The sequence below is a fragment of the Perca fluviatilis genome, chromosome 6 (assembly GCF_010015445.1).
Source record: "Perca fluviatilis chromosome 6, GENO_Pfluv_1.0, whole genome shotgun sequence".
Taxonomy (NCBI): Eukaryota; Metazoa; Chordata; class Actinopteri; order Perciformes; family Percidae; genus Perca; species Perca fluviatilis.
This window is the reverse complement of record NC_053117.1, coordinates 3,176,266-3,305,959: the sequence shown is the minus strand read 5'-3', so window position 1 is coordinate 3,305,959 and position 129,694 is coordinate 3,176,266. Positions and strand designations below refer to the sequence as shown.

General features: G+C 42.0%; 6 protein-coding genes across 13 annotated transcripts; 3 read left to right on the top strand and 3 right to left on the bottom strand.

Moving 5' to 3' along the window:
- Positions 1-12,652: 12,652 nt before the first annotated feature.
- On the top strand, positions 12,653-33,509 carry LOC120561362 (trichohyalin-like). The gene is given in 12 exon segments (XM_039804453.1): positions 12,653-12,778; positions 19,632-19,768; positions 19,859-20,044; positions 24,878-25,049; positions 25,156-25,335; positions 25,446-25,568; positions 25,723-25,847; positions 25,942-25,972; positions 26,053-26,140; positions 26,682-26,751; positions 26,844-27,980; positions 27,982-33,509. Coding segments are annotated over 11 exon segments (7,509 nt in total). The 5' UTR covers positions 12,653-12,778; positions 19,632-19,633; the 3' UTR covers positions 33,244-33,509.
- Positions 33,510-35,852: 2,343 nt separating this feature from the next.
- On the bottom strand, positions 35,853-58,506 carry zfr (zinc finger RNA binding protein). Of its 3 annotated transcripts, none has more exons than XM_039804415.1 (20): positions 58,375-58,506; positions 58,150-58,231; positions 55,050-55,344; positions 53,993-54,131; positions 52,993-53,205; positions 51,804-52,042; positions 51,376-51,582; positions 50,054-50,372; positions 48,352-48,533; positions 48,132-48,251; positions 47,244-47,389; positions 46,360-46,525; positions 46,000-46,208; positions 44,189-44,339; positions 43,401-43,542; positions 41,255-41,352; positions 40,317-40,412; positions 37,571-37,682; positions 37,086-37,183; positions 35,853-36,360 (listed from the first exon to the last, which is right to left on the bottom strand). In XM_039804415.1, exons 1-20 carry the CDS (start codon positions 58,409-58,411, stop codon positions 36,178-36,180), a joined length of 3,234 nt encoding a protein of 1,077 aa, XP_039660349.1. In that variant the 5' UTR covers positions 58,412-58,506; the 3' UTR covers positions 35,853-36,177. The 3 variants fall into 3 exon arrangements, with proteins under 3 accessions (XP_039660349.1, XP_039660350.1, XP_039660351.1); XM_039804416.1 differs by having other exon boundaries at positions 55,065-55,344; XM_039804417.1 differs by lacking the exons at positions 35,853-36,360; positions 37,086-37,183; positions 37,571-37,682; positions 41,255-41,352.
- A 1,471-nt stretch (positions 58,507-59,977) lies between these two features.
- imp4 (IMP U3 small nucleolar ribonucleoprotein 4) lies at positions 59,978-65,831 on the bottom strand. The gene is made up of 9 exons (XM_039804444.1): positions 65,723-65,831; positions 64,571-64,679; positions 64,398-64,481; positions 63,504-63,613; positions 62,518-62,650; positions 61,493-61,647; positions 61,317-61,411; positions 61,158-61,231; positions 59,978-60,358 (listed from the first exon to the last, which is right to left on the bottom strand). The coding sequence occupies exons 1-9, from the start codon at positions 65,723-65,725 to the stop codon at positions 60,246-60,248; spliced, it is 876 nt and encodes a 291-aa protein (XP_039660378.1). The 5' UTR covers positions 65,726-65,831; the 3' UTR covers positions 59,978-60,245.
- A 74-nt stretch (positions 65,832-65,905) lies between these two features.
- si:ch211-102c2.4 (uncharacterized protein LOC568178 homolog) lies at positions 65,906-69,910 on the top strand. 3 transcript variants are annotated; one of them, XM_039804449.1, is made up of 5 exons: positions 65,906-66,309; positions 67,181-67,468; positions 68,998-69,087; positions 69,304-69,326; positions 69,446-69,910. In XM_039804449.1, the coding sequence occupies exons 1-5, from the start codon at positions 66,273-66,275 to the stop codon at positions 69,527-69,529; spliced, it is 522 nt and encodes a 173-aa protein (XP_039660383.1). In that variant the 5' UTR covers positions 65,906-66,272; the 3' UTR covers positions 69,530-69,910. The 3 variants fall into 3 exon arrangements, with proteins under 3 accessions (XP_039660383.1, XP_039660382.1, XP_039660384.1); XM_039804448.1 differs by having other exon boundaries at positions 69,443-69,910; XM_039804450.1 differs by lacking the exon at positions 69,304-69,326 and having other exon boundaries at positions 69,443-69,910.
- A 1,931-nt stretch (positions 69,911-71,841) lies between these two features.
- Positions 71,842-91,371, bottom strand: rabl6b (RAB, member RAS oncogene family-like 6b). 4 transcript variants are annotated; one of them, XM_039804418.1, is made up of 18 exons: positions 91,184-91,371; positions 89,482-89,885; positions 89,220-89,354; positions 89,090-89,104; positions 88,828-88,875; positions 88,598-88,627; positions 88,137-88,189; positions 87,926-88,014; positions 81,470-81,610; positions 80,234-80,339; positions 80,020-80,123; positions 77,865-78,256; positions 76,550-76,697; positions 76,172-76,375; positions 73,735-73,972; positions 73,310-73,496; positions 72,539-72,597; positions 71,842-72,446 (listed from the first exon to the last, which is right to left on the bottom strand). In XM_039804418.1, exons 2-18 carry the CDS (start codon positions 89,609-89,611, stop codon positions 72,261-72,263), a joined length of 2,265 nt encoding a protein of 754 aa, XP_039660352.1. In that variant the 5' UTR covers positions 89,612-89,885; positions 91,184-91,371; the 3' UTR covers positions 71,842-72,260. The 4 variants fall into 4 exon arrangements, with proteins under 4 accessions (XP_039660352.1, XP_039660354.1, XP_039660353.1 ...); XM_039804420.1 differs by lacking the exon at positions 88,598-88,627; XM_039804419.1 differs by lacking the exon at positions 89,090-89,104 and having other exon boundaries at positions 91,184-91,370.
- A 2,589-nt stretch (positions 91,372-93,960) lies between these two features.
- On the top strand, positions 93,961-109,474 carry traf2a (Tnf receptor-associated factor 2a). Its single transcript, XM_039804434.1, has 11 exons — positions 93,961-94,376; positions 96,177-96,255; positions 97,018-97,116; positions 100,299-100,460; positions 101,032-101,106; positions 101,238-101,312; positions 101,934-102,416; positions 103,078-103,255; positions 103,390-103,538; positions 104,912-105,130; positions 108,165-109,474. The coding sequence occupies exons 1-10, from the start codon at positions 94,186-94,188 to the stop codon at positions 105,128-105,130; spliced, it is 1,710 nt and encodes a 569-aa protein (XP_039660368.1). The 5' UTR covers positions 93,961-94,185; the 3' UTR covers positions 108,165-109,474.
- The last annotated feature ends 20,220 nt before the right edge of the window (positions 109,475-129,694 follow it).

Genomic DNA, 129,694 nt, shown 5'->3' with positions numbered 1-129,694 from the left:
ACAACACCAGCTGTCCTGCTGGGGAGACCAGCGAGAAATAATAATGTTAGGGACCCGGGAGAAAGAGGTCAAATGACAAGAAAATACTCTGAATTTCTAAGATTAAAGTCGTAAATTTACAGAAAGAGAACTCGGATATTTGTAATTAATTACTTCTCTGCAAATTTCACACTTTGCAAAGTCATCCAGTGGGCCTGATTGGACCCTTTGGCGGGCCGGTTCTGGCCCACAGGCCGTATGTTTGACACCCCTGGTATAAGGCGTAAAGGATTGGTCCCACCACTGACTGGCCATGTGCCTTGCTGTGGTGTGTCTTGTTGAAGTCTCAGACTGTGCAGTATTCCCTCCATGCTCCGGCCTTGTGTCCTGGGAAATTAAAACGGGCTCACAGTTAGCAGGACAGTTAAAGGGCCACTCCACCGATTTGTACACATCAAGATCAGTTAACAAGGAGTACTCCTCAGTCTGTGAAAACTGCTGTATGATGTTTTCTGAGGCTCTGGAGGAGCTTCGTCAAGTCTGCCATAGAAACCCTCATCATGTCATCGTGATGTCACGTCCAGAGAAAGCAGAAACCTGTAAAAGAAAGCCTGCATTACAAACTGGAGTTGTGCAGTTTAAAGGGTGTTACATCACGGAAGTACTGGAGTACTCCTGTAAAGTGTGTCCTGAGCTTTTCAACTGAACATAGATGAGAAGAGCCCTTAAAGTGAAAATAAAAAATGTCATCATCTAGGATTTCATGAAAACTGGGCAAACTGGGCAGAGTAAGACTGTCTGATACGATCGAGAGCTCCAGTACAGCTGCTTATGGATCTTATGGTGAGATTGTTGTTGTAATTCACTAATAATTATGTTCCCACTTTGTTTCTGTAATGTGTCACCATGGAAGCCCTGCAGATCCCCCACAGTGCCACTTGATGGATCTCCTAGATGTTTCATTATCATTGGAGGCTTCCCCGTAGCTGTGAGCAGCGCCGGGCTCTTGGTGGTGAATCAGATGTCGTATCATTGGAGCAGACAGGGAGTGTGGCCTCGCTGTCGCTCCTCCACTTCTACATCGGCCTGCCCCTCACAATAAACTCAATTCATGGCTGCTCTGCGCTGCAGAGGGGTTGTGGAGGACAGGTGAAATGTGAATACGAAACCTGTGCCCCCTCCTGCGTGTCTGTCTATCTGCAGGTATACAATGAACAATAAGCATCATTCTTTCTCTGGGGTCTGGTATTTTGGACCGAGTCAAAGCTGAGCTGTTAGTTTTTTTCTTTTCCCCTGACTCATTAAGACCTCTTTTCCAAAAAAGTTGCTGTGTCATCTTCCACGTCTGTGAATTTATGAATCAGTTTCAGCTAATGTTTTGGCTGGCCCCTTCATACTCCCTTGATGTTCTCAGTAATTTGTCATTTGTTTTGTAGCTTTAAAATGACATCAAGAACAACCTTTCCCACTCAAAGTAATTACATTGTGGCTCACTGTCCCCGAGATAGTTTGTTATCCAAAGATGGAATCATTGGCCGACGTCCAGTGGACTGAACCAGTTGGCTGCTGATTGCTTTGGACAGTACGGTCAAACAGACATCCAGCAGGATGTTCACTCTATGTCCCTTCACAGTCTGTCCAATCTGCCTCTTACCTTTTTAGCTTTTTCTGTCAAAAATCTGAAGAACATCTAAAGAAAGCTCTCAAACCACTACAGCCAGCTGATCTTCATCTCTAACTCAGTGAGTTTTAAACTAAATGGCTGATGTTTCAGGCTTTGAAGTCCAGCAATTATTCATATATTACGTGTAGTTAGAAGAAAGAAAGAGCAATTACAGTTTATCTCAGTCGCTTTGGTACATTTCTGGAATCATTCTTAACATTTGCAAACCAGTAAGTTGATTTCTCAAAACAATTATTACAAACAGCACCACACAATGGATGACCAGCAAAAGCCTCGAACTTGCTCAAAATGTCTAGTCCTCAAAAGTAAATCTTTACGTCGATGAACACGTCAGTGGCATCAGAATGTCGAGTCCTTGTGTCATTGTTCTCAAAGAAGAGGCTTAGTTTGGTCAAAAAGCTTTGTCGTGCGGTCAATATCAAATTGTACTCTTTAGGTATTTTCTGATGTACACTATGGCTACATGTTTGATGACAATGATTGAAAATAGGCTGCACTTTTTATGTATGGAATTCATACATTTTAACAGTACAAAGTCCCACATTCCTTTATGTGAGATTAGGATTGCAAGAGATTGGACAGGATTCACATTTATACTTGTTGTTCTTCCATTTTCATAAATTGTAACACTGTGTTGTGCTCTTTTTAGATATGCTTGCCAATTGAAGGTTCATTAGGTGCACCTCCAAGCTATTTTACATAGGTTGATCATTGGTTGATCATTGGTTGATCTAATGTTTTACACAATCCCCTTCATTAGTGGAGTCAAGATTCCCCTGAGACAACAATCTGTAAGAACAAATGGAATGTACTGTACGGAAAATTCGCTTGGCCGATTATGACAATGAGTTCAACCATTGTGCATTTAAAGACATAGTCAATTAACTTATGCATAGATGTTTTGGGGGGGGTAAAACAATTCAACAGACATCCAGTATATTATATTTTGATCAACATGACATAAGCAATTGATCATGTAAAAAACATGCAGACAGTACATGATCAATTGCATGCATGTACAAAAGCAATTGCAATTTGACCAAAATAGCAGTTTGGTGTATATAGGAGAAGTTGAGAGCACAGAGTCTGCATGGAAGCTGATATCACCAACATGCAGCAGAGCGTACAGGTGTGCAGTACTGAAGCATCTCAGGAGCCAGGGCTTCAGAGTTAGTAGAGCTACAGCCAGCCCTGGGGGGTGGGGGGGCGTTCAGCTACACACAGTCACACAGAGCCTGAGTGAACTGGAACACTGTTTGAGGTTGTTATACCTCAGTCCTGGTTGTTAGCGGTTAGCAGAGCAACAGACAAGAGAAGGTGAGAGCTTTGGTCGCTGTCAGACCAGTGTGTGAGGCTGAGGCAGGGCTTCCCTCAACAGGACGGGTTTACGTCTCTAAGGACATATTGATCATTATTTTTATAAACGGTATCTGTGAATTCATAGCCTGGCATCGTCAGATTAATTTGCAAGTGCACCTGGAACCTTTCAATTCATTTTTGATTTCCAACTACCAACTTTCAGACCAAAAGGCCTCTGGATGCAACTGAATGGACCTACAACCAATCAGAGCAACAAAACCACTTAGCTAATTACTGTAATTAATTACTTAAGGCCTGACAAGATGGATTTTCATGTGACATGTAATTCCATGATTCTCACATGATCTCGTGATAACGCGTAAATCCAGTGAAAGGTAAAAAATGTCCTTAGCCATTTGGCTAATTCTGGCTTTTTTAACCATGTTTGTTCATGTGTTTTATGAAATTGCACTGTCCCCTTCTAAATAAACCAATAAATCAAATCAAATCCTTCCTTTTATCAATTTACTTTAGTACCAACATGTGGACCGTGGTGATTGATTGAATGAACCCTATGAGAGAACTGTAGTATAAATCTCCAAACAGAGAGCAGGCAATGAAAACGATAGTTGTTCTTTCTGTAAAAGGGTTGTATAGATCTATTTTAATAGGATTGGCATTATATTTGTCAGTATAAAAAGCGTGTGTTCTTGGAGTGCACAGAGCTGAACCTTTACAGCAGTTAGACCCAACCAAGGGCCTCTCAGCATGTATCAAATACAGACTGTCATCGGCCCTGCCCAGTTCCTGTGGTCCTAGATGGACCAGGAGTACCTCAGGGTGAACAACCTGTCTTTGTTCTTTAAGGGGGGAAACCAGGACCTGACTGCAGGATTAAGGATCCAGGGCTGTGTGGGGGATGGGAAGTAAATAAACCCAGCCTTTCCAACTGTGAATTTATGGCCAGAGGTTAGAAGTGATTATTTGAGATAATAAGACATGCCTCAGAAACTGCAATCCTGATTGTGAACATGTTTCAGTTGTTTAAATGACTTTATAACTCTGTCTGGAGACTGGATGACTTTCTCTCTCTCTGATTTCCTAGGAGAACACACATTCAGCATTATGCACAGATGAACTGAATGTGCTGTTCATTCCTGGGAAGCAGCTTGTTTAGCAGTATTTTCACTTCCTTGATTCTCTTTTTCTCTCCTTCACTCTGTGTTGCCATAGCACTCTCACCTCAATGCAAATATCAGCTTGCACACACAACCTGAGATAAACAAATAATCATGTGACTGTAAGATACAAAACGAGCGTGGCTTTCAGAGAACTGTTCAGCTTCAAAGATAATTGGTTATCCTTTTATATCTGCATGATTAGTTCATGTGCTGTTATGGGAACACAGTGTGCTGATTCTGAGAAAAGACTCTATCCTTTTCTTTCACTCACAGTGCATGCCAGTCACTTGTTGCTCAATCGTCCCTACAGATATGGACCTCATGTTTTCATTAGCATGAAAAGCCAGCTTTATAGCTGATGGCCAATGAAAAACTGCCCATGGACCACAGCAGCTCAGCATAATGCAGGCCTTGTGTGTGCAGACAGCCACTGGTTCCAACCAACACCTCACTACATGAGGTAATTGCCTGGAAGAACAGAGAGCACTGTATGTGATGACTGTTCTCACACACTCCTTGCCGGGCTGCTCAGCAGAAAGACACTCAGGATACAAATGACATGCTTTCCTAAAAAAGACTGATTTAAGATAAACCAATCAAATATTTATAGCAAACACTAAGAGAGGTCAAAGGAACATAAGCATACATTGCCATCCTCTGCATTTAAATGCCAGTCAACTTGTTGGCGCATACGTTCAGTAATGAAGTATTTCTGAACATCACTAGGTTAATTGTATGAGATGAACACCTGTGATGTCGGGGAAGAGTAAACTGAAATCAGTCTCAGTAGAGGGGGGTTTCTGTGAGATCTGTAAAAGTCACTGTCCAGTTCAGAATCACACTCCCAATTTACAGGCTCATGTATTTTAAACACCTTGTCAAACTTTGATGCATTGTCTGTCAGAGTGGCTGCAACTTTGCCAAGCAGTCCATATGATGAATGAATTTCTTATTTCTCTGGCCAGTAACATCAAATGTGTGCCTGCATCTGATTCGTTTACATGCTATGGCAGCCTTGTTGCCCTCCAAAGTGGAGCTGCCGATCCAGTGAACTGTTACACCCAGAAAGCTGGACACACAGTCTACCTCTCCAAAGGTTGGCCTTCAAGATAGATTCCATCTCTGCATATTCTCTCTCTTGAGGTAGCCAGCGTCCATCTTTCTCTGTGGCGGCTTGACTTTGCTCTTTGTGGGTTTTTTCTTTATAACGAGTTAAAATGAGGCCACTGTGGAAACATCTCCTTTACGATCGACCCAGCAACGAGCTTTTTCAGGTCCTGTCCACTTAACGTGTCTGCGTCACCGTGTCCTGCTCTGAAATCCACTTTCTGTTGTTTAGCCGGAGTGCATGCATCCCTGGCAGTCGAGGCCTCCCTGTGTTTCACACTGCTGTGCTAACATATCGCATGCTTCAATACATTACATGTTGTGGTTTTTTTGGGCTAAAAGCATTTCGCTGCTTGCACAAAGTTTACAACGAGGACAATGTTCTCTGCGTCTTTGACAGAGACAAACTCAACAGAATGAGGGCTGTTGGAAGTATGCCTCTCTCCCTCATCCTGCATCCGTGTTCAGCTTTTAGCCTTCTTCGGACAAAAAACCCATCCCATTCTGGCATCGCAGAATGGGATTTAATATCGTAAACCCTTACACTACTCGTTGTTTTACAGTTTTTTCCAACTGCTTACACACAAAATCTTTTCATGTCACACGATTTTTGAAACCTCTCACTCAAAGTGCAAAACTACACAGCAAATCTCCAAAACCATAAGCTATTTCTCAGCCTTTCACTCAGTTTTCAATTGCATAAAACACTTTTTTCAAAACATTAAACACAATTCTCTACCTAAGACACAAAAATCTAACAGGAAGTGACTTGCTATCCATTTCTAAACACAACCAATCAAAATGCTACACTTATTTACCAGGGCACACACACACACTCCTCACATGTGCAAACACATTATGTCATAACTGAACACTAACCAATCATTGCTTTAGTATAGGCCTATACAGAGGCCAAAGGTCAGATTACCTGTTTGGAACAATGGATGCCAACAATAGACAGAGAGCAAGAGGAGGAGGAGGGAGAGACAGGGGATAACAACGAGGAGGAGGAGGGAAGAAGAGTAAGAAGGAGAGCCATTTCTGATGAGATCAGGGAGAGAAGCCCATCTTGAGTAGCTTTACAGTGGCGTCCATACTGCATGCAACTATCTAATGACTATTTCAGCATTACTAATCAATCAGACTTTGTTGTGCACAAAGTGCATACAATTCTGTCCCCCCCCACACACACAAGCACGCACAAACACTCACAACACACACACACACACACACACACACACACACACACACACACACACACACACACACACACACACACACACACACATATTCTTTATTCTAAAAATGATACCTTTGGTTTACATATGTTTATACTTTTTTTTTCTTGTGTCATGCTACTGTATACAACACTGGGCTACTCTTACAGACGTAATGTTTTGCCCAATCAATATTTTCTGTTTTACTGTAACATTACATTGTTTTTTACAGTGCACTTTTCAACCACTTTCAGCAGACTACTTTCTCTCTAGAACATTGTAGATATAAGCCTATGAAAGACAAAAGAGCTTTAGATTTAGAACAACAGTGTGTACATGGTATATCCAAAAATGTACTATTATGAAAAAAGTGTTTGCCATTTGATGCAAATGCTTCATTTTGAGATGTGTTTATGGTATTTTGAATGCAGTGTTTCATTTTGAAGGAGATGTGAGGCATTTTGCATTTTGTGTGTGCAGTTTTGGGAATTGTGTGTAGAGTTTTGAAAAAAGGAGACATAGTTTTGAAAACGTGTGTAAGCAGTTGGAAAAAACTGTAACAGCTCTTTGATTCAGTGACTCATTCACCGCTATCAAGGAGGAAAATAACATTATATCTCTGAAAACATGCTGGATCAAAGTTCAAGTTGCCAGTTTATTAGGTACACCTATAGCTAAAATAAAAACAATCCAATAAAACAGTCCTGCAATAAATCCTAAATTTATCAAGTTCTAATCATATATGTTGGAAAGAGGGGGGGGGGGCAGCTTCCCTTTACTGCACCAAATTTTTACACTTCCTGTTAGATGTTTGTGTTTTAGGTAGAGAATTGTGTGTAGTGTTTTGAAAAAAGGTTTGATGCCATTGAAAACTGAGTGAAAGGCTGAGAAATAGCTCACGGTTTTGGAGATTTGGTGTCTAGTTTGGCTCTTTGAGTGAGAGGTTTCAAAAATCGTGTGATATGTAAAGATTTTGTGTGTAAGCGGTTGTAAAAAACTGTACATTTTTTGACTTTCATTTCTGTAGTCCATATTTCCTTCCAACATGAAGAATATGTGCTTTCATATCCTTTTTGATGTGATTGTCAGAAATGATACGCTTGTCTCCTCATGTGCACGTGTGTGTGCGTGCGCGTGTGTGAAAAAATACTTTGTGGAAGTACAGACAGACAGACAGGCAGACAGAGACAGACAGATAAGCAGACAGACAGAGAGATAGACAGATAGACAGAGACAGAGACAGACAGAAACAGACAGAGAAGCAGACAGACAGACAGAGACAGACAGACAGACAGACAGACAGACAGACAGACAGACAGACAGACAGACAGACAGACAGACAGACAGACAGACAGACAGACAGACAGACATCTCGGTGCTGATTATGGAGTGAAACATGTTCCGGCAGCTTTAACTCACCATGCTGATGTCCATACCCAAGCTCAGCTGATGTGTCACCTGACCTGTGTGCCTGAACCCGTCCACATACAGTCTTACTGTTTGTGATCTGTAGCAATACAAACTGATGATCAGCATCCATGTGTGTCCATTTTAGGGTATTTAATGAAAGTGTACAATAAGTGAGGTATTGATATTCATATTCTGATGTAGAGATGGAGATGGGTGCTCCTGCTTGTTGACCTAGTCGGGATGGTAGCCATAGCTGGTGGCTCTGTGTTCACTCTGTGTTTTTATCTATTTAACAGTAATGAGAAGTGTGATCAGTTGATGAATCATGGTCTTCATCTCAGCATGAGAAATGAGCCGCCTCCTCTGTGTTCAGGTTCCTGATCCGAGAGCTTTACGCTGGCTTTGTGACCAGGTTACATGTGGCTCCTTATTGTCCAAAGATCTGGGACCCTGTCTTTGTCTGATTGTTTTTTCTTTGCACCAAGTTAGAAAACTGAGCTCTAAACTTGGACTGTTCTCATTGTTGTACCTGACACTAACATATGTTGATCAAGAGCGATTTGGGAACAACTGTCCTTGTTGCATACAACATACATGTTCATTTGATGTGTTGGTTATTGTGCAACACTGGTACAGGAAGAGCTGACTGAGCTCTGCTGGCGCTCACTTACTGAGCTGCTTGAAAGTTGAAACACATTCCACGAGCAGAATGAAGTTTGAGAGGACAGTGCCACCTACAGGGACTGAAGACTCTCACACCATCCACTTAAACAATGGACAACTCACATTAAAGAAGCATCTCATTTAGATCATTATATTTCGAGACAGAAACATAATATAACAGGGAAACTTTTCACAACTGACTATATTGATATGTCATAGTTTGCCCTGAAACATGATGTGTTCCAGGTCGTCCCAGAGATGTTAAAGGTCTTGAGGTCAGGAAAACCTTTTCTTTATGGCACATGGAGATGTTGCTGGGATCTGGTACATTACTTCATCCAGCTGATGTGACCTGCTGTGTACCTGCTATGAGGCTAACACTGCAGCTGCTCAATGCTACTGTCTGATGTTTGTTTGGTTGTCTGTGATGCAAAACACATTTTAGAGAAATCTGACAATAAAGTGAAAATATGGCGGTGAGTTTTTTACACACAGAGGGATGCAGCTTCACAAGTGGATTATGCTGATAGCTGCTATTTCTTTACAAAGTACTTGAAGTATCCTGAATACCACAAATACTATAACTGAGTGGGCTTGATTTGGTTTTTTGAGGATTTGACACAACTTATTCTTATTTCTTATTCTTTATTTATAAAGGACAACACACATTAATCAACATTTCTGTAAATGTGCCAGTGTTAGCCAGCCGGCTAATTTTCAACCGTCCGTTGGCCAGAGGATTTTAGACCAGAGCAGCAGGAAGCAGCAAGACATTAGTACAGGTTAAACTATAGATAGCAGTCAACAAGACACCATACAGACCTCTAAGACAACAGATAAGCTTTCTCAGTTAGCCATGCAGAGCTACAGGAAGCAGCAAAACATTAGCACAGCTACACATCAAACAGTATCCGCATTCAGTATAAGAAGCCATGCAAGCATCAGAACACAGCCAAGCAACATAGACCTAAGCCATCTTCTAGCACCGCTCAACCATGCAAAGCAGTAACAAGCAATAATGAAAAGATGAAATAGGCTACATCACTCGTGAGGGATGCGTTAATATAGCACAGATTAATAAGAAGGTAAAATAGTTAAAATACAAATTAATTATTCATACATACCCAAGAACTTGGTCAGAGCAACAAGCCCTTACACCTGAACCTGCAGAAGTGCAGCTTATTAGCAGTTAAAGTCAACCTTTTTACTGTAAATGTACAGTACTGGCAGCAGCTTCGCCAGTAAACTACTGTTTATTTACAGTATGCATACAATTTTAAGGTATTTTACTGTAAATAGACATACAGTTTTTTACTGTGTTATTTGAATTTACATTAATATACAGGCAGCACTGTAATTCCCGCCTTTTCTTTATTTTCCCAAGGTGCATTGGTATTAACAGGAAATACCTGTAATCTGTAACATTCGCAGATAGTGCTGTAATATCATTATTTCCTCCCAGAATGCATTGCCATTTACAGTATGATCCTGTATAACTTTAAACAAATGAGATACTGTGAGATCTTAGCTGTAAATGTACATCAAAGGTTTACAGTGATCATGTAGTTCTTTTTCACCCTAAAGAGTTAAAAACATATACCATGAAACAGGTAGGCTATACCTTTCTCAAAAAAGAAAGTTATGAACTCAGTTCAAGATGTAAACAAAAATCATGACTTTCCCCTGTGACATCCTGATAGTTCTCACAATCAAACATACGTGCATTTTAAGTGCATAAGGAAGTTGGAATACATTTATTATTTACAGATAGGAGACAGGAGAATTATTTTACAAAGTGAATACCATCTGCTGAGACTTCACAGTCTATGAGCTGGCTGTGAAGAAGAAACTTCACAACATGTTGCATTGATTACATGAATAACTTTCACAAAGTAAGTTCTATGAATGAATTGAATTACCACACAGTCTCTTCTACTACATTTACCTGACAGCTGGTTCACAGTTTATTTTCTCACCTACCTCTAGTGGTATTTTGGCAATGCATGATTTCAATAATAAAAGTTAAAGTACAATAAAATAACCAACGCAGCCAGGACAGCTGCAATAGAGCTTTTACATTGTGGTATTGCTTTTTTTTATTTTTTTATTTTAAGATTATATCTTTTTGGGCATTTATGGCCTTTATTGACAGGACAGCTTGAAGACAGGAAAGGGGAGAGACAGGGGGAACGGCATGCAGCAAAGGGCCGCGGGCCAGATTTGAACCTGCGGCCGCTGCCAGGGACTGAGCCTACATGGGCCGCATGCTCTACTGGGGGAAGTAGAGGTCGCCCCGTGGTATTGCTTCTTTTTAACTAAAGGACTTTTTCCATCACATGTCAAATGTCATAGCTGAGAGGAATCGGTCAACGTAAATGTTAGTGTGGTCTGTAAGAAGAGTTTCAGACTCTGGGCTCGGGACGTTGTGGAACAGATTGAGAACATCGTTAAAGCAGTGTCCAAGTATGAGCCAGTTCAAAAAGCAGTACAAAAATATGGTTTTACAAAATACAGGGAGGAGGAATGCTTTGGATATATCACAGATGTATTTGTTTACTTACATTATTTATTTTTTATGATCCATACATACATAGGTACAATGTCTTTACCTTGTGGTGTGTTTAACGTGTTAAATATAATATATACTATTCATGATTATTTTAGTAGTGGAAAAGGGGGTAGCAGATTAAATAAGCTTTTGCTTTTTCCTATTCCTTTTCGGACATACAATGTTTGTTTTTTGTTTCTGTGTTTTGTTCTTTTAGTTTTTTTATATGTATATACCATGTGGTTCTCATTTTAGTACAATGCTAAAGTCTTGGGTCTCTTGGGAAAATAAAGCTGTTGATCAGGTAAAAAGGACATGACAGCATTTGTGGAATGTAACTTTGTATATATATATATATATATATATATATATATATATATATATATATATATATATATATATTCAAGTACAACGCTGTGTTCCTTTTTACTCCCACCCTGCTACATTTCAGAGGAAAATATTTAACTTGTTACTCCACTACATTCAAATAACAGTTATACTTTTGTATATTGAGATATTGAGATTTGATTTCCACCACAAGGCAAGGCAAGGCAGCTTTACACATTTCAGCAACAGGGCAATTCAAAGTGCTTTACATAAAAACGATTAAAAAATTTAAAACAGATAAAATACGAGAATAAAAGTTACAGTGCAGTATAAGAAATTAAACATTAAAGAGCAGTTAAAAACAGTTCAAAATATAAAAGCAGATAAAATAGGAAATTTTAGGCTGCTAGTATGGGACAATGTATAAACCGTTGCTCTATAGGCCTACACGTAATATCCACCTGCAATCCTCGCCGTTCCCAGAACGGGCCGGTCCCACCAGTCTTCCTCTTTAATTCTCTGTAAATGCTTATATAGATTATCGTAGCTATAGTTTCAACAATGCAACTTCAGTATAAGAAATGAACAATTATTTAAAAAAAGGCAACATGAATGAAAGTAATCAGTGGTAGTAGTTTACTATGTGTTACTTACGCTGCATGGCGCTGTTTTAGATAATTAGCTCTTTAAATCCCACTGCTCAGTGACTTCCACGACCCTGAGGAAAGATCTTTTAGAAAATGACACTGAATAGAAAAACTAGTGAAATGATAATGTAATGTAATTCGAGAATTAAAGAGATTATAACAGATCACCACAATCATATATGATTGTGGTGATTTGTCTTTTAAATTATGTCTTTTTAATTGATTAAAACCCCATTCTGTATGACATCACATGTTTATTCATTAGCCTATTTGCTTTATTTGCTTGACTTTTTACAATTAATATATAATGAAATATTCAAATCGGCCCCCATGTTTCATTATGGCTGCACCAATATTCCAGAAGTTGCGCGCATCATTTGATGCCCATTCACCAGATGTTCAGCCTGTCACATCTGTAAACGCTGGGATCTCCTGTAAGAATTAAAACAATGTAATAATCACCTTATAAAGCTGTCCAACTTTGAAGATGCTGTTGTGACAAACTGCTCTCAGTGATTTTAGGATTATTCGGGGTTACATCGGATTATGGTTGAGTTATATAAAGCGGCTGCACGGGATTGGTTGCCTGAGCCGAGCATGCGCAGAGTGTCGCAGCTAACCACATCAGAAACCAATCCATAAACGTGTTTACGGAATTTAAATTAAACAACAGCGAGAGTTTTCAAGGAAAGAGAAGCTTCCTGTGAAGAGTACAGGTGAGTGTGTTCCCGCGGTTCGGTTCGGCTCCGCTCGGCTCGGCTTGGCCCGGCTCGGCTTGGCTCGGCGTGTGTGTGTTTGTGTGTCTGTGTCTGTGTGTGTATGAGAGTGGTCCTTGTCTTGTTCCCTGTGCACTTGGAATTAGGAGACAGAAACAAGGATGGCCGGCCCGCGGCATCTGCTGAAGCGAAAGCGGGCAGCATAAGTCTCTCCCGCCGCCAGTTGATCCCGGGCTTCGCCGGCCTCACTGCGAGCCCTGGAGCCGCTGCTGCTCGCAGCCCGCTGGAGGCGAAGCACTCAACGCAACTAGGTCGCTTTTTATTGGGAACAAAATGTTCTATATTCAAACATCCTATCCGAACATGAGGCTGCTGCTTTATACCTTTGTAAACGAGCACAAAGCCGTCTATAAACTCTGTCTGAACAAGAAGAGACAGTCTTGGTTTTGGTTGGTTGGTTGGATGCTGCATTTATTTGGGTTGTTTTGTCCACACCAAGACCTCAAATCTATTGAAATTATTAGTGACATTTGTAATTGTTTTTAATTGTTATAAAGAAAAATGTAGGCTAACATAGCCCACTTTGAGGGTTGAACGGTCAGTGATCAGTTTGCATGTGTGAAATCAGTTTAAAAGTAATTTTTAATGTTTGCTGCTGCTGCTGCTGGAGGCTTCATCACTTGCAATATGCTTGCAGAGCGCACACACACACACACACACACACACACACACACACACACCTCCCCCAGTCTCAACTACCTTAACTTTGGAACTTTTTGTTCCCTTCTCTCTCTCTCAGCAGCTTCTTGCTGCTTCTCCTTTGTCTTGTGTTAATTTTAAACTGCCCTCTTTTTTCCCCCAGTTAAGTTCCATTTAAGTCAGCTTTGCATGTTTGCAATATGCATATTAAAAAAGAATAAGCCACACAGTTATCTGAACATCATGTACTGAAGTGTCTGTGTCTTTCTGTCCCGCTCTGTCTGTCAAAGATAACAAGAGTAAGCCCACCTTTATTTCTTCAGTTCTGTGTTAGTTCTCAGCAGAACGTGCGAGTTGTAGTCTGGATGTTAAAGACCAACAGTTCAGACCTAGTCCTGGATTCGCTGTTAAAGGTGGCCAATATAATCTCAGGAATAATAACTTGCATTAGACTGGCATACGTTACAATCATGATCCTAAATCATCATGTCCCTTACTCTGAAAAGATCTGTGATATCGCTGATTTTAATGCCTCAATCCCCACATCTTTCCAGGCCTACTGGACCCCCTCCCTACACATTCAGTCAAGGTGAAACCGTCCTCTTAACATTTGATATATCTTAGAGTTGCATAGCGAATAAATGAGCGGGCATGGCACCGTGTTGTACATGCCACATGGACACCAACCTGTTCAAGCCAGTGGCTCTGTTTTGACCATATACATCAATGTCAATATTGCGGCGTTATTGTTGGGTTGACTATTGGTGCTTTCATAAAATATTACACAATTAGATTTTAGATAAATAATCATCAGTAATGTTTATATAATGACTAAGTGGGTAAAGGCAAATAGTCTGGTAAGTTCAGAAAATGACATCACTTTACTATAATGCAGCCTTTAACATCAGGAAAAGACTTGGAAAACACTTGTAATATTACAATATCCAAAATTTAAGATGATATCTAGCCTCATATATCAGTGTTGATATAATATCAATATGTTGCCTAGCCATAGTGAGGGGGGGTGGGGGCGTGGGCTTGAGTGATTAGTATGGATGTGATCTACACTTGTGTGTCTCGCATTTCGTCGTCTGTAAAAGTCAGCCATGGCGAAACATGCACATGCTGTTGCACAACGCTGTTGTTACCATGTTTCCATGAAAAACATTGATGTTGCAGTCCATAATACATTTATGAGCTGGGATTTTCAGCCAAAGTTAATCTTTTTTGTTTGCTAAAGATTGTACATTGGCGAGGAAAATGCTAATATTGCTGCTAATAACTGCTCAGGAAAAGCGCTAGGATGTCTGCGTACCTGGACTGGCAAGACTCCCAGAACACATTACCCGACATTAAGGAATAGCGTAACTTCACTAGCCAGTCAGAAGCAGAGTATGAGGGCGTGCCCTGACAGTACCTAGGTAAGGACTACTAGCCAGTCAGAAGCAGAGTATGAGGGCGTGCCCTGACAGTACCTAGGTAAGGACTACTAGCCAGTCAGAAGCAGAGTATGAGGGCGGTGCCCTGACAGTACCTAGGTAAGGACTACTAGCCAGTCAGAAGCAGAGTATGAGGGCGTGCCCTGACAGTACCTAGGTAAGGACTACTAGCCAGTCAGAAGCAGAGTATGAGGGCGTGCCCTGACAGTACCTAGGTAAGGACTACTAGCCAGTCAGAAGCAGAGTATGAGGGTGTGCCCTGACAGTACCTAGGTAAGGACTACTAGCAGGTCAGAAGCAGAGTATGAGGGCGTGCCCTGACAGTAGCTAGGTAAGGACTACTAGCCAGTCAGAAGCAGAGTATGAGGGCTTGCCCTGACAGTAGCTAGGTAAGGACTACTAGCCAGTCAGAAGCAGAGTATGAGGGTGTGCCCTGACAGTACCTAGGTAAGGACTACTAGCCAGTCAGAAGCAGAGTATGAGGGTGTGCCCTGACAGTACCTAGGTAAGGACTACTAGCCAGTCAGAAGCAGAGTATGAGGGCTTGCCCTGACAGTAGCTAGGTAAGGACTACTAGCCAGTCAGAAGCAGAGTATGAGGGTGTGCCCTGACAGTACCTAGGTAAGGACTACTAGCCAGTCAGAAGCAGAGTATGAGGGTGTGCCCTGACAGTACCTAGGTAAGGACTACTAGCCAGTCAGAAGCAGAGTATGAGGGCGTGCCACGCTAGCAGCTAGGCGAGCATTATAACGTGTGTTACAAAGTGACCACGTTTGTCTCTGAAGTAAAGGCTGGACTACAATAGAGCTGTTTGGAGCAGTTTGTGAACAGTGTTTTCTGTTGGAGATGGTAAGTCCCTTTGGGGTGGACTTTCGGCTTTTTCACTTTGTAAACCTCTAACGTGCACAAAAAGATATATAACACAATAGAGGAAAGGGAAAAAGCCCAAAAGCATAATATGAGCACTTTAATTGCCTGTGCATTCACTGATGTATTTGCATTTTTGTCAGCTCTGACATTTGCCGCACTCTGGTCGGTAACCCTACCTCACTTGTGTGAGAGAGGTAAAGTGACAGTAGAGAGCAGAGACTGCTTATTTAAAAAAAAAAAAATAAAAAAAATGACATTTAGGCTGCTTTGCCTGGCCATAAGGAAACAGCACATTACTTAAATTGTGAGTCTGAATACACAGTTGCTGATCAAATATATAACTTTTTACCTGGTCAATACAAATAGTGCTTGTGTGTTTTGAGTGTCTGAGCTCCTTTCTCTCTCTGGCTCGCTCAATATTCCCCACACTGGCTGTTAGATAGTTAGATACTCCCCTTTCCGTGGGAGTTTAATCACCTTATGATTGCTATTTCAGTGTTAACAAAAAAGACAGAGAGGAGGGAGGGAGAGCCTGTATGAGGCTGAGACTGAACTAAAATGAAACCGCACCTTGTAGTTTATGTAATTATTATGTAAGCATTTATCAGCAATACAGTTAAAATAAGGGGAATGTGAAAAAGTGTGTTCCAGGTCGATTTAGGTGTGCGCCCCTACATTTTCATGCCTGTGCCCCTAAAATCTTCAGTTAGGGGCTATAGGGCTCCTAGATAATAAAAAGTTAGTCTGGAGCCCTGTTGGTCCAGCCTCATACTAAGATTATACCTTGTCTTGTTATTAATGTGTTGTGTAGGTTAGTAGAGCTGCAGAGAGAGCAGGCCTGAAGTGTCTGGTTTATGGGTGCTTTTGTGGAATTGTCTACTCCCTGGCCTGAGGCCCGCTTTCATTAGAGCATGCATCCATACACACATACACACACACGCACACACACAAACCCTCTCACAAAAGACAGTCTGGACTTTTTGCTAGGCTGCTGATGCTCAGTGACAGTGTTAGTGTGTGTGTTTGTGTGTGTGTGTGTGTGTGTGTGTGTGTGTGTGTGTGTGTGTGTGTGTGTGTGTGTGTGTGTGTGTGTGTGTGTGTGTGTGTGTGTGTGTGTGTGTGAGTGAGACATAGTGGGATAGTGGACAGTATGATAGCATACATCACGGATGTGGTCTGTGTTGGATTTTTATTAAATAAATGGAGTGATTGTGGTCCAAATGTGTAAAATGAATGAATCACAGCTGATTGGATATCCCTGCTGCAGAGAGTAGCAGGTCATTTGCTCTCTGTCCTGTCATCTCTCTCACACGTTCTCTATTGAACTGTATACGCACAGTAAACAATCGATTTGATTGGATCAATGTAGTGAAGCTATTTCTGTATTAACTGGATTAGCTGTGCCCCTCAGTAAAAACACCAATGCTCTGTGAAGATTATTATTCATTCTCATTCATTTAAAGAAATTGTTAATTGGTCCAGATAGAACCATCTGTCAGTCTGGGTATACATCCTACAAGCAGCTGGATATGAAATTACGTATCTGTAATAATTACAGATTCATGTAAACACGCACAGACAGAGCAGTGTGCCTTTAAATGCCTTTTATCAGAATACAGCAATTAGAATCTGCTTAGAAAAATACTAAAAATATTGGATAGGATAGAACAACACAATTTCACTTGTTTTTAAGAACAGGCAGCCAAATGACAGTATACACCCGGTGCCCTCCTTCTAGCCCCGCCCCTGACAGGGTTATAGTCCACATGCTGAGGAAACTGGTCCTGCAGGTAGCTCAAACTGTTCCACCAGTGTGTGTGTGCATTGTGGGCATTGTGTTACAAGTTGTGTAAGTCTACAAGTTAATGTCCCAGCTAAATTAAATTCCAATAGAAGTTCCTTTTATATACTGTCGTTCTCCAACCCAATACTAACATGTTCAGCACTCTCAAACGAGTGTCTGAACAAGAAAGTTGAGCAAGACACAGAGTGAAGGTTTGAACAGCCTGTGTTCATGTATAAGCTTGTGTGAGCAGACAGCTGCTGAAGCCTTGTGAATGAGCATGTGTGTGTGCAGAAGCTCCTGTTTGACCCCCGCCCCCCCGAACTCCACCCTGCAGGCCCTGAAGCTAAAGGTATCAGCTGTTTGCTTCCTACTGCAACCTCCTGCTAGTTTTACATACCCCTCCACTACTCAGCAGTAATGGATACAAAGTTTGTGTGGGGGGTGGAGAGGAAGTGTAGCTGGTTCCGTGTTTGCTTTTTATATTATTGAGTGTAGCATGAGTAGTGGTTAGAGTAGACGTTAGAGGTGTTTTATTGGAATCAAAAAGCCAGACAGCTGGTAATCTGAACTAATTAAAAGGGTAATTGGACTATTTATATAATGCTTTTCTACTGTACTGGACAAATCACTTTACAATGTGCAATTTAGCTATGTACAACTCGCCCCTCATTCACACACACACACACGCACGCACACACACACACACACACACACACACACACACACACACACACACACACACATGTTCATGCACCACATGGCGGAGCGTCCATTCAAGGCGTCCTTGGAGTGACTGGCTCATGGACAGGAGGAGCTGGGGATCGAACCGCCAGCTTTTCTTATCTCCATCTACTACCTAAACCCTACTCAATGTATTTCATTTCACAAAAAACTATTTAACAACTTGCTGATGCAGGTTTTAGGATAGGTTGGTTATGAAAGTCATAGTTTGACATATTAGCCATGTTAGCTTCAGGTGCTCATCAATCCAGTTCTGCCTGTGTACTCTAGTAATTATAATTAAAGTAAGAATAAACTAAAGCTTGCCACTTATAAAGCTAACTTTATAAAGTAACTTTCACAGCATATTAGTCTCAACAGAGATCACTAAGGATTAACTGGGATTTGTTGTGGCAGGTGGATTGGATCAGGTTACGCGGGTTAAGTTTAAGTCTAGAACCCTCCATAGACACTCTGAGGTGAAGTGAACAGCCTGTTTGGCTGTTTGGTGTAGAGACGTGCTGGGACTGGGGGGGGGGGCTGTGGTTTGATCTGCGCTGGGTATTTCCGTGGAGATCTATGTCGGTGATGGTTTGTTAGTTTGGCCTTTTTGCATCATTTTACTCTAAAAGTAAGGAACAAAGTGTGACGTTTCTGAAATGATAAGAAAAGAATCAATCAGTGGGGACTTAATAATAGTTAATCATTTACCAATAAGCCTGGGGTTCGATCACTCGTTTCTAGAAAAGGGCTGCAGATAATCTGGACCACAATCTACCAATGGACCAAAAAACCTCTACTTAATTAATTAATTCAATTAATAAAGCCATTAGTTACAACTTCTAACAGCACTTCGTAAAGGGAGCCTTATATTAGAGAGTGGTACCCTCTTATTGGCTGACATGTGGGAAACCAATTGGATTATGTCCAGGTGTGATTCTCTTCTCTCTTTGCATGCAGGAGTGGCAAAAAAACACTACACACAAGTTATTTCACTACAGATCTAGTTGCATCTTGCTTGTATTAGAAACACCCAAACAACGTCCCATTTTCAGGCTGAATACGTCAGAAGGTCTGCCTTAGCACTTGCAGGTCTGTGCAGTTGCTTCCAGAAGCATTTACTTTGCACCCCTTAGGAAATGAAGAGATGTTACAGACTAATACGCATTAGTGAACAGGCTTCATTCAATATGTATTTGACTCTAGGTGATATAAAAAGGAAGAATTCCATTGTCACTGTTTGAATAATGTTTGAGAGATGAGAACTTGAGCTTTTAGGTGCCAACAGTAATGGCTGATGTTTGTTGTACCCACTGTCTGTCTACTGTGTGTTGTGTAGGGATGAAGTTCCCTGTGGATCTCCTGGCTGATGTTAGCCACACAGAACTGGAGCGGCTGGCCCACACCTACATGAACAACCTTCTTTACAGCAACCCGGATGCTCCTGAACACCTCACCCTCCCTGACTCCACCCAGGTAAACCCTCCTGACTGGACCAGTGTGTGTTCGCTCAGTAATGGCCATATCAGCACTGATGATGACGACTATGCTTCTGTCTGTCCTCAGGTCACCATCAACATTTGCAGTGTGGGCTTCGTCCCTCTGTATGGATCCAGTGATAAGCAGAAGGTCCTGGCCCTCTTCTCTCCCACTGAGCCGCTAACTGCTGTGGCTCTGTACCTGCTGGACCAGTGGTGGCCCGTGGATGACATCCTCAAGACAGCAGACCCTGCTCGGGATGGAGCGGTGGAGGTACGAGGACATCAAACTCACTCATTAATCAGGGTTTCTGCAGGTTTCAACAAGTCAAATTTAAGACTTTTTAAGACCTTTATGAATGAAATGTAAGACCTATATCACGACATGAAAGTACAACAAAATGCAGAGTCACAAAAGTACTTGCAAAGTTAATAAACTTATTATAATTGAATAAAAGCGACACAGAGAAATAATAATCTGTAAATATACAGCAAATTAAATTAGGAAGAGAAAAAGAAAGAACTACACCACAGAATAAAAAAAAATTTCAGTGAGCATTAGAGGCGTCACGTGGACGTAGAAAAATTAAGACCTGTTTAAATTAATTTAAGACCTAGAACACAATACTTCAGCGAATTTAAACCTTTTTTTGTAACACTTTACTTGAAGGTCGCTACATAAGAGTGACATGACACTGTCATGAACACACTATCTCTAACGCTAACTCTAACTTGTCATGACAAAAACCGAATGACACTTACTAAAAAAAGCGTTATGTCATAAACGTTTATGACTTGTTTATAATGTTTATGACACGTTCATGACAGTGTCATGTCACTCTTATGTAGATACCTTCAAGTAAAGTTTGTTTACTTCTGCAGTAGTCTCACATAGCCAGCTCTATCTCCACAGCGCTGTGGAGTAAGGTACACCACAGATGCATTCTGGGATAGGAGCAAAAAAAACGCTCTGGGTTGTTTTTTGTTGCATTTCTTTAAACCAATCCCAACGGTCTTGGGCGGCGCTAAGCTCCAGACGCAGCCACGCTGTCTCTGCTAAATAGTCTCAGGAAGGAACTTGTTCTGGTGGAACATTTTCACCCCGCAAAAACAAACACCACATCCAATATTAAATGAAGTTAACTGTTGACACAGTACAGTAAGGTGAGCTATTTAAATTAGCTGATACATGGTGAAACCTCATTGGCTCTTACCAGTGTATCTCCGTGTGTACTTCGTCCACAGCAACCCCACCAATCAGTCCCAAAACCTCCCAGTTAGAGAGGAAATGTCCTAATCATATTCTTTATAAATCTTTACAATCATTCCCTGAAAGAACCAATAAGGTCTGCCTTGTTGCACCATCCACACCTTCTTTAAAACTTGATATGTTCAGGGTGTAGCTCGCTAGCTTGAAGTTAGTTGTTTCCCGAAGAGAACGGAGTTTAAGAACGGCGACACACAGAGAGAGGAAGGAGAGGGACATCCGTCCCCCGGATGTGAGGCAATTATCCTGAAAATGTACTTCTGTTGATCCAGACTACTTGTGCAGCACACTGGTAGAAGTTCACAGCACTGACGTATTCATGGTGTCATCAGTCTTATGCTGATTGCAGATTTTTGTTGTGGCCCACAGAGTTTGACACTTAAATGGTAGCTGAATCCTGGTGCAGTCCAGAAAAGCTACAGTATCTTAGGTCAACATGAAAATGGGTGTTCACTAGACTCTCTAAACTCTGGAGCAACACCATGTTGTCTGGCTTACTGGGTTTACAGTGCTGGGATAAAACCTGATGTCTTTCACATGCCTGATGTCCCTCCCCTTCCACCATCTATTTTAGATCTTAGCGCTGCCCAGGATGGTTGTGATTGGTTTTAAGAACTTCAAACAATCCCAGAGAGTTTTTCCCTCTATCCCAGAATAGAAAAGTGTTGTATCCAGACCTTAGTCCAGCCCTGGCACAGTGCTGTGCAGTGGAGTGGACAGGTCTGGCTGTGCAAGACTACACCAAAATTGAAAGTCATCTGTTCCACACGCTATAGGTTCAATATGTGGTTGGCCAAATGTGTCACAGTAACAGAAGAGGATGCTGTGTTTTACAAGGGAGAAATAATGTGAAATATAAATACCATAAACAAAAAGTATATTTTAAAGGCTATAGTGATGGCTCAAGTGATGATGACGCAACGATTAACATTTTGAACGGTATTCTCAATGTGCTGATGAACCCCCCCATCCCCCCATTGTGTGAAAATACAACTTTTATTGAAGTGTGCAGATCTTTAAGAATAGGTTTCAATTTTTGAAAGTCTGTCTTACAGTTTTTCTCAATCGCTTTGGCACAACCTTCGAATGACTATTACACTTTGTCAAACTATATGACTATCTATTATGAACATTAGGTCAGTTGTTCACATGACTATTGCCATTTGTCATTGCTTTGGCACTGAGTAAGCCTTGAAATAGTTTGCATTCATTTGCTATTCACTTCAATTTTATTTATAGTATCAAATCATAACAAGAGTTATCTCAGGACACTTTACAGATAGAGTAGGTCTAGACTACACTCTATAATTTACAAAGACCCAACAATTCCAGTAATTCCCCCAAGAGCAAGCATTCAGTGTGACAGTTGTGATGAAAACTTCTTTTAGGGAGAAACCTGGGACAGACCCAGGCTCTTGGTAGGTGGTGTCTGATGGTGCCAGTTGGGGGTGTGATGAACAGTGGCAATAATAGTCACAATAAAGATAATGGAACAGTGACTAGAAATAGTAGTCGTAGTAGTTCATCGCATAGCAGAGCACTACAGGGTGTTACAGGATGTAGCAGGACGTAGCAGGGCACCGCAGATTGTAGCAGGGTGTAGCAGGGTGTAGCAGGGTGTAGCAGGGCGCGCAGCAGGACCACGGCGACAGCTGCAACCATGATTTTGGTGACACCCTAATCCAAGGAATCATGCTGGGCAAAAAAAAAAACACAAGGACTCCGGGGAATAAGGTCCCCAGAGCTAGGTTAGTAACAAGCATTTCTGGGACATGGATGCACACAGATGGAAAGAGAGAGGAGAGAGAAGCTCAGTGTGTCAAAGGAAGTCCCCCGGCAGTCTAAAACTATAACAGCATAACTAAGAGCTGCAGAGAAGCAGAGCTAGGGAGGGGGCGCGCCGTGACTTTGGCTACACACCCTCCCCCGCCGGTCTAGGCGAACGCTGCAACTCCTCACTCCCTAAATGTAAGCTTTCTATGAAGAGAAGCAGAGATAGTACAGTACAGGCCAAAAGTTTGGACACACCTTCTCATTCAAATGCGTTTCCTTTTATTTTCATGACTATTTACATTGTAGATTCTCACTGAAGGCATCAAAACTATGAATGAACACATATGGAATTATGTACTTGACAAAAAAGTGTGAAATAACTGAAAACATGTCTTATATTTCTTATTCTTCAAAGTAGCCACCCTTTGCTTTTTTATTAATAAGGGAAACAATTCCACTAATTAACCCTGATAAGCACACCTGTGAAGGTAAAACCATTTCAGGTGACTACCTCATGAAGCTCATTGAGAGAACACCAAGGGTTTGCAGTGCTATCAAAAAAAGCAAAGGGTGGCTACTTTGAAGAATCTAAAATATAAGACATGTTTTCAGTTATTTCACACTTTTTTGTTAAGTACATAATTCCATATGTGTTCATTCATAGTTTTGATGCCTTCAGTGAGAATCTACAATGTAAATAGTCATGAAAATAAAGAAACACATTGAATGAGAAGGTGTGTCCAAACTTTTGGCCTGTACTGTGTGTGTATATCAGGTACATAATAGGTATGTGGTATTGTTGTAGAAGTTGTCAGATGAATAGACGTAGGGTATACGGGGAACAATACAATTTCAGCATATTTTGTTTTTTCTTGCACATTTTGTGGAGTATTTTTTGATAATTTTGCTGTGGTATATCTTTTTTTCTGTACAAGCTTTCTTTGTGTATTTGTGGTTGGCTGGTGTATACATAACATGAGTGTAGTGTACAAGTATAGTGTATGCCATGGCTGACATCAGTACTTTTCAGATGCCTAAATATACAATGTTAGCAACTGGACAATATTACAGAGGGTAACTATCATACTTTTAGAGTCATCTGACAAGATGTTTTTGCATTTTGACTGTCTTGGTCCAAGCAATGATAAAGTAACCTTTGGTTTTGATGACAAGGATTTATTCATTGATGGATTTATTTACATTTGAAACAGGAGTTAATTCTTTTGATTGAGTAATCACCTTTTGCAGGTCACATAGAGTGATGTGCTGAATGTACCACGTGGTGTGAGGATTGTACTTCATGTTTTGAAAGTTGTACGTTTGTTTCAGTAAATGTGCCAAAGCCATTGAGAAAAACTGTAAGACACTCCTCACATGTTAGTTGAGTTATTGACTGCTATTATTGTTCCTCCTGACCAAACTAGCTGTGAAGGAATCCCCACAGTCCTTGTTCTAATATGAGGCTTCAGCAGTCTGATACTTGACTAATCAACTCGGTATCTTCCAGTTACTTACTTTTTAGTGCAAAAGGACATCTTTGTGTTTCCACAGAAAGTGTTTCCTTGCTAGGCTGCAGGAAGGTATAAATACTGCTTTATGTTGAGGCAAAACACAGGCAGTGAAGCTAAACCTGACTGCCAGGATGAAGACACACACTTGGTTCACCGGCTGAACTTTACAATTTACAATTTTGGCACAGATGGAAGAAAGTGGATGTTGTCCCCCAGCTGTGATCTCTGTGTGAACAGGAGGCATGATTACAGAGTAGACACTCTTACATGTGATTGTATTAAACCGTAATCCATCCTTTTATACTCATGATGAGCACGAAATGGGAATCTTTAATGTGTTGTTGATAACAGAGGGCACTTCTGTGTGTTTCAGTGCTAAATGAAAGATCTTGTTATAAATGAAGCAGAAACATTGTTTGAATAAACCTTGAAAGAGAACACATTCAAACGTGGCAGGGTGCCATTATATGAAGAATACAGTGTTTTTTTGTGTGTGTGTGTGTGTGTGTGTGTGTGTGTGTGTGTGTGTGTGTGTGTGTGTATGTGTGTGTCTCAGGTGGAGACAGTAGGAGAGAGAATAGTTCTGTACATCCTTAACCGTGTGGTCTATAGAGCCAGAGAGATGAGCTCTGAAGAGCTGCCCTTCCTCTGCCACGGAGAAAAAGATCACGCCAAAATCCTCTGGAGTAACGGAGAGGCTGTGGGCTTCTACTCAGTCAAACCCTCAGGTAATAGTTTATTTATGTGATTTATAAGACCTGGTTTAGCCTGTGTGTGAGAACTGATATCGGTCCATTCCTTTCTGACATGATGTGCTTTGTGTTTCCCTTGTAGGCAGCTTTTCTAATTCGTTTGCCACCAGAAGCTATCAGCTCCCTGTGATGGACTCCATCTTTGTGAGGAGATGTCAGCGTGGGAAAGGCTTTGGCCTGCAGATGCTGGAGGACTTTGTGCTCAGTTTCAAAGAGGACTGTCTGGGGTTGAGGTACCCCCTCACAAAATCCATGTATAAAGGTAGAAGAATCTACCCTGCAGCAAGAACACCTTATCCATATGAACCAATGGTATGTTCTTCCTGTCAGCTGTGTAAACAGGATATGACTTACTCTCCTGTTTGTTCCCAGTGTGTGAGAAGTACCTGAGGCAGTTCCCAGGAGACACAGACCTGCTGTGGGAGGTGGAGAGCGTCGGTGGGCCCAACCAGAGGACCAACATGGCCAGCAAGATCCAGGCCATGGATCACAGCGGTACAAACAGACAGAGACTGCACTGTAGCCTTAAAACCCCCACCCGGGACAGCATATCCCAAAAGATTTGACAGCACAAAGATAGTATAAGCTGACAAATGGTTGTTTTAGTGTACTCATCTAAGCATTGTGCATGTCTTCCTGTGTCCCTCAGCAGTATCCAGGAGTCTGTCCTTCACAGAGGAATCACTTGTGATTACTGAGATGACTGAGAAGGATGTGGTCATCACCACTCAAATAAAAGAAGCTGAATCCATCGAATGCACAGTTGAAATCGTGGTACATTATTATTATTACTTCTTCAAAGTTGAGAAACATGAATTTGAGAAACAAAGAATTGTGTGAAAATGATCCCTGTGGTTTTGCTTTGCAGGAGGAAGTGACAGTCCTGAGCACTACCAAAGGTGAGCACTTCATCATTCTATGTTGTAAACTTTCCCTTAGATTGAATATTAATGTAATAATGCACTTTGTGACATTGTAGCAGGTTCAGAGGCTGAAGTTCCACTCACAGCCCGGGGCCGGAGCAGTGGCTCAAAACGAAGGAAGACTGCAGAGGAAAAGGTTATCAGGTCTGTATGAATTCAACTATGTCACTCCTGAAAACAGCATGAATGCATTTATATCAGGAAGTTAAGAATTTCCATTTTAGATGCTTGGAGTATGACCTCTGCATTCAGATAGCGTGAGATCTGTAGGCCATCATGGTCCACTGTGACTCTTCCTCAGATGGTTCAAAGTAGAAGGAAGCTATTGTTTTTGAAAATATTATTTTTCTGCTGCATAATCACATTTCCAGGGGTTTGGGATGCTTGAAAACTCACAACAATTGACACATTAGTCAGACCTGGGTTAGGGCAAGGCCAGCGGGCTCTATAGCGCCCCCCTAACGCACATCACGGTTCTAATCAAGTTTCTATGATGTTCACAAATTTGGTGGGAGCATTGCTCTCATCTTGAGGAACATACTGTATATAATTTTTTCTGCCTGACATGATATCAGCCATCTTGGAGTTTGCATGTTCATTTTCATTAAATTGTGTGTTGTCACACCATCAGATCCTTCCACTATATAAAGCTTGAAATGAACACCTGATATCTAACATCTTTCAGAATCGAGGACATTGAAGCAGAAACCCCCAGAGAGGAGCAGGAGAATGTCTCTGAGTCGATGCAGACTAAGGTTTGTATATGCAAACTGGTATTTGCATGTTTGTCTACATGACCAGGACACAGCAACGTGTTCATGATTCACTTCACTGTGTTCGTTTTCAGGCTGTCAGTGTGGCTCCTGAAGAACAGGGACAGGATGTAGTTGACACTGCAGCCACCAAGTCGGAACAACCAGATGCTGTCCTGAAGCCACAAGACCCTGAAACAGCTGATGTGACATCAGCTGCTACGACTGAGGAGGCACCAGCGGAAGCCGACGCCCCCCAGGATCTGAACAACACCGCCCGGGACTCACAGATCACAGTTGAGAATGTGGCATCAGAATTGGAGGAAGAGTGTCCGGAGGAAGACACTGCAGTGCCGGCAGTCTCTAAAGAAGTGTTGGAGTTACACACAGAAGCAGAAACGCTGGATAAAGTGGGGGAGGAAACTCAGATCACTGATGAAAAGTGGGAAGAAAGAGTTCCACAACACGAGGTAAGTCTGTCACCACGTGAAACATCAGAGAATGGCGAAGCAGGAATAACAGGAGGAACAACTGTCCAGCGTAAAACCCCCAGACGGAGATATACACGCCACAGCAAGCCGGAGGAGGGGGTGAAGGAGGAAACTGCAGCCCAGGACGGAGGGATAAGTTTGAGAAGAAGAACGGTCATGAACACACCCACACCCAAACGCAAATACACCAGACGCTGCCAGAAAGTCTGTGAAGACTCAGAGGAAGAGGTGGAAGAGGTGGCAGAGGAGAATGACGTTTCGGCTGAAGGAGTGGAGGAGTTAGCTGAAACTGGAGAAGGAGTAAAAGAGGATGCAGTTGAGCTGGAGGAATTAAGAGAAGAAAAGCAACAGCTGGAAGATGAACAACAACTGACAAATGAAGAGAAGACGGAGAAACAACCAGAGGCGGAGGGGACTGCACTGACAGAGGAAGAGGAGGGTGAACATGTAACGCATGGATCTGAGAGAGAAAAAGAAGCTGACCTGGGAGCAGGAGCTTCCACTGGGGGAGAGCAAGCACATGAACAAGAGGAGGTCGCTGACAGGCCAGAAAAAGAGATATCCACCGAGGAACTAAGCGCTGTGGAAGAAGAGACGATTCCAAAGGCAGAGGAAGCAGCAGGGGACGTTATAGCTTCAACTGAGGGGAACGGGGAGGAGAGCAAGGACGAGACGGAGCCTGTCTCGGTGATGGAAGCAGCAGAGGAGGGAGAGGCCGTCAGTGTCTCTGCTGCTGCAGATGACAGCTGTCAGAGACACTGCTGCTGATGTAGAAACAGCAGTCAGAGACACTGCTGCTGATGCAGAAACAGCTGTCAGAGACACTGCTGCTGATGTAGAAACAGCAGTCAGAGACACTGCTGATGTAGAAACAGCTGGCAGAGACACTGCTGCTGATGTAGAAACAGCAGTCAGAGACACTGCTGATGCAGAAACAGCTGGCAGAGACACTGCTGCTGATGTAGAAACAGCTGGCAGAGACACTGCTGATGCAGAAACAGCTGTCAGAGACACTGCTAATGCAGAAACAGCAGTCAGAGACACTGCTGCTGATGTAGAAACAGCTGGCAGAGACACTGCTGCTGTAGAAACAGCTGGCAGAGACACTGCTGCTGATGTAGAAACAGCTGTCAGAGACACTGCTGCTGATGTAGAAACAGCTGTCAGAGACACTGCTGATGTAGAAACAGCAGTCAGAGACACTGCTGATGCAGAAACAGCTGTCAGAGACACTGCTGCTGATGTAGAAACAGCTGTCAGAGACACTGCTGATGCAGAAACAGCAGTCAGAGACACTGCTGCTGATGTAGAAACAGCAGTCAGAGACACTGCTGATGCAGAATCAGCTGTCAGAGACACTGCTGATGCAGAAACAGCTGGCAGAGACAGTGCTGCTGATGCAGAAACAGCTGGCAGAGACAGTGCTGCTGATGTAGAAACAGCTGGCAGAGACACTGTTGCTGCTGCTGCAGAAACTGCCGTCAGACAGGCTGAAGAGCCTCAGGAAAAGGAATCTGGCTCTGAAACCTCCAAGCTCCAGAAAGCCACCGTCATCCTAGTGGACATCAAAACAAGCTGCCATTATCTCAGTGTGAAGAAGGCAGACGAAACATCTGCTGATGCACAGAGTGCTGCTGCAGAAAAGCAACAGGAAGAGGAGGATGGAGGGAAGCAGGAAGACATTACAGACCTATGTGTAGAGGTGAGTGCCGAGGCCCAGACTGCCGAGAAGGAAAAGCTTCAAGAAGACAACTCTGAAAAAGAGAAAGAATCTGTGGAGGAAAAAAGTGAAGCAGAGGAAGCACTGGTTCCTGAAACAAGAGACAACACAGGTGAGGGTGTTAGTGAAGAAGCAGCAAGAGGCACTGATGAGGTGGAGGCTGTGGCAATCACACCGGAGGAGAAGCAGTCTGCAAATGGAGAGCCAGAGGACGCTGACCAGAGTCCCCCAGCAGCCGAAGTGGACGAGACGGACAAGGCGATGAGCTTGGAGGAGGAGGAAGCGCCAGTTGTTGAGACCAGAGCTCTGAGACGTAGAACAAAAACTAGCACAGCCACACCGAGACGCAAAACAAGAAGCAGAAAGCAAGTGGATGCACATGAAGCAGAAGAAGAACCAGCAGTGACTGCAAGAACACTGAGAGGTGGGAGGACATCTGCATCGCACACACCTAAAGGCAAATCCAGGAGAGGCCGCAAACACATCCAGGAAGAAGAGCGAAAGGGAGAAGAGGAAACGGGAGCAGAGGAGGAAGAGGCAGCAAAGGAAACAGCCGAAGAAAATACAGATATAGAGGGAGAGGAAAAGGAAAAGGTTGAGGAAGAGGTAGAGGCAATCGTTGAAGAAGTGGGAAAGGAAAAGGTTGAAGAAGAGGGAGAGGAAAAGGAAAAGGTTGAGGAAGCGGGAGAAGAAAAGGTGGAGGAAGAGGGAAAGGTTGGGGAAGAGGGAGAGGAAAAGGTGGAGGAAGAGATGGAGGCAAAGGTTGAAGAAGAGGGAAAGGAAAAGGTTGAGGAAAAGGTGGGGGGAGAGGAAAAGGAAAAGGTTGAGGAAGAGGGAAAGGTTGAGGAAGAGGGAGAGGAAAAGGTGGAGGAAGAGATAGAGGCAAAGGTTGAAGAAGAGGGAAAGGAAAAGGTTGAGGAAAAGGGAGAGGAAAAGGTGGAGGGAGAGGAAAAGGTTGAGGAAGAGGAAGAGGGAAAGGTTGAGGGAGAGGAAAAGGGAGAGGGAAAGGTTGAGGAAGCTGCCCCAGAAAGAGGGGAGGGTGTAGAGCCAGAAATCGATGCGGAGGAAGGGGAAGCTGTGGCAGAGCGAGGCCGAGATGCAGCGGAAGATCCGTCAGAAGGCGTATCCAGAGATGCAGACAGGGAGGAAGAGGCCTTAGGGGAAGAGTGTGGTGAGAGGAAAGCAGCCAAGGGGGGTGAGGAGGGGGAACTAGCACCAACCACTGTGACTAGATCTCTGAGGAGTGGTGGGAAGACGTCCAAGGCTCCAAAAAGCAGGTCCAGACGAAGCAAGAAGCAGCCAGCCAAAGAGGAAGAGGAGGAGGGACAGAGACAACTCCAGAACCAGAAAGAGGGACCAAAGGAATCAGCTGAGGAAGCAGAGGAAGAGGAAAAAACAGGGCTGGGGTCAGTCGAAGACCCCCCGACAGAAGGGGAGGAAGCTGTCACAGCAGAAACAGGAGAGCCGTCAGAAGGAACTCTGCCGGTGGCTGAAGAGGAAGCTGCAGAGGATTCAGTACAAGAAGGAGACACTGACACTTCATTACCCAAAGCCAGCGTGGACTCAGCTGTACTGCCACCGAGTGGAGAAGAGGGGCAACAGGCAGCCCAGCTCTCGGTAAGCCATACTGATGTCCAGGAAGAAGCTGCAGCTGCAGAGGAGGCTCTTCCTGCTGAGGCAGAGGAGGAGCAGAGAGAGGAAGCAGCTATTGCAGAGGAGGATGTTCCTGAGGGGACAGAAAACTCTGAGCTGGAGAAGGCGACAGGGGAAGAGGATAAAGTGGAAGCAGTCCCAACAGCAGACCCAGGGGAGGGCAGAGCTAATGAAGAGGAGGCTGAAGGTGTTAAGGATGAGGAGCAGGAAGCTACAGTCCCAGAAACCAGAGCACGCAGGAAGCAGGCAGGCCAAGCCACGCCCAGAAGTAGACTAACAAGAAGCAGACAGGAGAATGCTGAGGTAGGAAAGGACGCAGCTTCAGAAAGTCAGAAAGAGGAACCGACAGTCCGGGTTCTGAGGAGGGGGAGGAAGCTTATCCCTGTCACGCAAAGACGTACAACAAAAAGAACCCACCCAGATGAAGAGGAGGGAGGAGATGAATCTGCAGCAGGTGAGGCGAGAGAGGCAGAGGAAGAAGAGGAACAGCAGCAGATTGTTGATCAGGAGAAGGAAAAGAGACTTGATGAAAGGGATGCAACTGAACGAGTAGAAACTATGGACGCAGAAATGAGCCAAGACAAAGAGGAGACTGTGGCAGAGGAAGCTGTCTTACAACAAGATGCCTCAGAGCAGGGACAGGGCCACGGGACCGGGACAGTTGCAGATGTGGACACAGATGTTGGACAGCCTGCTGATGAGGGGAAGAGCTCGGATGTTCAAGAAGAAGTAGTCCCAACACAAGAGACAATGGAGGGGGAACAGTCAACCTCAGCAGTGATGGGAAGTCCCCAAGAGACCCTAGAGACAGCAGAGGACGACGAGGCAAAAGGTGTGTCTGAGGAGGAGGAAGCACCCGTTACTGAAAGAGGCAAAACCACCAACATACAAGAGGAAGAGGCAGCTGGAGAGAAAAGCACGGAAGCCGATGAACCAGTGGTAGGAACAAGAGTTCTGAGGAAGGGTCGGAGGTCTGCTGCTGCCACACCTCAGCGTAAACCCAAAAGAGTCCGCACACAGCCTCAGACAAAGGAAGAGCAAGAGGAAGTAGCTGCTCCTGCTGAAGAGACACAAGCAGAGGAAGCCAAAGCTGATGAGAAGGAAGACAACAGTGATGAGAAGACTGAAGAAAGAGATGGGGATGAAGCTGCACCAGAGCAGGAAGAAGAAGCTATAGAGCCAGAGGTTGAGATGGAAAAAGAAGACACGGTGGCAAAGGAAGAGGACCGGTCTGCTGTTTCTGAGCCATGTGAAGACAGACAGGGAGAGACGTCCGCTGGGGAAAGAGCTGAAGAGACACCAAATACAGATGAGGGAAAGGTTACTGACCAGGAAGAAGCAGAAAGTGTTGAAACAACAGTCCTGAGAAGCGGTAAAAAGACAGGGAGAGCCACAACCAGAAGCAAAACCACAAAAAGGCCAGAGGAAGAGGCAGCTGGAGAGAAAAGCACGGCAGACGGTGAACCAGCGGTAGAAACAAGAGTTCTGAGGAAGGGAAAAAGGTCTGCTGCTGCCACACCTCGGGGTAAATCCAAAAGAGTCCGCACACAGCCTCAGACAAAGGAAGAGGAAGAAGCTGCTCCTGCTGAAGAGACACAAGCAGAGGAAGCCAAAGCTGATGAGAAGGAAGACAACAGTGATGAGAAGACTGAAGAAAGAGATGGGGATGAAGCTGCAGCAGAGCAGGAAGATGAAGAGGCAGGGCAGGAACCACTTGAGGAGAAAGGGGAGGAAGCAGAGGAAGAAGGAAAGAGTATGGAAATGGACAAAGACAAAGAAGTGCGAGAGGAAGAGTCTGCTGTAGGAGATGCAGAGCAGATGAAGGAAGTATTGCCTGAAGAAGAGGACAAGAGTGCGGAAGCTGTGGAAGAGAGTTCACCAGCTGAGGTAGAAGAGACAACGTCAGCCGAGGAAGAGGAAACCACCGTCACAGAAGGATCCCCTGAAGTGGGAGGTGACAGTGGCGTCGCTGGAGAAGAGGATCTATCTGTGGCGGCAGAGGAAGAAGCTCCGGCTGTAACAACCAGAGCGCTGCGGAGCAAAACAAAAACTTCAGCCGCCACTCCATCACGGAGGTCCAGGAGAGGAGCAGTGCAGACGCAGCAGCAGGAAGAGGAAGATCCTGAGGAAGAAGAAGTGCACCAATCGACTGGTGACTCACCTCGAAGATCGGTGCGAAAAAAGCCCCGAGTGGATTACCGAGAAAACGATGATGAAGGAGAGCGAGGCGAGACGGAGGCCACAGCTGACCAGCAGGAAGAGGATGAAGAGGAGGACAGAGAGGACGAGAAAGCGAAACGTTCTGCAGAGCAGCCGGCAGAGAAGCTGGACAATCTGAGTTTAGTGTTAGACACAGATGAGGAGGGGGAGACAGCAGGGTTGAGTCCAGAGGACCAAGAAGAGGAGCAGAATATGTCAGAGGAAGAGGCGGAGCCTGTAGTGATTGGAAAGAGAGTTTTAAGAGGGAGGTCAGTTCCTTCAGTGATAATCACCCCCCAGGCTAAGTCCACACGCCGCAGTGCTAGAGTTCAGAAAGCGGAGGAGGAAGAAGAGAAGAGCCCGCGCTCCGCTCAGAAGAGAAGAGCTGAAGGAACACCAGCTCGCAGATCTCAGCGTTACAGCAGAGTTTAGGATGCTCTGAATGCTACGATCAACATCCACACAAAATACATGTAGTAGTGTGCAGTCACAGAACTGGGAAATGCAAAAGAAACAACACATGCTCATAGTCAATGTTTAATGCAAGCTTCGGCAGTGTGCAGGCAGGCTCACAGCGTACACTTACAAACACCTGTGTGTCCTCCATGTGGACTTAGAGCGAGACCCTTTGAAATGTTAGTTAGTGAACATGAACACACGTTTCAGCATGAACCATTAACCTGTGACAGAGCCCCCCCCCCCCCCCCCAAAAAAAAAAAAAAAAAAAAAACAAAACATTATATTTTATTAAAACGAAGGGAAAAAAAATGACATTACTTTTTATTATTTTTCCACAACAAACCACCACCTCCCCTTCCCTGCCCCCTGTTGCCCCTTTTTTTTCCCCCTTTTTCCCCCCCTTTTTACACAACACAAACAAACACAAACCAACAACCCAAAAAAAACAAAAAAAAAACAACCAAAAACAAAAAAACAAAAAAAAAACCACCAAAAACTAAACTTTTTTTTTTTTTTCTCCAAACAAAAATTTTTTTTTTCATTTAATATTTATCTTTTTTTTTTTTTTTTTTTTTTTACCTTTTTAGCTTCCCCTTTTTTTATTTTTTTTTTTTTAAAAAAAAAAAAAAAAAAAAAAAAAAAAAAAACAAAAAAAAAAAAAAAAACAAACAAAAAAAAAAAACAAAAAAAAAAAAAAAATTATTTTAAAATTTAATCACAAAATATTAAAATTTATTTTTTAATTATATATTTATTTTATATATATTTAAAATAAAAAAATAAAATTTAATTTTTTTTAGTAAAAAAAAAAATCAAAAAAATTTTTTTTATTTTTTAAAAAAAAAAAATAAAAAAAAAAAAAAAAAAAAAATATTTTTTTTATTTTAAAAAAAATTATAAAAAAAAATAAAAAAAAAAAAAAAAAAAACTAAACATAAAAAAAAACCAAAAAAAAAAAAAAAAAATTATAAAAAAAAATTTTTTTTTTTTTATATATACACACACCACACACCCATTTTTGCACAGAAAGAGACCCCTGATTATAAAGGCCCCCATTTGTCCCCCCCCCTTTCCAACTCCTTTTACCCCCGCGTTTAGTGGTTGGTGGGGTTTTTTTGTGGTTGCCCCCCCTTTTTTTTTTTTTTGTTTTTTTTTGTGCGCAATAAAAACGCTGTGTCTTTTTGTTTTTTTTTTTTTGTTTTTTGTTTTTTTTTTTTCTTACTTTTTTAGTTGTGTGGTTTTTTTTTTTTTTTTTTTTTATTTATTTACTTTTTTATGCCTTATCCCCCTTTTTCCCTCCGCTTACTCGCGTTTGACCATTTTTTTAAATCAAATTTTTAAAAAAAACAATAAAAAAAATATATTTTTTTCTCCATTATTTTTAATTATTTTAACATTTACCAACTATTAAATTTACACATAACTTTATATTTTTTACCACACCTTTATTACTTATTTCAATTTTTGTTTATAAACAGACAGAAGTAGTTTGATGTTTTGGCAACATTGTTATGCCTATAACAGCTGTTGAATTGAATATTATATATCACAAATAGACCCCCACTGTAATGGGCCACATGCATTAAGGTGCATGTATCACCATGCTGTAACAGAGGCTTAAAGCAGCAGGGAGGAACACACACACACACACACGATTGACTGAGCATTGAGCTTTTGTCAAGAGAAGGAAATCAAACAAGTCCTTCAGGTTCAGCACGACAGACACCGAGACTCCAGGGAGCATGCTGGCTCACAGCGAAGGCTGACCTCAGGTTTACTGATCTTGGCTTTCCGTCAGCTCAGGGTTAACATTTCACGGTCTTCATGGCCGTGGTGGTTCTGAACTATTGTTAAACCATTACAGAACGACTCCGTACTCTTGTCGCTGGCTGGTGACAGCAAACGGAGCCGAAACGCAGAGAAGAAGACCTGGTTTGTAAAATAGGCTAATCTGAAATATTGTTTTCACTGAACACCCATGAGAGAAACCACTCAGGCACTCAGCACAGATACACATTTTTCAGTCTGGAAATGGGTTTATTCTGCTGCTGGGACAGTACTGCAGAATGCAGAGCACAGAATACACTGAAGCGCAGTTACATTACCTCCCAGTTTATTCTCATTTCCAGTACTGAACTTAATTTAACACTAACCAACTTCGAAAGCAAGCAAGTTCCTCATTACCTAGGAAAACTAAACTTTAAAAGCCAAAACAGTACACGTTTCCACAAACCAAAAACCTTTTTATCCATTTATAGATTATACAAATACTATAACTAATGTTATATATATATATATTATATATATATATATATATATATATATATATATATATATATATATATATATATATATATATATATATATATATATATATATATATATATATATATATATATATATATATATATATATATAGACAACTTCACTACTAACAAAGATCTATCCACAGTTAAAGTTCTTCTGAATCTTTGTGCATCTTTTCTCTTTAGTGTAGCTGAGCAGTGAGACATAACAAGACCACAGCATCAAACATCACTTGCATTATGCGGTTATTCATATTAAAAAAGAAAAACTTGAAATTTAGTTGGCCAAATGAAAGCTTTACAATAACACAACACAGTCCACCTCTGAATGCAGCTATACAGATATGATGTCATGTTTGTGATCCTATGATCTCCTAAGGAGTCACTGGCATCAACACATCAGGTAAAAACAGCGTGATCTAGCACAGAGAGGACTTTAAGAACTCTACAACTAAAACCGTACACAGACTGGCTTTGGGTTTGTGTGATAGAGAGCAGAGTGAGGCTGTGGTTACAAAGGAAAGAGACCGGCAACACTGAGAGGACAGCGCATACAACACGTGAGTACATCGGTGTATGGAGGTTAGATTGAGAAGCTTGCTTAGAAACTATCATAATCTTTCTTGTCCTTTTTGCCTTCGCCCTCTAAGCTGTCCGTCCCGTCACTGTTGTCACGGCGACGCTTGCGGCTGTTGCGGACGTTGAAGCGAGGGTTCATCTGCGGCAGAGGGTCCATACCCAAAACCTTATGGATCTGACGGAAGGCCAGAAGCCTTAGAGCGAACTGTAGAGACAGGAAGGACATTTCAAAACGAGCCATAAAGGAAAAACCTCTCATATTTACGACATGACTAACAATGAGCTAACAAATACCCAAAAACTCCGTGTGAAGCCTGACATCTGCTGGTGAGGAACATAGTCAGCCTGATTCATTCAACTCTAAACCCTAAAAAGCCTGCTCTGTTGTAGGGATGGGCGATATAAACTATATGCAATATAAACGATACAAAATTGGCCTACGATAAGAGATTTTAATTATATTGCGATAATGCAGGTTGATGATGCAATCTACCCGCGAAATTTAGAGCCACGAGCTGCAACGCGTCATCGGCATCTTGAGTAAACATGGCTGAAAGCAAAACGGAGCTGTGGTCGAGCCGTACCACGGAGCCTTTCACCAGCCTGACCGTTCACTATATAACACACGACTGGAATCTTGGCAGCTGGCGTTTGCAGACGTACTTCCCCACTGAACATAAGGCTGTGTGTGTGTGTGTGTGTGTGTGTGTGTGTGTGTGTGTGTGTGTGTGTGTGTGTGAATGCATTTTAGCAAGGCTGCAATGTATATCGCAATATGGATTTTAGGCCATATCGCCCATCCCTGCTCGGTTGTCTGAATGCCCCCTCAATGTTTCACCTTTCAGATTGTCTTCTAAACAGCGTCCATCCTCCTTTAGAAACGGCTCATTTCTGACAGTACATGAATGTAGAATAATCAAGAGTTTGTACCTGGGCACTGGAGGTTATTTCCTCTCTCTGCTGCTCGCCCATCGTTGTGAGGGTATCCACCAGCTTCTTCTCACAGGGATCTACCAATCCTGGCCCACCTGTTGAAGAAATAAAACCGCAGTAAGGGACGCAGGTTCGGCTCCGTTTCTCTGGCAGCAAGGTCACGGGAAAACTACTGGCCTCATTTTCTATCTGAATCACAGGGCAGATGCACAAATTACTTTTCTTCACTTTTGTTAACATTGTGGGAGCATTTTTTGCTGCATTCATGTGGTGCTAGAATAATTGGAAAAAATGAGATCCCGACTGGGGAAATTCACCCCCCCAAAAAAATTTTATAAAAAAAGACTGTCCCCCTTCTCAGCCGACTCATGTTTGGTCCAAGAAGAAAGAGAAAGCTGCTTCAGTTTGGTCTACAGGACGGGAAAAGAGCCCAGTGAGTAAAACAAGAATCCATGCAGAGGAAAATAAAGAAATCATCTCACCAGGGAGTAAGATCCCAGAGGAAATGCATTCAAAGACGCGTCTCAGGGCATCCCCCGGGCTGAGGGGGGCCGAGGCGCTACTGATGGCCTTCTCTACCAGCAGCTCCATGGCCTGAACACAAAAGGATGGTGAAGACTGCTTAGACGCTGAAACACACAATCTCTGCCTGCATACAACAGACCGTTTGAAAGATGGAATACACATATATTCTATAATATACATAGTCATTGTAACGGGTTAGCAAAGGTTTCTGCTGCAAACCACTCCAAAGCTACGTGCAGACTGCAGGCTAATCCGATTGGTTTCTCAAATCTCACCTTTCGCAGACTGCCTGCACTACTATTGTTATTACCAAGTGCTCGGATCTAGAACTGCAAAGATTAATTGATTAATCGATTAGTTGTCAACTCTTAAATTAATCACCAACTATTTTGATAATCGATTAGTCGGTCTGAGTAATTTTTTTTTTTTTTAAAAGACAAAAAAGTAAAAATTGTTTGATTCCAGCTTGTTAAATGGGAGTATTTTTTAGTTAACTGAATATCATTGAGTTGTGGACAAAAGACATTTGAGGACATCTTGGGCTTTGGGAAACACTGATCTACATTTTTCACCATTTTCTGACATTTTAGAGACCAAACTAAATCAATTTATCGAGAAAATAATCAACAGATTAATCGACTATGAAAATAATCGTTTGTTGCAGCCCTAATCCGATCAGATGTGTGTCCAGACATCACCAACAGCAGAGGTCCTTCATTTAGCCCTGCAATCACACCGAGCGGTTGCTGTTCAAATGGGCTCCGCTACAGAGCCTCAGAGTTTTTAAACTTTATCTGCGTAATATTATCACAGGCGCATAACACTTTGGAATCCAATTTGAGCGGCCGGACTGAGACACATCTGTAGAAATCAGATTGGAATCGCATTTCAAACCAACTCCAAATGTGGTTTGGTTCCAATTTTAAAGCTCCATTGTGTAATTATTTTAGTTGATTTTTAGCAACAAAAAAAATAAAAAATAAAACACCTTTGTTCTTTCACAAATCTCTGCTCATTCATGTGTAATTACTTCCAACCAATCAAAGTATTGTCGTATGCGTAGAATCTGACATTCAGAATACATACGAGCGACTCGCTAGAATGACAGCCGCCATGTTGCGCCTCCATCTTTATAATACATTAGCCAAAGAGGGACATAGCTCCATCTTTATAATACATTAGCCAAAGAGGGACATAGCTCCATCTTTATAATACATTAGCCAAAGAGGGACATACCTCCATCTTTATAATACATTAGCCAAAGAGGGACATACCTCCATCTTTATAATACATTAGCCAAAGAGGGACATACCTCCATCTTTATAATACATTAACCAAAGAGGGACATACCTCCATCTTTAAAATACATTAGCCAAAGAGGGACATACCTCCATCTTTATAATACATTAGCCAAAGAGGGACATACCTCCATCTTTATAATACATTAGCCAAAGAGGGACATACCTCCATCTTTATAATACATTAGCCAAAGAGGGACATACCTCCATCTTTATAATACATTAGCCAAAGAGGGACATACCTCCATCTTTATAATACATTAGCCAAAGAGGGACATACCTCCATCTTTCACACTCAGTGGCACCGTGACGATTGCCAGGGAGGGGGAGAAGATTACTCGCGACTGCCGGCAGATTTGAAAGCCTGTTGAAGACTGAGGATCACGCCTATTCTCTAGGACATGTAACGGAGTCGCCAAGGAGGTTAAAAAGAATTGAAAAAAATAAATAAATAAAATAAAATAAAATAAAATATACGACAACGCGACAGGCAAAGCAACAAGACCAAAGTTAATATTGGAGTTGGCTTTTCCAAGATGGAAAGAGCTCATAAGGAGCAAGGATTTTAAAAATGGACGCCGAAGTTGCCCGCTTTCTTCTCGACAGTTAATTCAGCCCATTTGTGTAAATTCAAAGTGTTATAGTTGCTTGGCTTTAACGACGTCTAGGATACTTTTCCTCGCGTCAATGAGGAATAAGGATCGTCTACCTTGTAACATAAAACGTAATCATGTGTGTCGCGATTTCCCTGGCAGACCGCTCAGACCGTGGGAGGGGTTAGAACGTAATATTCCGTTGGCTGTCATATACAATTTCACCGCTAGATTGGATACATTCTTACACAATGCAGCTTTAAGAAATTGAATTTCTTGTGTTTATTTGCGTTCCAGACTTCCTAAAATTAACCAGAATACAATATGGATATGCCAAAAAAACGAGGTGGGCTGGCAGTCTGAACAAGGCCGTAGTTCTGAAGCTGCGGATAGGTTGCTGATATTGGGTTTTACAGACATGCCTTCACAGCGTTCTAATTTCTGGGAAGGCTCAGACAGTCCGCTCCGTACTTGGTTTAGTTTCTCCCAAACAAATAAAACGAGACCGTCACTGTGATGTATGTTAAGTGTTTAACCAAACTCAGCAGTGTGGCATTGCCCCACCAGGGTCAGTTTGTAGAGAAGTAAATGTACTTCAGTTAAATGAAAAGTGAGTGTATGAACAGGTGGTATCGTACTGTTGCCCTGCTAACAGCCTAACTCAAAAAGTCTCATAGATCAACAACCAAATGTAGGAGCTAACTTGCACGGTTAGAATTTTCACTCAGGCCGTTCCTATCAAACAGTAGATCAAAGAGGGACAGCCCAACGTCACCTAGCACTTAAGAGGCCCGGTTCGACAGCGTACTCACCCATCCGGGGAAGGTGGACCACGTAGGAACTCTCTGACACAGGTCTCGCAGGATTCGGATGATGATCACACAGGACTGAAGTCCATTGGCTCTAGCCTTTTGATGCAATAAAGTTAGGTTTACGGAGTGACAAGAGTGACAAGAGATGGACCAAACAAGTGACTCAGTTCTGTCATAGAGGTCCAAACACTACTGTGCATAATGGAAGCTTGAGTATGGTTTGAGGTGTGTATGAGCCAGAAGAGCTTGCAATCAGCTGCCATTCCCAGTAGTCTTGTACCTCACAGTTAGTAAAGGAGTTCAAAGTTTGCAAGATGCACAAGAAATGAGAACTTGTCATCTTCTAAACCCTGACCCCCCGGTTTATCCAGGTATCTCAAACAGGTACTTAAAGTACAAGAGTCCACCTGAGAGGAGAGTATAGGGACTGACAGAGCACAGGAAATCTGCTTTACTTTGCCTGTGCTTTTGCTCATGTAGCAGAATCACAGGAAACTACTCAGATATTCCTTTTCTCTCAATCCCTATTCTAAATATATATATATATAGAGAATCAAAACGATACAAACGTTGAACATGAAAGCACTTCTTGATGGCACACTTTTGTGCAAGTTATTGTGCAGCCTTATGGAATCACATGGAGCTATAATGCAGTACTTGAATTGAAAAGGGAATACAAGGATGCCAGTTCTTTGCTAGTTATTCGTTTCATACGAGAGCTTCAAATGAACTTTATAATCAATACACACGTCCATTAACCAGATCTTTTTTGTAATATGTGGCATCCTTGAATATTTTTTGTTGTTGCTTCAAATAGTAATAGTTTTCCTCATTACTATAAAATGAAACCAAATGTGTAAAAACAAATAAAAAGGAATAAACAAATAAAGAATGCATCTCATAAGGCTACAATAAGAAAGTAAAATGATGTTCCGAACCTGGAACCACTTAGCGTGGCGCAGAGCAGCCAGAGCGTCAAGGCATTTTTGCCTGTCCAAGACGTCCGCTGGGTCTTTCACCATACCCGAGGTTACATCTAAAAATGGATTTGAAGTGTCAAAACGGTGATGAGGAATGGGTGTTTGACCAGGTCAGCGAGGCTGGCAAAGAACAAACACATTGCCACACATACCAATGTCTGTTTCCATGACAACCTACAAATCGGTTGCTTATTTTGTAATAATTGTAACAAAATCTGACTACGCAGACCAACACATTGTCAAAGTAAGTGGACAGATAGAGCCGTTCAGTCATTATATGCTGTAAAAAAGGGGTTTGGAATTTACGGACTCAACACTGATGCGTTTGGAAAGCACCAATAACTAAATCACTTGGGTCTAGGCTCATAAAAAGGTTTTGAAGCCAATATCGTTTTCATCAGGTGATTGGGTTGGAAAGCCTTCCTCCGTGGGAAGGTTCTATTGGAGTAGATTTGCTTTGCTCACGCACTGGGACAGAGGAGAGACTCCGTGGCTAATGACTGTTAGAATGAACTCCGTGTAGAGATAAAGAAAGGGCAAATGGCTGCTAATAGGGACTGACCTGATAAAAAAGAGGCATGGCAATAGTAGGTGTGGCAACGTTTTTGGGATGTGAGAAAACCTTGGTCAAAAATCCTTCCGAAGCTGTTGGGCTCTACTAAACCTCTGATGGGAGACAGTGTGCTAGGAAATTTGTAGTTTCTTTGTGCTGGACTTGGAAATATTACTACAAATATAAAAAAGGAGGAAGCAATGGGTGCTGAAGAAGAGAAAAAAAACATGAACTACCAGCAAACAAAAGGGTTAGGATATCACTGCATGCATACCTAACATCAGTAGGTTGGAATAAGACCCCAACAATCACTGTATACAAAAGGCTGCACTCCGGTCCAAACAAAGATTCCTGTCATAGCCTTCTGTACCTCAACGTCTAACAATACTCCCCTAAGAATCATTTGGAACAATTGGATTTCAAAACTATATGGTTCATCTTTATCTTTCCATTGTCAATTAATTCAAAAGAGAAAACTGGTCCATCTTCAAATTATTTGTCCTAATCTTTCCATTGCCAGCAAAGTCAAAACGACAAAAACTTGCCAAAGGCTTTCATTTTTGAGTCCTATGTGTGTGTGAAGATCAACTCAGGGGAGCACTTCAGAACAGGGGACCTCAGCATGGTGAACTGTTGTTGGCCAGTACACAAAAGGAAGATTTGTTTCCTGTGGGAAAGTAACATCCAATTTCCTCTGCCAAATCTTGATTTGGGAAAGGGTTGCAAAATCCAAAACATCTTTGCACAATTAATTCCAAATTAAAAGTCGAGTTGTCTATTTGGTCATCGTCTGCAGGAATTGTCTTTTTTTTGGTCTCCTCATCTCAAAAGGAAATTTGGAGAAAAGATACTGTAATGCATGTCTCCCATTGATTATAGCTTACAATGAAATCGAAACAGAATCCCCTGGAACACAGGAAACAAAACAGAATCTCACCTGGGATTAACTAGACTTAACACAATGCAAACACTGGTCATGCTTTGTTTGAAGGATAAAGATAGCATTTGAGAGGTAAGAGCAAAAAGCCTAAGAGCAATACTGCTGGCACTTGCCTCTTTCAATCTTGTTTTCATTTTATACTAGAAGTGATCTGCCCCACATACAGAGAAAACTATGTTGGGGGTCTCTCATTGGCTCCCACCTTAGGCCAGTAAAAGCAGATTATCTAATTCTAATGTTTCATTGAAAAGAAATTAATTCTCATGGTTTCAGTTGTTTAAACAAAAGGTGGTATTAAAACTGAAATGTGTGCAGGCCATTGACTGTGCACAGCAACCCCTGAAGAAAAGAGATCACATCTAAAAGTTATATCTGATGAGCTTGCTTCCTTGGTTGCCCTGTCATTCATTTCGGAAAATTCAAATGAATCCTACATAAAAAGAGCAAGTTGCCAGGATGATCGGATTTAAAGCCCAACAAAACATGTTTTGTGGAGTGCCAGCAGGACAGCGCTCTTCAGGATGTCAAACATATTGAACCTGATTTCATAGACAGATAGCAGAAAGACAAAAAAGGAGGTGCAATGGGAAAGGCTGTGATGGTTGCCCAACCTCCATCCCGGCCATTTTCCTCCCTGATGACCGGTGAAGTCAGTGTGATCGTCACTTCCATCTTTGGCTCGGCACAGGAAGTCAGAATGATCGCCGCTTCCTGGATAGATCCACTGACCTCATATTTTTCTGGTGTTACAATCTGGAAGAAAACGGTGCAGATGCAAATGCACTAACATTATTTCAAAGTCCATTGTACATCCAACTAGTCGACAGTTATTTCCCAGATAGGGGGCATACCTAGAATAGGTCATCTATCCTACTCAGTGGCCACTTTCATAGCTACAGTTGTTAGTAGCTGTGGACTGCAAAGGCTTTGTTACGTCAAATTCAATTACTGTTGGAACAAAATGGGCGTGATGTGACGTTTATACAACTGGGTAATGTGGTGGGGACGCAAATAAGTTATCTTATAAAAAGGTAATCTAGGTTTCTCGTTTTTATATGAGAAAGCAGTGACTGCGTGTATGAAGCAATGTAATACTGGAGTCTCTCAAAGTTCCTGAATCTTTGTTTCTTACCAATGCTCATCCCTCTTTAAAACAAAACACTATTCACCATACTAGGACTGTAGTCTCACCACATTTTTTCGGGTGAAATCAGATTTGGCTACAAAGATTCAACTTTTCGTTCCTGGATTTTCTGATAACCAACTTGTACGCAGCCAAATGGGTGGCTTTAATACCGACAGATCAGGGTAACAAATGACTAGGAAAGCGCGAGGAAGGTACCTATTAAAGTGGCCACTGCAGAAAGGGATTGTGGTGTGATATTTGTAAAGATAGTACTGTTAGTTGTTTGGGGAGGTGCTCCACGATGCGGCTAAGGAGGCTCTTGGTGGGCTTCTCCGAGCAGAGCAGGACCAGGTTGACGTTCTTGTCCCCGCGGAGCAGCAAGCCTTTGGCCAGGACGCCAACCCGCATCACGCCCTTCAGGGCTCTGCACACGCACACAAGCAACAGTTACAATGGACTCATTCTTAGAAGAGAAAGATCCAAATACAGAATTGAAAAAAAAAAAAAAAGAAAAAAAGGGGGGGGGGGGAAAGGTGAAACAGGGCTGAGCGCTCTCACTTCTGCGGTTAGCTACTCTTATCGAAATTATTGTATGATCCAGTCTACATAATGCAACATGGAGGTCAAATATGAATGAAAAATATACTGTAGGAAAACAATATTAAAATGGTCTGGCCACGTGTATCTCAAAATGCGGTTTGGATTATTGCTTAAAAAGTGGACAGCTGTGCTCCAAATTATCTTATGTATAAACCTTCAGAAAAGCTGACCAGAGGGAAGACCGAGACGACAGATGGTCTAGAACCATCAGTGTCCCAAATTAACTTTGACTCAGCGGCCAAGTTGGCGGGCAGATGAAAAAATAAAAAATAAAAATAAAAATCCACCGGCCAAGCATATTCTTTACCAGCCAAAATATTAAGGCTAATAATATAAAATTGCAGTTTTTTTACATAACAAAACTTTATGAATGGGGTTCCAAGTCCTGCTGGTAGGGATGTTAATGACTAACAGTTTAACCATGAACAGACAATAGGATTTTTGACTGATTAGGCTAATATCAGTTAAACCAATATTAATAAATAAATATAAAGTGTTAAAAAACGTCTTTTGGTTGATAAAAATGTAGATCGGCCATACAATCTATTTCTTAACTGCTAATTAACTTCCTAGTCCTAACTGTGAACCAGAAAGTTGCGGGTTTTTTTTCCCCTGCTTGTGGAGAGCTGCGTGACACATTAATCTATACTGATGAGGACTGGCGAGGTAAATCGGCGGTCCGAGAGTAAACCAGGCAGACACACAGCTGACAACCTGCAGGTGAAAGCGGTGGAGACGGGCTCAGACGTACACGCCGCGAGCCGCTGTGTACCCGAAAGCCGTTTCAGGAAAGCGGCTGCATGTGTCCGACAATGCACAAAACATCAACACAAGCCTGTACAAGCCTACAGCTGTCTGCGGACACAGAGTGAGGAGAAGGTTTCCTGCTTGTCATTCAACGGTTAATGATAGATTCAAATTTTACTTCATTGTGCTTTCTTTTGGAAGGCTGGTTGCCAAAAATCACCACTTACTAGCCAATGAATTAGCCTAAGCCCTCTGAGATTTACTCGCCGGAAACTGAAAATGTACCCGCATTTGGAAACTGGGGAGCGTTTGTTAGTTAATTAATTAATTAATTAATTAATTAATTAATTAATTTCAGACCCTGATAACCATGGGGATTCTGCTGCAGATGCACCACAAATACCTGCTGCTAACAGAAGTTAGAACAGAATTGGCTGTTAAATCTAACACACCATATCTTACAGGCATGGAAAGTTGGATTTTGAATTAATGCTGAATGCAAACTCCACATAACTGAACATGTTTTTACAGTTCTGGGGGCAATGGGTTGGTTCTGGTACTGAGCTCTGCAGGCACGAGGCAGGGACGGCTTTGCAAAACTGGACCTTATTCTGATATTCTTATTACCCCGGCACAAGAGCTCGTGTTTGCACCTCGGGTTTGAGGTTTGTCAGCAGGATTATGTAAAAACTACTACGTTATTGCATTGAGTAGACAATCTAAAATGTAAATCCCACCTGTCTTTAGAGGGCTCTTTCTCCTCTTTGTCCTCTTCCTTGGCCTTGTCCTTGTCCTGGTCTGTGATTATGTCCGAGACCAGTTTGAGGGCCCGTTCTGTGATGGACACAATCTTCTGGATGGACTGGAGCTCATCTTCTGAGGGGTAGATGGCTGCATGCTTGGTCATGACGTAGCGGTCATCTGAAGAATCGGGCCGACGCGGGGGCTGAGAGACACAAAAAAGGTTCCAAACGGGTTCAAAACCGAAAGACAACCAGGTAGTGAAGTCATCGTTTGGAGTGTCACCAGGGGTCTCAAGTGAAATGTGCAGTGTCACCATCTCGCAATATACTGAGACAAAAATCATAAAGCCTCACCACAGGACCCTGAGGCTGCAGGCCAGGCATGCCAGGCCGGACTCCAAGGAGACCCGGAGGGCCAGGAGGGCCCTGTGGATACCCTCCGTCTGGCATACGCCGTCGGTCATCCCAGTGGTGCTGCTCCTCCTCCATACGTCTCCAATACATGTCTTCTTCATAACGCCTGGAAATATTAAACCACAGCTCATCTCTATCACAGTTTAAAACGCTTTGTGAAAAAAAAAGGTGTACAGATGGCTGACGCTAACAAGGAAACCACATCAAGTGTCTCACCAAGTTGTTTCCAAAAGCTAGCCTCTCAGTCATCTAGGTCATGGGATCTCTTCTATTGCTAAGTCAAAGGTAACTGGACTTGGAACGTAACGTGGGACTCCCCACCAGTAATACAGAGCTAGGAAGTCTTTTGGATGCCAGACGAAATATCTTCAAGAATCTAAAGCAAGTCGAGTTGCCTTTTGCATTAACACTTGGTGTTTTGTTGGTGAATTTTATTTTTATGATTATTTTTTGGGCATTTTAGTGCTTTATTTGATAGGAAAGCTTAGGCATGACAGGGGAAATGACATGCAGCAAAGGGCCGCAGGTCAGAGTTGAACCTGTGGCCGCTGCGACGAAGGACAGCCTCTGTACATGGGGCGCATGCTCTACCAGGTGAGCTAACCAGGTGCCCCGATGGTGGTGGAGAATTCAATCAATCATTGGTAAACTGTTCAGGGATGCCTCGTGCCTTCTATGGACCCATCTGCAGTCATTAACCAGCATTTCTGCCACCCATCTGTACATAAAGACTGCCCAGAGGTTGCTCTTAATCCTAGAAACGGACATTGATATATATACTGTACGTCTCCTCAACAACTATTAAGAAACGACCATAACCATACCGCATCTCCATTCTCCAGCGCTCCTCCTCCTCTCTTCTTCTCCAGTACTCCTCTTTCTGCATCTGCTTTCTCATCTTCTCTTCCTGAATCTTTCTGGCTCGGATGCTGGGCTTGACCTCCACCTGCAGATCCGGGTTCACCTTTTTCTACAAAAAAAAAAAAAAAAAGTAAAAAGCTTTTTCATGGGTGTAATACAGAAAGAAGAAGAAAACTCCATTCTGATGTACAGTGGAATTGCTGCCAGATCTCAAGGTTAATCATTAAGAAAAGGAAAAGTGATGGTCGAAACATATTGCAGGCATAATATATGCATCAAGCATCCCAGTCATCCCTAGGGCTGGGTATCGTTGAGAATCTTTCGATCCGGTGCCAATTTCGATACCTCCGTTTCGATACAGATTCCTAACTATACTTTTTTCGATACCATAGGTTTTAAAATCCATTTCAACATCAACAAAAATACATTAAACACAAAGCTTTTATTTTCCACCTTAATTGTGAATCAAAACAGTTACCAAAATTAAAAGAATTCTGGTAAAACTGCTCACTCAGAGTAACATTAATGAAAGTGCCTTGCACACAGTTTTTACCAAACAAAGATGACATTACAACAGGGTAGAGGTCTTTGACTCAGCACTGTCAGTATGCATACTCTTATCTTCCCTTATCATCAGCAAATATGCCTTTAGATCAGATGTGTATGTGCCTACATACTATTATTTGTTCTACTGGACCAGATGCATCTGAGCACCCCGACAACTTGATAACAGGCAAACAAAAAAAACTTTCCCCAAACACCATACAGACGAGGTTCAGAACCTGCTGCGAGACGCCCGATGAATAAACCAGCGTGTATTAAAATCAAAATGCAATGTCCACATTACAAACCTTGTATTGCAAGCGATGCCTACGACCTTTGAGATGCATTTCCTTTGCGTTTGGATCGTTGAAACTACATTCACACAGCTTGCAATGGAAGCGGATGACTTTGCCTTCATCGTTGCGGACCTAGAAAGAGTTGCACGTGTTACAGTCAACATTTAAATGCATTCCTGCTCCGTAAGTGTAGGCTGGCTCTAACCCAATTAATTGGTCTGTCACAACTCACTTCCTCCACATAGTCATGACCGACAGGCTGGACGTCGCTCTGCAGAGCGGCCAAGGCCGATGTGGACAGAGAATCTGAAACGTCGGTCTTGGGGTCATGAGCAGCTGAAGAGGGCGTTGCAGGCTTAGAGGCCTCCACTTTGGCCTCGTCCATCTTCGCTGTGGTCTGTAATTTATTTCCACCTGCATACAAGAAATTACAATTTTAAATACACCATTTACAGTGCTACTGCTAAATCTTTGTTCAAATAATTCCACACAAAGACAATGTGACAAAGTTGGTAAGGTGGCTCTACGAGGTGGAATTCTCTCTGTGGTTAACATGGTTGACCACAGAGATGATAACCATGATACCCAGCAGATAGTAATAGAGCAGCTAACTCATTTTTAGGATTGTTTAGAAAGGATTTTTTTTCTCCCCTCAACAGAATAATAGTCACACGGCCTGAGAGTGCATCACCTGCAGCTCCCTCTTGGCATTTTTCCATTACATGGTACCTGCTCGACTTGCTTCGACTCTACCTCAATGCACTGTGCGTCCGCTTTCCATTGCAGATTTTAGTAGCGCCTCAGCGTGGCTGGTCGTCATAGCGACTGCCGTGGGCGTAGCTTATATGTTAATGCATTCCCTCCCCCCCCGACTCATTTCCTGGTTCTCCTTCTCCATAAACATGAAATCAAGGAGAGGGTTAACTTCTCCTGCTCCAGATCTCCCACTGTGGTCAGAAAGAACAGGGGAGACACTTTGGTTCTCTCACTAGGACTCTAGAGTCACTACTCACTCTGAAGATAATCACCATCACTCAACGATCTCTCTCTCACTAACACACACACTGGATCTCTCTCTCACTAACACACACACTGGATCTCTCTCTCACTAACACACAGACACTGGATCTCTCTCTCACTAACACAGACACTGGATCTCTCTCTCACTAACACAGACACTGGATCTCTCTCTCACTAACACAGACACTGGATCTCTCTCTCACTAACACAGACACTGGATCTCTCTCTCACTAACACAGACACTGGATCTCTCTCTCACTAACACAGACACTGGTTCTCTCTCTCACTGGATCTCTCTCTCACTAACAGACACTGGATCTCTCTCTCACTAACACACACGCACTCACACGCACGCACGCAAGCCCTTCGACCAAGCAGACCAATGATCCGGGTGACGCTGCGCTTTGGTAGCAGTCATGTTGAATGTAAACAAAAAGCTGCTCGCCGTCACTGCGCTATCGTCGCCGCGTAAAGCCCGCCCCAACGGTTGCGATTGGTGCCTCGATTTTGGAGACATTGGAAACGGGTTTGAATGGGCTCTTCGCCAGACTGACTTGCAGAGCAAATCTCAAATTTGCCAGAAGTTGGTCAGGATTTACCCAGGCTAATTTCAAACAATAAGGTTTATACTTTTGTAAAACTATTTGTTCAAATATTTCAATAATTTCATGAAAACAATCATTTACTTTCTTGCTCCTGCCCCACACACATCCGACCAATAAGTGTTGTGAACGTTCTTGCATGATTTGTAATAAAGTATTTTGGTACGCTTGGATTTTTCCAGGTGTCAAACCAAACCAAGGGGAAACCTCTCCAAGATTACAAATCCATCAACGGAGTCAGACCAAAGCAAACAAACTGCAAGTGTGAAAACGCCCTAAGACGTGCTGCATCCTCAACGGGGGCTTACGTACCAACAAAATTTATCTTGGGGGCGTTGACTTTCTTCCCAGCTGAGGCAGGGGTGGCAGCAGAGAAGCTGTTTGCTAAAGTGTTCTTGGCACCCGCCACACCACTGCTGACTATGCTGACAGGTTTCAGGTAGGGGGGGGTGGAGCTGGTGGCAGCGGAGGAGGAGGAGGAGGAGGCCGCCACACACAGAGAGCTGGTGCTGCTCAGGGGAGCGGTGGTGGTCTTGCTGGGAGCCGCCGTGGTGGAGGCCGATGTCTGAGGGACCATGCTGGGCTCAGTGGAGGGAATGGGCTTACCAAGTTTGGTATGAAGCTTCACAACCTGCAGAAGAGAGTTCAGAGTAGTTTCAGAAGGTCTGAAGGTTAACACACTGGCACACAGTAGACTACCGATTCACAGGCAACACCATTTCATTTATGCAAGACTTCAAAAGGTTTGTTCATTACTTCAGATTTGGTGGCATGTACTAGGTGTTGACCGATTACGGCTGCCATGTTCATCGGAATAGGTTTGTCGGTTTTATCTCATCATTCTCTGTTTGCATGATCTTAAAAAGGTGCTCTAAGCGATGGGACGAGTTTTTTTTCCAAAAACAACTTTCGAACGAAGAAGTGACGTCACCCAACATCGCTTAGAGTACCTTTAAGGAAGGTACACACACCCACACACGTTCTAAAAATGAAAATTGAATATTGATATTATCAGTTTCCCACCTTAAGTCATTGTTGATAATTATTGAGAAATCATTAACATGATCAGTGTCTTCACATAGATGTGTATCATTAATAATCATATATAACTATCATTAATAATCATATATAACTAAAGGGAAACTGAGTACATTTCTTATTTCAGAAGAGTGTATCAAACTGGTAGCCCTTCATATGACTCAATATCCATGAAGTAGCTCTCAATTTCAAAAAGGTTGGTGACCCCTGCTGTAGACATTAGTCTTTAGAGACTAAAGACATGCAAGTTAATTTCGTTGACAACTTTTAGCTGTCAGCAGGTGTGAATGTGAACAGCCGGTTAGGGTTACACATCACTGCACGGGACAAGAAGGTTTAGAAAATGGATGTAGCTTATGGGATTTCATGTTTTGCAATCAAATATATTTTGGTAACACATAGGAATTAATGATTTAGCACCATTAGCATAGAAATAAAAGTTACAACAACTCAGTATCACAATTTTCTCCTAAATCCAAAATTCAAAAAAAGAGAGCTGGAGCTGCGCCAGAGGGCTGTCTCGTCCATTAACACCACCTTCAGCCTGCCTCTGCCTGATTCTGGGGAGATATGGGAAGTCCCACTGATGTTCATACCTTCTGGTGTTTCGCTCCACGGATATGGGCAGCATAGGCGTCGGCCCCAGTGCAGGAGACGTCGCAAAGTTCACAGCGGAGCTGGTTCTGAGCATTGCGGGCCAACACCCCTCCACCGCCGCCGCTGCTGCTACTGCTGCTCTGGGAAACCTTCAGCGCCGCTTCCTTCTTCTTGTGCTTCTGGCCTTCCAGATGCTCCTTGTAAGTCTAAGGCATTCAATGTTTGGAGAAAGACCGAGCCGTGAGTCATGTGCATGGCTCTGTGGAGTCCTTTGGGGTTACACAATACTAGGAGCACACTCAGCAGACGGTACAAACAGGACGCGTTTTATATTGACACACATATCTTACTGCATATGTGCATGTGCTTAATGCTCATTAGCACATATGACAAAAACTGTGTTATTGTGGGCTAAATATAAACTCACCTGTGGGCCGGCACAGCTGATCTTACAGACGTCGCAGTAGTGGATCTGAGGGGGCTTGGGCGGTTGCTTGGGCCGAAGCTGCTTGTTCTGGAAGGGGGGTTTCTTGGTGAAAGTGTTCCCCGTCCATGCTGCTGTTGCTGCTACAGCTGCCACTGCCTGCTTCTGCTGCTGCTGCTGCTGTTGGTAGTAGTTGGAGGCCGCAGAGTAAACTGCGGCCTCATAACCCGAGTACGAGGTTCCTGGAAAAGGAGAAACCAAGGCCGACTTAAAACCTACTCCGTTTCCGTGACAAAGCAAAGCCAAAGTTTATGTGCATTACTTTAACCATGTGCACCTTAGCATGCCAACACTTGATAAAACTAAAAACACCAAGAGCAGCTTAGGCTGATGGGAATGCTAGTTGGTATTTGGTCATAAACCAAAGTATTGGATGAAGATAAATGGTCCGGGAGATCACTGGTTTTTACAATTTATGCTGTGGGAACATAACGGCTGGACCCAATTTCACAGCATCAAATAGTTAAGATAAGTTAATGAGGTAAGATAAGATTATAAGGGAAGACATTTCATTTTGGAACATAATGGAGGATCAACTGACCCACACGGTCATCCCTAAAGCCGCTGCTAGCAGGGCTGGAACAGATTTAATTTCACAATAAATCAAAATTTAGATTGTTACACATCTGGGTTCATACACATTTTGGACAATAGATCTCCATGACATTCTGTAAACTCTGTACTTTGGGTTTAGTGCTAATTAACAAATGTTAGCATGCTAAGGTGCTAAACTAAGAGGTGAATATTATACCTGCTTTAAAGGCGTGGCCAGTATCAAGGACACACACACACACACACAGACAGACCCCCCACACACACACACACACACACACACACACACACACACACACACACAGACCCCCACACCCAGACCCCCACACACCCAGACCCCCACACACCCAGACCCCCACACACCCAGACCCAGACCTAGACCCACACACACAGACCCACAGACACAGACACCTTGTAAAAAAGAAGCAAGGTAGCATGGTCACTTTGAGCATGTTAGCATGCTGATGTTAGCAAGACTACAGTCTTTTTACATCTTAACCGGTGAGGCATTGTGGCTAAAGTGAATAGATTACCAATTTCAATGGCTTTACAATACTCTTTAATCACATTGAAAGCTTACCGGAGTAGGTGACAGCATTGGTGCTGTATGTTGGGCTTTGGGAGTAGGAAGGGACCACAGACGCAGCGGCTGGCTGGACAGTGGAGGTCACTGGGTAGATGGAGAAGGTGGACGAGGCTGGACTGGGAGCAGCTGGCTTTATCACAGTCACCTGTCGAGTCTGCTGGCTCTGGGTGTATGAGGTCACCCCCTGGCTATATCCTGGTTTGGGGGCTGGAAAGAACAAATTCATTTTTGGTATTGTACAGCATAATGTTGAATTAACTTGCTAACTACGTGTATGTCTTGGCACATGGGGAGCATAAGTTCTAAAGTCCACCTGAACCATCCGTTAGCTAGACCATGCCAATCGGGTTAGCCCGTGGATGTACAGCTCATATGGCAAACACATTGGAGGAGCTTTTATTAACCGTGGTTCTATTCAAGCGAATGTTAAGCAAACTTTCCAAATTAGCAAAAAAAATAAGTGAATTAGGCATGTTTTCATCAACTGGTTGGGAGCAAATAAATTGGGCTACAGCATCGTTTGTTCAGAAGTTGGCGCTATAGGCTACACATGGCTGCAATCCTCCAGTAAACAGAGGAGGAGGAGAAGAAAAGGTTGCTAACAGGAAACCAAACAAATACCTTGGCCACATCCAACCCATCTACAAGAGAAAAATGGAGAGGTCTAAAAGAATTTGTTTTAATTGATCTTTCATGTCAGCTAGTATTGGCCATGTGTCATGCTGCACACAGCAAGATGCCAGCAGCAGAAACAGCTGTCAGTTATTCAATGTTATTAAAAAGGGCAATGCTGTGGTTTATCAGTAAAGCATACTACAGACTGGAATCTCTGCTAATGGTGAGAAGCAGGGTAACACCCTGTCTCATATGATTGGGTCCAACTCGGCTCCAAACCAGTGTCATGTGTTAGGGCTCCAACATGTGATTAGTAAGCCATGTCATATGTGCACATGTTGTTTTAAAGGGGGCATAAGTGAATAAAGTGAACATCTACCTGTTTGGTAGTAGGAATCTGCCACGCTGGGTTGTGACTGTGCAGCAGCGACCGCCGCAGTAGCAGTAGGCTGTTGGTAGTACTGCTTAGTGTCATACGCCACAGCAGGAGCTGTGGACCGGACATAGGAGTAGGAGTCCTGCAGAGGAAAACAGTAGAACACAATTACAGGGTTGGCAGTTCAAATCCTGTCTCTCCCCGTCCACATGTCAAAGACAGCGAACCCCAAAGTCACTACTTTTGTTTGTTTGCAGGAAAGTTACTTTTAGTGAGACAAATCAGGAGCATGGACCACAGCTGCAACAACTACCTTACACCGATGCACACCAATTACACAATTCAACATACTGGTAATATATATTCATTAACAATGTATTTAGACCCCTTCACAGTACACTTATTTCACATTTTGGTCACATGTTGCAGCCTTATGCTTAAACCATTGAAATTCATTTCCCCCCTCATCAATCTACACTTTATACCCCATAATGAAAAAGCTGAATCAGAATTTTACGACTTCTTGCAAATTTACAGTATTACAAAGAGAAAAAAAACCAAACAGAAATATCACATTGACATCAGTATTCAGACCCTTGAGCTATGTAAAAGATTTAGCTCAGGTGTTTAGCTTAGAGACAGCATTTATTTTTGAAAGATTTTTTTAGTACCTCAGTTATAACAATATTCTGCGGCTGGTGGGCACCAAAGGGGTTAAATCTCGAGGGTGGGGCTATTCACACACGGCCTCTCAGGACAATCAATTAAAGCTATCATTTAAAACTTTTATATCCAGCCATGATTTTATTTAGAATTCTATAATAAACGAGGGCTGGACCTAAATATTGGAATATTCGTTCGCTGGTTAATAAATATACGAAGACTAAAAGAAAAAGTCAAAAACAGGTCACAGGACTTAGCGGTCATTGAATCTGTGTACACTGTTAAAATGACTCCGCCTACGGCTGGTATAATCACCCTGCCCAGTGAGACTACCAAGAATCAAAATGACAAAAAGATTTAACAACATGAAAGGAAAAAAGAAAAAAACTTTGTGTACCTGGTAGTTTTGTACCTGGTAGTTTTGAGAGGTGACGGGCGGTGGGGGTGGAGGGACCTCCGGCTGGCGCTGAGGGTAGCCGTAGTCCGTGGCCGTGTGGGTTGGCTGGTATCCTCCATAAGCTGCAGCAGTAGCAGCCGCTACTGAGACGGGCGCTGGCCGAGCTACAGCAACCGTGGCTGCAGTGGGAGCGTAGGCCGCCGCCACAGTGTGTGCCGCCACAGGCGCTTGATGAACCGTGTAACTGGCCACTGTGGTGGGGTGTGTGTACGCCACCCCGGCAGTCGGCTGCTGACTGGTAGGGCAACACAAAAAGATACAAAGTCAAAAAGGTTAGCTGGCCAGCCGCAACTTGTTGGCATCACTCATTGTGGCAGTGGTTTTAAAATAACAGTTTAGGGTCCCATTTCACATGCGGTCAGCATCACCTCTACACTAGTTAGAGGTAGAATACATGAGCAGGGCATCTCAGGCTTCCACTCTGCGATACAGAACATTAATGACCAAGGGAGAGACGGTGGATGTGCTCACAGCAGACAGCTGTTGGCGATCGGAGCGGAGGACAAATTAACAGTAAAGTGGTCTTCTGGTAGTAAATGGTTCTGTGTTGTCCCAGGTTAAATATTCTCTATGAATCGGGGCGGTCTGGGATCAGACCCCTGCGCTGGGGTTTGCGCTAAATTGGAGTTGCTACAGTAGCCAGCTGAAGGTCCGGCCGTCCCCCGTCAGCTACCACCGCAAATGGAATCCAATTCTGCGGGAAACACTGAAATACTAATCCCCTCAGGGTGGGAATCTTTGGGAAGCTCACGAGTCGCTTTCAGTTAACATTACAAGACAATCAAATCATTAAATCACAATTTTTGTAGGACAATAAATTGTCGACTAAAATGTGACGATTGTCACAGCCCTAAAAACCCTCCTCCCACACCTTTTCACCACTGAAGTTGGGTGGGCTGCGTCTGACAATTTCTGTCACTTTGCAAAACCGTCAATATGGCATTCACACCCCCAAAACAATCACCAGAGGCAGGTTATAGCTAAGAAATACCAGAACCTCGAGTAGTATAGATCAACGACATTTAATTTTTACGGGAATTTTTCAGGTGCCACCAGCGGTTCCGCCGAAGGGCCCTCATTTTTTCCGCCCGGATGTCAAACACCTTCCTCTTTCTTTGTGTTGCCGTTCTAAACTCCGGTGGATTTAGGACAGGGGTCTCAACAAGTAGCAGGTTTCCAGTAGCTCGCCAATGGGTTGACAAACTGAGACACAAAAGTACCACGATATTCAAAGTGAGGTAGCTGACTTTGTGGGCCATAGAACTGTAAAGTGGTAATGTTTCCTTGGACCCTGATGGGAATATTTTCAGTGATGTAGCCGACTATCTGGGCTAAAAGTAGGGTAAAATAGTCATGAACCTTGACGTCAAGTGAAGATTTTGTCATAAGCTTTGGGTATTGCAATTTCATGCGTGTACAAACGGCTTCATTCAGCATATGTGCGTTATGTAAATAAATGTAAGCGATGTGATACAAGTAGCTCTTGGCCACTTTATTTATTTATTTTTTTTTTTTTATATAAAGTAGCCCTCAGATGAAGAAAGGTTGGAGACCCCTAATTTCTGAGGACCATGGTTAACGGCTCCTCAGATCTAGGCTATTTTGCAGAGGTACTGTGGCTCCGTCCGGAGCTTGGCGCCGCCCAAGAAGATTGTGATTGGTTTAAAGAAATGCCAATAAACCAGAGCACGTTTTTCTCCCATCCAGGAATGCTGTGTGAACTGCGAGACTAAGGGCCGAGTAGATGGGTGTCTGTGGCTCAGGTGGTTAGTGGTTGTCTACCAATCAAAAGGTCAGTCGCCTGTGAGCAGTGAACCCTGATTTTCTCCCGATGCTGCACCAGTAAACGTTTAGCCTCGGCACACCAGTCTGGATCACGGTGTGTGAACGGTCCTGTACTATGTAAAAGCTATGAATGCTGTCATGTCTAAATTTAGATCCACGACTAAAACAAACAAGACAACAGACAGCATATGTGGACAATTTCCACTCCCACAGTTAAAAAGGTCCAATGTGTAGGAATTTAGTTCATACAAATGCAAATGTTAAATTTCAAGCCAATAGGAATACTTGGAATTGACGGTGGTGGTAAATATTCATGAAAAAGGACAAGTTGGTGAACGGGCAACACAGATTTTGATAACGAACAACTAAACGTGTTACACACTGGACGTTTAAATGTAGAAACAACGGTTTGCATTTGGATACATGTGAGAAGATCTGCAGAGAAGAAGTACAGTTTCACAGAATGTGTTCTCCAACAGCACCAAAGCAGCTGTCATTAGCAGGCTGCGGCTATTCATAGCACTCATACCACTAATTAATCACATGTACCTGGAAACCATAATCATGGGGAATAATCGATCATCATCATCCTCCTCCTCCTCCTCCTCCCTATTAAACACAGGCTTGTTTTCCCAGGTTGATAATGGGCTGACACTGGTTCCCAAACTCTTTAACGTCAACGACCCCTAAAGTGACAAATTATAGACCACGGACCCCCATTTGATAAGATTTTGTCCTGGGGTCCCCCAATCTGAAAACCAGTGTTGTGACATACAGTCACACTGTAATAAACACCTCCTTGTTCATTCAAAGACCATTGGGTCTTCGGTCAACCTTTTAACCTACGTGGCTCACCTTTTGCCGCAATGTAGCATAATGTTTATCACGCAACACTGCGTTGGCCAAAGGAATAGCAGTGTGCACAATAATGGATTACTTTGAATAATCTGGCCCGCTGTGTAGTGGCGTCCGATAACCCTAAACTGATATGGACGGATTAGTGAGACTGGGCTCCATCTGTAGAACCTGGGATCTCCGCAGAGGCCATGAGCGCAGCTCCGTGCGTGTGTTTCACGTTTTAACGCAGTGTGAGCAGCCGCAGAGTGAGGGATGGCCACCCCTCCCCTCCCCTCCCCCAGCTCTAACAATGGGAAGCACACAGCCACTTGATCTGCACATCACTCACACTCCGCTAACGTGTAAGTTAATATGTAGCATGTAGTGACCGATAGGTCCGTTATTGGGGCCCCCTTACCTGTACTGGGCGGCAGCGCCGTGGGTGAATCCAAAGTAATTGCCGGTAGCCATTTTGGCATCTTCACCGAGCCGGCTGGGCACTGCGGAGGACAGACAAACACACACGGCTAACAGTTAGCGGTCCAAGGACTACCATTAACATCACTATCTTAATACTGCTTCTAACGTCACTTCAACCGGTCCAGCTGTGAAATCCTAGCCATGTTTTTGTAGCGCTACTCACCATAGGTGAAGGACACCACTGGACATATGGGAATCATTGGCTTTGTGTTTTCTAACGACGGTCGAGCAGTAGATCAGCGTATTTATATGACATGTCGTACCCGGAAATGCCGTCTTGGCGCCTGCGCAGAGGACGGGAGCAATGGTGTTAAGCCGAGTTCTGCACGCCCGCTGAAAACTGCATAACAATCACGGGGGCGCGCACAGTTCCTGTCGCAGCAGCATGCAGCTCTCTGCAAGCAGCATGGAACTCTGCTTTCAGGCCAGGCCAATGTAGAAGATGTTTTCCTTTTTTTGTGGCTTATTGTCCGCTAACTTTATTAAAATCACAATAACATTACGATACAGTACAGGCAGTGTGGGAAAATACAAAACACACACACTATGAAAATGTAAAACGTAAATAGCACAGAAATGAGAAAATAAATTAAATACACATGAAGACAGGTCCCACATGCATATTTTTAAACTTGTATTTTGAGAAAAGCCCAGTCTGCTCTGATTGGTCAGTGTTTCCGGGTCTCTGCATCTCTGCACCGTCATTACAGCCGGGGAATGACTGTAACAGCACTTTCTACCTATATATAGTATAGTTGTGACATAACTGTACAGAAGTGCTGGCCGCTCATTTAAAGGCACACGCAGTTTCTCAATACGGGCTGTGTGCATTCATATAGCATAAAATAGAATAGAATCCAACTTTATTTTCCAGCCAAGGGCGCAAAATACTCTTTGGTCTCACCAAACAGATAAAAGCATCCTGTTACATCAATGCAAACATACACACAACATACAGTACATGCAGTACACAATATGCTTTCTCTGTAGAAAGGTGCAAATTAGTGGTTTATTCATCAACTTTATTGCACTAGGCATAAAGGCTCTCTTATAGATCTCCTTGTTCGGTTTCTCTGTGGATTGAGCACTTTTTTATACTTTCAAGTTTCACAGTATTTATATAGCACATCGACCTGCTTTATATAAGACATGGAAATCTCATTTTTACAATATGGGACCTTTACCAAAATTCAATCAATCATACTTTTGTATAGCACTTTCCATACATATACAATGTAACACACAGTAATAAATAGCTTTAATAAATTACAATTACTAAAAATAAAAACAGGAGCTGAGAAAAAGCTAATCATAAATCTCATGTTACAGTGAGGAAAGACCAGAGGCAGGATTCAAAATCACATCAAATCATAAAATCCTGAAGTTCTTCAAAACAAGCTTTTGAGAATGTGAGGTTTGCCCAAGAAGAGACAGCGATTTCATCGATATCAATTTCTTTGAAACAGAAGAAATAAGACCATACTAGAGATCAGACTGGATGACTGCACAGTAGAAGTGGAACTGTCGGAGTAATAACAAGCATTTCTTTCTCCTGGCCCCTATCTCGGTTTAGTTATGTAAATGAACTACACCACACATAAAGCAGGAAGAATGCACCGCTACCATTACACAAATAATAAATACAGTGGCAGACTTGCATTGTTATTTACCATTATGCTACAAATTCGGATATCTTTTATGTTTGCACATTGTATGAAATGTGTATTTTTTCCCATTTTGGGCAAAACAAAACATCACAGAGCCAATAAAAGTCATTATACAAATTTTATTAAACAACAGTTACAGTTATAATACACACAGCACTTTGTTAACCAATGGGTTTGTCAAAAAAAGGCTCAATTTACTTGAAACACACTTTCCCTCCTGATGATGGGATGCAGAGGGACTATGGGAAACCCTCGACATGAACACATTATACTTTGTCATATTTGGTGTAGGCGACTAAGAAAAACTTTGTCATTTCATAAACTCCACATTTAAAGAATTGTATAACAGTCCAAGCTTTAATAGCTCCTACTGCACACTGAGGAACCTCCTCTTCTTGGCTGTGTGTGTGTATGCATGGTGACGCCACTCCACATCGGCTGTGCTCTCGTTCTCCAGGGTGCCCAGTTTGATCATATACACTGAACACAAGAACACACGCAAACATTTTACACATCCCAAAAGAAAAGTGGAACACAATGGAGGAACGCCACTAAACGTTTAGAGCAGGGGTGTCCAAACTTTTTATAGAGTGCCAGATTTGATAATGTGAAGATGCCCAGGGCGGCAATGGTCCCTTCTGATATTTTTTTTAACCCTTGTGTGACAAAACAAAGATTATGTACTTCCGTTTACTTTGTTGAGAATTGCTCTCTAAACCCTGTTTCTTGTAAAGTAAGTAAAGTTTATTTCTAGATCACATTTAAACACTGTTTAAGCTGACCAAAATGCTGTACAAACAAGCACTAAGGTGTTGTAAATAAAAGTTACATACAAATTTATATTCATTGTCACAATTAGCTATTTTTTTCAGCAACGTAACCAAATCAACGGCACTCAGGCGTAAACAAATGTAAAAAAAGAAAAACTGCCTTACTTTTACATTTGTAGTCAGATAACTGAACACACTGTACGGAATACCTTAAACTTGAAGTTGATAAATATCTTACCCTCATGTTCATTTTAAACATGACTTATTATGTGTAATGCAAAGTTTGTTAACATTTAAGCACACAACATACAGTGACTCGCGGCACTCCTGGGCCGACGCTCGCGGGGCGGGCGGTATGAACACACACACACACACACACACACACACACAAACACACACACACACACACACACACACACACAAACACACACACACACACACACACACACACACACACACACACACACACACACACACAAAAACACACACACACTCTCTTCCATACTTACATTTCATTTCAAACCTGGGTCCGACTTCTGTCAGCTCCACGTTCCTGTGGTCTGTTTTCTTGTAGGTGTGATGTCTGAAATAAATGAACGCATTATGTTTTGTACGGTTTACAGAGTGTGTGTGGCACTTACATTGAGGGGGGGTCCTTTCACACTGACCTGAAAGAGATGAAATCCTCTTGGTTGGCAAATGTGATCACACGCCTGCTGTCCTCCTTCGGCACGGGGAAAAGATACTTGAGGATATTTGAGACCTGCAGGGGCAGAATTGATTAGTCGTGAAAGAGAATATCAACGGCATGACGTGTTCAACGCCTGGTCCAGCTCTCCCTTACCCTACTGCCGAGTCGCGAGGTGAAGTTGTGAAAAATGAGGTGTGGGTAGGCCTCGGACATGGTGCCTATGTCTGGAACATCGTGCCTCATTACCACGTTGTACAGGGTGAAATAAGCCGTGGGTCCAAACGGCAGGTGGCACACCACCAGCCCATCTGTGAATGGACACAACACTGGACATCAGATACACCCTGTGCAGTGCTCTGTACGGACTCTACTTCACTTTATACTCTGCTTAAAGTGCCCATATTATGAAAAAAACACTTTCTGGGATTTGGGGTGTTCTTTTGTGTCTCTGGTGCTTCCACACACATACAAACTTTGAAAAAAAATCCATCCATGCTGTTTTGAGAGAGATACGGTTTCTGAATGTGTCCTGCCTTCAGTCTCCTAGTGAGCTGTTCAAAATCGGTGTGTGATGTCACAGTCCGAAATGAGCTGGCTAACCACAACCGTTAGCTCGTTAGCTGCTAGCATGCTACGTCGTTCTCAATAGCAAAGCACTGCTACAACACACACAAGTTCACCATAATCTACAAAAGAACTACTTCCATGTGCGCCCTCATTTAGAAGTCTCCCAGCTAATCCTGCCTTGTAACTGACCAAAGTTGATCTGCAGCAGTGAGAGAGAGCTCTGCAGTACAACAACAATATGGTGTTTTTTGAAAATTAAACCATGTAAACCTATTCTGGTACAACCTTAAAATACAGTTATGAACCTGAAAATGAGCATAATATGGGCGTTCTAATATCACGTCATCTTCCAAGATGGAGCCAGTTTATTACCAATCACAATTACTGCAGTTGAAATGATTTGCAGCTGTTCCTATTCCTTGTGCATAACAACTGTATTTTTTCCAACCTGAGCACACAACGTACCCAAAAGCTGCTTAGAATTAGTGTGCAGTAGAACACCGGGAGAGCCCGTTTGTTAGTGGCTGCTTCATGATGTATAAACGCTAGCAGAGAGACCAAACTCATGTCCCCGCTCTGAGAGGAAGGACAGAGTGAGGTGAACGGCGTACCTGGCTGTCCTCTGGTTTCGTGCACGATGACGAGGTCTGTGACGTTGTTGGCCTTGCAGGCGCTCACCAGCGCATTGATCTCGTGGTTTCCTCTGTTCATGCGCTGGGCTCCGGGGAACATCAGCTTCACCTCCTGGAACCATTCACATACACCACTCATTTATTCTCCGCTCTGACTGCGTAATCAAGAAAAGCCCTGCTTCTTCCTCTGAAATGTAGCTCACACGTCTCTGTTGTTCAGTAAGTTTGTTCTTTTTTTGAAATCCCTACTGAAAGAGCAGCAGTAACTCAGTGCTACGTCCTGTAGCTGTGAAGAATCAATGCTTGGAAGAATCAAAGCAGCTTTCAAGAGCCCCCGTCATACTTCTTTTCAGCGGCATATTTGTATTCTCGGGGTCTACTAGAATAGGTTTACATGCTTTCATGTTTCTCATACTGCCATTGCTTTTTATTACATGCATTGTATTGTTAATTATATTCTTAGTATCATTTTTAAAGGATTGTCAATTAATTAGTATAAATATTGTGAAAATTCAGGAAGAAATTGCAGCAACGCTTTTATTTGTAATTTAGGAATAATTATGTATCTTGTAATTTAGTACTGTTATTGTGTGTGTTTTTTGCCTTTAAAAAGGACAGCTCCACGTAATTCCAAGTAAGAATCATTTTATCATCCATTTAATGTTGGGAACTTTATTCTCCATATACGCTGGATGGTTTGCCTGTAGACAGATTTCACATATAGTTCAGATGGCCCATTGGGTTTTTATAAAGAAGACTACCGTAGTTTATGCAGGTAATAAATTGGAAGTGTACTAATTGAACACAGCCTCCCTTTTCTATAAAATTAGTAAAAAAAAAAATAATAAATTAAGTAAAATGTTATTTTTAGGGAAACTTGTAAGACAATAACTAAATGAAATGATTTGGTAAGTAAAGAGCTGGAGTCAGCCTGTGGTCCATCTGCTGTCCTAACTGGTTCTGACCTTGGAAAACATTTTGAGTCTGGAGCTGGGGTCTCTGGAGGTGGTGACCATCACTTTAGGGTCTTCTACTCCGGCCCATTTATACTCATCGTCCATGTGGGAGCTGACACCTGCACACAGCCAGTACAGCAACGGAAATTAATACACAGTAAACACAGACACAAGCAGTACCTTTACATGCCCACTAATATTCCTCTATTACTCCGAATATGATAATATTCCCAATTTGATCAGGTCACGTAAACAGCATATTCCCTTTGGATATTCTGAATAAGGCCTATTTCCGAATTTAGCATTGTGTGATATGCTGATATTATTCAGGTTTTAGAAGCATTCTTTGGACATGCATACTGCGCATTCAGAATATGCATCTCAATCAGGGTTTTTACCGCAGTTAGTAACAGTTTACGGCCTCTTGCCTGTTTACGGCTTACAGTCAGCTCTGTGTTGCTATGGTTGTTGGACACTAACCAACCAGCCGACAGTTCAAGTTAGTCCGGCTGCGGTAGAGATGCATGGCCAAAAGAAAAGAAGCAGAAACACAGCTACTTTTAAACATTATCAAAGACTTGGATATCAACAGGTTTTTGGATATGAGGCGACCTTTTCAAGAAGCTGGTTGAAGGAATGAAAGAGGGACGCTGTGTTCACACGCTCCAACAAGTCCTCCACCGCTGGAACACTTTCAAAAGATCCTATTTTACACGTCTGCATGTAAATGGGAATATTAGTGGAATATTCACTTTCATTAGCCATGGAAACAGCTTAGTCGGAATATTGTCTCTTTTGGAAATATTATGGAAATAATATTACTGGAATATTATTGGCATGTAAACGTAGTCACTGGTGCACTATATGATGGTGCTGGTAATATGAAGCCATAAGAGCACCGGCCTTCTGCCCCTTCATCGTCGTACTCCAGCAGGTCCTGCAGCTGCAGAGCATCTTTGCGTACCTCCGTTGGAAGAAGACGATTCTCTGCAGAGGGAAGAAACAGCTTGTGTCATACCAGGATCTGGATCATTTCCACTGCTGACCACCCGGCAGACAACACGATGCCCTCCTACCTTCAAGAGCACCCTTCAGCTTCTGTTTCTTCTCCTCTACCGTCCGCAGACGGTCCTCCTGGGCCTTCCTGTACAGGTACTCCCGCCTCAGCCTCACCTCGCGACGCAGCTAGCACAACAGTAACAGCACATTATCTCAGGCTCTTCATTAGGAATCACAAATCTGATGTATCGGGATTTGTTTTGCAACGATTTTAAAAACTATTATTTTCCCTAGAATTGTTATTTTTATGTATTTATTTTGACCAATGATTGAGCTAAATATGTTGTGTTTCTACGGTAGAAACACAGAAAATCCATCTTCAATGTCAATACATGTCAGACTGACTGACTGACATGTGAGGTTATTCTTCTTCGAAAACTATCAGTTTTTAGAAATGTCTCGATATATTGTCTCTAGAAGTGTATCATTTAACTTTGGTTTTTGTTAAAGAAGGAAAAGATAATCCCAATAATCAATACTATCTAATCCCAATACTTCTAGAATCACAACAAATTTTAATCACAACACAAATCCGATCAGCACTCATGTATCGGGCAAGACTCAAACCGGGACAAAAGCATATCGTCCCAGCCCTAGTCTTCATACAGTAATGCCATGTGAGTAATATATATATATAATAATATATAATTTATATGGGAATATCTGAGCTTGGTTCAGCAACATGATAGAAACATCAAGAACTAACGTTATATATAGTTACTGATGTTTCTATCATGTTGTAAATTTTACATTTTCAATAAATAACATTAGATGGTGGCACTGTCAGAAAGCTAAAACCAAAAATGATTAAGACATCATGGTTAACGTTATAAACACTTACAACACGCTGAACCCTTCATATCGACAGTTAGTAAGTTGTTACTGTTAGTTAATGGCGAATTCCAGAGTAGCGTTTGATGATCAAGGCCACATATTAATAAGTCATATATGATGATATATGCGGGTTTATAAGACCGAGCTGATGTGATTGACCTGATTTGTAAACGCAGCTCTGGGTTTCTTCTTTGCACCCGTCCCAGAGCTCATTCACTTGTTAACATATTCTCTAATTTAAGACTGTGATGAGGACACTCAATGAGGACACATTTCATACCACGCTACTAAAAGAATGAATGCTCAGAAATCTTTTGAATCCTGTTTGAACTTACCATGATGATTCTTTAGCTAGGAGCTAGCTAGCATTCGAGCACTACTCACATGGACACAGGAGGACATGCGTACAAGAGCTTCCTTCATTGGCTGACAGAGGATCCAATGAAAGCGCTCCATACTGACTGGCAAGCTTTTCAAAATAAAAGCCCGAGTTAAACTCCAGCTTTGCTACAGTTTTGAGCAGTAGCTACCACAGGCTTCAGACTGGCCCCAAAATCCAACAGGTTATTATTAAGATGTGTTACGAGTACATTCTAGATTCCATTCCTATTTTCATAACCTGACTGCAGCATACAATTTATTATTTAAAACATAACACGTAAGCATGGTTTTAACATGTTACAACCTAACAGAAGGTAGGTCAAAGAAAAGGCTATCAGGCCCGAGTGCAACTGCACTGCCTACACTTTCTGTATTTATTTCTGCATGAAGACAGATCACTATCTGTGTTGGTGAGGCATTTCCTGAAGCTCTGTCATCTAAAAAAGCAGCTTCTCTCCGTATTTACTATCCAATTTGAGTGTAACCACGTTCAGTGCTTGGATTATGCATCTTTTGAGTTTGTTATTGCTTTTGACTGCAGGTAAGTGAAGACCTTCACCTTAATTTGAGTTAATAACTTGCATACATACATTACTGCACTGCTATACAAGCTGAAAAGATGTTAAAGGCTGTGCAACTGCCTGACATCCACAGCGAAATGTACTTCTTTTGGAATAAAGCCATTAGATTCAGATTCAGAATCAGAGACATGAATATGAAATAAACAATAAACACAGAAGACAAATGCATACATACAAAATAACTGTTGAATAAGAAAAGAAAAAGGAGGCTGAATGGGTTGAGTGCAGAATGTGCAAAGAATATAATATATAGTATGTGCAATGGGCAGACGTATAGTATAGTCCAGGATGAAGGTGAGTGCAAAGTGTGCAAAAACCATTTGGCATATCAGGAGAGATGAGACTGAAGTATACATGAGCTTTATTAGTTTAAAATTGTTTAAAGTTGAAAGCAGCTCCCACCATGTACTACGTGAGGTACAGGTGATCTCTTCTAAAGGTTTGGCTTCTTTTGTGTTGTGTTGGTGCGAGGTTACACCAGGGTTACCCCTACCATTCTAAGGTTTAGATGCAGCAGCCGAGCTGTTTTGGGCAGCACCTAAGCCACATGAATGTAAAATCAATGGAAGCATCAAAACTAACGTAATGTCCTTTCTCAGATCTAATGATTGTAGTTGGTCCACAGTAGACTTCTTTAGCAAGTTTTTTTGTCTTTAAGCTTTTTGAGTATTATTTATTATCTGCTCTAGCTTTTCCAAACATTTTAATTCAATACAATTTCAAGTCAAATATCTGGCAAAATACATGTACCTGAGTCTTCCACAAACCTGGGAAAACACTATAAACCGTTCACCAGCTGTTTTCTCCCCACCACCATGTTACCGTGTGCAGGCGCCTGTGAGGTGGTGTACTGGCAGAAGCTGACATGTCCCTATGAAGGGAAGCATGAGAGGCTGCTGAGGGTCTGGTGCAGGCAAAGCTCCGCTGACTGCTGCCACGGCCTCGCCTTCAGCCAGAGGCAGCACTCAGTGGATGGAGGTCACCTGAAGGTGACGCAGGGCTCTGATTCCTTCACTGTGGCGCTGCTGCAGCCCAGCCATGGAGAGGGACTGTATTGGTGCGGTGTGCTGAGCACCAACAACACCGTCATCAAGCTGGCTGAAGGCTACTTTCACAGCTGTGAGTACAACTGTTAATGTTAGTGCAAAAGAAACTAAATCAGGACAAAAGTCAGGCTCTGGATAAACTGAATGCACACTATGATATACTGGCTTTATTTGATTCTAATACATGTTTTGTGTGTCTTCAATGGGACATTGTTCCAGTTTTCTGGCCCACATCTACACTCTCATTAACCTTATTCCCAGCCATAAAGGCTCTGATAGGGTCACTGATCTCTAACTATGAGGGGCCATCTGGGCCATTATTCACAATAACCTCACACAGATACAAGTGAAATGCTCTCACACACTCTACTGAAGTGCTTTCATACACACTATTCATACTCTCACGGACTATACTGAAACCAAACACACACACACACACACACACACACACACACACACACACACACGCACAAACACGATTGAAATCCCATTACAGATGTGTATAAAGCGTTTCAGTATTGCGTGTGAGAGCGTTTGAGTAGTGTTTGTAATTGTAATTGTGAATAATGTCCCAGATGGCCCCTCCTACCTACCTGCTCAGCAGCACACAGCAGACTGACACAGACAGACATCTGTTTGCTAAAACGTTCATCATCTCAGGTGGTCACTTGTCAATGTTGTGTAGGTGGGAAACAGCACACCATCAGTTAATGCAGCATTCCAAACAACTCTTGAAACCGATTATATTCAAGCCTTACATTTAGACAAAGATGTGGAATACAGACCTGCCAATCTTGAAAAACTAAATTGAGTAGCAACTTACTGATTTATTGTCGAAGTTCTGGTTCATAAAAAATGCCATTAAATGTCAAATCTGTATACATTTTAAACCCTAGAAAATAATGATGTTCAAGTAGGCTACTTGAATTAAATAAAACATTAATTATATTAAATACAAATAATTGTATCATAATATAGTCCAATAAAATATATTACACTGCATAATGAGCACTTTTACTTTTGGTACTTTAAGTATATTTTGATAATACTTCTGTACTATTACATAGGGAAGATGTTGAATGCAGGACTTGTAACTGACAAGTCATTTGTAACTCTACAACACTGTTTTTTCTAACTTTTACTGCAATACATAATCTGAGTGAGACGGTTACTGCCATGGTTACGGTTACTCAAAGCAGTCATCTGATTTTTGCGTAGTTTAAAGTGACAAAGCGTATCACCGTAGTTTGATGTGAAAATGCGTATCTACTACGCAAAATGCGTGCAGGTTGGCAGGTCTGGGAATATAATTACCTATTTCAATCAAGTCAGTGCTATGTAATAATTCATGTTGTAGTTGATGAAAAACCTTTCTAACCCAACCTTTTGATGCGACAGTAAGTCCAGCTGCATGAGTCGGGTTGAACAGCTTCCTGTTGGGTTTGAGAAACAAAACAAGGAGCTGAAAGAGGCCAAAGCATTGTTCTGTGGGTGTGTCATCAGGAACAACACCTTTTATATCATATATAAAATATATTTAAACACTTGTGTTTTCCGGTTAGTGCAGCTTTAATTCACCGTTTCTCTGCCGTGCCCCTGCAGCCTTGGCTGCTTACATCTGGAGTTTGACTCGCTGGATTCTGCTGCCTCTGCTGCCCATGGCGACCATATTCGCCACCCTTTACTCCAGAGGTGAGTCATTGTGCTGCTCCACCAACAAACACACACAGTTACATTTCATTTTACAGCACAATAGGCATCAGGTTTCCCTCCCGAGCATGGTTGAGGAGGAGATCATATACAGGCTTTGAAGTGCTTAGGTGACACGCTTTGTATTTAATGCAGATCAGAATAAATCTGGCCAATTCACATGACATGAACTTAACTCTTAAATCTTTCTTTTTTTAGCCATAACAAAACACACTCTGACGGTAACACACCTTTTTTTTTCTTCTTTTAAATCATGCACCAAAAACATGGGAGTTTAAAGTATAACCCTAACATGATGGATCCTTGAGGACAACATAGTTGTCTTTTCTTTCTCCAGAAGGCAGCGGAGGAGCGTGGTGATGATGTCACAGAGCTGGCTGATCCACAGTATGAGAACGCAGCGTCTTCCTGTCAGCTGGAATGATCACATGTTCTAGCTTCATTTCAACACGCAGTCATCCGAATCATGCGGTTTTCTTTCAAAGTGTTTCAAGGGGGAAATTCTTTTATTTTTAAAGACACAATAAATGTTCTTTATGAAGAAATAAGTTTGCATTTATTGGACAAACCAAACAGAGGCAATCTCACACAGTGTAGAGATGAAACATGTCACGGGGTGAAAAATAAATGAAGGGCTTCATTCCAACAGTCATACATCCATTTGGAAAAAGAAAAACATTTCCAAAGTGCATATCCATTTTCAGAGATGTTTTTACTTTAGACCGCACGATTAGATCTTTGCTGTCTCGATCACTTGATAGGATTTCAGTTAAGTTGTTTCCACACAGTGCATGTATTATTTTTGGAACAAAGCTCTTCAAATATATGCATTTATCTATATACTTTATACATTCTTTTCTTGCTGTACATTTAAGTCTCATGCTTTGCTTGAAACTGTGCTTTCAGCATTCATCCTCAATTCCATGACTAAAGACAAAAAAAAAAAAAAAAAGAGCACACAGTATTCAGGATCAATGCTGCATAGTTTCAACTTTGGAATATCAAACATAATGTCTTTGTAAACCAACAGAGTGTAGCCATATAGGTATGGGAGATGGAAACTGTATGAAATCTGTCAAGTTGTCAAAACAAGTTTAAAAATACACAGAATTTCTCTTAGATGCAAAAAAAATGCTTCACTTATTAGAACGTTTTGGTGATTAATGGAAGATACTATAGTGTACGTAGTTCAAATGACCACGTCAATGTTCTTAAAAGCAGTGACGTTAGGAGACGGGAACAACTGGAATCCATGTGTCCAACCGTTTCAGCACAAATCACACAACAAAACAAAATAGAAGCAATAAATAACAAGGATCATAAAACCATGAGGAAATCTTGGAAAGGTTACTTACAGAGAAATATTAACATAGTTCCATAATACTCCTTTAGAAGGACAGGTGTTTTGCTGTCTTACGAGAATCAAAGAAAAGACAAACAGATGTACTGATCCACTGCAATCGTATAGGAGCTCTCAGAGTACCACCAACACGTCACAGTAAGAACACTTCACAATGGTTCATGAGGATAGTGGCTCGGCACTCCCTAGTTGTAACCTCCATTAAGGCAGAATAGCAGAAAACAAGAGGAGAATTTGTATATCGCCCTCCAGGGAGAAGCACAGAAAGGGCCAGTGAGTGAACTGTTTTGGGGAGGGAGGGGGACTTGACTATGTGAAGAAGTCATAAAATCATGTTGCTGACGTCCACACTAAGCCGGCTAACGCGCAAACATTACACATCTTGTGACACTGATTTCAAGATGCTCACGGTCACATTAAGACATCCGAGCCGTACGCTGTTGCTAAGACTTGGCCAAACTACAGTACACATGACTGACTCGCTGTCCCCCCCGGACAGAAAACACATGCTAACGGATGTGAACGCAGAACCTGGAGAGGCTTTCTTCCAGGTCTTCTCCTCTCTCTGCCTTACCTTGCATTAAATGTTAAAAAAAATAAAATAAACTGAACCTGGAACAGTTCATGATCACTATGTCTTCTTCCTTCCCAGTCAGTAGAAAGAGGGTGAGTGTGTACATAATGGTTAACATCATGCAACACGTCATACAAGTTTTTGTTCAGAACGTTGTGAAGCGTCCCAGGTGCTGACACAACGAGGGATTCGGAGTGCAACTATCGTGTCCTATGCTAATTTTGGCTCCCGGTGCCATTATATCGTAGTCTAATCTTCTCTGTCCTCTCAAACTGCCTCAGTCTACATCTGGTGAGACAGATGCAGCCCGCTCACTCTGCTGAGTCTCAGTTGGTTCAATCTCTGTTTAGTCCTCGGTCTGACAGAATCTACATTCATACAGATTAATGACTAAGCTGGCATAGCCAGACACGGCCTATCTATTCTGGGATGGGGGGAACATAGCTTGGACTTGTATGTTTTTCTTTAAACCAATCCCAGCTGTCCTGGTCCTGATAGCAGAGGTAGCGACAGGGGAGGGACATCCAGCCGTGTCTCTCATGTGATGCTTTATCTCAGCAATGTAGATCCGTTGAGCCAGACCAGTTAATGACAAACTGTAGTGTGTGATCAGCTATATGGACACTTGAAATGAGAGTTAGATCATCGTTTCCCTGCTCCGCCCTGAAACACCAGCAAGGTTAAGTGTGGACGGAGGCCAGAACAAAGCAAACGGATTCCACATGCAGCCGGCTTAGCGTGGACGTTCTCCCAGAGCGAAGAAGGGGAAGTGGTTTCAGAGTTCTTAAATCAACTCGCTGTGAATGATTGTTCACGGTTTATATGTAGAGACACAAGACTAAATGTGCCGTTGGCCACTGAAGTAGAATGAAAGAAAAAGACAGAAGACTGTCAGTGGTCACTGTAAGCATGCTCTCCATTAGTACACCAACCAGACACAATGGGAACCCTATTTACAGAGTGGGTCACTGGTATATCAAATCAAAGGAAATATGGAGCCAACTTATTCAGTCATGTCAAAGTACAGAGAGCCAATCATCAGATTTTAATGTCACGACCCTACAGTTCCCGGGGGTCTCCTGGCTGTTTCCTATTGGCTGGAATGGAAGTGACAGCAGTAGTGCAGATGTGGAGTCACTCAGAAGGAACAGACAGGTACCAGAGGGAGTGCGTATGGCTTGGAGATGCTTTATGCTTCCGTTCCTGATGGAACAGGAGCGCTTATAGTTCTTCATAATCGCCGTCATCTCTTTTGATCGAGCCTGCTCCTCCGCCCAGAAAGTCCTCCAACTCGTCCACCTCCGTTTTCTTGGTCCGGGATTTCTTCTTCTTTTTCTCGTCTCCTGCTGCGTCTTCGTCTTTTTCTTTTTTCTTGTGTTTGTGTTTCTTCTTGTTCTTTTCATCCTCCTGAAAAAGGAAGGATGCAATTTATTGTAGTAATATTACTGTCTTCACTGCTATTTACTACTATGTAATAGGAACAACAACAACAACTTTACCTCTTTGCTTTTCTTCTTCTTTTTCTTCTTCTCTTTGGAGGAGTGTTTGCTTTCTTTCCCTGAAGGAGGAGCAGATACATACCAGAATGATTGAAATCCCATTTTAATTATGTTAAAATCAAAAAACAACCTTTTAAGGAGGACTAAATCTTTCAACCATTTGACTGAAAGAGACTTTATACTTCATTGGTGCTTAAACAACCAATGATTTTAAAAACAGTAAACCAGGCCTCTCACTCCCAAAGTCATGTTGAATATGCAACTATATCATTAACTCTGGTTCTGTTCATTCTGGATGACCACCAGAGACTAGGACGGTGCAATTAATCAAATTGATTGCGATTACAATTTCGGCTCCTAACTTTTACAACAACTATTTAATCGAAAAAAAAAAAAAAAAAAAAGTTATTTTGTACATTACATTTTGCAAATAAATTCTTTTTTCTTGTGTTCCGATTCTGGTGAATTCAAAAAGTTCAAATGGGAAAAGTATTAAGGGAAGATTCACAGTTTCTTAAGTTTAATAAATGCAACATCTTCCCAAAAGTCAATGAGTAATCGTGGTAAAGAATCGTGATTTCAATATTGACCAAAATAATGGTGATATGGATATTTTCCAGAATGGAGACATACAGTCTCTGATGCAGCCCTATCAGAGACTGTATGTAATACCTGCAGAAGCTCATTTCTTGCGGTGAGCGTCTTCTACTTTGGGGCATGCAGTTAAGGAAGTGCTAATCTAAACGAGTGGACGGACGTGTGTGGACTTGCCTTCCTGCTCCTCGCTGCTGTCCTTGGCTGCGGGAGCCTCTTCCTTGATGCCCAGGCCAAACAGGTCGGTATCGTCCTTGGGTTTGAAGGAGATCACAGTGGGCTTCAGAGGTTCTGCCACATTGGCTAACTGCAGGTCGTCGTCAGAGAGGTCGGACAGAAGCTCGTCTCGGACTGGAAATGTCTCCTGGGAAAAGAGGGATACCCAAAACTGAACGCTCATATGAGGAAATGTTTAGATTTTTTTTTAAAAAGGCATAAAGAAATAAGGCTTCTGATGTTTGACTTTGTGTCAGCCAGAATGTTGGTACTCCGTCTGACTGCTATCATACTGTGGATTTGACTGAATGACTCAAATCCAACAGTTCCATTGAAAATTTCCTGCAGAGCGAGTCTGCTGTGATGGCAGGAGTGTTCCACGTTACCTTTGTTATTTTTGGTGTGTCTGATGCTTCAGACTCAAAGTCGGGGTCATCCATGACAAAGGAGAGCATCTGCTGGGCCACCGGGGCCTCGGGCTCGGAGTCTGAGTCCTCGGCTCTGGCTGCTCCTCCCTTCTTCCTGGCCGGGTGTTGGGGCGGCTGCTCTGCAGCTGGAGTCAAAGTCAGGGAGATGCTCGGGCCTTTAGGGGCCACCTTTGGTTTGGTGATGTGGATCACAGGCCTGAAACAGCAGGATATAGAACATATGTTCACCTTCATATTTGTATTCCATATAGACCAGTGTCTTTCACATTCTTCACTTGCTAACTTCGTTTCTTATGGTGCGTTCTTTTTGTCCACCGAAGTCGTTTTCCGAGTCGTTTTCCGGAGTTACGAACCGGAAGCTGCAAAAAGAACGCCACCGAGGTCGTATATGCGACTCGTCAAGTCGTCTGAACTCAGAGGACCCCGAGCTCACTTTCAAAGATGGCTACGTCGTGCATCACACGTAGTAAACATTGTGGTTTTCTACAATTTTAAGCACTTTTGTCGTTGTTGTAACCAAATGAAGAAGCCGTACACATAGCACTGTATACTGCTACCTATAGGCATGTCTCTACAGTCTTATTAGGAGTTAAATACCGCCTGATTAGTTATTTTGTAGCTTGTGCAGCTGAAATTGGCTAGAGACGCTCGGTTGCTATATGACAACAATGGCTTTAAGCAAAAAGCAGAGCAGTAGCCTAACGTTAACGTTAATCAAAACGTAATTTTCATGTATCAAACTGTGAAATATATTTGTGTAATATGTCAATAACTAGGTGAATAGAATCCTAAATGTTAAACTAAAAATGTTACATAAATCCATCTTTTCTCCGACTTGTAGTATTTTGTGACGGATGTGACGTCACGCTCGAGCTACTAGTCGCGATTACAAGACAAAAAGAACGCACCATTATCTGTTCACTCATTGTGAGGTGACTGGGATCTTTTTCTGCAGCAGTGGTGAAGAAACCACAGGAAGTCAGCAGCCATCATAGCTACATCTAACATCTGGTCAGACTCTTTTTAAAAAGCACACTACAATATGCAAATGAACAAATCTTGCAGCACTCTTGGCTTGTTGTCAGGGCACTGCAGGGGGCCGCGGCACCCACTAAATAACCCACAGGCCAAAACTGGATTCATTCCTGTTCTGACATCAATCAACAGAACATGTAATTAAACACATTTACATTTTCAATGTTCCCTTTACATGCAAAACCAATGTATTGGTGAAATCAGCGTTAGGGTTGCACCATATTAACAAAATGTGATATTGCGATATTATGAATATTGCAATATCGATATAAGATATTAATTTTGATATTTTTAAACATATGTAAAATTACAAAAGTTACGGGAAAACTCATTAAAATAGATTCATAACAAATAAAACAAGTTTTCTTACAACACAAGGTTTATTTCAACTGACTGTCATATTGGACTGGTCCAACATGAATGACTGAATGACTGAATGAATAAATAAATGAATAAATAAATAAATAAGGACCATGTCTACAGAACAGGACATGTTCTACTGGTTGGACAGTATAAAATATATAAATAAAGACAACAGGACATGTTCTACTGGTTGGACAGTATAAAATATATAAATAAAGACAACAGGACATGTTCTACTGGTTGGACAGTATAAAATATATAAATAAAGACAACAGGACATGTTCTACTGGTTGGACAGTATAAAATATATAAATAAAGACAACAGGACACAACTTTTCTTTGGCTTCACTGATTCGTTCTGTGTTGTTATCTCTATCTATTTCTTCACTTACACCGTCACTCTGTCGAAATATGCCCACACGTGGTACGCTCCATAGGGTTTGTCACGTAGTGGACCTATGCGCTGACGTGCATGTGGCACAGTAACTGGCCAATGAAACAGGATCATTACAGCGTTTCAAGCTCTAAATCAAAACACAGCTAAGCCACACGGCCAACGGACGCGACACAGCGCTCCACAAAATAAACTAAATATTGCATACTTATTGCGACACTTTCAATATAATATTGCGCAATGTGATATTGCGATAACGATATTGAGTCGATATATCATGCGCTCCTAATCAGCGTATTGGGACTTCTCTTTGGTGATGGTCCAAATGGCTTTAGGTGCTTAGCTAACTGCTTAGCGACCAATCTGCACCCGCCATGCCTGTTGCTTCCTGTCAAAATGTTTTACAATTCTATATGACAGCATGGATTGAGAAGGGACAGAGAAGCAACATAATCTGTTGCTTTGTGGTTATTCGTGTTGATGTTGCTAGTTAATGGCAATGCCCTGGTTGGTTAACTTTTACTTTGGCTTCCTATGACAGCCCCACATTCCCTCTATACCTCAACCCATACAGTATTATAATAGATTTATATAAGAACTTACGCTTTGAGCTCGTGCTCACTGTCCAGGTCTTGGTCCTGTGTGATAGCGGGGGCTGCTGGGGCCACCTCGTCCTCATCACTGGTCAGAGTGATGTCTTTACTGAGGGGTAGGGTCCTGGGCTGGGGGAGACCGGGCTCCGTGTCATCAGGATCCAGCTCGTCCTGGAAACCAGACACCATGGGGTTTCCTCGGCTCTCCCCATCACTGGGACAGAGACAGGACAGGAAAGAGCTCTTTTTTACCTTCACTCATTGAGAGAGAGCCTGCTATGGTGTTGGGCTGGTTAAATAAAGCTTGGTTTATCAGCCAGGTTAAGGCTGATTTCAAAGTGAATGTAAAAAAAAGTCTAATGTAGGACCTGATTGTTAAAGCTCTGACCTGTCGCTGTCCATAGCCGCAGCACGCTGGGGCGGCTTGGTCCGGGGGGGCAGGCTGTCCTCCAGGAAGCTTTTATCCAGTCTCTCATCGGGCATAAAATCATCCACACTCTGAACCTTAGCAGGACACACTGATGCAGGCGGCTCGTCTGGGGAGAACATACAGCCCAGTTTATGTGATAACTTTCAAATAAATTCACTTTATTCAAATCAAATGAAACCGTGACATCACAACAACACCAGCCAGGTTTAGTTATGGATGAATAATTCCTATAAAAAGATGATCTCAAAAATATTGTTTACTTTAATAACACAATTTTGATCAAGTAACAAACTATAGACATTGGCTAACTGCTTTAGAAGCTACATCTTACTGTTTTTTGTTCAAGCATCAATAGCTTCTTTAATTCAACATCAGATTATATTAAACATTTCAGTTAATCTAGTCAAAACCAATCATTTTGTCATTTTAGTCAAACTGATTTCACATAACATATGATCTTTTCATTGAAGCGGAAGGATTAGAAATCTAGCTTTGCAGTTTCTCAGAGTCCTCCTAACTGTGCTCATCAGTGATGCGCTGGTCAGTCGCACCCCCCACCTGTTATAAGAGCCAATCCACACCTCCCAACATGCAAAAACACCCGACCCACAGAGCCGCAAACTTTTTGCAGTGTAGTAGCACAAGTGTCAGACTGAGCGCTGCGGCACCGGTGGTGTGTGTGTGAGTGAGTGGGAGTGAGAGCAGAGTCTAACTAACTGTGGATTTACAACAGATCAGAGGGGAGTTGGGGCCTTTGGTTGGTTCTTACACTAATCTCCACACTTTCATGCATGCACTCCCAAAGCAGTGCAATTATATACCTGCTGGCACACGCTGAAAGAATGACGATGGCTTTATCTTGCTCGGTTTCTAATTGTGTGACAATGTGGAGGTCCACCATAGCAATTATATAAATCAACCTGTTGTAAAAGAGTCTTGCTGTCCTCTCTGCTGCATGATGAAACAATTAATTTCAAAATAAAGACACAGCAGGGTTTTAAATTTATACTGCACCAAATAATCAGCACTGTACGGATGAATTCATGGATAACATGTTTTGCGTTAGCCTTTTGGAACCTTTCTGATGTGCTTCCTATAGAAGCACATATGTACATGCACATATATAGAAGAACCTATAGTAAGCTACAGTGTCAGAGTGAGGATGTGAGTATCATCAATGATTGTGGACAATGTGCACACAACTAGAGAGGAGTTGGCATGTGGACTGATGCAGAGTCTTTTACTGCTTCAGTAATGTGTAAAAGAGACTCACCTGGTGCAGAAGCAGGAGCCTCCGAGGCAGGAGTTGAACCGAACCAGCGAGACATGAAGCCACGTTTCTGGGGGCCCAGCGCTCCAGATGCAGCCGAGGCCTGTACGTGTTCGGGCGACTGGGCCGATGGCTTCGACTCAACAGCGGGTGAAGCTGCCCCGCTAGCCGGTGCCGGCGGAGGTGGAGGTGGAGGGGAGGAGGCGGACACAGACGGTGACTGTGGGAGCATCTGGGAGGGCACTGGGGGCTGAGGGGTGCTGGGGCTGGAGCTGCCTGTGGAGGCCCCACTGGGAGGGACGATGGGGGACTGGGAGCCAGAGGAGGGACTCTGACCGTTAGCTGGACCAGGAGAGCCATAGCCCTTACTGCGAGACTCAAGGTTCTCCAGGAAACTGCAGGAACCACAACAGGCCTGGTTAATAAACTACAATTCACCTGCAATAGTATCTGAGGCTACAAACACAGCGCAGGGCCTGCAGAGGGCCAGAGCGGCTCAGAGAAGGGCCTGCAGAGAGAAAGTACTATTGGATTTTTGAGGGAAAAAAATGGTATTATTAAAAGGTCCAATATGTAATATTTGTACTGTAATAAATCCAAAAATGACACCAATGCCTCATCAGATATTAAGGAAACATGTTAAACTGAAATACTATCTTTTCTGACAACAATGCTAATGTCAGTATTTTTTCTTTTTGAAATTTACATTCCGTGACGGAATTTATGTTTATGTTTTGATCTGTGGTTGTTACCAACGGCCCAGTTTGACAGCCAGGCCGGGTTGCCAGATATACCTGGAAAAACGTAAACCCAGCGCGCTACAGCTCTAACGTTAGTACATCCATGAAAGCAGCAAACAAACAAACAGGATCAACGGAGATAGATTCTACCCGACCTAAAAAAAAGAAAACGGCATGTTTCTAACAGTTGCGGGACCAGAGACGTAACAACCCCCTGGTAAATAATGGAGATGTATTTGAAAGATGGAGACAGCTTAGATCCCAAAAGGACGCAGAATTTCCTCCTCAACAGGTAAGCATTAGCTTCAGGCTAATTTATCACAGCCACTAGGGACGGGCATTTTATGTCATTTCAACATTTGTGTTCTCACATTGAATTATATAGCTAGAGTACCCGAGTTGGTTACTCGCAAAAACAATTGAGACACAGCCAGTAAAGTGATCCCGACTGGTCCTGGCTACGCCGCCATGCTAACCCTTTTAACTGCTAACGTTACCGGGGGACCGACGGGCCGGGCCATGGCTGTTTACAACGGGTAGTTCAGCAGCTGGAGCCGACAACGGTGAGTTATTTTAAGTCCGCGAGGGGGGCTGTAAATCGGAAAGAGAGGACTATGCTATTCTAAGCCAGTGAAGTGTGTTCAGTCAGCATGGTGGTGGTATTTTTAGCGTTTCGTATTGTAATTCTAAGCCGAGGAAGTGTGCCTGCCTGGCGTGTGGAGAGGACGGTGAGGTTGTTGCGTTTTTAGCGGTTCATACTGTAATTTTAAGCCGAAAAAGTGTGTCTGTCAGTTGGTTACAGAGCTCCGCGTCGTGTATATATCTATGGCTCCGCGTGAGCACGGGCTTTTATGACTGTCGATATAGCCAGCATAACGTTAAGTACTCCGCTGTGCTGTGGAGTAATGTCTGGCTATGTGAGACTAGCATCTAACGTTAGCTACTCTGCTGTGCTGTGGAGTAATGTCTGGCTATGTGAGAAAAGCGTCTAGCAACATTGTTGTGAATGCTGCGGTCTCAGCCTGGCAACCCCCGTGAACTTCGAGTCTGGGCAGGAGGGGGCGGGGGAAACGACTGTCCAGTATTTTGAATTGGTAGTGCAGTAACTATTTTAACCGCTAGCTGCCAGTATTACATACAATATTACATATTGCACCTTTAAGTAAGAAAAGAAAAAAAAAAAAAAGGGCACAGTATTTCATACATGGGTGTAAAATTCAACAGTCAGATGGAAGCACAGCTAGTCTATAGTGTGTTCCCAGAGATGACGTGCAAAAGTTTGCTTCATTTTTCTGGTGCTTGCAGCATACTATCGGCTGTGCACCAGAAACTCGTGGAAGACAAAGCTTTTGCTCATGCCCCTCTAGGGGCTCTTTGCAACAATGCCCTGGCAGAGGGAGAAACAAAGCAGACCATACATCTCATAGTTCTGATCTTCAGTCTCCTGCTGCACAGAGAGCTCCTCCAGGGTGGCGTCCATGTCCAGCTGGTTTGTCTCCAGCTGCCTCAGGAGGGTCTCCCTCTGCGCACACACACACACACACATCTCAGATTAAGACTTCATATACACGCTGTGCAAAACATGAACAAAAAGTACAGAATGGACACCAATAATGACAAAGTAAAAAGAACCTGTAGCTGCAGGAAGGGGATGTTGAAAAACCTGTGCAGATATTTCAAGCCAAAGCCATTCTTCATTGAGGACTCGGCATAGTGGATGTAAGAAGCTCCCATTGGTCTGTAAAATACAAGTATTACTGGTTATCCTTCATGACTTCATGTTTCTAACATATGCAGTATATTTGACAGTAACCCTCTTCAATATATTACGGTCAAGATTATAAACATGTTAACGCTGCATTAATTACCACTTATTTCGGTTTCTGTTAGCTAACCATTGTCTTTAAACACAGCCAGCAGACAGAGCACTCATTGTTAAATGTTCAACAGCAATTTATTTTCTGTTTAAATTCTGCATACATAGAAAATCATACCTATTCCTAGTACTGTAGTTAAATAAATTCTTAATTTTTATAAACAACCTGATTACGCACGGTTTGTGTGTCTGAAGTATAATACGCCACTGTACACTAAGTTAGGTACTTACTTTTGTAGCTGACCTTCAGATTTTAAGACTGAACTAAGGCATGAGCTATCAACTTCCCCAAACTTATTCTCTTCTGAATACTAAACAAATTATTGCCGATTGTTGCTTGGGCTGCGGTTTCCTCTTTTTCACTGGCAAAGAGGTTTCTCTGAGTCAGAGTTATTTTGTTCTCATTTCTGTCGTTCCACAAAAACACTCTCACACTTGTTTGATTTTCACTTCCGCCACCTCTGACTGTGCACACGTCATCACATGTTGGAGCTTACTGGCGTGGTACAATGCTCATGTATGACTTGTATCGATGTACATCCGATTCCACTGCTGCACCAGGTCTGAGAAATGACTTTCAAATACAACAACCTCTACGTCATAAAATAATAAACGTAGTAGGAGTATTGTTGTCCAATCACATAAAATGTTACATGAATATTAACCAGGAAGTTAAATCACATAATACTCAGTGGACTCCTAAACTACATCAATAAGGTCATTTATATTTCCTGTCAGCAAATATTTGAGATGCAGGCTTTTTGGACATGCATTCATTATTTTACTGGAACATATTCCTGAATAACTTATTATTATTGCAATGCCACTGAGACTAAAACTATTAAAATCAGAGAAGTGTTGTTGTGTTTTGGCCTGTTCTGAAGGGCTGCTATCTGTTTTACAAATCCCCAGATGTCACTGTGTTTGCTGCGTTTAAAGCCCCGAAGCTTCATGCGCCCATCACTACCATTTAGCCAAGTGCTGATCTCTACCTGTTCAGTCCAGCAATCAGGTCTCTTATATCGTCAGGGAGGATGACGCGATGCTCGCCCATGTCCCTGTGGTTCCCCAACACACACACCGGCACATGGGTGGGTACCTTGGGCAGTTCCCTCAGGATGTAGCTAAAAGTCCTGCAATTGACAAAATCCCAACACAACATTGATCGGTGGGTGGCAGCATTGGTATCAGTCAGTATGTATTTATGCCAGTCTCTCAGGCGTACGCGAGAAACCTTTTAATAGTTCAGTACATACACAGACCTCAGAGGTCCAAACCATTTTCTCCAATCTTTTGTCCGCTTGGTCTCCTGTGTAATCATGCTTGTGTAACCTCAACCCGGTGATGCACAATCAAGTTCTAGACATAATTTCTTTCAGGAGAACCTGGGCCACCAGGATATGCATGCTGCAGGGATGCCACATGGATGTATAAATTGTGTGTGAATGATTCCTGTACTAAAGCGCTTTAAGTAGTCATTAAGACTAGAAAAGCACTATATAAATACAGCCCATTTACATTAAAAGGAACACGCCGACTTATTGGGAATTTAGCTTATTTACCGTAACCCCCCAGAGTTAGACAAGTCGATACATACCCTTCTCATCTCTGTGCATGGTGTAAGGCTGTCTGACATCTCCAGCGGCATCAGCCCATCACAGAAGAGGCAGGTGAATGGTTCCAGTAATCCTACTGCTCAGAACAAGTGACAAAATAACGCCAACATGTTCCCATTTACATGTTGTGTGTTGTCGAGTCACAGCGTGTAAAAAAACAATGTAACATGAGACACAGCCATCTTCTAACCGTAAACAAACCGGGAACTATATTCTCAGGCGGAAGAATATAGTACTTGGGCAGAATGATTTGCTTTGCAGCAAGCCTGTCTGAGAACATAGTTCCCGGTTTGTTTACGGATAGAAGATGGCTGTGTCTCATGTTACGTTGTTTTGTGTACACGCTGTGACTCTACAAATCACATTATTTTGTCACTTATTGGGAGCAGTAAGCTAGTTGGAACCAGTTACCTGCAGGTTCTGTGCTAGGCTAAGCTACCGGTGGAGCCGTCAGACAGCGTTACAACACGCACGGACACGAGAAGGGTATGTATCGACTTGTCTTACTCTGGGGGTTACGGTGAATAAACTAAACTCCCAATAAGTCGGCGTGTTCCTTTAACAAAGTCCTTTTAACGCCACTAATTTGTTTTCTGTGATTTCGCTCCATAGTTTGGGAAATTAGGACGCTGCAACAGTAACATTGTGGCCAGTATTGCCAACTTGGCGACTTTCTCGCTAGATTGATAGACTTTTCAGACCGTCTTAGTGACTTATAAATATATTTCTATTGTAATTCATTCCCCTTCATGCGGTCCACGGATCCTCGGTTAAACACTAAACAGCACTGCGTTTCCTTTAGGATTTTTTTTTTTTTTTAGCAGTGGGGGCAGATCTGTCTGAACAGAAACCCCGCATTTTATTACCCTATTCAATATTGTTGTATAGAATTGTAATAAAACAATACTATTTCTCATCCTATTTTATGGTAAAACTGGTATTCCGAACAAATTGGGCCTAGGCCTAATACCATATAATTGTGCAAATTTACTTAATTTATACCTAGGTCGGGGGTCATGAGGGCCAGAATACAACCAGCATCATCATCAAGAATGAAGACGTGAACATAAAGATTGCGTCATTCACGTGCATCTTAATTAGCCACGTTGGTTTGTTTTGGTCTTATAATACATCCATAAATGCTCCAGCAGAGGATGGTTAGTTTAGCCAGCAGTTATGTTTACAAGAATTTGTCAAAATTTCAAGATTTGAGGCAAACTAAGATAAACAGTTAGACTACAAACCGACAGCTTTTGTTTTAGCTGGTTTGTTAAAATTTGCTATTTAGAGTAGAGCTGTGTTTGTGTAAACAGCGCGGTGGACGAGAGTGGACTGACCAGCCAGATCAGATTGAAATATTTCGTTTCCTACATGTGTATGCTGCGTGTTGTAACCCATCTCTGCTGCGTGTGTGTGTGCGCGCATCGCTGTTCAGAATCCCGTCTATCTTCCAAAATGTAACGCTTTTATCCAAACGAATTGTGCTTGAAACTGCAGGCCATCCAATTATAACGACCTCAGCCATATTGTCGAAATCATTTAGATATTGAGCCATTACATTGAAAATCTGGGGGAATTATGTCAGCAGGATTATTTAAAAGGCAACTGCGACTATTGTGCGTCTGCCCTATTTCTGATAGCGTGGCAGAAGAAAATTTGCCATGGCGCACCACCACAATAAAATCAACATAGAGGAAACACTGCAGCAGCACTGCACAGGCAGTCAGTAGGGCTGGGGGCGGTTAGCGGAGACGAGACAGCGGAACAGGTCTTATAATACATCATTTAACTAACTGATGGCTTAACTTGATGGCTAGCAGAAACAAAGCTCCTTGAGCAGAAAAAGCATCTTTTGAATGGCGAGTTAAGTTTCCAAAGCCTTCCAGATGGTTCTCTCCACAAGACTAAAAGTTATGCATATACTGTACCCCCGGAGTACAGCCAGTCTCAAACACCACTTGAGCATTCAACACTTAAAAAATATCCTTTTGAAAAGTATATTTACAACAGATACAAAATGTGCGATTAATCTTGAGTTAACTATGACACTCATGCGATTCATTGAGATTAAACATTTTAAATCGATTGACAGCCTTAGTTCCTTCATCACCATGAACACACACTATGTACTTTATTCTGACTCAACAATACACACACCTTCCTGCTGACACAAATACCAAATGTAGATTCACCAACATAGTCACTATTGCTCCAACCCCAAAAAACTCTTCATCTTCACTTACCTCGTAGAACCCCCAGTCCCCTCCTCCTTCCTCTCTTCTACTTTATAAAAGATATGTCAAAAGTGAAGAATTTTAATATATATTAAGATCCCTGTGTGCCACTTATTTTATTGTTGCATGTGAATTGGTGTGTTCTTTTATTCATGAATTGCATGCGTGTTTTAAGGATTTTATTGTTTGCATGTTTTTATTCCTTTTTACTGTGCCCATGTGTTTTTATAATATACTGCATGTGTAACTTTATTTATGAATGAACTGTTCACCATGGCAAGACCACGCCCCCTCCCTTTGACTTGGCCGCAGCACGGCCTGGACTGATGGGCTGAGTAAAGACAGGTGTGAAACTAATTAAGTGATTGAAGGCAGGTGTGGTAGAGAGACCGGGAGCAATGAAAAGGGACAAATGAGAACAGAGAGGGAAGGCAGGAACACAGGAAGCAGTGGAAGAGAGGAAGCGAGCAGCAAGGCAGGAGTGGTGAAATGTGGGCCTCAGGTGGCGTGGGACTGGTGGCAGAGAGGGCCAAGGACAGGACCTGAGGTGAGGCTGGAGGTGAGGCTGGACGAGAGGATGGTCGAGATCTGCGAGGCCTGTGCTGACGCTCTACGGGCGTGCAGGAGGATGCTATGCAGTGAGACGTGTGTGGTCGACAGCGGAACGGAAACCAGGAAAGGGAAAGACTGTCCGACAGTGAGGGATAGTCCCGCGCCACCCACACCACGGAGCGAGAGGGACCGTAATGGCAGGACAGTAACATGGCCACAAGTGGAAGGAACACGGATGAGGAGGCCGTAACACGGAGCAGAAACCGATTGACTGGGAAGGAAGTGCGGCGAACGAGTGGGGGTGCAGATCGGAACACATCGGCCGTAGCAGCAGGAAGGATGCAGCCAACTGAATAACGGATTCAACGCCTGAGTACAGATAAGTAAAGGAAAGTCCTCTAGCTACCCACTCCGGGCGTGCGGAGAAGAACTGTCCTTTTTGTGTATACTTGACTAAGAGCTGTCTTTATCCCTCCCAGTTCCTCCAGTGTGGGTATCGCAACGCGGAGTTAGGGGAAGAGAAGCCCAGCCTACCCCCCGACGGAATCGGCCGCCCCTCTCGTGGGCTGCGTATGGAACAGACTAGGACGCATGGACGTGGGCATTGTGGCCGAAGCTCTGACTGACATCGGACTTTGTTTTATTATCTTTTAAATCCAGAGAACGGTTTTTATCTTTTCTTTTAACTAGTTCTTAAAGTGTTATATTTATCTACGTGGTTTCGGGTCCATTACTATCAGTGGAAACATTTGCTGGTATACTAGTTTAGATAGGAGTTGCACTTGGACGGATAGATGACATACACACTTCTTTTTCTACCAACCTTCTGAAATCAACTTTCCATCTCTGTACACTAACTCTCTTGGTTCTGTTATTCACTCCCATGGCTTTTTCTACCACAGCTGCACAGACGACACCCAACTAATTCTCTCTTTTCCCCATGAATCACAGGTAGAAGCATGAATCTCAGCCTGCCTGAGTGACATTGGATCCACAAGACCAAACTGTAATAATAATAATAAAAAATTGCACTGACATGTTGCCGTTGTAGTTTGGCTTATTTGAAGCTAATGAACTTCTATGCTATTCTTGCTGTTGTGAGTTTGTACCTTCATGATCGAATGCATTGATTGGAATTCACTTTGGAAACAGCTGAATGAAATGTAATATTGAGACACAGACTAACATATTGTTAATGTTGACCGTTAAAATATAGGGCCAGACTTTTCCTAAAAGCAGATATGCAAGACCCATAAAGTCCATTTGTTTTAAGGTGAAAGCAGAAAAATATATGAAGTTGTAAGAGGTAGGGTTAAACATCTGCACACAATGTATAACTAGTAGAGCCAGACCGATATATTGGCTGTCCAATATTAGGCATTTTCCAAACTATCGGTATCAGCATTTATAATGGCCGATAAATATTTAAAAAAAACGGACGAATCACCCTTCAACCATGTTGTGAGTGTTGGCGTTGCATAGTCTGTCCACCAGAGGGCACTCTACAATGGCCCTGTTGGCAACACTCGTGTTTAACGCTTTAAGTCTACAAAATACTCTGAAACTTACGTCTCTGATCCCAATCATTCATTCCTACCAGCATTACACTACTACATAAATTAGGGAAAATAACTTAATCCTTTTTGGCTAACAATACTGCATGTTGGTATAATATTAAAACGATGATGATGCACCTTACTGCTGATAGCCCATTGTTGCTAATGATATTGCACTTTGCTATTCTTGTATGTATGATGTGTAGATATTGGGGGTGTGTGGGGAGGAGGGAAGGGTTGGTGGTCTTGTGTTGTCTGTTGTTTATGGTCTGTTGTCTGTCTTTTTGATGAGCTGTATGGTGCAAGATGAATTTCCGAAAGGATCAATAAATGTCTATTTCCACCTTTCACCTTAATCTTCAAAACAACAGTTGATTCCTGTTCCTGCTGATAAACATGAATCATATTTATACACATATACTTAAGCATTTTATTTTTTCTCTTTGCGGTCTACTTCTATTTTTTTTATTTGCTTGTTCTGTGTGTTATGTGTATGACATGTATAGGTTTAGTTGTAGAGTATGTTTTCATTTATTTCTGTAGCCTCTTGGCCAGGTCATGTTTGATGCAATGAGAAGTTGTTCTCAAACAGTTTACCTGGATAAATAAAGGTTAAATAAAAAAAGTTTCATATCTTAAGTTTGGATTTTTATACATTTTATTTATCAGAACTTTAACATATTTTGATGTTTCTCTGTTCTGTTGTGACAATAAAACAATTTTTTTTTTAAACTGCATTATCATTATTTTAGTGAGGACTCATAACTACAAATAACTAACGTTAGGGAAATCTGTTGGTTTTGTTAAGAGTTTCTTTTTTTCTGAAGAAGTATATAATCGGCCGATATATTGGAATATCAAATCTTTAAATCACCAAATATTTGTATCGATATTGGCCTTAAAAATCCTTTATCGGTTGGGCTCTAGTGACTAGACACACTTCTGGCATGTAATCTCTCAATGAACCCAAAACTGTTTATAAAACATTATTTTAAAGTAGCTTCATGTTAGTATGTGCAGATTTAAACAAACATCAGGGGGAAACCTATTAGATTGCCATACTAGTGTTTATGTGGGTCTGAATTAAGAAATAGTTAATTTGATTTGTAAAGTCATTATTTTACGCTCATGATTTAGATTGCATTAGGAGGGTTGTTTTCTATGTATCCCTTATTTCATTATGGGATTGAATGGTGTTTGCTTCCCTGTGTGTTGTCTCCTGTTATACCATGGCACAACAATATTTACTGTAAATACCTATTGATGAATCATGTCCCTTTTGTATAGATATTCTAGTATTTAAAAAAAATTAAAATCTTCATCTATTCCCTCAGACATGATGTCTAAACTAGCCGTGTTGAAATGTCTGTGAAGTGTGTTTTTTGTCTTTGAAGCCGAACAAAATCCAGCCGTGGCAGCTCTCGGCTGAAACCTAATCTGCCCATGCATATTGTAGCATCAGAGCTCAGTGTCAGACAGACGACTCTTACCACTGCTTGGTAATGTCAAACATCATGATGACTCCATTACAGTTCTTGTACACGTCCAGAAACTCTGCATCCAGGGCCACCTCATCGGACTACAACACACATATTAGACACATGTATTAATACCTCTTCCTCTGGTCTGCTCCATCACTGACCCACATACCATCAATGAGCCATGCGTTTCCTAAACACATGACAATCATGTGATAATCACCTCTTGGGGCTCATTCTCCAGTTTCAAATTCTCTCCGCGTCTTTTGCCTTTGCCTGAAAGAAAAAGAAATCACAAGTTTAGACGAGCTGAAAAAAAATATCACATCCTTAGTTTGTTGCTTTATGTTAGATTATGTTTAGTAAAACAAGCAGATAGCACAGCCGCTTTTCTTAAAGAAAAACATCTTACTGCCTAATTTTAACACACATTATGCTTCAAATACACAGTGCTGGATTAATTAATTAATTAAGTCATGGTTCACACGGTGCAGACGCTCAGCTCAGGCTCTAGCTATACAGAAAAGCAGAAAACCCAGCCAAACTCAGAAAATGGAGCCACGCAGCAAACCTGGGAACAGTCAAACCTTGAGAATATTGACATTCAGATAAGAGAGAAACGAGACGGAACAAACCCACAGCACACAAGCAAGCTCAATTTCTATACACTATAGTGGCGCTCACCTACACCTTCAGGAAGAGGATATTTTTGGCCTGAGATGAGTGCAAGAGAGGTGCAAAAAAGACAACATCAACACTGAGGACAGAAAAACAAACAAGCTACCATGCGTCTATTTGTTGTCATGAAATACTGTAGCAGGTTGACAGCAATAGATAGAAGAAGGTAGAGTATAACTTCTTAGAGCCTGAGTGGAAAGTCTGCTTCTTTAATGGACACGTGTGTCAACACTCACCTTTGTCTACCACGTCCCACACCTCTACCTTCACCACATCATCAGTAGCTGAGAGAAACAGAAAGGGCGTTTTCATTATTCATGTTCTTGGGCCACAGAGGGAAACGCTTCAAATGTGCAGGCTGTTGAGAACTGAAAACACCTGAAGAAGTAGTGGTGGTAAAGGTGTGCTTGGTATGGGATGACTAACACAAACACAGGACACCTACTCTAAAACTTGGTTAGCTGAAGCTACATCTAAAGACACAGTCTCTGTTTTTACCTTGATATGGAGCCACTGAAATAAATCATCCAGGCACAAACAGCAGATGTCAAATATTCACCAAAATAGAAACACGAACAAATAAAATAAGATGAAATGTTCAGAGATGACATTAGTGGCAATGACTTACTTTTGTAGTTCCAATGGATACTTGTGGCTTGGATCTCCTGAGTGGGTAGATACTCCTCCACAAACTTCTTGCCCTGCAGTCGATGCCATAAAGTACTCTTCCCAGTGTTTCTATCTCCCCGGATGACTATTTTCACTTGGATTGGAAAGAGATTGCACAATAATTTTGTCAGTTCAATAATTTAACTAAGAAACTACATTTAATTTTAAACAGACATATTTGACTGCAGAAGCCTGCTCACCAGATTGGCTGCATCACTTACTATTATACTGGACCCCTTTGGCGAAGCGTCTCTGCAAACTTTGGTTCATCGACTGCAAGCCAGCCGGAATGTTCTTGTCCCTGAGCTGCCCTGGCTCGGACCCCACCAGCTTCTTAAGCGCTGAAAACATCTTGACGAGGCTTCACCAGCTTGTAAAGTAACAGGTGGTAGTACAGTGGAACTCCCCTGACAATTTGTCACACAACAACTGAAGGAAAAGTGTAACTGTGTGTCCTGATGGATGGGGAAGTTAAGGGTCCATACTTGGAAGCAAATATAATGCCAAATTAATAAATTTTGATTCTGAATTGATTCAGCAGCGGTACGGTACTCTTAAATCTGACTAGATGTTCTTGGCTGCCAGTCACAGGTGGAGGTACCTACTGTGTTGTTTTGAGCATCATCTGTAAAACACAGAGGAATACAGACGTTATGATTGGGAATTAACTTCAATTCCCTACCCAGGTATCGGCATACTAAAACAAAGGCAGGTTTATTAAACACAAAAGCCCAAACAAAACCATGTCTTCATTACAAGGTATGAAGGAAACGTGCAGCCAGATCTGGTAACTTAGAGGGAAATCCATCAAACATATGATATTCTGGTTATTTCAGTCAATAAATATCAAGAAACACAGATGGAAATAACACCATTAAGACCCAATTTGATGTAGCCCCAGGTTATGCCTCTAATGTTTTTTTGTCAATACATTCGAAGCATCCATGTTTCTGCAAAAATAATTAGAGAGCTCAAACACTCTTTCAACCCTCTGGATGAAACAATATTCCATCTGCTGCACGATAATAATAAAAAAGAATTTCACCAGAGTGGTGCCACAGTTTATTTAGCCTGATATGACATGTCTGTGCTCAATGTGTACAACGTGAAAAAAAGATTAGAAAGTTGTATGATCAGTTACATGTGTGTATATTGATGTTTCATTGTATTAGGGCCAAAACAATTTGTCGATTATAGAGAAATATTAGTAATACATTACTAGGGCCTTACAGCTGATCCATGTCACTATAAAATCCTGCTTATATTGCTCATGCTTACACTGTCTACTTGCATTTATGTTGCTGAAGAATCTCCTACTGAACCACTTTGTAAAATATGTCCTGTCCTGGTTGTCCATCAGTGTTTGGGGGCTTTGTGCAGGAATCCTGGCTGCAAACCATATTCCCTGTAAGGAGCTGTCACAGTGTCCCAGGAGGTGTTACATTATATTATAAGAGAAATATTAGTGATACATAATTGAGGCCTTACAGCTGCCCCATGCTGTCCCTATGAAGTCCTAAAGGGAGCTGCTGTCCCAGTGTTATTCCCCTGTGGCTGTGGGGATGTGTCTTCAGCTGGCATCAGCGCAGAGGGGGTCTTTGTTCATCTCAATACTGTCCGGAACGTTAAATAACATCACAGTGACTCAGTAGCATTAGCTGCCCAGGCTGTTAGCGCTTACAACTGGGCTTTCTAGGATGTTTATGCGATTATGCTTAAAATATTAAAGCCATATACTCTAATGGGCATGCAAGGGTTCAAACAGTGGTGAGGAGGCCCGCAGTTTGTAACCTACTCTGGCTGAAAGGTAACGCTATCCTTAGCTATCCAGTCGACATCAGCTAGCTTAGCTTTTCCCCCATTAAACGGCAGCTAGACTGGATGTTTTCTTTCAGCTGGCAGCCAGCAGCTACACATACTCACGGTTATTTAAGAAGATAAGCGACTGCAGTCCCGACATGTTTGTCCCAAAGCGTCTGTCAGTCCTCCATCCCAACAGAGACACGGCAGCAGCAGCGACATTCCTTCGCAAAGAGAGAAACTACCTTCCCAGTCTACGGCAGGCAGCTACAGCACAGTGCCAGCGTCACGGAGCAACGTCAAGCGTTTGACATCACGTACAACTTCCTTTATAACTTTCAAAATAAAACTTATGTTCTTTTTCTCATGAGAACATTGAAAAAATACATGTATGACAACCCGGAAGTTCATTCTTGAGCTTGGAAACAGCGGATGGGAGAGCAGTCTCACCACAAGGTCCATTCAGTAGCTTATTTCCATGTGTGTGTGTGTGTGTGTGTGTGTGTGTGTGTGTGTGTGTGTGTGTGTGTGTGTGTGTGTGTGTGTGTGTGTGTGTGTGTTTTACAAACTAATATCTTTATGTAGTCAAATCTCAAATGTTACCTTGCTTGTTGTCCTGTTTTAGCTGCATGTCTATTTCTGTGTACTGTGAGAGCAACACAAAGTTACCTATATGTGTTCACACCATAGACTGTATATTATTAATATTAACAGCCTATGGTTCACACTTACTTGGCCATTAAAACTGATTCTGAATCTCAGCTGTTAAGACAACATGGATGAGAAATCCTAAAAGCTCTCAATGTGAACATCTGTATTTCCATAAAACACTGAACTCCATATGTGATGCACTGCATTGTGGTGAAAAGCAGTAAGGTAGTTTCTCTAGAAAACAATGTCCCTGTTCAGGAGAATCCACAGCCTTCAGCCTGTATTTTGTGTAATTCCAATAAACTGACACTTTAACCCCTTGACGCCTGAATTTATTCACAATTATATAAGAACTTTATTATGTGTGTTCCTGGCTCCAAGCTGATGCTAAATTAAGTTGAGATTGTTAATTTGTCCATAGCATATAGAATAGATATAAATTTAGGTATGATGCAAATTAGCGACAACAGGCATTTATGGTAAAATTCTTTACAAAATGGTAAAATTAATAAAACACATTTTCAAGTAATTGACAAATAAATGAATCTTGACAACAGCAAGAAAGAAAACACTCTCCTACTCCCTAACATTGACAGTAGTCTGTTTAGGGTTAGGGGTTAGGGTTAATTTCGCTTCCGTGAACTGGATGTAGTTCCCACTCCGACCGGTCTTACGAGAAACCAGTGCGTGCAAAAGGTTCCTAGGTATGTATCGAATGTAAACAAACCGGCATTGGGGGGAATACACCCACGCTATCTCGCCGCAGTCGGAATGGAAGGGGTTTGATGAAAATTAGCGACTGTCGGCGTTAAGGGGCTAATTCATTTTCCACGTAATTTTAGCGATCTCTTCAAACATATCCATAACATCTCATCATCCATACTGAGGGAGAACACAAGTCACTCACATTTCTCTTTTCATAACATTTTCTACCAGATGAAAATGTTTTGTTTACTGATTTTGATATGGGCCGTATGGATGTCTGCAAAAAAATAAAAATTAGCATCAAGTTTCTTTAGAAATATGTGAGCATAAGATCCCCTTCGCTATTGACAAATTGTGATTGATTATGCACATCCTAAAACTGATGAATACAAACATACCTTGTTATTTATTGACAAAATGTATTATACAACGAATCAGGTAAACAACAATAGCACATAAACATCCAAACTAATTCTTACAAATACATTACATCAAAAATATAAATAAAAAAGATGTATAAGTCAACATAAAATCATATTTAGTCAAACGTTTCAGGGGGAAAAAACTCTAGTTTCCATAAGTTTAATACTTTTGTTGTTGTTTAACAATCTAGAGATTTTAGTTCTACGAGAAAAGGTTAAAAAAAATCAGAGTTAGATAATTTCTGCTTATGGATATACAATTTGGCATATAGAATAATGACTACTTAAATATTCAAGAGAGCCATTTTCAGTATTATCATAGAAACAAATATCTTTTTTATGATCAATTTATTTATTTTTTAAAATATTTTTTAACATACAGAACAGACAAACACATTTGAACAAGAACAACAACCCTCTCCAACTTTAATTGAGTAATTTTCTCCATTTTAGTTTCCAGCCAATTCATGACATCTTGCCAGAATCTTTTTATCACTGGACAAGAGAAAAACAAATGTTCAATAGTTTCATCTTCCTGGGAACAGAACACACATGGCTCCACTTCAAAACCAAATCTCTTTTTAAGCATTGCTGCTGCTGGATAATATCCATTTAAAATTTTGAATTGCATTTCTTTGATTTTAGGAGGTATAGGCCATTTCATGAATTTGATATATTTATTTGTTATTTTGTCATCAAAATGCCTTATTTTTATATTTTGGTTAAAATCATGAAATAGTTTACCTTTGAATATTTTGCTAATACAATTATTGTTAAATTTTTTGCTATTCAGGGGAATTTGATTTAGTTGCAGTTTAGGCAAATTTATTTGACTTTTGGAATAATGTAAATAGTTTTGTATCATATTTAATAAGGCTATTGGTATTGCTTTACATATCTTATTATAATCCCTTATCGAACTTTGTATATTAAATTTTGTTTTAAAATCCGTAAACCTAAGAAAATTACCTTGTTCATCTAATATATCTGTGATGAAAATAATTCCCTTTTCGAACCAGTGCTCTGTGGTCCAGATCCCAGATCCAGGGCAGCAGCCTGCTTCCTGATAGTACTCGCCTAGAATAGATGCTCTTCTCTCGGGTTGCGGCGCCTAGCGGCAGACGGAGTGATTTACAACAGAACACAGCATCCTCTCACATCACATGCAGGCTCTTATTTGTCAGTGCATATGTAGATCAGATATCGTTAAGCGTTCCTAACATTAGCAGGAATACATATCTTATTAAATTGTCAAAAAAAAAAACGATGGGTGGTTGCTGGCGACAGCTGTGTTTGCTGTCTTGAACACACCCCGCTGAGTGCCTGGTATATTGTTCAAGGGGAATAATGGCTGCACAGGAGCCGCCATCTCCACCATCTTCCCTGGAAGGAAACAAGCCGGGCTTCCCAAAGAAAATCCTGGCCAACAACCTGGAAGACAAGCATCTGTGCAACTGGTGCCAGAAAGTGCTGAGGAGGCCCCTGCAGGCTCAGTGTGGTCACCGCTTTTGTTCCTTCTGTTTTAACAACACTGTGAGGTGAGTGCTGATGCTGCTAGGGAGCTAGCTACAGGAGCATGCAGAGCCTGTCACCAGCCCTCCTTCAGATATCCCTAAATTTAATACTTCCCTGCCTATTGTTACAGGTAACGCTATGTACTACTAAGACACGTTACGATATATAGATTGCAAAGACCCAATGCAAAATTCGGCTTAAAGGCAAGTCACCAATCACCACTTGATCTTAATAAAATCGTAACTTATGTGAGGGGTTGGTCAGGTGTCCTCGTAGTCTTTTCCTGCTAACCTCTGTTGTGGCTGGCCCGAGCAAGCACTGTGATGTCGAAGAGTTGTAACTTGACAGTGTGTTGTATTAAAGTAATATCTATGCCGAATTTACTAGAAGATCCGCCGACAACTGTTAAAATATTTACAGTATACTCCAATCAGTATGTATCTTTGTCAATAAGCGAGCCAAAGTTAAAATGGTCAGTTTCTGATCGGAGTTTAGATGACCTTTATCCATATGGTAGATAATGTGACCTGATAAGGGTCTATCCCATGTACTACCCATGTACTTTTCAATATATAGTCTAGCTATATTAGAATGAAAACAGTAGGAACAATAGTACGACTGATGTTCTTTCTTTTTTATTAGTAGGCCTATCATGAAACAGAAACAAGAATACATAAACAAAATCCATATATTATTTTTCTTATTTGGACCATAGACTGTATTTGGACTAACAGCGCAGTGATACGTCAAACTTGGTTGTGAGATCATTGATTTTCCATTTTGTGTGTGTGTGGCATTTTTTTCATTTTCAGATTTAGTTGTATTTTAGATCCGTAATGTTTGCTGCCTCAGCAAGACTTCTGTCTGCACATGCCCTCAATCAGAACCACACAAAACTGTGACTCTAAATAATTAGTATTTGTGATGATGACTAGCAGTAGTAAAGCATGTGACTACAATTGTACATATGATATAAATAACTAAAATGAACTCATATTACATATGGCCAAGAAATCAGGCTTCTTCAGTGTTGCCAAACCCTACCCCACATTGTTGTTAAATACATCAAATGTGACGGTCCCCAGCACAGTCCATATTCAGAACTTAATGACACATAGCAAACGTGGCACCAGGTTGTAATATTCCCACATTCTATTGCAACATGTTATTCTTGTCTTATTATCACATTTGTCGCAGCCGTCTGTTTTTTTTGTGTCAATATAAATGTAAACAATACACAACTTGTGGCTTTACCACATATTCTATGAAGTTTAGATAATAAAGCTAGTGCCTTAAGCTTCTGCAATATCTTTAATACAATGACATGGTATGTGTGTACAGCTGCAGGCAATGATTATTAATAAAAATGTCAGAAGTCACATTTTCCTACAGCTGCAATTGACATATTCAAATGACTAGTTTTTTTTCCAGCTGTCCAAAACCCAAAGATATTTATATATAATATTGTAAATGCCAGTAACCATTTGTCCATTTTGCTTGAAAAATGACTAAACTAATTCATCCAAAAACAGCAGTAGCTGATCAACTAATTGCGAATGAAGTAATCCTTTCAGCTCTGAGTAAATGATCTCAACTCCAGCTCTGCTGACCAGCTGTATTCAGACCTTCATCTCACAGAGCTGGGAGTGTCTCTGGTTGAAGACCATGAGAAGCAACTGAAAGCTCATTGGGAAACCTTGAGTTGAGATGTTTCTGTCCTGATCCCAGAGTTAAGAGTGAACTGGGCGAACAGCATTGTAGATGTGGTAGTCTAACATTATATGTATGATACTTCTGTAATATTTGCTTTTCCTCCCTTCAAGCTCTGGACCACAGAAATGCAATGCGTGCATCAAAGAAGACTTGTTTGAGGAACCCACCTCCATTCTCAAGCAAGGCGGTGTAAGTGCATCTTTTTCCCCTCGCAGTGACATTAAATACCGCATTAGGAAGTTCCCTCGTCTGTTAACATAATGCCGAGTCTGTCAGTAGGACTGTAGTCAGCCCTGGTCTGGTATCTTTGGGTTGCAGGTAATGAAAGCCAACATTAGTGTGGATGTAACAGCCTTGTATAGTCAGCACTTTCACGTCATAGGGCTGGGCGATACATGGATATTATATCCATATTGTGATATGAGACAAGATATCGTCTTAGATTTCGTATATCGTTATATGTTAAGTGTTGTCTTTTCCTGGTTTGAAAGGCTGCATTACAGTAAAGTGATGTCATTTTCTGAACTTACCAGACGGTTCTAGCCGTTTTATTATTTGCCTTTACCCACTTAGTCATTGTATCAACATTACTGATGATTATTTATCAAAACTCTGTGTGAAAATATTTTGTTAAAGCACCAATTGTCAAACTTGACATCGAGGTATTTGGTCAATAATATGGCGATATCTGATTTTCTCCACATGGCCCAGCTCTATCATGTCATAGTCCCACACATCCAATGTGCTGGAGTTCAGAGCCAACACAACACAAAGTGTGATTGCTCTCTAATTCTTGGCAGCGTAGACAATAGATGGAGCAACCGTAGTCCTGTGTCCTTAGAAGGAGCATATGTGCTGCAGAAATGTGAGCCAGGAGGGAAAAGGTGGCTGTGGGTATGTTGATCCTCACACTGTAACTGAAGAGACAACCACCTCTGCTTCTCCACGCAGGCTTTCCCTGACAATGCAGCTCGGAGAGAAGTGGAGGCCTTGGCAGCTGTCTGTCCCAACGAGGGATGCACGTGGACGGGAACCATCAAAGAGTTTGAGGTGCGCACTAATGCAATGCATGCAGGGAAATGAACACCTGCTCCCAGTCAGATGTCCATTTTAATTTTGACCATGGCTGGTATTCTTTAGTTAATATTAACCAGGTAAATCCCATTGGGATTACAAAATCCCCTTTTTCAAGGGAGCCCTGGCCAAGATGGCAGCAATACAGTGTTTCTAATAACATGCAGTACATGCAAACATTAAGAACATATATAGTTGTCTGCTCGACGAGCCACTAACTGGGACCTCTGCCCTCCCAACACCCTTCAGTTGCTTCCTGTTTTATCATCTCTGATCCCATGTTGAGAGAAGTTCTACATTTACATCATGACTCAGTGCTGCGCTACGTTACTGCTCAAAAAGTTTTCCTGGAGCAGTAATTGATGTGAAGCCTTGTACAGTGACATAGCGGCTGTAACAATTTGCATGCAAAATTATCCGGTACACAAGATTATTCATAATCCTCAAAATGAAATGACACTGTTCATGGTCAGCATTTTTCTTCAAGGCATTTGCATCCAGAGATTTTCTCTCTATGTTGAAGATCTTTTGGTAGTGGCGGAGTCAGATTGCAGAGCAAGCACGAGCGATCCGTCCACGATATCCGCCTCAGTGTTTCCGGTTCCCTCTCTCTACCAGAGCTGGACTAAGTTACTGCTAATGTACACGTAGTCTATATCGATGACGTTTCATTTCCAGGATTGCTCCAGTCCCTCATTTTCGTCCGGATGTCCGTTTCCTTCCTCTGTCTCTGTGTTGGCGTTCTAACCTCCGGTGGATTTGTGAGGACTATGGTTAACTGCTCCTCAGATCTCTGCAGGGTAAATCCAGACAGCTAGCTAGACTATCTGTCCAATCGGAGTTTTCTGTTGCACGACTAAAACTACTTTTGAACCAAAACAAGTTCCTTCCTGAGACTATTTAGCAGAGGCACCGTGGCTCCGTCCGGTGCTTAGCACCGCCCAAGATGATTGTGATTGGTTTAAAGAAATGCCAATAAATCAGAGCACATTTTTCTCCCATCCCAGAATGCTGTGTGGACTAGCCAGACCTTCCTCTGTGGCGCTGTGGAGGAAGGTCTGGCACTGATATACAGTGCCTTGCGAAAGTATTCGGCCCCCTTGAACATTTCGACCTTTTGCCACATTTCAGGCCTCAAACATAAAGATATAAAACTGTAATTTTTTGTGAAGAATCAACAACAAGTGGGTCCCAATTATGAAGTGGAACGAAATTCATTGGCTATTTAAAACTTTTTTAACAAATAAAAAACTGAAAAAGTGGGCGTGCAAAATTATTCAGCCCCTTTACTTTCAGTGCAGCAAACTCTCTCCAGAAGTTCAGTGAGGATCTCTGAATGATCCAATGTTGACCTAAATGACTAATGATGATAAATAGAATCCAGCTGTGTGTAATCAAGTCTCCGTATAAATGCACCTGCTCTGTGATAGTCTCAGAGGTCCGTGTAAAGCGCAGAGAGCATCATGAAGAACAAGGAACACACCAGGCAGGTCCGAGATACTGTTGTGGAGAAGTTTAAAGCCGGATTTGGATACAAAAAGATTTCCCAAGCTTTAAACATCCCAAGGAGCACTGTGCAAGCGATAATATTGAAATGGAAGGAGTATCAGACCACTACAAATCTACGAAGACCCGCCGTCCCTCTAAACTTTCAGCTCATACAATGAGAAGACTGATCAGAGATGCAGCCAAGAGGCCCATGATCACTCTGGATGAACTGCAGAGATCTACAGCTGAGGTGGGAGACTCTGTCCATAGGACAACAATCAGTCGTATACTGCACAAATCTGGCCTTTATGGAAGAGTGGCAAGAAGAAAGCCATTTCTTAAAGATATCCATAAAAGTGTCGTTTTTAATGTTTGCCAAAAGCCACCTGGGAGACACACCAAACATGTGGAAGAAGGTGCTGTGGTCAGATGAAACCAAAATCGAACTTTTTGGCAACAATGCAAAACGTTATGTTTGGCGTAAAAGCAACACAGCTCATCACCCTGAACCCACCATCCCCACTGTCAAACATGGTGGTGGCAGCATCATGGTTTGGGCCTGCTTTTCTTCAGCAGGGACAGGGAAGATGGTTAAAATTGATGGGAAGATGGATGGAGCCAAATACAGGACCATTCTGGAAGAAAACCTGATGGAGTCTGCAAAAAACCTGAGACTGGGACGGAGATTTGTCTTCCAACAAGACAATGATCCAAAACATAAAGCAAAAACTACAATGGAATGGTTCACAAATAAACATATCCAGGTGTTAGAATGGCCAAGTCAAAGTCCAGACCTGAATCCAATCGAGAATCTGTGGAAAGAACGGAAAACTGCTGTTCACAAATGCTTCTCCATCCAACCTCACTGAGCTCGAGCTGTTTTTGCAAGGAGGAATGGGCAAAATGCGTCAGTCTCGATGTGCAAAACTGATAGACATACCCCAAGCGACTTACAGCTGTAATCGCAGCAAAAGGTAGCGCTACAAAGTATTAACTTAAGGGGGCTGAATAATTTTGCACGCCCAATATTTCTGTTTTTTATTTGTTTAAAAGGTTTGAAATGTCCAATAAATTTCGTTCCACTTCATGATTGTGTCCCACTTGTTGTTGATTCTTCACAAAAAATTACAGTTTTATATCTTTATGTTTGAGGCCTGAAATGTGGCAAAAGGTCGAAAAGTTCAAGGGGGCCGAATACTTTCGCAAGGCACTGTACACCTAACATTCTCCCTCTGCTGGCTCCACTGGTGATACCCAGGCTGGCCTTTATTCTAGAGCATACAGGAAACCCGCTGTACAAAAACAACTCTCCTCTCCTTTTTTGTCATTAGCGGATCAGTTTTTAAATATTGCAGGTGTATATTAACTTAATCGTTGAAACCTATATCTTTCCTTACCTAAACAAGTGACATTTCTGCTTCACGTCATCACCTTGTCGATGCGGTTTGTGAAAGTGTTGACTTTAATAGAAGTCTGTGAAAATAAGCTGGCAGCTTGTCATGCTGAACTCTGTAAAGAACCAGCAGGACTTGATCGTATCCGTGTTGTCTGTGTGTGGGATGCATCCCTACATGTGGTGGACAGCATCAAGCCAAAGGTCCACCCCAGGTCATTAAAAGACAAGTGAACATAATTAAAACGTTGAAAGTCTTTTTGGTGGTCCCCTGCAGGCCAGCCACGAGGGCCACTGTGACTTCATGATCATCCTGTGTCCCTCCTGCAAAGAGCTGATGAGAGCCAACGAGCAGGAGCGCCACAACGAGAGGGAGTGTCCAGAAAGGACGCTCAACTGCAAATACTGCAAAGAACCCTTCCTGCTGAAGAACATCAAGGTCCGGCAAACACTGTCCAAGTATTTCTCTGACACCACTTTGTTTAGGGAGTTGTAGTTTCAGAGCAGGTATAGTAAGCGATGTTAATCCAATACACTTGTTGTCAAATTCAGTGAATATCTCCTCACGGTCACTTAGCTCTCTATTTTCTGTGTGCGCTGAAAACAAATCCAATGTTATTACACAGCCCTGGCTAAAAATCATGCTGTAGCCCACAGTGTAGCTCACTGAATCCATGGCAACATTACGTCCTGTTTACATCCCCCAAAGCCCCCATATTACAGACTCCCCAAATACAACAGTAATAATAAGAGTTAGAAAATCCATTACAATGAACGTGTTGTATTATATTACTAAGACTCTGAATGGTTCGTATATTCCTGGAACACTGACACCATCATACTTTTACTAGTGAGGCAGTTAAAATGATTTCCAACTTTTATACCATTTATAAACTATATTTAGTACAATAGTTGTAAAATAGATGGTGTGATGTCTCACTGATGCCAGCTGCACCAGGATGACTTTTCTCTTCTTGTGAACTAACTTTACATAGTCTTTGTTTTTTCAGGCTCACGATGAAATCTGTCCAAAGTACCCGATGATTTGTGAGGGTTGTGCAAAAAAAAAGATCCCCAGAGAAAAGGTATGCCAGAAATGTCTGAAAAGTGATTTCTCATAATTCTGTTGGAGTGATCTCATTGACCATTTAGCCAGGGATCAAATTCTTCAACCTCTTCTGTAGATCATTAGCTTCTTTCATTTTTTGTTTTGCAGTATGTGGACCATATTAAGTTCTGCAGTAAATTTAAAGCACCATGCAGATTTCATGTTGTTGGCTGCGATACGTCTGTAAGTAGACATTTTTGTCCTAATTTGCTGTATGTGTAACAATGTAACAACGACTGGGTCATGTAATGATGTGGTAACTTTCAACAAGATCTCCTGCTTATCACTTACACTTCAATGTCTTCACTAAAACACCAGCATTATTCCCAGTACAGTAACTAATATAAGAGAAATGAAATTATATTTTGTTGATAAGACAACTTTATTACATTTAGAACATTTTCTTTAGTGTGCAAAGGTATTACAGAGTGTGTGAGTGTGTGTGTGTGTGTGTGTGTGTGTGTGTGTGTGTGTGTGTATTCTTTTACAATAATACATGAAACAGGTGTGTGTTAGGCCTTTGGACCGTGCTCAACAGAAGACTTGAAAACATTCAGATCCACATCTGGACACTAGAACAATGAGCCCTTAGCGTCAATATTCAGTAGAAGCACCTGTGGCAGCCTTATCACACTCACATATCATATATTTCCATCATTAGCTCCATGATTTCTTTGCTGTATGCTTTTCTTCTTCTGTGGCACAACTCCACACATCACCATTCCTGTTGACATGTCTGTGTGTATGTATGGGCTGTGGTCTGTGTTCCTAACGTGTCTCTGTTGTGTCTTTCTTTGAGTGGAGGTGGAGAAAGAGAGGATCCATGACCATGAGCGCCAGTGTTCCTATGAACACCTCAACCTGCTGCTGCATTTCATCATGGGCATCAAGGTGAGCCTGGAGAGCGTGCAGCCCCAGAGCCTGGAGGTGGCGGGTCAGCGGCTGCAGGAGCTGCACCAGTCCCTCAGGGAGCTGGAGCTGAAGATGAGCCAGCTGGGCCGCGGCGCAGCACCTCCCGTGCAGGGGGCCGGCGCTCCCACCCTGGCCACCTCCTTCACGCCGCTGCCCAGTGCCGCCGCCGCCGCACTGGAGCTGCAGCTGCACAGCGAGAAGACCAAGGTGGCCGAGCTGAGCCGGCGCTGCCAGGAGCTGGAGCTGAAAGTCGGCACGTTCGAGAACATTGTCTGCGTGCTCAACCGAGAGATGGAGCGCTCGTGCACCACCATGGAGGCCTACAACCGCCAGCACCGGCTGGACCAGGACAAGATCGAGATCCTCAACAACAAGGTGACAACGTGACACATAGACACACAGATTGTCAAGGCACCAGGAAGTAAAATAGGGTCACTCCATCTTTAAGTGAAAATGATCATCATGTACAATGAAGTTCAGCGTTCATAAATGATTGAACTTTCATTCTGTCGTTGCTAAAAGTAGGGTTGGGTATCGTTTGGATTTTTACGATTCCGATGCCGAACCAGTACTTTTAAAACGATTCCGATTCCTAAACCGATTCTTGAAAAACTGAAAAATGACATCAAAGATACTAGCGATCATGTGCAGTGAATGGTTAATATGCTTTTACTTCCCTTTTTGGTGAGCCCAGAGGGAAAATATGGCATTTTAAAAGTAGCCTATATTTACGGTAGCTAGCTAACGGTAGACTACAGAGAAAGGGGGATATTTTTACTTCCGTTTCGGAGTGACCGAGGGAAAATATTTCAGTCGACACATTAAGTGCAACAGAAATAAGGAACCGAAATTTGCGTTCTAATCCGGTCCTATTCCTACCGGTTGCGTAGGAACCAGTTCCATAGTGGAACCGGGTTTCGGTACCCAACCCTAGCTAAAAGCTTGATCAGCTGTCTGCTCTGCATGCCTCTGCAGCACTCGCATGGCTTTGGTCTTCCTGAGTAACGTGTCTTGTTGACGTGTTCCGGCGCTGCAGGTCCGTCAGCTGGAGAGGACGGTGAGTCTGAGGGACCTGTCCATCGTGGAGATGGAGGGGAAAATGAGGGAGATGTCTGCCGCCACATACGACGGCATCTTTGTCTGGAAGATCTCTGATTTCACCAAGAAGAGGCAGGATGCCGTGGCGGGCCGTGCTCCCGCCATGTTCTCCCCTGGTAACCGCTCCATTGATGACTTACATCTGAGTTATTCTCCCGACACAATGAGCCATCTGTGTGATTCGAGGTGTTCACTTCTTGCAGTGAATAACAGACATCATTGCACTGTGCTGGGGTATTGTGTTTTCCAGCCTTTTATACCAGTAAATACGGCTACAAGATGTGCCTGCGGATCTACCTGAATGGCGACGGGACGGGCCGCGGCACCCACCTGTCTCTGTTCTTCGTGGTGATGAGAGGACACAGCGACGCACTGCTCAAGTGGCCTTTCAATCAGAAGGTAACACATCCAGACATGGGAGTTAGCTCAAATTAGGGCTGGGCGATATGGAGAAAATCCATTATCACAATATTTTTGACCAAATACCTCGATATCGATACCGCAACGATATTGTAGTGTTAACTATTTGTGCTTTCACAAAATATTTACACAATGACATTTTTGATAAATAATCACCAGTAATGTGGATATAATGACTATGTGGGTAAAGGCAAATATTAGTTTATAGTTAATAACAGTTACAACAGTCTGGTAAGTTCAGACAATGACATCACTTAACTGTAATGCAGCCTTTAGAACCAGGAAAAGACACTTAGGTCATATCACGATATTATGATATCCAAAATCTATGATGATATCTAGTCTCATATCACGACAACGATATAATATCGATATATTGCCCAGCTCTAGCTCAAATCCATATATCCTGGGGTGGAAAGTAACTGAGGACTGAGGACTTAAGCACAATTTTGAGGTACTTTACTAGAGTAATTTTTATTTTCTGCCAATTTATACTTTTGCTCCACTAAATCTAAGAGGCAACTTCAGTTACTAGTTACTTTGCAGATTGATTTTAATAATACAAAATCATCAAATAAATGATGATGTATTGTTATATTTTAATTGATCAAAATGAGCTCCGTCTTTACCAGCTGCAACATTACAGTGATGAACACATTAATGCATCAAAATTAATAATAACATAATATACTAGACATTGTTCTGCAGAATGAGTACTTTACTTTTTTCACGTTTAGTACATTTTGATGCTAATACCTTGGTACTTTTACCATTTTGAATGCAGGACTTTAACTTGTAACAGGGCCTACTCTGTGGTATTACTACTTCTTTAGGCCGTATTTTTTTTTTTTTAAAAAAAAAAATTTATTTAGAAGGCACATTATATCCACAGAGCTACAGTATGGAGGTGTATTTCTGAACTTTGGCCAGAGGCAGACTATCTGTTTTACTAATAGTCTTTATGCTAAGCTAGGCTAACCACGGCCTGATTCCAGCTTTAAACTTAAACGTAAAAAGAGATCGCTATCGTCTCATCTAACTTCAAGAAGAAGGCAGATAATTGCATAAAATGCTCTATAGTTCTACACTAGTTCCTTTATAATAGTATTTCTGGACACTGTGGATTTAGATCATTTTTGCTAACTTTGTGTTTGAATGACTTTGAAACATTGGTACATTTAGCTTCAGATTTAGTGTCTTATTGCACTAATATTTTATATTTATGTGATTTACCTTTTCTGTGACCCATTACTCATGTTGAATACACTGTACCGAGCAGCTCAAAGTGTCCTGAACCTGCCTCCGTGGCTCAGCTCCAGCTGTTGGCTCAGACTGCTAACATCTGTCCGCAGGTCACCCTCATGCTGCTGGACCAGAACAACAGGGAGCACATCATCGATGCGTTCCGGCCCGACGTCTCGTCCTCGTCCTTCCAGAGGCCAGTCAGCGATATGAACATCGCCAGCGGCTGCCCGCTCTTCTGTCCGCTCTCCAAGCTGGACTCTAAGAACTCGTACATCCGCGACGACACCATCTTCATCAAGGCCATCGTAGACCTCACTGGGCTCTAGGTAAACCACACGTTTGACATGTCATAGTTGATGTTAGGAGACTAATCCCTGTTTCCACATCCAGCAGCCACAGAGTAACATGATCGCTCACTAGGAGGCGTGTCACTGGCAGCCTGATGAACGGCAGTCCAATATTCTCTCCTTTTAGTTCTGTTTTGGTCTCCACCCACTCCTGAGGGAAACATGTGTCTCTGTAGCTGCTAAATGCTGCCCACACTGTGTTCCCCAGCTCGTCTCTGACTGTGTCTGTCTGCAAGTAGAGTACAGGGGCTGTATCACTGGGAGCAGCTGCAGACTGCTGCTAACAACCAGCTGGACCAAAAACTCTCACACAAACATGTAGGGCTGAGAGGGGGGGGGGGGCGTTGCTGATGTAGACTGACTGTGAGTAGTCTGGCTTTGCCAGACCCTCCTTCAAAGCGCGCTGAAATAGCATTCGGGGATGGAAGGAAAACGTTCTCTGGTTTAATGGCATTTCTTTAAACCAATCAGAATTGTCATGGGCGGTGCTAAACTCCACACAGAGCCGCTGCAAAATAGTCTGGCAAGAGAAAACTCCGATTGGACAGGTAGTCTAGCTAGCTGTGTCAATTTACCATGCAACGATCTGAGGAGCAGTCAGTAATAGTCCTCATTAATCCACCGAATTTAAAATTCCAACACAAAGGAAAACGGAAGGAAACGGAAAATACATGCATCCGGCGGAACGTCCCGCTGCACGGGAGCGATCCCTGAAGTGGAACGTGAAGGATCTAGACTAGACTGTGAATGACCCCTCTGCCCTGCATATGGTCATCTGCAGAGGTGTCAAAAGTATTCACATTCATTACTCAAGTAGAAGTATAGATACTAGGGTTTAAAAAGACTCAAGATTTTTACTCAAGTAAAAGTGTAAAAGTACTGGTTTCAAAACTACTTAAAAGTATAAAAGTAAAAGTAATGTAAGGGGGGAAAAAATGCCATGAAGGACAAAAGCTTAGACCGCACCCCAGGGGTCTATAGTGCACTAGCCCACCTCCACAAAAAAAACATTAAAGAACCATATATGTGTACTGCTGAGCATTAACATGTGTTTCTTGGAGCGGAAGATATGATGACTAGTTGCCTAAGTATTGTAATTAGCTCGTGGTACTTGGGTGCGCAGAGCTTGCAGCATTCGAAAGGAGTTGTTTTTGCATCCAACCATTTCGAAACATTCTTCCAGGTACGGCCAGGGATGTAGAAGGGTTGGCTGGTCTTCCTGGCTACCAACCTCCTCGCTGGTGCTTGGTCGGGACATTTCGCGAGTTCTTTTGAGTCTCTGCCATGGACATCTTGGTACTAGGCTACATACGTCTGTTATTTCCTCGCTGGAGCGTGACGTGATTTGTGTCATGTGCAGGTGCGATGGATCGCATACAAACCAACAGGGTGTCGGAATGGTATATGTTTATACTTCTCATCCAACCACAATCACATTCACTCTCTCCAGATGGAGCGATTTATCTGGATAGGTTTTTGTTTTTTTTGAACGATGACAAGCCGGAATGAAAACAAGCTGAACTGAAATAGGTAATAGGTAGTAACGAGGCTATTTTTAAAATGTAAGGAGTAGAAAGTACAGATAATTGTGTGAAAATGTAAGGAGTAAAAAGTCTGCTGTAAAATAATTACTCCAGTAAAATATAGATACCCAAAATTTCTACTTAAGTAAAGTAACAAAGTATTTGTACTTTGTTACTTGACACCTCTGGTCATCTTTCCCTCTGTTAATTCAGAGCTATTGATGGTGCCACTGATCAAATTGTGATGAAAACAGTATTTTGTTATCTGATTTTCACCTGGGTTTTGTATTTTATTTTTGTATTGTTAAAGTTTGAAATTTCAAACACCAAGATTTTGATTTGAAATGAAGAATTGATGAGCTGTAGAGCAGTGACATGATGAAACAGCTGACAGACACAGCGAGAGATGAAGCCTGTGTGTGTGTGTGTGTGTGTGTGTGTGTGTGTGTGTGTGTGTGTGTGTGTGTGTGTGTGTGTGTGTGTGTGTGTGTGTGTGTGTGTGTGTGTGTGTGTGTGTGTGTGTGTGTGTGTGTGTGTGTGTGTGTGTGTGTGTGTTCTTTGTCCAGGACAGCGATGGTGGTAGACGAGCTGATTTTCCCAAATGGAAATATGACATTTTATTAAGAATGTATATTTGCACACAAGCTCTGAGAGATTGAATACATATCTGTTGATATTAACCTTTGGCTTTTTTTTCAATATTTGTTCTCACATATTTACACTTTCTTTGACCATTTTATAAATCACTATCATTGTAGCAATTTATAATATTTAGTAACATGCATTTGTACAAATAATGAAATGGCCACAATGAAATTTTGAATGTATCTGTGCGTTTTTTTTGTACAGCTATGTTAAAAATATGTTGAGTCTTCACAAAGGATCCATCTAGTTGTAGGGTTTGTGGTTGTTGGGTTTCTGAATGGAACAGTGCGAGCCCGGGGCGCTGCAGAACAAACGCTGATGTGGGGGGCTTGCTCCCTTCTCAGCTGTTGGGAGGAGATTGAATGTTCTGGGGCAAATGGTCTGCAACATGCAACATCAAAACGCTGCAGCAAGTGGCAGTTGTTGCCATGGGTTACTGCTCCGAACCTGTGTTGCAGGTCTTCAGGGATGGTGCTTGTGTGGTGACATGCACTGAAACCTGTGAGGCAGAAATTCACTGCATCAATCACAAGCAGGCTTTCCATTGGAGACCCCTTCATCAGTAGACTGCATTTCAGCTTTTACATTTTAATAAGTCTATTATTAGTGTGTGTGTCAGCTGTGTGTGTCAGCTGTGTGTGGATGTGGAACCCTTTGTGAAGACACATATGGATGTAGTGTTATATTTCCATATGGGTGTAGTGTTATATTTCCATATGGGTGTAGCCTTCGGCCGTGCTTGGACCCATGCTGGATCTGAGATGTGGAGCCCTCAGGAGGAGGTATGAGAAGATGAAATGGTTGATATTATTGTAATACTGTCCTATTTTTGGCTTTCCTTACAGCTTTGAACCGACCTACTTTTTACAGAAAAAGAAGTGCCTGTACCTTTTTTATGTTCCTTGAGCCCACTCAGTTGTGGATGTACCATCCTGTCAGTTTAAGCCTACCAAGATGTGAACCTTTTGATTTTGTGCAGTGTATTTTTAATATGACTTTTTTCTTTTATTGTTGTCCTTTATAAGCTCCCACCCCCCTGTTCCTTACATTTTTATGGTATGAAAATCTAAGTGACTAAGAATGTTTCCCTTTGCATACATACAACTAGTGATTGTTACAGTTTTACTTTCTGTAATCATAACTTCAATGAGGTCAGAATATCTTTATCTTTTATCCAAACATCCAGCGTGTTTTTAAACCTCTCAACGATACTGAAGGCTCTCTGTGCATGAGATGTTTCAGTAGGAAAAATGCATATATATCAAACACTGGTTCATGTTGGAGACCAGCATTTTATTTCTTATGATTTTAGGTTCAATATATACGGCACACGAGCGTGTGATGCTACTGTATAGAGTTTGAGGAGACGTGTGCTGCTGTGAAAACCATATCTGATTAATATATAGAAACAAGTGATGGTGCGTGTTGAGATGGTTTAAAAGCATGTTGGCTGTGTGTGTAAGGGGATGCAGTCTGACGTCCGGAGGGCTCCAGTCGTCCCTTCTTTCCTCTTCACAGTATGTTGCTGTTGCACATTGTGTACACTGCCGTTTGCATGGATGACCATTAGGCCATTAGTTGGGCCCTATGTGCTGCTTCCAGCTCTGGATGGATGTTCTTAACTTGCTCTCTCTGTAAAATGTGTTACCTGATGTGGGCGAGACTTCTTTATTATTCACAGCTGGTGAACATAACAAAAGGGCTTCACATTTCATTTCCATCTGCTAAATGTCACATAAAGGCAAACTAACGGATGTGTCTGTAGCTCGATCTGTTGATCGGATGTGACAGAATCTTCTCTATTTGAGCTGGATGATGTTATGCTGCATCAGCGATATGGACTTCTAGGAAATGCCACACTGCCTCACTGTTACTGCAACAGAATGAACAATATGTCAATGTGATGCACGTGTGTTCAAATGACAGTCAAACTGAAACAGCTCAGTTTGATTTATTTACATATCTATTGAATGGATCTCTGTAAAGCCCATGTTGAGATTAAGATGAGGAGCGATGACATCAAACTGCAATCTACCTGTTGTCTCTGCTACGTTGTTTGGACAGTAACTGTGTGTTAGTGAACTCTTTGTACTACTGGACATTTGTTCCATTTGTATTTACTTTTGTTTCATTAAAGGTTTTAAGATGCCCTCTATGCAAAGAAGTGCAGTGCTTATCATTTTGTAATGTGAACATGTGCTGCAAGTGGAGAACTACTACAGCACATTAGGGCGTAAATAACACGGTTTGACCACACGGCGGCGCACAATGCAAACACAGTGTAACCAGCACGCCAGCGTTCCTGCCACAGCAGAGATTCGAGCCGAGGAAGAGCCTCGAATCTCTTATATATGTCTATAGGACACGGACACACACACACACACACACACACACACACACACACACACACACACACACACACACACACACACACACACACACACACACACACACACACACACACACACACACACACACAGAGAGAGAGTTTGAGACTGCATAATGTGAACTTCTCAATGTGCAATTAACAATGTTGCTGATGTTTCTATGTGACCATAATTACCTCTCTAATGGAACTGTACGTTGCATGAGTGACTCATCTAAAAACCTTGGCTTTGTCATGTCATAGCTTTTTTAAATTAAGATATCCTTGTTATCTCTACAGTAATGAACATGTTATTTCAGTTTAAAAAAAAAAAGGCTGAATGCTTGGTTTCTGCTTGCTAAATTATTTCCATTTTTAATAAAACATAACCAACTAAAATGCAAGCAAGTTAACACAAAGCTATAAATAACACAAACTAATCTTTTCTGCACCAGCTCCTGAAAGAGGTTCAGGAACCTGGTGGAGGTCTCCTGCATGGCCTGGGGCTGGCAGTTGAACCTCTCCTCCTCCAGGAACTGCCAGACCTAGGAGTGTTTCCTTTTCTTTCTGGGAGGGGGGGGCCTGGCAGAGGGATGGCTGTCAGAGCTAGACTCCGTGGACATGTCATCGTCCGCTGTGTCTTGGCTCTGGGCAGACTGAGTTGATGAGCCAGTGGATGTTGGGCGAGGCGCTATACAAAGGGTGAAGAGCAGAAAGTTTGACTGCATTTTTAAACAACTCTTACAATTTTGATATTACAACACTTACATCTGTAGAGTGCTGCCATGGTTTGAGATGATTCCAGCTGTGTGTCACACCTCTCATGCATCAGGGTTGCAGGAAACGCACCTTCAAAGGCCAGGGTGGGATTTTTTCCCAGTATGTCTGCACATCAGTTTATTGCAGCACAACAACAGTTACAATGGTCAAATTACATTCAATTGGAATTGTCTCCCCGTTTTCTTTAATAGTTAAGAACATCGGATATTTTAATGATATTGGGCGCTAAACTCAAATTGCCCCCTGGTTTTGATTTGAGAAATGGTCCCCTTATTATATAGGCTACTGTACGTGCATGCACTTAAACCCTCTGAGACCGAGCTTGTCATATACTATAACATACATAATTTTGATTTCTATTGATTCGTGTACAAAGCCACGTTTATCTAGTTTTTTTCGTGGTGCTCTGCACGTAGAAGAACGGGGAAAGGGATACGACTCCCGGTGGCCGGGGGACAACAACGGGACGGTTGGGTTCGCTCTTAATCCATTAGTTTAAAAAACGTGCTGAGCACCACAAAAAAACCCCGAGATAAACGTGTCTGTGTACACGTATCATAAGATTAAATAGCGTGACCATTTCACGAACTGCCGTGAGACTGGGTTGACTATAACAAAATAGCAGTTTATTGATGATTTAATAACATCGGTAAAGGCTGGCTGCTTACCGTCTTCTTCCTCTGAAAGATAACGGCTGTTGCTTTCTGATGCTGTCCTGTCCCTGGGGAGATCGTAGCCCGTTCAAAATATTTTCTATCCAGTCTGGGCTTAGGTACAACAAATTCATACTCTTAGATCAAGTATTGATAGTCTTGTTGTCCATATTTTATCCATAATCGACCATCCATTAATGTTTACTGTTGTCAGAGGTGTCAAAAGTATTCCCATTCATTACTCAAGTAGAAGTATATATACTAGGGTTTGAAAAGACTCAAGCTTTTTACTCAAGTAAAAGTGTAAAAGTACTGGTTTCAAAACTACTTAAAGTATAAAAGTAAAAGTAATGTCTGTTCTGTATGTTAAAAAATATAAAACAATAAAAAGTTGATCTTAAAAAAAAAAGAGCACAAGGCAACATTAAAGAACGGCTTGTGTAGCCTATTGCTAAGGCCACAGGTAAATTAAATGAGTTATTAAAAATGTAATAACAATAACTTATAACAATAACTTATTTCAGGCTGAGTCTGTGTTTTTCAGACAACGGCAGCTACAGTCAGTGAAATACGGACACACTTTTACACCGTTTAGCTGTCAGCATTTTAACCGTGTTTACTCCAGCTGCTTGCTAACGGTAGGCTAACGTTAGCTGCTGTCGAGTGTAGTGTAAACTAGCTAACGGTAGGCTAACGTTACCTGCTGCCAACTGTAGTGTTAACTAGCGTCCAGTGCGGCGATGTTTCGGTTCCGTCTAATGTCCGTTTTCGGAGCATCAGAGAGAAGCGGAGGCATAATAAGTGGCACCTAAATAAGGCACCGAAATCCGCGTTGCTATTCGGTCCGGTAGATAACGGTCGTTAAGGCACCGGTGCCGTATTAGCACCGGGTCTGTGCAGGTGCGATGGATCGCGTACAAACCAACAGGGTGTCGGAATGGTATATGTTTATACTTCTCATCCAACCACAATCACATTCACTCTATCTGGATGGCGTGATTTATCTGGATAGTTTTTTTTGTGTGTGTGTGTTTTTGAACGATGACTAGCCGGAATGAAAACAAGCCAAACTGAAATAGGAGTAACGAGGCTATTTTTAAAATGTAAGGATTAGAAAGTACAGATAGTTGTGTGAAAATGTAAGGAGTAGAAGTAAAAAGTCTGCTGTAAAATAATTACTCCAGTAAAGTATAGATACCCCAAATTTCTACTTAAGTAAGGTAACGAAGTATTTGTACTTTGTTACTTGACACCTCTGACTGTTGTTAGCTTTATTGCTAAAAACAAACAAAGTATTACTATTCCTGTGAGAGTCTAACCAACTGTCCACCACCAGAGGGGGCTGCAGCCCCTAAAGCCCCCCACTTCCAGCGCTATTGATTGTGGAACATGCTTAACTATAAATCCCTTCACCAGTCTGAGGGCAGAGCAAGCACTCGTTATCAATTCATTTTTATTTATAGTATCAATCAAAAGAGTTATCTCAACACACTTTACAGATAGAGTAGGTCTAGACCACACTCTATATAATTCATCAGTGTCACTGGGAAAGAACTGCTCAAGGGCAAGAAATGCCTGGAAATATACTATGGATAGAGTGGAAAAATCATATGTAACTCAGCCCAGTCAATTTCAATAAAAAAACTAAATATAAAATATAAACACCCTAAGCCACACAAACACACACAAACACACGCACACAACTTGTTAGCAGAGACATTCACTGCTGCTTTGGGTCTGCACACTGGATTGGTTGACTAGAAAACAAATAGAATATGTAATGAGCCTCATCCTGTAAATGCATTACTAGAGTACTTTATTTTCCTCTCATTGTCTTGAAGAATAATTCTGGTTCATTCAGACTTAGTTATTATACTCATTGTTTCGTCAATCATCCCCATCAGTAATAACGACATTATATTCACCAGGTGTGAGAGACATGAGCGTTCAGGTTCAGATCAGACAGGTTGGAAACAAATCCCAGGATAGTCAAATGTTTGTGGAAAAGAAAATGAATGGCAAATGGTCAAATTGAATGGATTGATTTATGGAACTGATTCCAATTCTTGTATGTATTTGCATGATGTGCCTCTGTGCTGTGTGTCAGTAAGATATCTGTATCCTGTTGCTCAGCAGAGGGCAGCAGAGTCTCAGTTTTCACTGAAACACTAACTCAAATATGAGCAATGCTCTACCATATAGTCTCTTTTCTTGTGTGTTATACCACAAACCTTATCCTGTCTGACCTAAGTGTTGTTCTTCTAATGTATTTATCGCAGTGTGGGATTCACTGTATACCTGAGTGTGCATCATTACAGATATAGAGGGGAAAAATACAGAGTGGCAGGTAAGCAGAATGATTAATGCTGCCATTGTCTACCATCCATACATCTATCCATCCTCCCTCCTGACAACTCCTCAGCATGGTCACCATAATCCAGCGTGATCAGGCATTGTGGATAGCAGCCTCCATCCTTTTTCCTCTCCATGATATAATTTTTTACTACTTCCCTTCATCCTCTGGGTCTAAAGTTTCCAAACCACATATTCTAAACCCAGCGTTTGTGTGAGTTCTGAAAGAGGCCATGCTCCGTGTTAGAGGTAAAGAGTGGGCGGAGGGATATCATGAAGCCTACACCACAGGACGGGATGTGACTTCATCATCCATGACACAACTCCTGCTTCTCTGTATGCTTTGTTAAATATTAATGGTACTTTTACTTAAGTGTTTATTTTGCGCGTCGGCTGGTTTACGCCTCGCCGTCGGCCATTGATACAATGGACACCTCGGGCATTAACCCTTACGTAATGTTAGCTGATCTATTGAGTAAAACCATCTATTATCTATCTATCTATCTATCTATCTATCTATCTATCTATCTATCTATCTATCTATCTATCTATCCATATATGCATCCTACATTACACACTTACATTTTTTTTTGTACCGAGGTACACCCACTTTTCAGATCGTATAACTAGAGTCCTAGAGTCATGTCTTCCACTGGTTAATTATTAAAATATAGGAGGTCCACCTCTAAATCCGCTAACTCCCCAACTGCCTTGTTTTTCCTCATCTGTGTAAAACAAAGCAGTTGAGAAGTCGATTTCCCTTCTCCCCTGGTCCTTCTTCATGTCGAGGACGTGGGTTCCTCCTCCTTTGCAGACTTGTACGCATCTTTTTAAAATCATAGTTCATCCACCCCACTTGAACCTTAAGTGTGTCCTTTAAGGCATTTTTAAATAAATAAAAAAACTCCTGATTATACAAGTATGTTGAAACAACACTACAACAAAGTTTATGTTTTGAACAAACCATGAGAAGCTTTTGCATTAGGTATCATCTCATTGTCCGGAGCCTCAGCGTGCTCATCCATCCTGTGAGCATGCATTACAAGCAGAGTTAATGCAGGTTATCGTCATCCATCCATATAAACATCAAGAGTCTTGGGTTACACATGAGCTAGGATTTTACAAGGTAGTTGGCCATTGCAACTTTGCATTTGGACTATAAACTAATACTGCAGCCAGTCCTAATATGAAATGCTTGTTTATATGGATGTATGATGATAACCTGCATTAACTCTGCCTGTAATGCATGCTCACGGGATAGCGATTTTTTACTTTATCCTCTGCCCCGACGACTAGCGTTATAAGCTAATTAGCGGTTTGCGATGAAACTGGTCACATTTGATTAGCATGAAAACATATCCCACATAAAGGTCGACTCGGTACACATGTGTTATTAACCCCTAGGTTCATTTTGCACCGGATTTATCCTAAGCAAAAGGACATAGAAACCAAAGCACTGGCGACAGAGTGCCTAGTTCAAAACCAGCAAAGCAGCAATTAGCCACCCAGCACCGGTGGAGCCTATAGCCCTTGACGTACACAAGACAAACTTACATTAATTACACGATTTGTGATTACAAAATAAATTTAACTCGAGGAGGACATTCTTGTCTTTGCTCACACCTCCTCCATCGTCGTGTCCGTCTCTCCTGACGTCGCTTGGTCTTGGAGGCTTTCAGTTGCTGCCGCTGTTCGTCCCTCAGTTCATGGTGAAAGAAGTTAGGCTGTGGATAAAAGAATAAAATGTTTCAGTGGTAAGTTAAAGTAACTTCACACTCACAGGGTCAGAGGCCTTGTAGTGACTTAAGATGTTGTTGTCCCTCTTTGGATCTCCCCTGGGTCCACACAGTCTAAAAAGTGTTAAAAAAGAAGCACTAAAAGTTCATTAGGAAGCCATTCTGTGTACGTGGTGAGTTGGAGGTTTCTTCAGTGTTCACACATGTTATAGCTCCAGATGACTCACCGCTTATAGCTTTCCTGGCTGGTCTCCATGCTGCTGGATAAAAAACTGCTCCATTAAATGAGCTGCAGGTTAAAACTATCACGTGAGATAAAAGCACAATCACTGTCTTTAAAAAAAAAAAAGGGGGTTCTACGTTAAAAAGTAAAAGAGCTTTAAAAGAACTTACCATACAGCTGTCCCACACGAGGTAACGCGGGTAGTAACGAGAGACAGGTGACATGAGGGCTGATCAACAGGTGAGACACATCAGGGCAGAGCAGACAATCACAGAGGCAGGAAGTAAAACAAGACACGACACAGGAGAAACAGACAGAAAATAAAAATAAAACAGGATACTGAAGCATAAAACATACACATGGATAGAACAAGGAAAACAAAACAGGAGTACCACAACCATGAAGAAATAACAGGGAAACATTAACACACAGGGAAGAATAGACAACATAACAGGATAACTACGGAGGTAACAAGACAACCAAGTAGGGACAAAAATCCATGGTCAAGTCGGACAGTTTCCCGCCGTTTCCAGCAGCCTTCAGGCTGAACAGGAAGTCACAGAAACACTCACATCCTGTTAGGTCCGATTCTGATCTAATGAAATGTTATCAGACCCATATATCAGCTTGTACCCTGTGTATATGTATGTGCTTGGTAACGTTAGTGGCTCTTCGTTGTCACTGTTAGCAGCAAACTGGACTTGTAGCTGCTGATACAAGAAAAAGATTGATTCATAAACATAAACGCTGGTTTGCAGGCAACGTTGTATTGTTTTGCAAGACCGCTAGCATCCTGCACTGCTCCTAACTAACTTAGCTTACCCGTCTCATCGTCTTCATTTGGCGTTTTGCTAAAAACAGAAAAAGTTCATCTGGTCACTTCTTTGTCAGTTTCTAGAGCTCTCCTTTTTAAATTGTTGCCTTTTCAGTGTCGTTTTGCGCTTTCTACTACCCGTTTAAAACAGCTTCTTTTTGCTTGCGGTGGCCTCCTCCAACAAGCACCAGGGACTGAAGTGTACGCAGACGGCAGCAAGGGCCCGCCGTCGGAGGACTCAGAACACAAATACGTCATCGTTAACCAGGCTGCAATCTGCGAGTGGGCAGCATGAATGTAGAGAACAGTGGGCTGCAAAAGGTTGTAGGTTCGATCCCCACCTAGCGCGAGAAGACCCAAAGCTTACCGGTGAGTTTAGTAAGTTGTCTTAACACTGTCCACTACTTTGTTGTTGTACTAAACAAGGTTTTGGTGGAATAAAATATTAGGAAGCTTGTGAAACAATTGAAACAAATTATTTATAACTTTTAGATTGACTTTTGAACAAAATATCTGTTTGTAGTACTGCAGATATGTATACATTTGGTAATCCTACTATATTTGGTTAATATAAAAAAATAGTCTTGTGTGTATTCAGTTGCCTCAATATGGTAGTGTCAAAATGTTTTCTTTTTCTTTAAACAATGTAAACATAAATGTATGACAGGTAAAACCAAGCATTTTTTGTTCTCTTTTCTTTACAGGTAAGTATGACATAATAATTTGCAGGGAAGTGCGGTGTATTAAGGCAAGTAATATGCTCTATTACATTATTGATATGAACAAAACCATAAATCTTGAGGTTATGAATAATATTGTTTAGCACAAGAAATGACTGACTATACAAAGGTTTGTACAAGAGAATCAACAAACTAATACATTCTGTACAAAGTGTAAAACACACACAAAATGTAAAGCACAATACATAATAGTATTGTATGCACAAGAACTTAACTATTTACATTTTCTATTTACATTATACATTTACATTTTTGGTTTAATGCTCTATAGAAAAAGTGGTGAAACCAACTACACACCTGTTTCATCCCTATAATAGATACAGCAAGTCCCGCAAATTCACCCCTATTATCGGATTTTAACAAAATTTGGTACATATGTTCAAGTCGTGGTGTTAAATGTCCTCTTTTAGATAGGATTGCTACAGCAGAATTTGAGTTATAGGCAATTCCCCTGCTAGCCCCGCCCTTTAGGAAATTCTTTGATTGATGGCGGCCATGTTTTATGACGAATCTTGCTCATTTATAGTAGAAATGTGCTCAGTCCCGCAAGGCTCTCTAGCAATTTTGGTCTTGATAGAATCAAAATTTACAAAGTTCTATTCATTTGACTGTTTTTCACATTATGCAAATTAGCTAAATACCATCATGGTCATGGTTTATGGTCCAAGAAGCTTTTTTATAGAGCACATTGAGCTGGACTTGTGTGAGGAATTTCATGTCAATCGGACTCACCGTGTGGGGGGCATGGCCTTTAAAACTTTCGCCGTAAGTTATAGCACCACCATCAGGCTGAATTGCATCATATTCGTTGGAAAGACTGACCACATGAGCATCAGTTATGGTGACAATTTATATGTCTCTAGCTCGTTCCAGCACCCAGTAACTTGAGAAAAGGCATAATTGAGCCCACATGCACCAATCAATATGACACTTCAGATCCTGGTTACGACTCGCCCCCAGACCATGTGTACCCATTTTGGTGAAGTTCCGTCTACCGGATTTAGCAGTACAAACTTGTGGTATTTTTGGCCCTCATATTCTTTGCGCCAGCCTATTCCTCATGACGCACTGAAGATATCTTACAAACAAATATTTACTGCTAAGCCCCAACCTTGGCGAAATTCTTTAATTGATGACGGCCATGTTTTTTCACCAATCTTGCTCATTTATATTAAATATAAATTATTTATAATATAAATAATATAAATAAATGTGTATTTAGTCCTGCAAGGCTCTATACCAATTTTGGTGTTGATTTGAAAATTGACAAAGTTCTATTCATTTGACTGTTTTTCACATTATGCAAATTAGCCAAACATTCCATCACTGCGGTCCAAGAGGCTTTTTTGTAGAGCACATTGAGCTGCATATGTGTGAGAAATTTCAAGTCAGTCGGACTTACGGCCTGAGGGGCGTTTTCTTTCCAAAATTGCTTTTTTGATCCTTAATTGTAGCCCCGACTTTACACAATGTGCATATATGGCTTTTGACTTGTCTACGAGCCGTCCGGGAGTTTTGGAAAATAAAAAGCGCCATTCAGAATTGTGTTGCTGTTGCATTTCTCCATCATGTCTGCAGCCAGCAGCAGGAGGATGTGTTAGGAGGAAGTATGACAGCTTGATGAGAAGTAAAGGTGCTGAAAAGGGTCAAAATAGTCGCCTGTTAGGCACGACGTGAAGCCGAGTGAAGTGAAAATAAATTAATAAATGGCGGCATGCGATTTATGCGATTGAAAAAAAATTAACGCATTATGCTCAGCCCTTAATCGCAATGCGTTAATGCTGACAGCCCTAATATATATATACAGTGCCTTGCGAAAGTATTCGGCCCCCTTGAACGTTTCGACCTTTTGCCACATTTCAGGCCTCAAACATAAAGATATAAAACTGTAATTTTTTGTGAAGAATCAACAACAAGTGGCTCCCAATTATGAAGTGGAACGAAATTCATTGGCTATTTCAAACTTTTTTAACAAATAAAAAACTGAAAAAGTGGGCGTGCAAAATTATTCAGCCCCTTTACTTTCAGTGCAGCAAACTCTCTCCAGAAGTTCAGTGAGGATCTCTGAATGATCCAATGTTGACCTAAATGACTAATGATGATAAATAGAATCCAGCTGTGTGTAATCAAATTCTCCGTATAAATGCACCTGCTCTGTGATAGTCTCAGAGGTCCGTTTAAAGCGCAGAGAGCATCATGAAGAACAAGGAACACACCAGGCAGGTCCGAGATACTGTTGTGGAGAAGTTTAAAGCCGGATTTGGATACAAAAAGATTTACCAAGCTTTAAACATCCCAAGGAGCACTGTGCAAGCGATAATATTGAAATGGAAGGAGTATCAGACCACTACAAATCTACGAAGACCCGGCCGTCCCTCTAAACTTTCAGCTCATACAATGAGAAGACTGGTCAGAGATGCAGCCAAGAGGCCCATGATCACTCTGGATGAACTGCAGAGATCTACAGCTGAGGTGGGAGACTCTGTCCATAGGACAACAATCAGTCGTATACTGCACAAATCTGGCCTTTATGGAAGAGTGGCAAGAAGAAAGCCATTTCTTAAAGATATCCATAAAAAGTGTTGTTTAAAGTTTGCCAAAAGCCACCTGGGAGACACACCAAACGTGGAAGAAGGTGCTGTGGTCAGATGAAACCAAAATCGAACTTTTTGGCAACAATGCAAAACGTTATGTTTGGCGTAAAAGCAACACAGCTCATCACCCTGAACACACCATCCCCACTGTCAAACATGGTGGTGGCAGCATCATGGTTTGGGCCTGCTTTTCTTCAGCAGGGACAGGGAAGATGGTTAAAATTGATGGGAAGATGGATGGAGCCAAATACAGGACCATTCTGGAAGAAAACCTGATGGAGTCTGCAAAAGACCTGAGACTGGGACAGAGATTTGTCTTCCAACAAGACAATGATCCAAAACATAAAGCAAAATCTACAATGGAATGGTTCACAAATAAACATATCCAGGTGTTAGAATGGCCAATTCAAAGTCCAGACCTGAATCCAATCGAGAATCTGTGGAAAGAACTGAAAACTGCTGTTCAAACGCTCTCCATCCAACCTCCCTGAGCTCGAGCTGTTTTGCAAGGAGGAATGGGCAAAAATGTCAGTCTCTTGATGTGCAAAACTGATAGAGACCCATACCCAGCGCTTACAGCTGTAATCGCAGCAAAAGGTGGCGCTACAAAGTATTAACTTAAGGGGGCTGAATAATTTTGCACGCCCAATATTTCAGTTTTTTATTTGTTTAAAAAGGTTTGAAATATCCAATAAATTTCGTTCCACTTCATGATTGTGTCCCACTTGTTGTTGATTCTTCACAAAAAATTACAGTTTTATATCTTTATGGTGAGGCCTGAAATGTGGCAAAAGGTCGAAAAGTTCAAGGGGCCGAATACTTTCGCAAGGCACTGTTATATATATATATATATATATATATATATATATATATATATATATATATATATATATATATATATATATATATATATATTAGGGATTAAAAAAAATTTACGCATTATGCTCAGCCCTTAATCGCAATGTGTTAATGCTGACAGCCCTAATAACTCATTATACATAGTTTTTGAAGGAACTGGGCTGGTAGGTTGTTCCAAACATCTTGGAGAACTAACCACAGATCTTCTGTGGATGGAGGCTTCCTCAAATCCGTCTGTCTCTTCATGTGATCCCAGACAGACTGGATGATGCTGAGATCAGGGCTCTGGGGGGGCCATGCCATCACTTCTTATTGTTTTTCTTTACGCTGAAGAAAGAGGCCTTCTGCTACAGCCAAATATTTCAAATTTTGAGTCATCAGTCCAGAGCACCTGCTGCCATTTTTCTGCACCCCAGTTCCTTTGTTTTTGTGCATAGTTGAGTTGCTTGGCCTTGTTTCAGTGTCAGAGTTCTGGCTTTTTGGCTGCAACTCTTCCATGAAGACCACTTCTGGCCAGACTTCTCCAGACAGTAGATGGGTGTACCTGGGTCCCGCTGGTTTCTGCCAGTTCTGAGCTGATGGCACTGCTGGACATCTTCTCCAGACAGTAGATGGGTGTACCTGGGTCCCACTGGTTTCTGCCAGTTCTGAGCTGATGGCACTACTGGATATCTTCCGATTTCGAAGGGAAATAAGCTTGATGTGTTTTTCATCTGCTGCACTAAGTTTCCTTGGCCGACCACTGCGTCTACTAGGGCTGGGCGATAAAACGATAACGATATGTCTCGCGATAGACACATAATCAATATCAATAGAAAATGCGGTCGATAAAACATTCGATAACTTGTTTTTCTTCATCAGAAGAAACCAGAGGTTGTGAAGCAAGTTTGGTTGCATGAACAAAGGCACTCACTCTCTGGTAACCTAGCAACGTAGGGAGTGACACTCTAACAGGCAATCATGTAACAGTATCAAGTTTGGTTCCGCCACATCGCTGTCTCGTGTTCTTCAATAACAGAACCGGCGTGGACTGGAAAGTGGAAAGTGAGTGCCGCAGCGAGCGAGGAAATTGTTGATAAAACAGGAAAAGTCAGTATAGCAGTTTTGGGGATTTTATAAGTCTGACCGTAGTCCCGGCCACCGTAGTAGTCAGACCAATGTCGTCAGACTGTCGTCCCCCGCCACAAATTTAATATATTTTTCTCCTGGTCCTTATTTTAAATAGGTCATAAAAAATATCAATAATTATTGATATCGACCGATATGAAACACTTATATCGTGATACAGTTTTCAACCATATCGCCCAGCCCTAGCGTCTACCATCCTCAACGTTGCCCGTTTCTTTATGCTTTTTCAAAAGAGCTTGAACAGCACATCTGGAAACAGCAGTCTGCTTTGAAATATTAGTCTGGGACCTTGCTGATACAGTATAACTACCTATATACTATAATTGGTTGATCATACACCTGACTACAATCCTACAAAATCCCTGAGTTTTTGCAAGAACGTCTAAGAATTGATGCTGGTTTGAAGGCAAAGGGTAGTAACACCACATATTGATGTGATTTAGATTTTTCTTTTGTTTGCTCACTTTGCATTTTGATAAAAATAAACAATCATTATTTATATTTTTGAAAGCATTCTTATTTTACAGCATTTTTTCACACCTGCCTAAGACTTTTGCACTATATATACAGTATATATATATATATATATATATATATATATATATATATATATATATATATATATATATATATACAACCCAGTCTCATGGCAGTACGTCAAATGGTCACGTTATTTTAATCTATTGATACATGTTCACGGGGACTTTTTTGTCCTTTGTTTCGTGGTGGCCAGGGCGAAAATGTAAACTAATGTATTTAAATGGGAAGTATATGTCGTGGTCACAGAACGTGTACGGTAGCGAGTAGTATGAAATGCCGAAAATCCGGACCGGAGGTTGGTGCGTCCCGCGTGTGGCGTTTTGTTTCCCCGTTAACCGTCCCGTTATTGTCGTGTGTTCCCTGCGGCCGTCTCCCGGCGTGTGAGGCGTCCTTTCCGCGCGGCCGTGTCCCGTGAACACGTATCAATGCCGTGAGACCATGTTGATATATATATATATATATATATATATATATATATAGAGGGCCCTGGAAAAGACACGCGGCACTGTGTTCTCTGCTCTGTTTGTGTTTGGGCCAGCAGATGTTTAACTACTCAATGGAAATAGTTAATGGAATTCAGGAGATGCCGATGGGCTCTCAGAGCTTCTGCCTGCTGTGTTGTTCATCATTACGGTAAAGAATTAGCTACTGACAGGCAGGGCTGCTTCTGAACACTCCCTCTCACTTTGAACTGAACCTTAATATATTCCTGTTAGCCCAGTGCAATGTTCTCCAGCTAAGATGGAAAAGTTGTGAAAGTTCACCTCTTTTAGCTCTGACTCACAAGAGTCAGGTCAGGTCATTGACATACGTAGCTCTGGGTCATCATGTCAGAGGTCATCAGTTTAGATCAATCAGACACACATCATTTCACACTAATCAGCGAGTCCACCTCACCTCACACCATAGAATCATTGTTTGAATGGGGCCATTGGTCTATACAGTTAAATGAACAGTACGTATCACTCAGCAACACTCTATAACCAGGCTTCAAAATTAACATTTTCATCTACCAGCCAAATGGCTAATGAATGTTCAAATATTACCAGCCATTCAATAGATTACCATTGGGTTTTTTGGCTGGTGAGTGAAGCAAATCTACCAGCCACTTGCATATTTCACCAGCATTTGGCTGGTAAACGGTGCTAATTTAGAACCCTGTCTATAACCCATGGTTAGCACGGGGCCCTGGCTGGAAAACTCCTGCAGTGGGGAAGAAACTCATGGACTCCCACAAACCCCAGAGAAGCCCCTTTCATGTGGGATTTTAACAGTGTAAGCCACATTCTGGTGGCTTGAGCTCACTTCCAGACATCTTGTGGTTCTGCTTCCCCCTGCTGATGTGGTGAATACACACATTCTCATAATGTCCTTCATTAGTCTTTGCAAATACAGAGACTTTGAAACAGATGCATGCAGTCAGCGGCGGAGGGGGGGGGGAATGGAACAAACTAGAGATGATGGGAGGGCAGACTCCCACACCTCAAAAATCTGCTTAGCTAAACTGTCTGTTCCTGGTGCCATGGCAACACCATCAGCAATGTCGAGAAAGCTTCCGAGGTTCACTTGTGAGCGACTTCTTTCCATAAACACACTTTACGGACCCGCGTTTCCCAAACATCTGGATTCAGGCTGGCAGATGCAAATGAGTTGTATTTATTTAGGTGTTGCTCATATCTCCATGACTTTGAAACATTTTGAGATCGGATCTTTTTTCCCTCTTGGCTGAGGGCTTTCTTCTGGCTTTCGTATGGCTCAGTGTGGTACAGCATGGCTCTAAAATTACCAAAATTTCCCATTTGGGCCACCCAGGAAAATGCATGCACTCATGATGCTATAAGCTACTAAGATTAAAAACTTCACATGTCAGAGCCTGCGTCATATTCTATAAGCATGCAGCTGGCCCGTTGAACCAGATGGTGGAGCGTTGGGCCAGAGTCATGATAGGGCTGACCTGCATGAGAAGCAGAATCATGGGGAAACCGCATTATCACCAGGTGACTCCCCAGAGAACACAGCTATCAAACGGCACCCCAGGCTACATCACTGCACAGAAACCACAGGTGGTACTGGGTCATTGTTTCTCATGGTGGGGAGAAAAGCTTCAGAGATAGGAGTTGGTTAGAGTTAGATACAGGTGTGCTTTCTCTAGGGAATCGCGATGTTGAAGCAGCTGTCTGAAGGGAAATTTTTCATTTTTAACAAGGAAAATTCTTCAGAGTCGTTGGTACTGATAGCTTGCAATGTACAGTATTTTGTTAGAAATTTAACAATAAAATGAAATTAAAGCTGCAAGCAGCGTTGGACATGCCCACGCACCTCCTTGCACGTCGGGGTTACTGGCGGACGCCGCTCCTTGCAGCCGTGCATTTGCGCGGCACTCAGACACCGCAACTCGTCACCAATGAAAAGGGAACTCCCTGCTGAGTTCAGTGATACCTCACACAAGACTCTACGTCATACAGTTCAGTTAGCTGTAAAAGGGGGCGTGGCCAAAGTATATGGGTCGGGGCAAACCTTTACCAATAAAAAAGGAAGTCTCTGCTGAGCTTAATGACACCTCACACAAGACTACCTTAAACGGTTCAAATGTTATGAAAGGGGGCGAATCGCACTTATTTCAAACTTGAATTGAAAATGACGGACTTCCTGTTGGGTTTAGGGTATGGCTCCAATGAGCTTTTTTGTACATCTTGACACGTGTACCACGTTTCGTGAGTCTATGCTAAACGTACTGCGGGGGCACAATTGTTAAAGATTTGTAGGGGGCGCTAGTGAGCCATTTTTGTGCGCCTATTCCAGAAACCCTTAAAATACGTGAATTTTCCCCAGGCTTGATGCGACCGCCAATTTTGGTGAGTTTTTGAGTATGTTAAGCCCCTCAAAAAGGCAATTCATTTTCAGAAAAGAAGGAATAATAATAATTCCTTCAGTTTCAATAGGGCCTTCGCCGCTGTTGGTGCTCGGGCCCTAATAATAAATCTACAATTGCTTTATTGTAATCATGAGCACAGTATGAGTGGTAAAGACATTCTGTTTTTTTACATCAGGAAAGTGAGAAACCTCAGACAGACCTAGGTTCTTGGTGGGCGGTGTCTGTAACATGAATTATACCTTTACTAATTACTAACTTCATTGTTTGTTGAGAGTAAAATAACTACTAACTAAAGTTTAATTAACATTATCTGTTTTCAACGTTACTATAAAGTATTACCCAGACCTTATCATCATACATTTCATAAACATATAAAGTGTGTAGCCGCTGCGTCTGCTGGTCACTCCTGACTGACCGCAGGAGCTCTCGGAAATCATTTGATAAGTTTCCTTTAATAAAACAACACATCAACACTCAAATGTGCTCAAATGGGATTATGGCCTTACATTGGGGCATGATTGAATGTGACACAAGGGGGCCTGCCAAGGCCTACATGGACAAAGAAAAGTTTAAGGTATGGTTTACAACACTAAATCAATAGGGCATTTGTAAAGGCACTTCTCTCTGAAAAGCAACATGGAATCTGTAGTTGTGCCACAGAGCTCTTCAGCCCTTCGCCGCAGAGGAAGGGATTCTAGAGTCTGGATAGTGAACAACTGTAGATTCAAAATGAAACGAGGGATGCACAGATACTGTGCTCATGTACTCATACTCATAAAATCTACTCCGATACCACTGCACCCGATACCACTTCATGCATCACTGCTTGTGACACTAGTTAATACTACACTTGGCAGTAGTTAACATTAGCCTACCGTTGGCTAATAGCTTGCTTAAACACGCTTAAAAATCTTAAAGATAAACGGTCTTCAACAGGGGGTCCGGGACCCTTAGAGGGTCCTCAGAGTTTCTACAGCAGGGCCATCAGATTTTCTTTTTTATAAAAATAGTTGTTTTTATTTCAAAAGTTAAAATATGTCTGAAAATATACATAAACTTCAGTCCAACATATTAATAGCAAAGATAAATCAGCTTATTTATGATTTTCTTTTTCTTATTTTACACAACGTTGATGAAAGGCTTCCTGGCCTGTAGGTAAGGTAGCCACTGAGGTAGCCATCCACAGATACAGTTAAGCTTCTATGATTCACTATGTTTAACATTAAAACATAACATAAAATATATGAATATGTCAATAACTATTATTTTAATAGCTTTACATTGTATGCACCATAAAAAGGTATGTGCATGTGAATGCTTTATAGGCCGCCCTACACGTTATTTGTAGGCCCAGTTTAATATGCAACTAAATTGTATTCAATACGTAATGGGAGATCCCTGCTCTGTCTTTCTTTCAGCTAAGGGGTCCTTGGCCTAAAAAACGTTGAAGACACGCTAATGCGGCCTGCAGCTCTTCTAACAGTGAGTCAAGGGTGGAGCTGCTACAGTTTTTAATGCACATTTGCATACTGGCTTCAATTTGTTCTGGCTGCAAGGCTCTATCATCATCTTATAGACATGCTGATGCGAATGTGTTGGCACACATCACACATCCAGCAGACATTAGCATTGATTACCAGCAGATTGTCAGCAGACTAACAAAGAAAACGCTGGTGCGATTGTCATGAAACTTGGTGAAAGGGTGTGGCATGAGCCAAGGAAGAACCCATGATATATTGGAGCAGAAATACAAACATTATTTCTCACTTTCGTTACCGTTGCAAGATGAGGCATGTCCTTGGTAGAGGCCTGCGCTCTCTGAGAGAGCTCTGTTTTGGTCCTTCCAGTAGGAAATCTTTCACAAGTGAACCGGAGCACCAAAACTGGCACAGAAAGAAGAGCTGCTGGTCAAAGTAATCAGCCGGCAGAAGGGCACACAAACCTGAGAAGAAGCAGTCATGAAAGCCAAGCTTCAGAATGCTTCCTGTGCAGTCCTAGCTTTAGTTGTGACCAAACCGTTTTTTAACCATCTTGTTTCATCTTATTTCATCTCATCTAAGAATCCATCAGTATTATTTATGTTCCCTCCTTCACACCTGCTACATTAGCCTACGACGTTTTGTCAGGATCATAGAGATTTATTTCTATACGAACGCATGGTGCCTGCATCGACAACAAAGGAACAGAAGTGTGTTAAACCAACTCTTCTATTGCTGGGGCAGTGGCTATCATTTTCAAAGGGAAAAGCTTCTATCTGAATGATGGAGAACGTGTTTGACAGGAGCCACCTGAGAACCATCAAGAGACAGCAGCAGAGAGGGAGGGAGGGGGGTTCTTTTGTGTGCTGTGTAAATGTAATACGATAAATAGGTTTGGACTTATTTTTAAAACTGAAATGAAATTGTTGTTATTACAGAGAATAAAGTGCTGAAACAAGGTACCGTTGTTGTTAGTTGTCAGCGATGCATGGGCAAAGTTTTTTGCTTTAATTGTCCTTAAAGTAATAAATGGATAGCAAAGTTATATTTGTCTGATTACTGATCCAAAAAATGATCCGATTCGTGACTCAAAACCGTGACACCATCCGAACCATGAGTGCTGTGATCCAGTTCACCCCTAATTGAGAGGGATCACTTTTATATTAATCTATACATTGTTTTATAGATAAATCCTACATACTATACATATAATATTATACAGTCATTTCATCTATTGTTGTATATAAAAACATTAATTAGTGCAGCTTGAATGTATTTGATCTAAACCAATCCTGTGGTAGAGTGGAGCGAGGCCTCCCCTGCTGTGAAGAGGTTTCCAGTGAATGTACAGACTCATGAAATGAGAGAACTGACCATCAATACTGTACTAATTCAACCCAGGTCCTCTGTGTGCTTTAAAGACATTCTGAACCACTCTGGTCCACAAAGCCATAAAGTACATTGTGTGCATGCTGGGGGTGATGTTCCTATAAAGCCTCTATTGTTTCGGCGGTTTTGAAACCGTCAGATTCTTCCCTTTCAGATCGCCTTGCGGTCGGCTTCCAAGAGGCTTGGGTCTGTCTGTCTCTGGATGGTCTGGACTTAACAGCAGGCTTTATTTTCTTTGCTGGAAGCAGGATCCTCTGAAGCATCGGGGCCTCTCGCAGGGCCATATTTTCCTTGTCAACGGCTACTGTTTTCTTTGGAGGCCTTATGATCTCCCTGATAGCGCCGCAGCAGCACGAGGTGAAGCCTTTTCCTCACAGAGTGACATTTGTGGAGCAAAACAAAAAAAAAATGTCATCGGTGAAGAGAAGCTGTATGGTTCTCATTATCACACGTTCGGTCCTGAACCTTCAATTTATGAGCCTAGCTCCGCTCTGAACTGACTGCTACACAGATGTTGCTGCTTTGTGAAATGGCTCTTGCATGTGATGTAGGGATGTAAATCATGTTCAGTGGCATCTCATTTAGACTTGGCCTTCTAACTGTGGCCCTCCGGTGTGTTTAATATCCTGCAGATGTGTGTAACCTGCTTTCAAAATGTAGATACATGTCTTCATTGAGCAAAGTCTTCCACCCGTGTACCCATTTTCTTCTTTGTCATCAGCAAAGGTGGAAGTAGCAATTCCAAAATTTCTGATAAACGTGTGTTCTGTGAGCCAAGAGATGCTGATTGAAATGTGTTGCTGTAGCTTGATGAGATCAGACGTCTGTCGATCATAATTCAACCGAAGACTTGATGATGATACTTCTGTGTGTATGAACGGAGCCGTGGTGTCTCGCAATAGTTCAGCTACCTAAAGAGTGTGTTCAGATGGCTGGGGATTAAAGAAAATGAAAGTGCACACTAATGAATTGACCAAATTGGTAACATTCCAGAATGTGTTTGTCGAAGTGTGTAGACAAGTGTGGATGTTTGGCTCCTCAAACACAGGGAGCCGAGTTCATGTCCCGGAAGAAGTTCAGGAGAAAACACAAGACTTTCACCCAGGAAACAGGTGTTCATGTCACCCAACCAAACTGCAGCAGCGGGTCTCCCCAAAAGTCCACAGACTGCAAGAACAATATTGGATCTGGGAAAAGATGTGAAAGCCTCCTAACAGGCACTGTGTCTACTGTCTGATCTACTGGCATAGTTCGATATTATTTAATATAGCTAAATATTATTTAATGCGCACATGAAAGCCAATTTTTTGATACTATCACTTCCTCCTCCTCTCCCAAAATCAATCCAGACTCCCTTCAGCAATAAATAAATAAATAAATAAATGAATACGTTTTGCATGTGGGCTCTCCAGACAGATGCTCGGAGCCTAATTAATGTGCTGGGTCATAGTGGGACACGGTGAATGATAGAGTTAAGAGCTATTCATCTGAAAGGCTGGTTCCCCTCTATGACGATGCCTGTATGAGCTGTGGAACTTCCAGCTCGCTTTCACTAACCATTCATTAGACAAGAAGCCCCCACTAATGAGCTAACTTTTACCTCTCAGTCTTCTGATAATGTCTTTCTGCTGCTGCTGCAATATGAAGGACAGTGTTTATGCATCTCCAGCCCTCCCCCGAGGCTTTGTTGGTTCACGTTCAAAGACTGGTGCACTACGAGCACCTGGATCTCCCTGATGCTTCACAAGGTGCAACTATGTGGCAGAAATGATAATAATAGTTATTATTTCCTTCTACTGCTGTTTGAAAGGTGGGTGTTAACATGGAATGGTGGCATCTCAACATGACCA

What these genes read in the sequence shown, in the direction of transcription:
- zfr (XM_039804415.1), bottom strand. Translation starts at nt 58,411, where the DNA reads ATGATTCCCATATGTCCAGTGGTGTCCTTCACCTATG. An exon ending in ACCAGGTACAAAACTACCAG is followed by an intron (nt 54,132 to 55,049) that starts GTACACAAAGTT and finishes TTTCCTCTGCAG; the next exon opens with GACTCCTACTCCTATGTCCG. An exon ending in GGTCCACCTTCCCCGGATGG is followed by an intron (nt 37,683 to 40,316) that starts GTGAGTACGCTG and finishes TTTTGTGTTCAG; the next exon opens with GCCATGGAGCTGCTGGTAGA.
- imp4 (XM_039804444.1), bottom strand. An exon ending in GACTCAAAATGTTTTCCAAG is followed by an intron (nt 62,651 to 63,503) that starts GTCAGAACCAGT and finishes GAATGGTTCCAG; the next exon opens with GAGGTGAAGCTGATGTTCCC. An exon ending in GAGGATTTCATCTCTTTCAG is followed by an intron (nt 61,232 to 61,316) that starts GTCAGTGTGAAA and finishes CATTTATTTCAG; the next exon opens with ACATCACACCTACAAGAAAA.
- si:ch211-102c2.4 (XM_039804448.1), top strand. Translation starts at nt 66,273, where the DNA reads ATGCATCTTTTGAGTTTGTTATTGCTTTTGACTGCAG. An exon ending in TGAAGGCTACTTTCACAGCT is followed by an intron (nt 67,469 to 68,997) that starts GTGAGTACAACT and finishes GTGCCCCTGCAG; the next exon opens with CCTTGGCTGCTTACATCTGG. An exon ending in CGCCACCCTTTACTCCAGAG is followed by an intron (nt 69,088 to 69,303) that starts GTGAGTCATTGT and finishes TTCTTTTTTTAG; the next exon opens with CCATAACAAAACACACTCTG.
- rabl6b (XM_039804418.1), bottom strand. Translation starts at nt 89,611, where the DNA reads ATGTTTTCAGCGCTTAAGAAGCTGGTGGGGTCCGAGCCAGGGCAGCTC. An exon ending in TGGAGAATGAGCCCCAAGAG is followed by an intron (nt 88,015 to 88,136) that starts GTGATTATCACA and finishes TGTGTGTTGTAG; the next exon opens with TCCGATGAGGTGGCCCTGGA. An exon ending in GAAGATCAGAACTATGAGAT is followed by an intron (nt 78,257 to 80,019) that starts GTATGGTCTGCT and finishes TGGTTCCTGCAG; the next exon opens with TTTCCTGGAGAACCTTGAGT.
- traf2a (XM_039804434.1), top strand. Translation starts at nt 94,186, where the DNA reads ATGGCTGCACAGGAGCCGCCATCTCCACCATCTTCCCTGGAAGGAAAC. An exon ending in TTGTTGGCTGCGATACGTCT is followed by an intron (nt 101,313 to 101,933) that starts GTAAGTAGACAT and finishes CTTTGAGTGGAG; the next exon opens with GTGGAGAAAGAGAGGATCCA. An exon ending in TCGAGATCCTCAACAACAAG is followed by an intron (nt 102,417 to 103,077) that starts GTGACAACGTGA and finishes CCGGCGCTGCAG; the next exon opens with GTCCGTCAGCTGGAGAGGAC.